This window comes from Homalodisca vitripennis, chromosome 7 (assembly GCF_021130785.1).
Source record: "Homalodisca vitripennis isolate AUS2020 chromosome 7, UT_GWSS_2.1, whole genome shotgun sequence".
Taxonomy (NCBI): Eukaryota; Metazoa; Arthropoda; class Insecta; order Hemiptera; family Cicadellidae; genus Homalodisca; species Homalodisca vitripennis.
Genome location: NC_060213.1, coordinates 56,283,628 through 56,427,806, shown reverse-complemented (window position 1 = coordinate 56,427,806; position 144,179 = coordinate 56,283,628). Strand labels below are relative to the sequence as shown.

Below are 144,179 nucleotides of genomic sequence, written 5' to 3'. Positions count from 1 at the left end.
AACGCGATCTATCCTATATAGAGATGAAACGTTATGCAAAATTTAAAGTTTATAGGTTAGTTCATTCTCGAGATATGCAGACATACATGAATGAAATATTTCCAGCCCCTCGAGTATAGGCTTCACTGCCGCTCAGCTGGCAACCAATCATTTACTTTTTCATGTAAGTAATTAACATTAATAATTTGCAGTGCCATGGAAGAATTGCTACATTTTATTTGCCCGACGCATAAACTGTGAGGTTTCCTTCCACAAAGCTCGAGTTCTTGATTGTGTGTGCGAAATGACGTTCATGATAAATCTGGCGGAAAATTGAGACGTACAGCCTCTGACGGAGACCGGGAAATGAGCCTAGAGAGAAGTCGACTGGCGCGGCGATTTACTAAATGCGTTCTATCAATCTCTAAGGATATTTGAACGGGAATCTGGTGTCTATACAAGATACAATTACAGTAACTTGAAATGTCTTATATGACAACAGGCAATAAATTAAGAGTATGTCAGTTACTAGTGTCTTTGAGTTTTGTATGTGTTTGTTGTGGGAATTATGTTTAGTAATCAATCGAAATTTATACATTTGGTACTCTGGTAATACATTTTGGGAATCGTTTTTTAATGAGATGCAGATATGTGTAGCATCCCCCTCCTCCAACATACTCTAAAAATAGGAAGGAAATGTAGCCTACTAATATAAAAGGTATATAGAATAAGATTTATTGGCCGAAAGTTGCAATCTTAATATGTTTGGGAGTAAATCCAAAGTTAAAACAGTATATATATATATATATATATATATATATATATATATTGTATTGTATATAATTATATATAAGGCATTGCCAAAGATACACTTATGTTGATATAAACACAAAAACGCTTAAAACACAATAAATAAATAAAATTTAAAGTGGCTGTGTGTGTGCAGCAATTATTTAATTTTTTTTTAATATCGTAATTATGTGAATCAGGCCACGCGAATTAAGTTAAGTTCAAAAATATTAAGTGATAAAAATAATTAATGATATATTTAAAATGCACAAGAACAATAATTTATATACTTCTAAAAAAAGATGTCACACAAATTGTTCGGAGTGTTGATAAGTGAAGAAATTCAATAGTTTTCATTCTCAAGAGTGTTCGTTGAACATCTGACTGTTGTAAGAACTGCATATGTGTAATTATTATTTACAAAATACACATAATTGTATTATAAACATCTTTTCAAAACAAGATTATAGGTACATGAATTAGTCTATTTTTTCATACGGCCAGAATCTAATAGACAGGGATATAATTTGGAGAATAATTTGCGCAATAATTAAATATTGTGCTAATATAATGTTGTAAAAAGTTGAACATTCCATGTTTAAAACTGAATACTGTACTTTTTTTAAAAGGAGATACCAATCATCTTTTTAGCCTCATAGCTCATCCTCATGGTCTACTGTTCGAAAGTCTTATCAAATAAAAGGGGGTCGATCGACAGTTCTGATAAATAGTGCAATGGTTACAAATAGGATTTAACCTGCGCAATCTCTCAGAGTGCAAGTTCGACAAAAATCAAACGTTATCATTAAAAAGTTTGTTCTTTTCGATTATAAAAGGAGATAAATTATTCATGATATGATAACCTTGGATTGTAACCAAATACTTGAGGCAAGGAGAGTTTAGAGGCGGGACTGTTGGTCACGTGACCTCGACCATGCCACGCCGCGCCGTGACATTATTGTGCAGCTCTCTGAGCATTGGCAGTTCCGTCCTCTCGAATTACAGAGCCAATTCTTCCTTTCTGTCTGCGGCATTTTTACCAATGTTGAATCTGTGGTTTAAGGAATTACAAATCAGCCAATCTTCATTTACATACTCTTTATCGTTAAATGTAAGTCAAATTTAAAATCCCATTTTGAAGTTTTTGCCTACTTGACTCATAACCTTGCAATCATGTTAGCCTCAAGGCGTTCAAAAACCACACCGTAATTGCTCGTTTTGCTACTTTAATTAATGAAATATGTTTAAAAATATGATACTAGTATGTTAATTTCTCTAAATTATTAGTTGGGAATTTTACATTCTCGTTGTAGAGTTACAAATGCAGGTGTGAAGTCAGCACCTTGAAGTAAAATTTAATATTTTTCATTACACAGCGCGTCGAAATTAAAATTTTGAAGTATTTCCGCCTGCTTTACTTCAAAAAGCCACCACCTTCAGTGAACAGATGTTAAATTGAAACTGTCTATAATGCATATCCATATGTACAGGTGAGCTTTCCCTCGATTAGCTACTTTATCTCTGGCTGCCAGCTTGTTTATATTTTGATGTTATTTTTGTTTCCCTCATTGCTCAGACGAATATATTTAATTGACAATTTTGGTTAACATCGGTTGACTAAAGATGGCTTTCCGCAAGGAGGACGAAATATTTCAAGAACTCAATTATATGAGCAATTATACGGCGCTGTGTATACAGGGAAAAAGTAAACGTTATTTGTAAATGTTATTGATTCAGAAAATTTCTAAAATGACTGAAATTATGATTAAATTTATGCTAGAGCCCGTTCTACTCCCGCTGATTACCTAAGTACTAAAAATCACGAGAAGAACTTGGAACTTGAATGCACAACTCTAACTTGGTATCCTTGGTGTATATAAATACACAAGTGTTCAATCGTAAATATACGCATGTATAATCCTTGAATATTCGTAGTCTAGGGTAGTCAGAGCATCACCTTTGTGAAGAAAAAACTGTGAACCTTGAGTGTTCGATTCTAACTTGGTATTCTCTGTGCATGTAAATAGACAAGTGTTCAGACGTAAACATAAGCGTGTTTTGACTAGTCATGACTAACAGAGCAAAACCTGGGCTAAGGAAGAGTGTAACTATAATGTAAGAGTTTGATTCTTACTAGGCATCCTTGGTGAATGTAGATACAAAAGTGTTCATACGTAAATTTACGCATGTTTAATCCTTAACTAATCATGATCTGAGACTGCCAGAGCAACAGCTACGTCGAGAGAGCATGATGAAGGGTTAGTGTTTCATATATTCTTGACCACATCATGAAGCAGTTTTCAGTATAGTATAACTGGTTTGAAATTTTCTATTCCATAAAAGTTTTAATACTTATGGATGTTTTAAGTTAGGTTTTTCAAAGGATGACACTAAATGAGAACACTAAACATTTGCATTAGATTGATACCGGGAATGTAATAGTTTGAATGAAACAAAACCATGAAATATCTTCAAAGCAAAGAGTTTTAGCTCTTTAAGATGATGGAAAAATTGTTAAGAAAAAAATCGGTAATTTGTTATAGTTCAGTGATACAAGGAATTAGTAACACAGATTCCTCAGGTGGATAACTAACCTAAAAATTAGCTAGTAACTAGATTAATATAAACAAATTATACTAAAGCGTACTGACGAGCTCGTTTATTTATGTATAGATTGCAATTGTGTTACTAATTATCCACCTGAGAAAGAGTTCTGTTTGCAGATCACAAAACGTAGTGTTATCGATTTCTTAAATTCCTGACTACCGGCAAATATCCTAAAAAATTGGTTAGCCATTCCTGTTTGAAAATAAATGCTCTGAAAACAGATAACGTAGAAATCTTTCAGAATTTCAAAAAGAATTATTGCCATTTAAAGTTTCGGTAGTTTTCAAGTTTAAGTTAAAATTTATATAATCTTTTAATCATTTCCAAGAAATTGCAGTTAGAAGAAATACATATACATGATAAACACTTAAGGGGATTTATAATAAAGAACTACTTATGAAATTACACTCGTACAAAAACATGTAGTTTTTATGGATATTGGACAATATAACATTTTTCTTTATAAATGAGTGTCTTGGTGAATATGGTGATCATATAACTTACTACGTTAAACTTTTACAATTCCTTTTGGAATTACAAGAACATTTCTTTTCTTTTGTCTTTAGAAAAGGCTTCATAGAGAAGTCAAAATAGATTTGAATATTTTGTTCAAAGAAACATAACTTATAAAACAAATATTACAATGTTTGTGCACTAGGAAGTAGTTTAAAATCTAGTGATTGTTTTATAATCTTTCATTAAAAATAATAGAACTGCTCGCTCGACGGTGCGAAATTTAAATTCAATTTTAAATTAACACTGTTATACCAGGTTTACAAATGTGTCAATGTCAGGAAGCTCAAACTATTGAAAATTGGCAATTTCTGCATGACGAGGTTGAGCTATAGGAAAGCTAAAGGGGATGTTCTGTATTAAATATTGTAAGAAAAGTTCTTTGTGAAGCCCTTTTGGTTCTTTAAATTTGATAAAAATATTTTCCACAGAGCTACTAACAAATAAAACTACGCATGTAAATATGGTATGCACAAAGAACGGTAAGGGAATCCTTCTGGGGTAACTTTCTGTTAGACAATCCACCAGGAATTAATCATCCATCAGGTCGAATTAAAATGTACAGTGTGAAGTCATTATCCAGTTTTTCTAGAGTAATAGTTGGTCAAAGGCTACGAAACTGTAATTGATGGATTTCACAAGATCAAACCGAGCATCACTACCTCTCTCTCTCTCTCTCTCCTCTCTCTCTCTCTCTCTCTCTCTCTCTCTCTCTCCTCTCTCTCTCTCTCTCTCTCTCTCTCTCTCTCTCTCTCTCTCTCTCTCTCTCTCTCTCTCTCTCTCTCTCTCTCTCTCTCTCTCTCTCTCTCTCTCTCTCTCTCTCTCTCTCTCTCTCTCTCTCTCTCTCTCTCTCTCTCTCTCTCTCTCTCTCTCTCTCTCTCTCTCTCTCTCTCTCTCTCTCTCTCTCTCTCTCTCTCTCTCTCTCTCTCTCTCCAAGCGGGAAATGTGGTTCTAGGACACCGATCATATAATCTAGTATTCGTTCTTATTATATCTTTCTGTTCCGTAATCCCATTGTGTTCCGCAGGAGGGTTTCAATCCTGGCTGGATTATACCTTCCTGTTGAACCTACACTGGGTGCAGCAAAAACCGATTTTGTTCTGGGCAAACTTAGGAATAATGTTCTTTTAGGAATAAGTGAAATTTATAAGTTTCACATCCTAACAGAACAATCCTATTGTGTGGTTTTTATTCTAGTAAGAAGTTTCACTCGTGTTAAAATTAATATACTAACATTTTTGCACAATCTTGAACTTTACACAACCTCAATGTTCGTATGAGTGAAAGCAATCTCAATAAATAAAAGTTAACATTTTGCCAATAGATATTATTAGAACTCAATAGAAATAGTATTTTCAATGTGACTTTGCTACACAAAATGTTACAATGTTGCACCAAAATTATAACATTTAAGGAAATCTTAACCAACTACAATTTTCCATATTTACTATATTTAAAACTATTTTTCTTTTGTTTCCAATTTTCAATTGGAGAGCGAAGAATAGGGAATAAATTAAAGTTTTTATACATAAACCAAAATATATATTTGCACACGAATATTCCAACTACCTACTGTTTGATTAATACTATACCTAATATAGAAAACTTGGAGTAAACTTGTTATTTCAGCAAATATAAATAAACTCTTTTATCATACTTACAAACGCTTTATCATAGTACAGCGAAATAATGAAAAATGTAGGAACATTTCGTGTCTTTAAATCCAACAAAAAAACGCAATTAACCTTCTTTTCTTCACTATCTCCCATTTTCGCTAAGTTATTTATGGAGAAATTTGAGCAAAAAGCCTTAGATTTAACTCAGTTCTTATAAAAGATTTGGTGGAGGTATTTGGATGATGCATTTGTGGTTTATCCTCATGGAAACACTAAATTGAATGAGGGTTTTAATCATATTAATAGTATTTTTCCTTCCATCCGCCTCACAATGGAAGTGAAAGTCCAAAACAAGCTTTCTTTTTTTGGATATGTGTGTATTAAGAGATATGGCACATTCAAAACTATTCAAAATATATGCAACAGTTTATTATACTTTACAGTATGGAATAAGGGAAAAGTTAATGGTTTTGGCTAATATCATTAAATTACATTCATAAAAATACAAGGTAGAAGTACTCTACAACAGTTCCGTAACAGGCTTTGCAGAGGGCGCTACAACACAAGAGTGCGCTTAACTCAAATCTTGTCAGCAAATTTTATATTGACTTCCACTCGATTATGTTTTCCGTTTTCGAAATGAAAGTTAGACTTGCTTATATTCCATCTGATTGTACTTAGCATAAATTTATTTATTTTGTTTTTTTCTCGTTACCATCATAGTTACCGATAACACCGAAGTAAAAAATTTTCTAAGCTCAGCCAATTCCTATACAGTAATACGTATCATGAACGTACTCAGTGTTGCCAGTTTGAAGCTTCAAGTAAACTTCAAGTTTTAGGTCACTTCGCTTTCGATACATCGTGCGGTCAGACAGCAAAAATGGTATTTTCCAGGGACTAGAGTAATCAGCCAATTACAAGCTGGAGGAAAATTTTGTTTAATTTTTAGTATAATTACATTTGTTTTGGAAATATCTTTAGTTATCATACTGCATGAAGTTTGGATCAATGATTACTTCACAATTAATGGTTAAAATATTTATGTATATTGTTATAAATATCATATTTATAAATTGGTATGTAAATATAAATAATTATACATATAGATCTGATCGAGTAATATTTTACGTTGCATCGAGATTTAATTATAAAAACTGAAAAGTAGACAGGAACATTGCAGACATCAATTGATAACAGAAGAGATACTACAGATGATGTCAAAAACAAAGGCAACCTACTAGATCGGGACCCGAAAAGTATTTCTTATTTATTAAGCTGTCTGCATACTAGCCTTACTGCCTTGTTATCAGTATTAGTTGTTGTTATCAGTGGTTGTTGATGTTATCAGTTTGCACAACAACCAGCCCATATATAATTATCAGGTACATTGGTTATGGTTGAAGAGATTAATAAAAGTGATAAGAAGTGTACGATAACAATGGAGCTTGTTAGTGGATACGAGTGAACGAATTGTCAGTGGTACGCTTATATCTTACAAGTTATTGCAAAAAATCAAGGCCCGATTTTATTTAATACCGTCTGAAGGCCGGGCACCCAATTAAAGTTTTCAGTCCACCTCCATATACAAAAGGTAGGAGGAGTACGCCTCACCATTTGTTGCGTAACAACTAACAGGATTTTCTCATTTAACGTAAAACGTTTGCTGATAGCTGTATGCTACAGTGTCATATGATTAAGTACAGTCTGTTTACAAAGTTGCTAATTCTACGATTTTCTCGCTGCCAAATTGTTTACCCAAGGGGAACAATGTTCGCATACCGCTCAGCCAAATTCCATGGAATGACTTTCAGTATGTTTTTTTTGTAAAGAATTGAAGCATCATGAAAAATTGTAAGTCTACAGGTATGTTCCTTTTCGACAAATCGTTCGGACACACAGACAATTATGTTTTGCCAATGGCGCATTCTAGTGATATTGATTCTAGCAACGTCGAGCGTGGCTGCTGCTTGGATGGTTAACCGTTGAGCGATCCTGTCCTTGGAAGCAGCCTGCCTGTCCGCTGGCGGTACGGAAGTCACTTTTAAGGCGTTAGTGCTCAGGTTGTGTCCCCTAATGGGGGCCCTAAATTCGTCTGGTAAAAAAAGACATTAGTTTCTGTACGTTTTTTACAGATAGACAAACATAAATTAAATTATTCCAGCCCCTACCTGCGTTACAGCTTAGCCAATTATTTTGTAAAACATTTCTTCTCGGCTACTTCACAATAAAGACTCTTCATTAAAACTATCTAAATGGTAACGCATGTTTATCCAGGTTATGACTCATATAAAGCACAATGAAGTATTTAAAAACTCATACAATTAAAAAATACATTTATTTCATTGCTACTATTTAACTGGTAGGCCTATAAGGCTTCAATATAGTGAAGCTTTTAAATTTTTGAAAGAAATATATCAACAGGCCAACCATTATTGAGGAACTGAGAGTACATTCTTAAATTTGTGTCAAAGTACGCCCACCCGCCCACCTGTGCGTTAACTCTTGCTAGAAAGGTTATAGTGACTTGAAACTTGGTACATAGGTTCCTCTTGGTTCCATTAAGAACTATTGATTTTTGGGGTCAAAAGGTGAAAGGTTACGTTTATTAATTCGATATTATGCTGTATCATAATACTGTCGGCGTTGTATACATTAAAAATCAAAATTAATAATGCGTTTTAAATTTAAAAATTTCAAGATAACAGAGATTTATAGCAGTATATTATTATCCATATTTTAGTTGTTTTGCGAACGAAACCCAATGATTAGAGTTGATCCAACGAGAACCAATGTTCATCGATAACAAATAGGATTTTAAAAATATTTGAAAGCTGGGTGTATTGATAAGTAAGTGAACGAAATCTAGTGGATAGAAAAAAAGTGTATTAAGCGGATTAATTTTTTTCTCGTGGATTTTGTTAATTTACATACAAGTTGTCATTGACATCGGGGAAAGATTCAAGTTCAGTTAACAATCCCTGGAGAGGGACCCGGTCACGTGACAGGACGGACGAGAGGTCTGCCTGATTGTGGACATAGTAACGAGGTACTTGTGGAACTTCGTAATGACATCAAATTCTGACTCTCGACACTCTGTGTAAGGGTGACACGTCATAATGAGGACATCCAAGTCCTATCTGTCTATTAACACCTTAAATTTTATCCCTCATAATTCCATTTTGTAATCTGTGAGCGTTTTTAACTTTTTAGATTAAATTCATAGATAGTAGCATTGAATCTGGTATCCAATAAAGAAGTGTGCGCGGTGCGTGGTGGAATGAGGAGATATTATTTGTGGTTCTGTTATTGCTGTATATGGCTGACCGATTTCTTTACTTTTAATGAATTCAATGAAAGGAGAAGTAAACCACACCGCGTTTCGCATAGCTGGCTTCGTTGCATGCACAATGTCAAGTCTACTAATTAAAATCATGAGATGTCCTTCAGACAGACCGATGCAACGATCCAGATAAGAAATATCTACAGCCTCTCTCTCTCTCTCTCTCTCTCTCTCTCTCTCTCTCTCTCTCTCTCTCTCTCTCTCTCTCTCTCTCTCTCTCTCTCTCTCTCTCTCTCTCTCTCTCTCTCTCTCTTCTCTCCCTCTCTCTCTCTCTCTCCCTCTCTCTCTCTCTCAATGTATCTCTCCCCCCTATTGTATATGCAACTAGATAGAACTAATTCTGTTTACATCTGTTTAGATCTATATCTAGATCTATTTAGAAGCAAAGTGTCATGCAAAAGTTAAATAGTAATACTTTTGTTAACTCGGATTTTATAGCAGTGAATACACCACTGCACACTGTCACCAAGTGATGATTTATGTGTTAGAGTAGTTAGACTGTAATATGTGTTAATATGTCACATATTTAAAATGCCATATGATTGTTATCAGTTAAAAAAAATTACTTATTCTGTAATTTTCTTGTTTCCTTCACGGTTACTCAAGGAAAATGTTCGCTAACGCTCGGACAAATCCCGTTGAGTGCTACGCACCATAATCAAATACAGTGTTGTCTACCTATAATAGAAATTACGTTTCATAATAATGTATAGGTTAGTTCTTTCTCGAGATATCGTTCGGACCAACAGACGGAAATTAAAGTTTTCAGCCCCACCAGTGATAACTTACGCTAACACTCAGGCAATTATTATTTAATTCTTTACAATGTCAGAAGAGATATGGAAGAATACAGGATGAATGCGTAAGGGAGACCTGTATAATCCTTCTACTTTTACTAGTCTAGCCTTTCTAGACAACAACACTTACGTTTAGAAATGAATTTAAACTATAGAAACAGTAAAACATTTTTATCCAACATTTATTTTATAATCTAAAGGCTTAAAAATAGTCACTTTATTTGACCCAACATGTTCTTGTCTTAAACTATGACGTTGTTCGTCTGTTTGTAGTTGCTACTACTATTGAAAGAAAGATCACCTATATACTTGCAATTTGGTATATAGATTCCTCATGGTCTAAGAAACACTCTTATTAAATTTGGGGTCAAAGTTTTAAAGGGCTAACCATCCGTCTGTATATCTGTGCAATAAAACTTGATAGAAAAGCCCTAGAGACATGAAACTTTGTATTACGGTTTCTCTCAGTCCAAGAAAGAACTGTATTGATTTTAATTCAAAAGTTAAAGGACCATCCGTCTGTCTGTTGTTTCTCTCTGATCCGTCGATATTTCCTTGTAGCGCTTTATTTTGAAAGATTCCAAGTTTGAATGTGTAGACTAAATGGACCAGTTTGCCCGATATATAAAATTTAATTTCAATAAACATTGAATCACAAAAAGTACTTGCTCAGCCGGGACTCGAACCCGGATCTCTCACTTGCTGGGTGAATGTGCTACCACTACACCACAGAGCCCTTACTTTTTATGATTAAATTATTTCATATTTGGCCGTATCTGTCACACATAGCCGAACTAACATATGAACGGAAGACCAAATACCTGTCAAACAACTTTTACTTACATTAATTAAATTTATATAAATGGCAAGAGCCGAATTTAATTTCAATAAACATTCGAGTCCAGGCGGAGCAAGTACTTTTTGTGATTCAATGTTTATTGAAATTACATTCGACTCTTGCCATTTATACAAATTTAATTCATGTAAATAAAAGTCGCTTGACAGGTATTTGGTCTCCGGAAATATCTTAGTTTAGTTATTGAAACACACATGTGAAAGATATAGCCAAATAAAAAATAATTGAATCGTAAAAAGTAAGGGCTCTGTGGTGTAGTGGAACACACTCACCCGGGAAGTGAGAGATCCGGGTTCGAGTCCCTGCGGAGCAAGTACTTTGTGTGATTCATTGTTTATTGAAATTAAATTCGGCTATTGTCATTTATACAAATTGAATTTACATATTTATTATATATTTATATTTATTTATAAAGGACTAAATTGGGCAAATCTCAAATTCCTCGAGGGTAAGAAAAACCGGTCACAGATTTCCAATAAACAAGAAAAAAGCCAGTTCTATTCACCATAACAATTGCTTTGAGGATTTTTATCAACAAAAACAAACTATAAGTAAAATTAAACCTCGTGATAATTGCTCAAGAAACGAATTTAAATCTAAGGAATTATGAATTGGCACATTCCATAGATTTAACTTTTCCTAATTTACGGTATACCACTTTACTCTTTAGATACTTATCAAGGACATTTCCTCAATTATAAAATTGTATTAAATTATTTAGCGTTAGAAATCAAAAGTTATCAAATTTTATAGAACATTTCAACATTTGTTTTAACAGTGGTTTCTTCTTTTGTTTGTTAATTTTTTACTATGTACTTGAAAAGGTTGTTAATATACCGAAATATTATACGATTAATTACAGTTTTCTTTCAAACTGTTCTGATAATATACATAAAATAGGTATATGTATATACAGTATTTTGTGCCCTTCTCTCCTCGTTTCTAATGACAATACCGGTTGACCTCAAGGGATATAATTCCCACAACGTAATACATGCGGAAAGGTAATATTGTAACTTAATCTATCAAATGGATACAAAACCTATTAGCCTCAGTCAAAATCAAATCAAATCAAATCAACATTTATTCCTTAAACAAATGCATACTTTAGAAATACAAATTAAAATACAGGAATAATCCCCGCAAAGACTGTAGGTCTGTGAGCGGGGAGAGTTCAACGGAACAGTTGCACACATTAATCTAAAAATACAAAATAAAAAAACTTCTTACACATGGTACTTAATTAAATATACATTGTAGGTTTACAATTTAAAATAATGTTAACTAATATAAATATATTCTAAAGTATATAATAACTTTGTACTATTTAAAATATTTAGATTATCAAGTTTGGAGTATCCATCAGAATATGCGATGCTGACATGTTACTAGTAATTATACTAAAAGAAAATAAAATTATGTTAAAAATAAGGAGAACGCAACAGCCTCTCAGCAGCCTCCCAGCCAATGCGGTACAACCGTCGACTCACCCTCTGTTTGTAGACAGCCACACTTTCACTCTCCATTTTTAATTCCACTGGCAAGTTTCTAAAGATGATTTGAGCAAGATAAAAAGAGTTAATAAGTTCTGAACCATGATTTAATTTAGGGTTAATGAATCCGTAGTTAGTCCTGTGCTTTGTTGTATAGCCATGCTGTATTTCTCATAAAATTTCAATCTTATTGATTTTGATGTATAATAATAAATTTATACAAAAACATCAGTAACAAAAATATCAGATTAATAACTTTCACTTACAACCCCAAGAACTATCATGAAGCCGTTTTTACGCCAAATAAAGAAAACAACTTTAGGTACATTTTCAGGGAGGTGTAAAGGGATTATAAATGAGTGCTAGGGTCAGCCAGACGGCACGCCCTACTTCCAGGTCTGCGAAGGGTTGCGGGGGGGAGGGGAAGTTTTATCGCTCCGGGGTTCAAACTTGAGCAAACTTCGAGAGGAAGCGCAAAGTTGCTAACAGTTCTCCAAACATGCTGATGTGCGCTTCCCTAATGTGATGATCTGTTCTTGGCAATGTTTGCACTCGCGCCGGGTCCGGGGAGTCGTGGAACTTAGCGGATCTAATATTTCGCTCCAATTTCGCTAATGACCGAATGTAAAGTCTGAATGTAAATTATCTACATACAATTAATTATTACGTTGATTATTCGACTAAAATAAATGTGAAGTTCCACGAAAACGAGCCCCGAGTCATGGAAATCGAGTTGGAAGACGAAATGTATGAGTGCTTCTAGTATTAGGAACAAAACGTCGTATACAATTTTTATTGTAGAGTGATCCAGTTGTAATTTAATTGTATTACTCTGACAATTTTACTGCGTCATTCTGTTCAATAATTTAATTGATTTTACAAGTTTCATATTTTGTGTTTTTTTTTTTTATGAATGTTTACTGGCATATCGGATGAATTGTTTTACGCGATATACATTCAAAAAATGATAGTAGACACAAAATAAAGCAAAACGGTTCATATAAACGTATATTCTATCTCACTTCGTTTAATGTCTGTCTGTCCATAAAACTTACCTAATAATATCACCACAAAAGATCATGATTATAATACAAGACAGAGAGACAGACTTACATACCCAATCCATAGAACTAAATTATTTGAAATGTCCCCTTATTACAAAGGACTAAAATTTTACAATAAAATTCCAATATCTCTATTCTCTTTGCCTCCAGAAAAGTTCTCTATAAAATTAAAACATATCTTAATAGAGAAAGAATATTATTCAGAAGCTGATTTTCTAAATGATGCAACCTTCATTAATTAAATTACCCCCAAACATATCAAAACATTTTAATGTATATATATATATATATATATATATATATATATATATATTAAAATATTTATATATACATATATATTCCACTGTATTTATTTTGTCACTAATTATTTTTAAATGTGTTTTATGTTTTGTAAATTATTTTATTTTAGGATCATAATAGCTACATCTATCTTTATTTAATTTTAATATGAATTATAACCTGTACCTGTACCATTAGAATTTAATGTTTTATGTACATACTGGATTACTGTTTGTGCGATTAATGTTGATTATTTATCAATGAATTATTAATTATGTTTATAACTTTTTTTATTAGGATTAGTATATTTTTAACTATATTGACGAGTCACCTGTTCATTGTAGATATTATCTACTACAATTATGTAACGTTAAGTGACATAAATTTCTGATTCTGATTCCATATGAACTATTATCTAAAGATATCACATCTCAAAAACAATTTGTGGGAATGCCCTAAACTTGGTATTTATGTTAATCAAAGGATCCTTAACCAAAAATTAAACAATATCACTTTCCATTTCTAAATGTCGATATGTATGTAATAGTTTTAAAAATAAATAACTCGAAAACTGTTATTCCTACTGCAATTTTACAAGACTAATGTTTTGTTGAAAATTTAATTAAAAATCCAAAGGTTCCGTATTAGTTTAAATTTGATAAGAATAAAAGAGTAGCGGCTATTTTACGAATGAGATAGTAATAAACCTCCACCCGTTAGATCCAAATGGTTTTTTTTAAAGTATGGGTTTCAGCATCATAAACCGTAGTTTTTAATTAAAATAGAACATTTACACAAGCAGGTAAATTAATTTATTACATAGATCCATCAAACTTATTTATCTGTAAAAGTTGAGCAGGTATGGTCAAAAAGTTCACGTTCGTAATTGATTTGAGGAGACGGTTCACATTCAACAGTGTTTCAGATCTTTCCTTACAGACTTTGGGTGCTGTTACTTAAACCCATTAAAATGATGCAAATTTTATGTATTAATACAGGCCTAGGTTTTCCTAGGATTAAAAAATGTTGACACGTCAAAATATCAAAGTAAATTTCACAAAAACTATGGTAGAACGACAGCAAAAACAATGCATAGATACATAAATTGCATTTTCAGTTCCAAAACGCAATACATTTGGTTATTTGCTAACAAGCAAATGCATTGTTGTGCATAACAATGACGGGCTGGTAATGATTACTAGCGCACTTCTGAAGTGGAATAAAATTAATTCTAAACATACACACGGTTTTACCCTAATAGGGACATCACGATCCCTTCTGATATGCCATCTAAAAAAACATCTGGGATTATGTAAAAAACTATTTTATGAAATAACTATGACTGTATTCCTATCTTTAATACCTGTGGAGCTAAGCAAACACTAGGGCAACACGGCGATAAGGAAATTATATCACATTTGATCACGCAGTTTCCGAAATTTCAATAATATCTTGAAAAAAAAAGAAACACTTAAGAACTTCTCTTATAATTACGAGAAATGGCTTTCCCACACGTGCAAACCCTATCCAGGACTTACTTTTATTCAAAAAATAAAAAAAATATTTTCTGATCCTACGTAATACAATGAACGTTTTGTTTAACATGTTGATATCTCCGGAAAATTTGAATTTTGTGAAATTTGACGTTAGCAAATGAATATGACGGGTGTGTTGATACCAGATGAAATTTGTTTAACTTTATGTTCATAATTGAATCAAATAGATACAAATATTACAATCACTGTGACTAACCATTTATGAAGTTATACATATTGAACCGATGTAAAATAAACGATGACATAGTACGAGTATTAAGTCCTGGTAGTATTACATTTTTTTTATTAAAGGAACAGTACTCAAAAATTTGTAAAAATATTTTAGAGACACTACTTAGAAATCATATTGTACTATTTATTAGATCGAAGAAAAGATGACAGTATGGTATTATTAAAATCATGAATACATGTCTTCCCTCGTTTACTGTTGCTAATGAAATACATAGAGGAATTAAAGCTGAGAAACCTGCTACCTCGTACTGACTATTACCAATTTTGCTTATCTTTTTGAACATTTTGTTATTATTTTAACGTTTTTAAATTTGACTTTAATGCAGTAGGTAAACTAAAAAACGAAGGAATTATATGAGTGGATAAACTGAATGTAGTATAAACAACAATCGAACCGTAAAAAATTATCATGGGAGTTTTTTCTCAGACGAAGGGATAAACTGTAAAGGCAGAGCGAGAAAAGTAACTGTATCTTCATGAATGGTGCTTCAGTTAACCCTGTTTACTGTCTTTTTCATTTTTAGGAGAAATTTTATTTATTTTAAAATTAATTACAAATAACTTAAATTATTCTTTTAGAAAAAATTCCAACCATACCAAAGCTATTCATTTTGATGTTTTGCAATTTGTTGTATTTAACTCTCGACAAAATCACTTAGGGATTATTATCTCTTAGGGATTTCCATTTTGAGTAGATTTACATCTCATATTCAAGACAAAAATACTCGGTTTGACTCAGATAAAAAAATAAAAATAGAAAATTCTACTATGGTTTGAATCAGTGAGTATAGTTCCCTCCCTGCTTATCAAACATCCTTATCAAAATTTTTCAAACATAGTTGAGGTTAATTATAAGTCAAATTATTTATAAAAAAATTAAAGATGAAGGAAGATTGCTCATAAAGATAATTTTATTTGAAAGCCCCATATAGGATATGAGTGAGTATAGAGAGTATAATAGGAGTATATATACTTACAATAAGGGCCAGCCTTCCGCGTAACGGCAGAGCTCTGGACACCAGGAGCGATGACTGACTGACTGAGTAGACCCTTCGCTCCTCCTGTAGTATACACTAGACTGTTGGCCTCCGAGGTGTTTTGCGTGCCTTCTTACTACACCGGCCGTCACTCACCCTTCCACACTTTCTTCCTTCTCCGTTTCCTCTTCATCTTCTTACTATCCGTTCTTTCCAGCCCGTTCCAGTCTAGATGCGAGACAAAGGTTGGGTGATTAGTGGGGAATAAAATGTTGTAACTTAATATCTCCTCTTTTATACGTAGTAAGGTCAACACTATCTTTTCCATCCTACTATTTTGTCATCACAGTAAACTACAAAAAAGTGCAGAAAATATGAAATACACGAACTGGAAGGATTAGAAATAGACTAATTTTTGGATAAGGAACAAATCTGTAACTGATTATCCATTGGCAGGAAAATTAATATTGTATCTGACTTTTCTTGAAGTAAAATTTTCCTTACTAAGAAATTGATCAGTCACCTTAGTTTTGGTGAAGTTTTTGAAAAGGGTTAAAAATTTGAAGTGATAAGTTGTATCTCAAACTATAAATTTTCTAGCTTAATACACTTAAAACCGACCGTCAGAACATAAATAACAGTTATATTATCGTAAGACACTTAGATAAAGAGACAGATTTGCCATTGCAAGGAGGTGTATGGTTAGCTGACACTGATCTAACGTTTATTTACTTATCTGTAGTTAGTTTTACGTCCATAAAGCTAAGAAAGGTATGATCCATGAAAAATGATAGTTTCATATTTGTAATCATTTTGGAATCCTCATATTTTGATCTCCACCCAAAACAGCACGAATGTTGGTTATTTACTTTCTGAGAGGAAATTTATTTATGTATTTGAAGAAAAGCCAGGTTGTGTGCTAATATAATGCAAATAAACTCTCAGGTCTTGGAATATGGGTCGTGCTGATCCTTCCTCTGCGTTTACTCGATTTCGTATACATAAAAAAACCCCAAAATTCGACAACAGTTTCCTTAAATGGCTCACATGATGAAAATACATTTTCCATAAAAATGTATTATCAATTTGAATATTTATACATAATCCAGTTTTCTAATAAAAAAAACAACTTCGCGAACCTGTAAAAAGTTTAGTAGCAAAATCAAGTAAGACATGATTTTAATTTTAGAACAAAAGTTATTAAAAGTTGATCCCTCACAATCTATTAATGACAAGATTTTAGAGAGTGGACAAATATTTATCAAATTCAGTTCAATAGTTTCGGAAATATCGGTGGACCAACGTAAGAAAGAGGCATAAAACAGATAATGTAAATTGTGAGTAATGCTCATAATTGTAAAGAATTTTAATTTAATGGTAGGATGACTAATAGTGTAATGTTTTAACTCGATGGGTATTATCATTTTGTACCTATTTTATAAATGCTTATGTCCGTAAAATACCGTAGAGCTTCATCACATTATATTACAAGTGCTTTCAATAAAAAAAAACCACGAACTTCGGCTTTAATATTCCACCACACTGGACTAAAATATTTCAAGTCCTACTGAAATCACTGGAGCTATTCTATCAAATATCGTGGAGTGTTGCAGTCAAGGTTAATTTATTCATTAGCACTTATAAAGCCTGTTTCAATCTCCAACTTCAGAGTCTCAAAATACTGCTCTTTAAACTTAAAGTCCAATTATTCGAAAATGGATCAGTAGATTAGAATAATGTATCTGTGACTCACAACTATCACAGTAGCGTTTGATATGTTATTTATGGATTTGACTATGAAGTTCCAGTTATTCAACTGGAAATGCGTGCAAAACCGCTGGTAATTGTAAATACATAAAACACGAACAGACTTTAATTCAGCTCTTAACGGTTTGTTTTTGGTTATATTTCAAATAATGTATAAAAAGAAGGTTTGTACTTATACATTTTTGCATTGGATTCATCCCAAAAAGGCGCATCGCCTTAGAGTTTGGGATGTTCAAAAACGCAGGTCACAATGCTATAGGTACATTCCTAACATATTCAATGTTTATTAGGTATTGTTCATAATTTAATTAGAGGGGCGGTAAACTTCTGAGTTATCAGTTCAGTTATATATGTTAAGTGTAAAAAAAAGAAAATTAAATACGATTTTGCGTGATGTATTTATTCATGTATAATGTTTATCCTATGATCATAGATTATCAGCTTTATATCTATAATTATAGGTATATAATGGTGACTAAAGTATTTTCCTAGAGTAATTTTACTAACATGAAAACTCGTGCTACAGACAACAACAACGATCTTCTCGAGAACGTTTCTTTCTTATGACAAATTGTTATGAAAAGATATAATCCGCTGCGACTAAATAAATATATGTTGCATTGTTTACTTTTTTGAATGGTTAAACTATTTTTTTGAATTTACCCACAAATCCCCAAAGTGGGAAGACGAATTTAAATTTGTACTACAAGTTTCTGGAAATTGAATCCCGACCTATTATAGGTCAAATCGAAAAAAGTGATTATATAATTTGCCTCAAGTTTAGTAGAATACAGCATTGTCTAAATGCTACGTGATATCTTTACAGCGTGATTATGTTTATGCTACGTAACGTACTGGTTGAATTACAAGATGTTATTGTACCCATAAAATAATTAAAATTAACTCCAAGCTATTACATTATTGCACGTCTTGCACGTCAGAAGCGCGGACGTGATGTGGTCTAATTCCCAAACAATAACGACTGTCCTGCACGCGTTTTCTGGTTGTTTGAAAACTTTGCTCGTCATTGAAAACTTTTATAATGGCATCTATTCCACTTTTATTAGATATGTGAAAGTAATTGTAAGATATCCTCATATGCGGAACCAATTCCGTTGAGCGTCTCGCAGGAAGTTTAAAGGCCAGCGGGTGGAAACCATGAAGCTGAAGGGCAAAACAATACGTAACAACATCGATATCTTTACCACAGTGCTCGGCACTTGGTTCAGTAGTTTCCAAGATTGTAATAATTGCTGTAAATCCTTAAGAGAAGTGTCATCCTTTTGTGCATCATTATTAAAAAACAGTTGACATATTGACGCAATTATGATTTATTACTTTAAAATTATCTTTTAATTCTCTCAAAGACTAAAGATTGCACTCTTAAGGGCTTACACAATTTAAATTAGTTCTCTCTCATGAGAATCGGATATATTTTCCAATCAAAATTTGTACCCAAAAAATCTCGATCAACCGAAACCTGATTAACCGAATTTCCGGATTAACCGAATTGAGTATAAGAAAACAGATTTTTAATTACACAAATAAATAACGATTGCTACAAAAAATGCAGCGTATAGTACATATCTTATATACACTTATAGGTGTAATCTACAAGCATGCGGATGTGTTTCACTATTAAAAGGACAATTTTCTAAATTATTCAGTATTTCATCAAATGCATTTTTACTGGGTAAAAAAAAAAAACAAAAATCATACGTTCTGTAAATAAAAATACACAACAACCCACCCTTGATCTTGTTCGCCAGAAAACTAACCCATCCAAGATACCTGAAAAAGAAGATTTAAACCAAATGTGAGAAAATTTGGTTAAAATTGTTACCTGTAAAATGTACACAAATCTTTGAATCTTTAAGTAATCTTTTAGTATCTTTAAAAGACTGATCACCGCCTGGCTGGTGGAGGTGGGGACTGATTACGCGGAGCTGCTAATCTGCCCTGAGTATGCATGAATATGTCAAATTGCTGACTGACATCATCTACACAAGCACTGCGTCTGAGCTGGTCTCCCTCGTCCATGCGAGTATTGAAATATTAAAGTATTAAAATATATGCAAAGCCCATACATTTTTAATTGAATTTATTTTAAATTGAACTTTTTATCCTATTTAAAATTAATTTAAATCCGGGGTTTTATTATTAGTTCATACTTTATTTTTATGTTTTAATTCATTAATGTTTTTAAATTGTTTTTTATGATAAAATATTTTTTATAAAGTAAATGGTCAAAAACATCTTTGAACCTACATGAGGAAGAAAAGTATTTCTGTAGTGCTAGTCAAATACGGTGGTTGATGTATTAAGTGTAGTTACAACTATTCTGTAGCAGTCTTAGTATGCACTTATTTTTATTAACGTATACTGTACATATATTTCTAAATTTATTTTGTTCTTTAGTGTAATGTGTTTCTTTTTTTATCTTTCTTTCTGTCTTTATATATATATATATATATATTATATATATATATATATATAAGTCATTTGACAGGTATTTGGTCTTCCGATCATATGTTAGTTTAGTTATTTAAACACATATGTGAAAGAAAAAGCCAAATACAAAATAATTGAACCGTAAAAAGTGAGGGCTCTGTGGTGTAATGGTAGCACATTCACCCGGCAAGTGAGAGATCCTGGTTCGAGTCCCGGTGGAGCAAGTACTTTTTGCGATTCAACTTTATTGAAATTAAATTATATATATATTATGTAGTAAGCGCACAGTATTTTAATGGAACTCAGAGCCACGCACAGGATTCGTCCCATGTAGCTCTTTATTCATATTGTAATGTGTGATTGATTGGCAAATAAAGACTTTCTGATTCTGAAGTACCTGTATAAAGCCTATGATCGATGCACATGTTTGAGTACTGTTAGAGTGAATAATTCATTTTCCCTGTAGGAATTTGAAGTATATATGAGAATAATGGGTGAAATAAATCCTGTTTGGAGTACGCCACATTAACGTCGCGCAACGGACGTCGCTCATGTCTATTTCATGAAAGGTAACGTTCATTGTATAAAAATGAAGCTTGATACAACATTTCTAGCCTAAAGTTCTGTTCGTTTTCAAAATATCGTGCGGATAGACAGACTGAAATAACATTTTCCAGCCCCTCGAGTGATAAGCTTCGCTAACGCTCACCAAATAAAATTGGATTTCTCTGTTTAACTCAACCGGTGAAATGTTTGTTAGGGTATGATGTAAACAACGTTTGAGTAGATCGGTTATTTGTTCGTGTCTTCTCCAACCCTGAAATAGATCTGAGAAACATGCATGTTTTGGTTGTGTTAAGCTCTGTTTATACAAAGACCGAACAATATTTTTAAAACCGCTGAGCGTACAGTAACTGTAGCTGCAGGCAATACGGCCAAACACCTGATCTTCAAAGTGTCTTTTATCGGTACTTCTACATTGAAGGCCGTCTTGTGACTGGTAGATTTAAAAGGATAATGTAGTTTGATTGTAAACATGTTCATACATCATCTTAATTTTTAATTTAAAGCGTGATTGGTTATTATGCTTAAAACATTAATAGAATCTTTTACGAAAAAAATATGTGTGTAGGCAAAATACGTATTTAAAGAGGGAAAAGATTATTTTCTGATTGACTATTTTCTGCTGGTATCTCCTCTCTCTACAGTGTCAATTGTAAGTTTGCTTGCATTCACATTATTTTAATCTGTGATTATTTTCTCATTCTCTCTCTCTCTCTCTCTCTCTCTCTCTCTCACACACACACACACACACACACACACACACACACACACACACACACACACACACACACACACACACACACACACACACACACACACACACACACACACACACACACACACACACACACACACACACACACACACACACACACACACTATCTCTCTCTCTCACTCTCTCTCTCTCTCTCTCTCTCCCTCCCTCTCCCTCCCTTCCTTCTTCCTCCCTCTCTCTCTCTTTCTCTGTCTCTCTCTCTCTCGCGCGCGCGCGGCATGTGTAATTACAATAGAACGTCATTATTTTTGCGATATTTAATATTCTCATCCTCATTTGAACTCATGCATTATGAAGTCATAGCTAATTTGTTTTAGTCTATTTGTACACCTTTATTCTATATTTGTCTTTGTTTGTATCATCATCCTCACGCTTACTAGGGTATAGTTTTAGTACAATTTATGTTCCGCATAATTAATTCGATTTATTATAAAAAGTACATATAAGATTTTTATTTTTATATCTCTGTGTCAACCCAATGATTTTCTGTGAACTCCGATCCACCCATAGGCTTAATCCCATGTGGGATCTTCTCGTGCATTGCCCTTTATTGTTATGTTCATAAATCTATGAGATAAATAATGAATTTGAATTTGAATAATTTTGATTTAGCTACCGCCATGTGTAGATTCGAAATACAATTTTTGTTGCGCAGTAGTTCATAGAATGAAATGTGATTTTTGACAGAAATAATATAGGTGTTGGCTCTGGTTAGTTTCTTTATGATGTAATACGTGAAAAAATTGAGTTGTTAAAACACAAATACCGTATGGGTCCTCAGCCCACTGTGGACCGGACCACCTTGAATTTCACACTGATAGACAAACCGATAGATAGCTGTAACTGTCGCGGTTACAGCACGGCGGCCCGTGGTACGACGCGTTCGTCCATTTAAATTAGTTTTTTTTGCAGCCCTGGAGAACCTCTTTTTGCCACAGATCGGTGCCGTTTTATTTTCAACCAAAAACGATCTTTGGCAATATATAAATAATATTATCACTTGGCTTGCGTCAATGTTACATCACTACAGCAGCCTTGTCATTGACGTTGCTTGTGCGATTTTGTGCTACATCGTCGTAATACGAGGTCACGTGATACGTATTACATCATCCACGTTGTTTCTTCGTTTCAAATAAATAAAGGCATTTCAAGTCAGGTGTGTTTCATTCTATTAGAGTATTAATTCGTAGTTATCTTTTGTTGTCGAAGTTTCTTTAGTAGCTGATATCTTACAAGTCTTGTACTCAAATATTCGGCCACGCGTAGTATATATACGTACTCGTTATACGACAAGTACTTTAGAAAATAATCAAAGTTATATGAAATTAACTGTGTTACATTCCATCAGTTTATGAAGATGTTAACACTATATTTTTAATCAGAGTCTATTTCACGTGAAACATGTCTTTAACTTGGGTGTTTTTAATTGTATAACAGGCTTAATTAAATTATATCATAGCAAAATTGAGGTTAAGTGGTGGTTAACTTTATAGTCCTAACTTCGCCTCTAATAAAGACATTTTCATTTAATTTCACCATCTTAATGGTTCCTTTGTGTTGAGGTGGCAGTCTAATTTGCACTGATTTTAATTATACCAATTTTTGGTTCATAGAAAATCGATATTATTTAATTCCAAATTAAACCTATTCAAACTATCCATTTCACTGATAAATGCCCCTGTCCTAGGAACGGGGTAGTTCTTTTGAAACAAACCGTATTGTTTTAATTCAAAAGAACTAAACTTTCGCAAAGCGACGTTTTTAGTTTATATAATAACACTAACTTGTCTACATTTTAAAGTATTTATTTTGTCTATTAAGAAAGCGTCGTTATGTACGCGTGAAGATTCGGTCCAAGTTCGGTCTAAATAATGCAATATTCCAGAGTGAATCCACTTAGATTGAACAATTAAGCTTTGAGAGGACAGTAAAAGAGACGTTAACAGAGGAAAGTTTCCAACGACTATGACAATGCTCGAGACCACAGATGATCTTAACGGCCTCCGCAATCCTGCCAACTTTGTCATTACACAATAGTAAGAGTTATACTTTTAATTACCTTTTTATTATTGCTTTCAATACACTAGTATATCGTAAATTATTCTCGAATTCTGCATAAAATGTAAGAGGAGTATTATTTTATTCTATGTAAAGCATGCTTTCTGGTTTGTTTTTATAATGCATATGCCAACATAGTGAATCTAAATTCAGTAAACATGCAGTAAACATGCTTCTACATGTAGAAGTTAACTAGTTATAAACCTGGAAAATGTGAATCGGTTTCAGAATAAAAAGTTGTGTGTTGTTCTGTTATTGTACAAGCCAAATGAACGTTTATTAAAACTAAGATGTATATATTACAATATCATTGTAGGAATTGTTATGTATTGGAGATAATTTGTACTATGTAAAAATTGCCAACATCCCATTACAATCAATAGTTTAATTGAAAAGTGACCTTTCGTCTTAGTTGTAAACAGTCATCTTATTACATGGTACTGAATGGATTTGTTATTTGCAAACAAACTGTTGAAAATGAATTTGTAGTAATTCCAAAATGCAAGGATCTAATGGAGCCGTACAGTCATTTATTATGATTGGCATCTATTAGACATAGGATAAAAAGAATAAAAATTGTACTTGCTTAAAGTGACCCGATTTCAAGTATATTCTGGATTTTACGTGAATAAACCTTCAAGACTAGTATTTTCTAATTTATATAGGATGATAAGAATATTAAGCTTTCAGGTATATAATAATGAGTCTTTACCAGTCAGGATTGGAATACTCTTAAAAGCTCTTAATCTGGGGTAGGAAATGCTTGATTTGAATTCAGTTCCGAACAAGAGGGTGATAAATAAAAGTTATTCAAACAATGATATATCGCTGACGCCAAAGAATGGTTAATTGCAAAGAAATTTAAAGATTCTAGGATCGAAGTTTTAATTTTTTGGCAGCAGAGTATTTGCCTGAACGCGAGTAGACAAAGGCGGGTATCTGACTCCTTTTTAGCAAATATTTTGCTGATCCTGGTAAGCTGAGACCTTGACATTTCATTTCGAAATATTTCCACTTTTTTGGATGATTAGTAGCTGTTATAAAAACATTAGTTGTATTTTAACGAGGGCCTTACATGCATTCTCTTTGTTTCAGGTTTCCAGAGTAGAGTTGCTAAGGGCGTTCACTGCAGTACCGGTACCGTTACAAAAACTGTAACGTAGTCAACTACGTATTTGACGCAATACAGTAACTCAAGTATATTCATTATGACCATTCGCCGCAGTTGGTGACCACCTCACCCTTTATGTGTGTCATCACGTAATACAATAGCTCAGGTACATTACTCCTGACCATACACCACAGTTCACCCCACACTTCGGGTGTGTCATCACGTAATACAATAGCTCAGGTACATTACTCCTGACCATACACCACAGTTCACCCCACACTTCGGGTGTGTCATCACGTAATACTATAGCTCAGGTACATTACACCTGACCATACACCACAGTTCACCCCAAACTTCGGGTGTGTCATCACGTAATACTATAGCTCAGGTACATTACTCCTGACCATACACCACAGTTCACCCCAAACTTCGGGTGTGTCATCACGTAATACAATAGCTCAGGTACATTACTCCTGACCATACACCACAGTTCACCCCACACTTCGGGTGTGTCATCACGTAATACAATAGCTCAGGTACAATACTCCTGACCATACACCACAGTTCACCCCAAACTTCGAAATATTTCCAATTTTTGGATGATTAGTAGCTGTTATAAAAACATTAGTTGTATTTTAACGAGGGCCTTACATGCATTCTCTTTGTTTCAGGTTTCCAGAGTAGAGTTGCTAAGGGCGTTCACTGCAGTACCGGTACCGTTACAAAAACTGTAACGTAGTCAACTACGTATTTGACGCAATACAGTAACTCAAGTATATTCATTATGACCATTCTCCGCAGTTGGTGACCACCTCACCCTTTATGTGTGTCATCACGTAATACTATAGCTCAGGTACATTACCCCTGACCATACACCACAGTTCACCCCACACTTCGGGTGTGTCATCACGTAATACAATAGCTCAGGTACATTACTCCTGATCATCTACCACAGTTCACCTTGTTTCATCACGTAATACAATAGCTCAGGTACATTACTCCTGATCATCTACCACAGTTCACCCTGTGTCATCACGTAATACAATAGCTCAGGTACATTACTCCTGATCATCCACCACAGTTCACCCTATGTCATCACGTAATTCAATATTAGGGTAATATCTGATCGGTATTTCCAACTTTTCTGCCGTCAGATCATGTTTAAGAAAAGGAACAAGTACAACCGGAATGCCACTGGCTACCAGTGCGGTCTTCAGGGATGCCTTTATCTGAAAACAAAGAATAAAATCCATCGATATAGTACCCAAATTCAAGCTCAGATCACTTGAGCGATCTGAGTACGTAAAATTCCTTATTTCTAAGAATATAAGGGCTGGATTTCTTTTGGCCAAAAAGGTTAGTTCTGCGTTTTTTTTCACGACACCACGTAAATGTACGTACTTGTGACGCTGTAGAAAGAAACAGGTGTTTCTGCAGTATGGCCTGGTGGTATTCTCGATGTCAGTGTCTGGAGAAGAGACACTATCGTAAGCAACTACATAACGTCTTATTGTGGTTCGTTGTGACTATTATGGTATGGACTATCTCCATGGTTGATAAGTCAGTTGTCAAGGAATGAAATTGGCACTTCGTTTAATTGATTTACTTGAAAAAGTAACAATTGAAAAGGTATTTGGAGAGTTGAAAATAGGTTCTCAAACCTTGGAAATCGTGGTCACGAATTTCTAACAATAAAAAAAGAAGCTAATTGTAGAAAGTAATTGTAGCTTATTCGGAATTCCAAATTACAACCACTAAATGGCCGTGGAATTATGACATTTAACATGAAAACCAAGGCAATGAGGCCTTCGACGATCACAGTCTAGTTGGACAACATGTATATGGTGTTAGGGAAATATAAAATCCTGTTAATTAGATATCATATTTTAGGTCATAAATACCCTGGCCAAGTGGCGTATATAGGAAATTATTTGGGAGGGGGAAGGCTCACACACTGGGTGGTTTAGGAGTATAAAATGCCCTCAGAAATAGGGACTCGAGAGTCTTTCTCCGAAAATTGTTTGACTTTAAGATCTCATAAATGTGTTTTATCTTAAAACATACTACTGGATGAAATTTTAACGTTTGTCTTCTAACATTTCGATGGGGGAAGGCTTGAGTTCCCTGAGGGTTCATATACGCCCATGTCCTAACCTTTTCTCTAGAAAATTTTAGTATTGAAAACCTTGTAAAAATAAATGTAATAGTAATTTTTTTCTAAATCCTGTGATAAACAAAACAGAAAATATCTTTAAACATATATGCTGTATGTAAAATATGAGTGAGAGATAAGTAAATGATACATGCACGTAGAGTTGCACTTCATTTCAACACCCTTGACATCTGAGAGTTCGCTAGAACTAATTTATTCTAAGCGAGGTTAGAATATACACGAATTTCACCGGATAGCTCTAGAATATATTAGCTCGTTTTAGCTAATTCTTATTCACCTGATTTAGAAAATGTGCTAAAACTACTTGAAAAATACTAACTACAGATTATTAGTTTATTCACTTAACTCTTGTTTTTGTAACGAATAATCTACGGTACCTAATTGGCAGACACTGATATAACTAATTAGTATGTTACTGACAATTATAGGCTGCTTTTAAGTGGATCTACATAATAAAATTATAATTTGTATTTATATCTTTGTCATCGCACATGTAGAGTCCATGGTTAAGTTTTCCACTGGTTCAAAATTTCCAAATCATATTCGTAAACAAAGTTATTTTATTTGTTTAATTGTCTTCCGATGTGAAAGACATGTTGCGTTTTGAAATAAGATGGTTATTTTTACCCTGGAAATTGTATCATTGAGGTAGCTACATAAAGGCGAAATTACTAACACTTTAGGGACGTATAGAAACCATAAAATTGATCGAGGTCAAGTTTGAGTGTCAGGAGAAGAATATGGTGAATTTACAGTTAAATAGACAAATGTATTAGCCATTCAGTTAAAACGAATGGCTTATTAGAATTGTCAAAGGTGAGGAATCATCGTTGAAATTGAAGGTAACAGGTTTCTTTTACAGGAACTTACAATCTTTCATTAATACAAGAAATCAGTAACACAATCTAACATGTAGCTGTACAATCTAGGAAATAAACAGATCATACCAAAGCGTAGCTATAGTAAAAAGTGCACGTTCAGTTAGGTTCCGGTTCACCTTCCTCATATCCCAGCGTCTGGTATCTGACGCTGTTACATACTTGACTCCTGGAATCTGGAGTCATGTTCATCTGAAGGGATCCAAAACAAGTCGGTAACGAAGAAGCGCAAAGAAGTATCCATGCAGTTTCGACTTATGCAATCAAAAATATAAACTCGCCCACCTTGCTTAGAGGTCGTGCGTCTAAAATATTGTAGTGCACTCAGTTGTGTACCTGATGAGACAATGAGAATACCTCTTCAGCTAGATTACTCGTGGTTTGTAATTTATGTCTTTGATGTCGAAACGATGTTAAAAGTTATCAACTTTCCTCAGCAACAAATATTATCCACAGGGATGTCTGAAAACATCTCACTATCCCAATGGCTACTGCGCTGGAGTCTTCAGAGTGTGTGAAGATGGGATGGATTTATGGGAATTCAGAAATTTAGTTTAAGATAATCTTTGACAACTCTCAGAGCTCACGGGCCTCTCAGGTTGACATATTGAAATTACACAAAGTGATTATGCCTAATTATAGGTAAGCTCCTGATGATTACCACTTTCAAACTATTTTACTTCAAGTATCTTTGATTTTAGTGGACCTTTGGCACGTTCAGAAATAACAACACGAAAAAACAGTGTAAAAAAGAAATATACATCTTAAAAATATAACCTTAAGAAACACTGAACGAAATTTTTGACAAGAAGACATAACGGAAAAGCCTTGATAGCTTTCTCACTGTTAAGTTATTATCATTTAGTTATTATACCCAAACTTAAAGCAGTTTCAGTCAAGTAGGCTAATATACCATTGATAAAAACGTACCTACATATCAGTATTTCTTACCTATGTTATAACTGACTTGTACATTCAAGTTTTCTCCAACTTCAACCATATAAGATACTACGATACGTGCACTAGTGCAGCACATCGGGTAGCCATAAATAATGCAGGCGCTCCAGTTATTGCACTTGGGCGTATTTCAAGAGGCAGCGCAACGGGAGCTGGCCTGCCCAGCTGGGTTTCAGCAATGTCTAACACAATGACGACCATTGTATGAAATCAATGTTAGTGCCTCTTAAATATGCCTAATATTTTCAGTATAGCTTTGTTTCTACCATGTTCATATTGTTATTTTATAGATATTCTGTAAATGAATTGAATTTCCAATCATCTTAATTACGATGAACTTTAAAATATAGTGAAATAATTTTTATTTCTCGATTTATCACATTTTGAATGTGCTTATATCAGTAAGGAAATAATGTGATAATAAAAAAAATTTCGATAGAACTGTAGTGTGGTAGTGCAAAGTATTTAAAACCTTTGAAAGTTCATACTAGCGCACCACCAGATTCCAATCACAATCCATAAAATCCGAGCTGATTCCAGACGTGTAATGTAAAATAATCAGGGACATACTATATTATGCAGTTACAGACTCTATTATTCTTCAGAATAAAACTGATCTGGAATAATTTTGTTTGTGTTGTCGAACGAACAATATGATGTTTGGGGGAGAGATCGCAATATCTGGGTGCTTCGTTAATTTCCTGTAGAATCTAAATCAGGTACAACGTTTACTTACTTTCCGCACACATTTTCTCACAAGAAACTTTATTAATTTACTAGTAACATAAATGGACCCACGATACTCAATTACCTAATTTATAAATGGCCCATTGAAATTCATTCTAATCCGGTATCTTATTCTATCTACGAAATGCTTTATAACTAACAGGAAGAAACACGTTAGGAGTTTAGGACCAAATTCGTCAAGAATCCACTAAAGCGATCGTCTCGTACTCTTCGAGAAGATCACTTTATTAGTCTCAACATTACGTTTCTGAGGCAGAGCCAATGTGTTAATGACCGATTATTTCTATATTTGGTCAACCTCAATGACTTGTTATTTATACACTTGACCAACCTCACTAACTGATCGCTTTGACAATCTTAATGACTTGTTCTTTCTATACTCGACGAACATGAATTATTTGTTACATCTACAGTTGGCCAGCCTCAATGACTGATGACTGGTTGACCTCTATAATTAGTCAACCTTAATGACATGTTACCTCTATAGATTTCAAGGCTGAATGTCGTTATCTCTACACTCGACCAACATGAATTACTTGTTATCTACGTTTTGCCAACCTTAATGTCTAATTATCTCTATAATTAGTCGATCTTAATGACATGTCACCTCCATAATTGCCAAGGGTGAATATCTTGTTATCTCTACACTCGGTCAACCCTAGTAACTGATTTATCTCAACGCTTAGTCAACCTTAATGACTTGTTATCTCTGTACTCGGCCTACATGAATTACTTGTTATGTCTACATTAGGCTAAACTCTTTAACTGATTTATTTCAACGTTTTGCCGACTTTAAAGGCTTGTTATCTCTATGTTCGGCCAATATGAATTACTTGTTATCTTTACACTAAGCCAACCTTAATGACTTATTATCTCTATATTTGGCCTACCTCAATGGCTTGCCATCACTATATTTTGGCCAACCTTAATGTCCGGTTACTCCATACTTGGCAAGTAGAGTAATAATAATACATGAAAGTTACAGTTATGTTCAGTTATGATGATACTGATGTAATCAGTACTTATACGTAAAATTTATGATGTACGTTTTTTTTTACTCTTGACTATGTCAAACTAAAAATATTTGCTGCACAGAGTTGTATATTTAGGCCTCACCAAAAGTAGCGTGACTACGAATAATTGATTTATCAGGAGATATTTTTCAATTAGTATAAAAAATATTTGTTGTATTTTTATACAATGCAAATTGGCTGTTATCTCCCATATTTTTTATGAGTCCGAATGTATAGTCCATTTGGCAGACATATTCAGCATAAACTTTATTCTTTTGACAAGCTAGAGAGGTAAATAAATACATAACACTCCGTGTTAAAACCTTGTTGTAGGCTACATTGGTTGCTAATCAATTGGCTTGAACGCCTTCTCCAATCTCATCTTCAATGTTACAACACTCTCACCAGCAATTGTCGATTTTCATTCGTAGTGATTGTAGAATGTTCTACAGGGATTAGTTGATAACAGCGTTTCTGAAACTTCCAACCCTATCAGTCTAACATCGTGTGTCTGAAACAATCAATTGTCCTTTTTCCCAACAATCTATAGCTTGTCTATATTCCTCTGTGAGTACTGCACTGCCTAGTTGTTGAATAGTGTCCAGGAGAAAGAGGTCGAAATGTGTCTTTCGTGACGAAAAGTGCTAGTGAATTTCGATCGATGTTCAATTACATAGTGTCACGAGAACAATTAGTGGTTCTCTAAAGCCAATCCCACTAACATACACCCTTTAATATAGCTTCTTTTGAAATAAGATGCAATGAAGCACTGCTAAATGAATATGAGAAAAATGTATCACACGTCCACTTACCCATCATAGAAGACCTCCCACTATGGGTGAACAAACTCAGGTATCAAATAAACACAAGTCTTACCTCCACGGCACTTTTCGTCCAATGCCAATTGGGCGTCCAAGTGAGATATATTTGAGGAACAAAACAAGACCTTACTGTCTAATCCTATTTTACCATTTTACAAATGGATCTACCTCGTAAAACTGGTCTTTGATGAACCGTGTTTGTACTGGGGAGGGTTGATGTAGCTTCTAGAAGGTTAATTGGTAATGGTCTGAATACGAGGTCTGCGATTGTGGTGCACAGTCACATATAATGGGACATAGTTTACTTTCTTGACCCAGTCTCTTGTTTACATTAGATATGACGAAATTCTATAAATACGATGGCTAAGCTCGTTGTCGTCTTAGAATATTGGATTTGGCTCTCTGAACTGGCAGATAATACACAGAATGCAACAACCTTTCATGTATTAATCTAATTTTTTTAAATGGCAATAGTCTTGTTTAATTTCAATAAACATTGAACCACATACAAAATAACTGAATCGTAAAAAATAAGGCCTCTTTGATGTATTGGTACCGCACTCACCTGGCAAGTGAGAGATCCGTGTTCGAGTCCCGGTGGAGCAAGTACTTTTTGTGATTCAATGTTTTCTGAAATTAAATTAGGCTATTCCAATTTATACCCTACAAACTTAAGGAATGTAAATAAAAGTTGTGTGACAGGTATTTGGTCTTCCGATCATATGTTAGTTCGGTTACTTAAACACATGTGACAGAAACGGCCAAATGCAAAATAAGAATTGTAAAAAGTAACGGCTCCGTGGAGCTGTAGTTACATACATAATTAATAATATATGCATTGTACTCTACAGTTCGTATCATAATTTACGGTGATAGATTATTGCTCTGTGTTATTGAAACACATAGTTGGGATATAGAAGTTGAAAACTTGACAACAAAGCATCCCTTTACACAATTTCATCATTGCTTCAATATCACCGCATTTTTCATATGAGGGGGCAGGAGAGAAGTTACCAAATATAGACGAAAAAGAGATTTTGGTCCTTGTAAGAACCCTACCTCGCTCAACTTAGCAAGTACTTTATATGATGCGAAAGAATAGTTTATGAGATTTCTGTTACAAACCTTCTAGAGTATGCACTGTACTATGGGTATATACACCTGTGACAGTTTACCCTTTTCCATATTGTTTAAGAAGATTCCCAGAACAATTCCAAAAAGAGTCTCTCTTCTAAGAAGAAAACATTTTGTATTTATTGGATCACATCCTCGTCTAGCGATCCATTGTTTTGGGTGTTCTTTGAGTTGCAGGTGTCTAATAGTCAGCACACGTTGTACCTAGATAAGATGAATTTTTACTGGATTCTTCAAGAAAAGCTTCAAGCAGCCATTGGAATACACCAACTAGATTTTTTCGAACAATTCAATTTCATGGATACTACATGCATAATTAAAATAACTAATAAACATATAATACTAACAATCTACTGTGACTGAAAATTGTTTGGTTATTTATTAACTGAACATAGCCATAAAGCGCAGCAATTTCACCAAAATATTTGACTTTTCGCAGAGCCTGATATCTTAGATTATGATTACAGTTTTGTAAATTATAATTTTAAATTATTCAATCTTGAAATGATGAAATGTTTTTTTGATTTTAGAATAAACATTTTCTTATTCTCATTCAAACAGGCGTTCATGAATAATGTAAACAGTTCAAGAAAGATCCGTTGTAACTTGCCAAGTTTTAAAATTTCAACGCAAACATCTTAGTCATACTCGTATCTAACTGAAGTGTATTAAACAGTAGTTGTGTTTTATACACAGAGGATAAAGCACCAGTAAACTGAGTGCCTTCAAATAATGAAGAAACTTTTCATGCACTGCTGCAGCGCAGCGGGTGTTTATAAATAATGCAGGCGCCCCGGTGACTGCATCTGTCTGTATTTCGAGACAAAATATTCACCACTCGACTGATTATGCGGAAACCGCCGGGATCTGACAAACAAAGAGATATTTCTTCAACGTTTCCCAACCACCAATGCCAAATAAATCAAGACCTAAATGTTTTGTATTTAAATATCCTTATTGACTGTATTTTTTACTACAGCTCTGAAAGTTTTTGTAACAATACCGCTTTGTAATGTATTTTAGATTGATTCTTTACCAACAATTACCACGTAGCTTTCATTTTGGATTCATCCTGTTTTATTTAGCAAAATTTAAATAATTAACGCAAGTTATAAACAGCAAAAGGGTCTTTTCTAATATGTCCCCGCATTCACAAAGATCGTAATTAAAGCGGTTAATTCATTGTCAATTGAAAAGCGGGAAATCCTGAAACTCTGGTTGGTCACTTTTAACCGACGAATCACGAGTTTGGCCACCTCCTACCTATAAAAGGTGCGTTTTCCACTCGTCTTATCTTATCAGTGATAAACGCGCGCCGCTTGATCTGGGCTTGGACTTTGCAAACTCGAGTTAATTTTTGACGTGACAACGTCTTAAATTAGGTTGCGGCTCGGAGTCACTCATGAAAAAGTGTAACGCCCGGTAACGTTACGATGCCCGTCCAGTGGGTCCGCCGCACGGGATCCGCACGGGATAAAGCAGATAACTGTGGGTCCGCCGCACGGGATAAAGCAGATAACTATGTTTATTCGTGAAAATGTGGAGTGCTTAGATTCGTCATTTACAACAACTACAACAATAAAGGTAAATAATTGTACACTGATATTTCATTATCGTAAACTATGATTGATTGATTAATTGTTAGATTGACACAAAAGTTGAGAAACTGAGTTTATAGGTTATGTCATACTATTGACAAATGTTGATAGTGTTAAGTAAATTATTAGTTTAAATCACTCTGCAATCAATCGTAATTCAGTCGATTGAGAAGAAACAGCGCGTATTGCTAGTCAAACATTTAAAATAACAAATTATAACCTCTAACCTGTCATAACAGTGCGACCAAACAAACGAACTAAACCGACCAATTACCACGCGCGGAGTTAGAATTTAACTGTGTTTAGCAAGAATTTCAAATTCCAACTTTAGTAAATGTTTTATTCAACTTTACCATTTACAATACAAAATTTTAATTAATTTCAAATTATGTACAATGTTTTAGTAAACAAAATATATTTCTATAGTTAAAATTTGTGCAATTCTTATTTTCATTCAATTCCTTGTTCCTATTGTGCAATTTAATAATATTCATATCAATAAATATTCTACCGAGAAAAAGACGTTGTCACGTAAAATCTTCGCCCGTAAAACCGACTTTACAGGCAACCATAATTTTTTCTCTAAAAGAGCAAGCAGCGCGAAGCGCTGCGCAGCGGGCAAGCATCGCGTGATCTAACCCATTCTGAAAATTTTGTTGATCCTACAACAGGAGCACACACACAGAGAATCGAACCGCTCTGGGCGTCGGCAAAACGGCGTAATAGGAACGAATGCGGTACAAGTCGCAACTTGCTAGACTCATACTTGTGTGAGTTTCAGTGGAAATATCGCCACCAAAACACAGATTTGTTCGAACAAATCCTGGAGGACATTAAAGCGTTCTGGCGACCAGAATAGTATATTATTGTTAAACATCTTTCATTACTAATTTGTGTTTTTTCGTACAAATTAATAAACTCGTTTTTCAATTGTTTTTGCAAATTATTGTCAAAAACCTAGCTTAACCTAACCTCAATTACCTTTAGAAATTACATTTGTAGCTCTAGTAACGTAATCTAACTTATAGAAATTAAAATAGAGAATGCGGGGACATGCTAGAAAAGACCCCAGCAAAATTACTGCCAATATATTGTAATGGAAGAATGTAAAGTGTAAACCTTGAAACCGTACATCGCCGCTCGCACACCCACAGCAAACCATCAGGGAAGCGCGCGCCCATGGTGGCGAACGGGATGCCGGATCAAAACAAACTAGGTAAAAAATGAACACCGTGGTCAGTATACTCAGGTTCATTTACTAAGACACCGCATAGGCCTATCCAGTCAAAAAATGAATATATATATATATATATACTATAAATAAAAAAAAATAAAAAGTGCCTGCAGTAGTATACCTCAAACAATCCTCGTCAGGTGCACCTGCATACAAAAATTAGAAACGCCATAATTTGAAACAAGAAATGCCAATTCCACCCGGTATCCTTCGGCTAAGGGCGGGCCTCCTAATGAAATCCAAGAAATAACTAAATAATACCTAAAACTAACTTAAAATTAAATAACAAAATATAAACTATATAAATGGCAACAATAACAATAACAAATAAATAAAGAATATTGGGCAGGGTATCACAGATGTTGACTAGTAGAAATGTTCATCATGGTGGCCGTCCTTCAGCAGAGCGCAAAAGCGAAGGTTCTCTGCGACCACGCATGATGGAGAGATGACAGCAGAAAATCAATTCATCTCCTGGGACCTCATCAGTGAGGGGCCGTAAACTTAGCCGCACATGTTAGAAGGAGAACAGCTCAGCAAAACTAAATAAAACACTTAGTTAAACAAAAATTTTAACTTGGAGCTACTCCTAACTTGTACACCACGGCTCGGAGTCTTTGCCACTCTACCGGAAAAGGCCAAACGCCTTCAAATGGTCAGTGGCCTCTGCAGCCAATAAACCACACACACATACACTATATAAAACACACATGAGCCGGGGGAGATATAGGTATTTGAACCGGCTCAGACTCCCCCCCCCCCCAAAAGGAGGAACTCCCCTCTGTTAATTTCTTCAAAATGAAGAAACCAAACGAAATGCCTCTCCCCCCAATGGTTGAAGAATTATAAACCGGAAACCTGAAGTCTGCAGAAGGTAAAACCAAGAAAATCCAGTTGGAGGCAAGAAATCCCTCCAAGAGTTGCGTGGGTACAAAGAAGAAAACAGGAACCTTGATCAGGAAGAAGGAGCAGAGGTGATCAGGCCTCTGGACCTAAAACCCTCCGCACAGACTAAAGAGAAATCACGGATGACTCCGGCAAGGCTTCAGATGGGATATGTGCGCCTTCCTGAAAATCTTCCCGGACCGAGGATCTCCCAGTCGGGCAGTCACCGGAGTCAGAAACTTCAAGATGCGGTTGGTGACCAGTCCACCTGTAGCAAAGTTTAGCAGCTCTTTTATCCACAGCCGAACTGACTGGTGTGAGCCTTGCAGTAAACTAGATCCCCCACCTGGAAAGAAGGGATTGGCAATACGACCTCGGTTGTACTTCCTCCTTACTAACTCCCTAGCCCGAATGAGATTCCGCCTGGCTGCCTCCCAAGTGGCTTTCACATTGGGAGTACCAGGAGGTGGCAGAAGATCGCTAATTTTCAAAAGGTTCGCCAAAGGGTTGTTTGGCGGAAAGCCAAATAATAACTCGAAAGGTACCGCCTTGTGACTTTCATGCTGGGCCGTATTAAAGGCAAATTGGATCCAAGGTAGTTGTTGATCCCAGGTGGTTGATTTTCCGCATGAAAGGCAATGAGAGCAGATCAAAGATTGCGATTAAACCGTTCGGCGTGAGAAGGCTGAGGATAGAAAGGGGAAGTAGTCACATGGCGGATTCCGTGCCCAAAGCACATTCTTTTAAAGATATTGGAGACAAACTGTGAAACCATTATCGGAAACTAAGGTGGCGGGGATTCCAAAGTGTTGAAAAAAAATGGTTACGAAGTGCTTGCACCGTGAGCTGCGCGGTAGCACTCCGCAATGGGAACAACCAAACAAACTTGGAGAAGGCATCCACACAAACAAGTAGGAACTTATTTCCGGACTTGCTACGCGGGAGAGGCCCAACATAGTCAATGAAAACCTTCTCCAAAGGTTTTTCCGCCACCTCAAATGACAAAAGACCCAACTTGGTATTTTGAGCGGGTTTGCTTAGCGAGCACAGTTCACAAGAACGTACTCGAGCTGCAATATCCCGGTCCATACCTTTCCAGATGAACTGATCCCTAATCTTCGCGATGGTCTTATGAATTCCTAGATGTCCGCCCACAGGAGAAGAATGAAAATACTGAAAGACCATCGGTACAAGAAAGCTTGGCAGCACTAACTTAGGTTTTCTCCGCTGCTTGTCACGGCAGCATAGAGCACCTCGGTACAGAAAATAAGGAGGGTGGGCACCTCCGTTTTTAAGCTCATTGATGATAGCAGTCAGCTCGGGATCCTTAAGTTGGTGTGGAACAATGTCCGAAAATGCCAGAGGAAAGTCTAGGAGCACGCCACAACATGGCGGCTCTGATAAATTCTGGTGGTCGTTGGGTAAGTGATACATGCGTGACAGTGTGTCCGCTATGATATTTTGGGTGCCTCGCACGTGCTGCACTGTGAACTTAAGGGCAGAAATTTGGACTACCCAGCGACCAATCTTCCCGAGCTGACGGGGGTGGGCAAGGAGCCAAGAAAGTGCCTGGTTGTCGGTTTCCAACAAAAATTTCTTTATGTTCTAGGTAACGCCTGAACTTATTAATTCCAAACACGACAGCCAAACATTCCAGCTCATAAACAGAACAAACTCTTCTTCTCACAAGGGGTTAACGTGCGTGAAGCATAAGCTATGGGCTGCCGGATACCATCTACTTCTTGCGATAAAACAGCAGCAACGGCTAAGGAGGAAGCATCCGTTTGCAAGACGAACTTACGACTGAAATCAGCATAGCCAAGACTGGAGGCTGCATCACTGCCTCTTTCAGCTGCTCAAAAGCAGTCTGTTGCGCTTCACCCCACTCAAACTTGGCACCCTTTTTCCTAAGAGAGTTCAGAGGGGCCGCCACTTCAGCAACATATGGGGATGAAACGACGATAAAAATTTATCATTCCCACAAAACGGGCAATTCCCCTTGGCATCCTTAGGAGGAGGAAACTCCCTGATTGCCTGGGTTCTCTCTGGATCAATACAAACACCTCGAGAAGAGACAAGATGACCCAGAAAACGATATTTCAGGCTGAGCAAAACTCACCTTTTCAGGATTGACGGTTAAGGCTAGACTCTCGCAGCCTAGTTAGAACTTCCTCTAGATGAGTCAAGTGCTCCTCATAACTCTCACTGTACACAAGCAGGTCATCCAGATAGTTGAACACGAACTTAAAATTTGACATCATGAAAGATAGAATCCAGGAGTCTGGTGAGTGTTTTGGGCCCCCACAGCCAAGCCCATTGGCACTCGGGTGAACTGGTACAAATTCCAAGGCACACAAAAGGCAGTGAGAGGTCGAGACTCGTGTTTTAGAGGAATCTGATGATATGCCTGATTAAGATCAAAAATGGAGAATACTTGGGCCTTACCAAACCAGTCGAAAGCAGAATGCAAATCGGGGAGAGGCACGGAGTCAATTTCTATCTGAGCATTGAGCTTTCGATAATCCAGGGACCAATCTGGACTTCCCATTAGGTTTCGGCACTAGAAACGCTTGGGACTGGAAAAAATTTGAGCAAGACGGCTCGATTACCCCACTCTTAAGTAAATCATCAATCATATTTCTCAGAAATTTCCATCTTGGGCGGAGCAAGCTTATATGGATGGGAACGTACAGGACGGGTGTCTGTAAGACGAATCTCGTATTCCAAGAGATTGGTCGTGCCCAGTTTTTCAGTTAGGACTTCAGGAAAAACTGGAACAAATCTGTCTTATGTCCTCAGCCTCTTTCGGCGTAAGATGTCCTAGTTGGTCAGGAGGAGTCAAGCTCTTATCTTCCATCTCTAAGGCAGCAGTCCCACGAGACTCGACATCTGAAAAGGGAACGAGCACCCGCCTGGCGAAAGCAAAGAAAACATGACTGGAGGCCAAATCCAAAATCATGCCAGTTTTTTCCGATAAAAATCTGCTCCCAAGATGAAAGGAAAAGTCAGGTCCTTAGCCACCAAAAAGCTCCAATCCCAAGAGAAATAATTAATTTTGATGTGAATCTGGGCACTACAGATAATAGGTAAAGGTGTGCGTGAAGCAGTTCCAGCAGATAAGTGAACTAGGCTCAACCTGCCGTATTAGCCCAGAGGATTTTAGATCTTCAAAAAACGACAAAAAAAATCAGGCTGCGTGCTGAGTGCTGACCCAGAATCAACCAGGGCCTTCTGCACCAAATTCCCCACAAGTACATCCAGTTGTGGGCAGGTTGAGCGGGCAGCCCTTACTCCCTGCGCAGCCAGAGCAGCAACCTCCCCTCTCGGCCAACGATGATAACTGTCCCCAAGTCTATTTCTTTCTGTTTTCTTTGTCTGTTCTGCATTAAACCAGCTACCCTTTTACCATCAAAATCAGGTTACATATTTGCCCTCAAAATTACCTTTACGGCACGAGTCGGGCTTACTCGTCCGCAAGCTTACTAGTTTTTTTTTATTAAGTGGACAAAACGGTCTAATATGTCCCACTTGCTTGCAGCCATAACAGGTAGGAGGCTGCCTACGGGAAAGGAGCAGCTGCTGGCTCAGACTGCACCGGAGCATGGACCGGCCCCGGAGGCAAGTGAGGAAGATGCCTCGACATGGCCTCCCTTTGATCATCCGCATCCTGAACCCCTCTAGAGATGATGGAGAGGCGGTCCAAATCCGCAAAAGATGCGGGACGGCTACAAAAAATCAAACGGGAGCGTTCTTCAGGTTTAATGCCCTCCAAAATAAGGCTCACCAACTCCGTTTCGCTCAAGCTCAAGCGCAAACACCCGGGCTACATCCCGTATCTCCCCGACAAAATGGCTCAACGTCTCGTCTGGTGCCTGAAGACGGTAAACGCGTTCCACCCGCAAGCGCTCCCTAACCCGAGCAGGTACAAAGAACTCCAAGATCTCGGCGTTGGAACTGGTCAAAGGTGGCACCTCTCTTAAGGCAGTTCTAGAAGGCGATCAAAAAGCGGCCTTAAGGAAAACTGCGCTAAAATCTGCATAAGCATGGCATCTGTCATACCAGGAAATTCTCTTAGCTTAAAAAACTTCCAGAAGGAAATGGATAAGTAAATTAGTGTCAAGCCCATCAACTCTGGGGAAGTGTTGTAAAACACTCCCCAAAGGATGGGGCAGTTTGCCAAAGCTAGAAAAGGGAAGGCACAACTATAGATGATGCCTCACCACTACCCATCGGAGACATAGTAACTCTGGGAGGCTCGAAAGAAAGAGCCGGTGGATGGTTAGCAAAAGTAATGGTAGTGGGAAACCTCGTTGGAGTGACAGCGGTAAATAGTACCCCCTTCTCTTTCACCGAGCGCACCTCACTCAAACCATCTAAGGCTTGTTTTAATTTGTTACTGGCCGAAAAAGCCCAACTTTTAATATCAGAGTTTAAACTAGGAGCTGACATAAGTAAAACTATTCTGTCACGCCAATGTAAAAGCTGAGATGCCAATCTAGCCTTTGCTGACCCGGACATGGGAAGTGACTCAAAAATTAATATCGTCTTCTAATTCCTCCATGCGGGTTTTACAAAACTCAAATTCTGTGTTAATTTGGAACTCTGCATTCCAGCTGCGGTCCAACGCTATACAAGCCCGTAATTGAGCTCTTAATGCCCTCACATCTCCCTCGGGCTTCTGTACTCTCGCCAGGACCTCAAAAACCAACTCGGGCTTGCGTAGATGTTCAGGGCACCAGGGAAAACGCCATACCAAACAATTAAGACAAATAAATACCACAATAAACAACAAAAGCATACGCAACAATTACTTAGTAACCTAAGTGGACTCAACTCACAAAAGGCTTACACTGACGAGGTCCAAGTGAAGAAACTTAATACCCGCTACCTAATAGAAGGATACCCTGCAAATATACACTAAACCACAACCTACAAACACAGAAGCAATAAATATAACAAAACAACACATTGATAGGGGAGAAGTAGAGTACAGTTAGATAAATTTAGCGGTTAAGCAATTTAGAGTCCCTTGCTCCCTGCAAAGGGTAAGTCTGCAGGAAGCAAGACACTAAACCAATTCCACCCGGTATCCTGTGCTAGGGCGAGCTCCTAATGAAAAAAAATTGTGTACTCTAACCTCCCCCTACCTAACACTAAACCTACACCAACAAACAAAACCAGAAACTGAGAGACAGCTGAGAGAGCAGCTAACCACGCTCTGCTACCATTGAAACCGTACATCGCCGCTCGCACACCCACAGCAAACCATCAGGGAAGCGCGCGCCCATTGGTGGCGAACGGGATGCCGGATCAAAACAAACTAGGTAAAAAAGAACACCGTGGTCAGTATACTCAGGTTCATTTACTAAGACACCGCATAGGCCTATCCAGTCAAAAATGAATATATATATATATATATATATATATATATATATATACTATAAATAAAAAAAAATAAAAAGTGCCTGCAGTAGTATACCTCAAAACAATCCTCGTCAGGTGCACCTGCATACAAACATTAGAAACGCCATAATTTGAAACAAGAAATGCCAATTCCACCCGGTATCCTTCGGCTAAGGGCGGGCTCCTAATGAAATCCAAGAAATAACTAAATAATACCTAAAACTAACTTAAAATTAAATAACAAAATATAAACTATATAAAATGGCAAACAATAACAATAACAAATAAATAAAGAATATGGGCAGGGTATCACAGATGTTGACTAGTAGAAATGTTCATCATGGTGGCCGTCCTTCAGCAGAGCGCAAAAAGCGAAGGTTCTCTGCGACCACGCATGATGGAGAGATGACAGCAGAAAATCAATTTCATCTCCTGGACCTCATCAGTGAGGGGCCGTAAAACTTAGCCGCACATGTTAGAAGGAGAACAGCTCAGCAAAAACTAAATAAAACACTTAGTTAAACAAAAATTTTAACTTGGAGCTACTCCTAACTTGTACACCACGGCTCGGAGTCTTTGCCACTCTACCGGAAAGGCCAAACGCCTTCAAATGGTCAGTGGCCTCTGCAGCCAATAAACCACACACACATACACTATATAAAAACACACATGAGCCGGGGAGATATAGGTATTGAACCGGCTCAACCTCTTCAATGAGCATTGCAACACTTAATCTCTTTTTGCTTGTTACGTATTTTTAACTTGTTCATTAAAACATTAGTTTTAAACACCCATCTTCTTGTTTTTACACAACTGGCTACATATTGTTCTAAAGCACTATAATATACTATTTTGTTTACGATGGCTGTAGCAAACTCTGGTCAAACTTTGGAAAAGAAAACGTTGACATAGGCTTGCATTTATGTTTTTCACTGACTTGCCATGAAGTTTTGAAAATTGTGAGAACTCTGTAGTGAAGTCCGTATTCATGATGCACGTTCTATTAAATTGTTTAATTTTAGAACCACTGTACTGACGGCTATCTTGATTGTACTCACTTTTACGACCTAACATTTAATGATAGATTTATGGGAGATTTTAAACAGTATGCATCCAAACGCTTTTTAGTTTTTGAATTTTACTAGGGAAAAAAATCTCAAACTTGTTTGTACTTAATTGTTTTGGATGTCTATTAGTTATATAGTTAACGGATGGGAACTCCAGTAACGCCACGATTTAACGTAGGGTGTAAACATTCATGAGATTTAATTTAATCAAGGTCATTTCACTACAATCAATTCTTAAGCCAAAACTGATTTACATATATACATATAACTGACATATATTGTCCAAATTGATGAATAAACCAAACCGCAATATTAAAGTCTCCTAAAAACGTAGTGGTATTGAAGATAAAAGTAGTGAAACTTGGATGAACATTGGAGATAATAGTACACAGCGTGTACGAAATAAAGACGGAAAGTTTGGAGAAAAACAAAAACCACTCCAGACTCCAGAGTCACGTGACGTTTGAACTGTACAAATAATAAAAGTCGCTAAAGTTAGAAATGTCTTTCAGTTCAAAGCAGAGTTTGTTCTCGGAAATCACGAAACGAGAGCTCACGTATTCAATTGTTTTATCAACCAGTGAGTTAATTTAATTTACTTCATTTATTTGAAATTCTAACCTTTAATTAAGTTCTATGACTTCTGTTTGAGAATAAAAAAATACTTATTCACGATATCAACAACATTAAAAACTTCGTTTTAAAATGTGCCAAAAAGGAAGTGAGAACTCAATTCAATTCATTATTTATTTATTTAATTATGTAAATATGATACATGATTCATAAAGTAAATAACAACCAAAATACTTACCACTTTACGTTTAGAAATATTGTCTTATTGATTGGAAAATCAAAAATATTTTTCTAACTGGTGAGGTTACACCAAAGGTTTTTGAACACAAATTGTATAAAATAATTGTCAAAGTTAAAATAATGTTATCTAGAAAATAAGTACTTGGATACTTACATTTAATTAAAGAGCAATATTCAAAATATGAACATACCTAAGGTAAATGTTAGTTACAATTAAAAACACAGTTTTTTGTTTCGTCAGTGCATAGAGGAATCTTTCCATTCGTCTTAATGCATTGCCTTAATGAATACTTTACGATCAACACAAGTATTAAAATAACCGTTCGTATGTCACACAACGAAACGAACATATTAGATAGTGCGAAGCTAGCTAGCACTTTAAAGTGGTTCAGATACATCACTCATTGAGACGGTAGTACTTTAAAGTGGTTCAAGTACATCACTCATTGAGACAGTAGCACTTTAAAGTGGTTCAAGTACGTCGCACAGTGTGACGATAGCACTTTATAGTGGTTCAAGTACGTCGCACAGTGAGACGACAGCACTTTAAAGTGGTTCAAATACATCGCACAGTGTGACGATAGCACTTTATAGTAGTTCAAGCACGTCGGACAGTGAGAACACAGCACTTTAAAGTGGTTCAAATACATCGCACAGTGTGACGATAGCACTTTATAGTAGTTCAAGCACGTCGCACAGTGAGACGACAGCACTTTAAAGTGGTTCAAATACATCGCACAGTGTGACGATAGCACTTTATAGTGGTTCAAGTACCTCGCACAGTGAGACGACAGCACTTTAAAGTGGTTCAAATACATCGCACAGTGTGACGATGGCACTTTATAGTAGTTCAAGTACGTCGCACAGTGAGACGACAGCACTTTATAGTGGTTCAAGTACGTCGCACAGTGAGACGACAGCACTTTATAATGGTTCAAATACATCGCACAGTGTGACGATAGCACTTTATAGTGGTTCAAGTACCTCGCACAGTGAGACGACAGCACTTTAAAGTGGTTCAAATACATCGCACAGTGAGACGACAGCACTTTAAAGTGGTTAAATACATCGCACAGTGTGACGATAGCACTTTATAATGGTTCAAATACATCGCACAGTGTGACGATAGCACTTTATAATGGTTCAAATACATCGCACAGTGTGACGATAGCACTTTATAGTGGTTCAAGTACATCACTCATTGCGACAGTAGCACTTTAAAGTGGTTCAAGTACGTCGCACAGTGAGACGGTAGCACTTTAAAGTGGTTCAAGTACACCACACAGTGAGACGATAGCACTTTAAAGTGGTTTAGGTACATATCACAGAGCGATGATAGCACTTAGTCAAGTTGCAGCCTACCTTATAGCTCCAGGTACTTGCTTAGTGTCCCGAATGCATTACTCTTGTGGAAGCGTGGGTTATTCCAGCGGTGTTCATTATAGGACCAAATAACATAAATCAAATCACAAGGTGGTGCTGAACTTACACAATCCAACAGTGTAAGGCGAACAAGGGTCACATGGCGCAGTTTGGACACGTGAAAAGCCGTCGGAAGGTGAGCGAACTCCCTTTTTTCAGTACCATGGAAAAGATAACAGAATTTTCAATTGAGTACAATCCTACGGCCAGTGCTAGTACTATAATAGACATAACTAGTGCGACTGCAAAGAATTCTGTTGTCTTGTTCTAGTCTGTTTGAATTGCCTTGTCTGTTAAGTACGTTTGCCTTGTCATGCAAGGATGCAAATAGATGTACCGTTTATTTCTCCATGGGATCTATATTTCGTGTTTCTGTAACTTAAATGATCAATGCGTTTTATTTGTTACGTTTTTTGAAATCGGAATCATAAATGGATAATTTTAAATCTTGAACTTGGGTTAGACAATTTTGATTATAAAAAAGTACAGTATCCGTTCGGATAGGTTACCTTTTTTTATAAAAAACCTTTAGCTCAGGCCTTTAACATGACTTACTAGAAGGAAAAAAATAGAAACAAGTCTTTTGTCATTTCCACGAGAGATTGTAGGCATCTGAAGCAGAGTTTAGTCTGGTATCTTGTAATCAGACCCACCAAAAATCGGACAAGATACAGGCAAGATGTTTTTATAAAGTGGGTATAATGTATATGTCAACAGAGATCGAAGGAATTCAAATGTTTTAGTTTATTAAAGAATGTTATTTACTTGAGTAATGTTCAATAAAAATCTTTAAATTTTCTTAAATTACATGTAATTATAACAACTTTATTCCTTTAAGTCATAAAATCAATAGATCCTGAACTCATACAAGTAACCAATTACTAAGTAAAGAGTTTGAATAATGAATATTAACACTTGGAAGATATTTTCTAGAATTTTTATAAAACACAGTTCTAAATTTAGTTCATAAGAATTATAATTTAATTAAAGCGTGGTTTAAAATAGATTTTAATATTTAGATTGTTTTTCCTTTTAAGGAATGTTTTATTGAAATGGCGGATAAGAATATCATTTTCCATGAAGTTGCTTATTTTGCGGTCTCTTAGTTAAAAATGCGTACCAAAAAGTATTTATAAACCGCCAGCTGTGACCGAACGAACCGACTAGATTTTCTTTTGGATCTAATTATTTGTTGAAAGGTCGTTTATAACGATGGAAAGTCTGTGAAGGTTTAAAACGATCTTTGGTACATTTGCCATCGCTCTATGATACAGGAACTAAGTAACACCACTTTCAGAGATCTGTAATCTTATCTTTTCCTCAAGTGGATAACTACGATCTACCGAAGGGATCAGGTTGAAGGTGTTGAAAACGCAATGTTACTGATTTTTACGTCACTACGGTTTGGCGAATGCTAGGAAACTCCTGGAAATATTATATTCATATTTGTTTTTTGTAGTATATATTTTCTAACAGTTTTATAATAAATAATTTTTTTACAAATAAAAATTTATTTATTTAATAATTATTTTTTACAAATACTTTATTGCCACAGTCAGTTAGAATTCTAAATCCTCGCATAAGGTGCATTTTGAAACGATGTTCTTCCAAAATGTATAAAAGATGACGTTTAAATTTTTAGTATTTGAAATCATCATGGGACCTTATGCGTCAGATTTTGATTAAACTACTATGTGCAACTAATTAAAAAATGTATTCAGAAAATTTACTAACTTTTCAAGGTGTGATTTTTAGTTTAAAATTCAAATAAATTAGGTTTATATTTTAGCATTACTTATGCAGTAATTTTTTATTTCTTTTTTTGACACCGTTTTTATTTTCTAAGAATTCCCGATTTGAGATCTTAAGTATGTTACTCGTTAAACTACTGCCCACCCTTATTGTTTATTATAAATAAAATTATTTATTTATTATCAACATTTATTATTTAACTGGCATTACCATAAGGTGCCAATAACTTTAAAACATAGTAATCGCGAATAAATTATGTAATTAAATTAATTCAAAAGGATATGTGGAACCACGGAATCGGTGACTTTTATATCATATTATATAACATTTGACCGTACGCTTGTAGGACTACATTGCTTTATGTAAACAATGCTCGATAACAATCATTAATGTTAGTTAAAAGAGGTTAAGTAAGCAAAACAGCAACTGATGAAGAGATAAAATGGCAACTTATCGGATCCAGCAATTCCATTATCTTTGGGTTATTTAATTGCTGATAGGTAGTTCTCCTTCCTTGACAAAATATCTATGTCAAATCAATAACAGTGACAGAGTATGGGTGTGACCTTTGTACGTTGCGTTCTACAAGTCTACTACATGTGAAGCTTCATTAGTTAATTAAACTTGTTTTTTGCATAAATATATTACGGATATACCTATCTTTATAACTAGCAACATTTATTTTTTACTAATAACAAGCTTTATTTTGAAATGAAACTGTGCAATCTTGAGCGTTGTGATTTGGTCTATGTAAGCCATTGATTCTATAAGCACTGCATATTAATGGGGATTTTGTCATGCCATTGTGAAATTTTATTAGTCGTAATAAATGTTGATTTTTCAAGGAAACCATTTACAAATTTATATTGGCCACCCTAGGAATATAAACTGTGATCTCTTGGTTAGAGATTCGCAGCCTTAATACACGTGAAAGTAAGATATTTATTTTATAAATATCTCGGTCACATTATTTCCAATTGTGATGGCCATTAAATTGAAACAAAATCATAACTCAATTATTTATGAACCTATAGAAAAAGTATTCTGGAATGCATTCAACAGCCTTTCTCCACCGAATACCAGCATGACCTAGTCGAAAAATAATGTAGATTTTACTCTTCATAACGGTGTATAGCAAGCTACATAATATAAAACGACATCTATTGATTATTATTTTATAGTCACAAATTTATTGCATGACTCCATTTTCAATTCGCAACACGTTTTGTGAAAATAACTTTCACTGCATTCCACGTGTTCAATGCTAATTAAAGTAAATCAAGCAAGTCTTTAACAATGGAGAAGTTTTTCTACCTCCTTTTACAGTTTTCATTACGCTCTAAATACTCCTTGTTTAACAAACCTTTGATAAGAGTGCAAAGCTTTATGCTGCTAATGATTCAAAGACAATAAATTCCGTAATTACATTTCACAAATCATTCTCGCTAAGTTAGCTAAAGGCAGGATCACGAAAATCATAAAAAACTCTTTTAAATTAAATATTTAATAAAAAATGTATACAAATCTTCTTCAAGAAACAGATACAAAGTTTATAAAGATAATAAAAGTAGTCACCGATTTGTATACCTTTTCTATGCGAAAAACAAAAAGAAATGGTTTTATCAGTACCAGTGAGTAGTAGAGCAAATTTAAACTAAATTTTATGTTCGTAGATTGCTCAATTATGGCTTAATTTTATGTTTTCGTTTGTATGGCATCGTTAAAACATCTTAGCGGACTCAAATGACCTGATGAGACAATGAGTATACCTCTTCTCCTAGATAACCCAATATTTTGTAGTCTGTGTGTCTCTGATGCCGAAGAGGTGTAAGGAGTTAATTTTTAGCTTCTTGGTTGCCTACTTCTTTTGGATCTCTTCAGACGAAGTGACTTCCGGTTTCATGAGTTAAGTCTGTGACAGCGTCAGATTCCGGACGGTAAGGAACTGGTGAATTTGAGCTAAACTCAACATTCACATTGAATAAACCTTTCCCATCATAGCTGCATTACGTATAACAGTATATTATGTATTTTATACAAGTGTATAGTAAAATATAAAAACTACAAGGATAAAATACGATGAAGGTGAAGTATGGGGCGGTTACGGATTACAATGTTGAGGCTAAATAAAATTCCACGTCAGGGCCACGTGATAAATATACTGTTAGTTGAAAAGTCGCTGAATTAACAGCTTTTACTGTCAGTTCGAGACAGCTTTTGTTCTCGGAAGTCTCGCAAAGAGGTCAGACTTGATTAATTATGTTTATACGAGTGAGTATTGTTTACTCAGTCCGGTACTTCTCAATCATCCCTTTCTATATTTATTTTTAAGACAAAGGAAATGTTTTTGCGTTGACTGTTGAGCGATATTTATACGAATGTCTCCAGTTTGCATTGTTTAAGACTAAAGAAACAGTCCGATTTTTCATGATGTAAAAACAAGTCTTTATTAGTCCGTTACGAAGGTAACGTAATAATACAAATGTTTAAGTCCAAACGCAGAGTATTCCTCAAAAATAATATATTATTAATAATAAAAACTATTAATAATTATATGCTTTTAAAAATATTATCACACATCATAAAAACAAAAAACTTAATGTCATGGATACAAACATTGTTAATTATTGTATAAATAAATTGAGATAACTCTCAATTAACTAATAACTTAATAACTAATAACTTTAACTTTTGTAAGTTAAAGTTCATCAAGTTCGATGTTGGTGCATGTCACACCGCGGGATTTGGCTGAGCATCGCAATGTATGTTTTGCCAGCCGGGGGAATGTAAACATTTCTTTTCTATATGATTGTGTGTCTGTACGCAGAATAACTAAAACATAAAATGAGCTGTAGACTTGAATTTTGCACGCAACCTCAGCGAAGCCTATTACGCGGTACGTAGTGAGGCGTAACCCTACTTTGCAATAAGAAACCATTCATTTCGTAAGGAATTAATAAGTTAAACAATAACTAAAGCGTCCACGCAATTCGATTGTTTAAAATAAATCAATTTACATAATTGAATATCCAATTTTACCCTATTCAATAACAATTGACATAAACATAATACGAGAACATTTACTATATTAATGCTCAGTAAATGCGAAATACAAAATAAAAGTGGAGATTCCCTCTACTGGTAGAAATTGTATATAACCAACGCTTTACCTCGCCTCTCTCTCTCTCTCTCTCTCTCTCTCTTGAGATTAATGAGACAGAGATTTTCTCAAGACACGAGGTCAGTAAATCTCCAATTCTGCCTCAAAGCTGGGAAACCAGAGATAATTACAAACATTTGCCTTACTTTATTAATAGAATCCTCTGACAGCTTTAATGTACTCTGTTTAAACAACGTTGTTAGGGTTATATTATATTATTCAATGTCTGAACCTATTACTAAACGTCTTCACTGCGACACTAGTCATGCACCTACTCAAGGAAAGCGGGGATATTATTAGTGTGTCTGCTGCAGTCAATGTGTTAAATAGCTAATAAACTATATTTAATGGATAATTAAATTAACCAGACCTGGTAACTATACCAATAATTCATGAAGGTCGGCAGATAAACAACCTTTTTGCTTTTTAGCTATTATTTACATCGAGATGTTATAGTAATTATAATTCCACCTTAAACACTTTAATTTAAACTTATTACAAGAAAACTTCAAGGCGATGAAGGTCGCATACTCTTAGTATCTTCCGAATTGTTCCTGACTTGTTACCTTTAAATTTCCAAGAGTATTTTGCCTTTGACAGGCCTCGAGCTTTTGGAGCTTCCAGCATCTATATGCTACGAAACAGTGGAAAAAATGTAGCTCTAAATTGTTTAAAACTCCTCATCACAACCTAGATCACAATTCATGTTACTTCCGGAGAAAATCCGTGTAACTATAAGGCCTTTATGAAGCATGGTGTATGGAATGGACTTGGCTCTGAACCTCTGCCTTTTGGTCCAGGTGTGTAAAAAATGCATGACCACACATTATTTCTAGAACCGTTTGGCGTACAGTGAACAGATTAAGCTCAAAAGTAGGTCTATTACAGCAGGAAGTTAGAGGGCTTTCACTATACCCTTATACCCAAAGTGGAATTTAAGCGCCGGAAGTAAATCTTTTTGGTCGTACAAGGTATGTATCTCCACCTCTAAAGTTTGTCACAAAGGTTATATTTACAAAACAATAACTCTTTTAAGATATAGTTATAATAAGTTAGTTAATAACTGATATAATATTGTTCACCAAAAGTCTGAGAGACCATTATTTGAACACGTAATTTGGTTATGTTTATGATATTCATTCATAAAATATTATTATTAGTGGTTTGTAATTTTTTTAGTTTGAAACACTACGTGTAAAGCCACGGATTTTTCAGATCTAATAATGAAGATGAAAGAAGGACGAAAGGCGATAAGAAATTATTAAAAAAGAAGAATTTTAATTCAAGAAGTATCGTTGTAAACACAATTTTAAAAGTTACTTACAATACAAGGAGTATCTTTCGCTCCTAATAGCACCTCAAGAAACACGAACGCATCAACGAAATACTATTTAAAGCCATACACGTAAGTTGGAGTTGCAGATATGTCAGCAAAAACACATATCATCTCCTGATAACTTTCAGGGTGACGGGTCGGTCCGACTGAGTGACGAAGGAGGTCGGCAATAACTTGATAGGAATAGGAGTATCAGGAGCTATCTCCACACGGAACTTTGGTATAAACGTGGCCAATCCTATCTTGGTCTGCATTAACCCGAACCTCATTCCTGAAACAAATCATTGTCGATCAGTACCATTGTTAAAAATAAGGCCACATTGGTTAGGAATCTACAAAAACTGTAAACTCGCTGGTTTATGTAAGATGAGGCATGTCTGCCCACAAAAAAAAGTTTGCAGTTTAATAAAATTAATTAAATTGTTTGCTCTAGGCATACAGAAATAGTTGGATTAGACAGTTTTTTATGTAAACAACTTAAAAATAGTAGCAATTATTTGAGTTACGTTTTTGGAAATCCCCAGGGGGATGTTTCTACCATATAGAGGAATCTACACTTGGTACAGCATTTCCCCATTTGTCACTTGGACATCCCTAAAGATGCCCAGGAGCGGCACATTATTAATATGTTGAGAAATTGGAGATGGAAGGGTAGACTGTTAGGTTTAGTTAACTGAGGAAGATGCCTTTTGGAATTGGTGGGGATCGCTAAATTTTGGCAGTTGCTATCAAGGACGTATAGATGTACCTATGTCCGCTTTGACTGGAGAGGCTGGTATAGAGCTGGTCTCTCCTTATTCTAACGGGACATTAGTGACCAAAACTCTTTCCTCGTGGTTCTCGACAGGAGGCGGCCACTACCCTTAACCTTATCAATCCTGAATATTCTGTCACTTCAGGAGCAAGAAGCAATAGTCTTTTTACGACTAACTGAAACGAGAGGTTTCTAAGTTCTTGTCCAAAGAGAACTTAAAATCAAATTTAAGTATATGACTTATCAATAAATTGTATTAAAAAGTCTTTTATAAATATTTTTTATCCATGTATAATTGATAAAGTACAATTGTAATGTTACTGTAAAAATGTCACCTGAAACCTTTTTTCCAATCTTGACTGGACTTACTTATACATTTACTCTTCGCATTACTGGCCTTACTGAAATAGTGCGGACAAATACTACCTGCACTATTTATTCTATGTTTTACCTATGCAGTTGCGGGGACCGTCTCCGAAGGGGAGGTGCAGGCAGGGGTGTCGCTCCTTGACTTTCTCAGGTGCAAATCGCTCCGGGTCGAACTTGTCAGGGTCCGGGTAGTACTGGGGATCGTGATGTAGAGCATAGGCCGGGATGCGTATTTTCTGACCAGGCTGGAGTACCAAGTCGGATCCAGGGATTTTGTACGGCTTGGTGCATCTCCGGTGGATCACAGCGAGGGATGCGTACATTCTCAGCGTTTCTGGCGGCAAGGAAAGAGAATAGTGTTATCAAACTTCGTTAGTGAAGATTTGTTCAGAAAATAGCTAATGCTGGCAGTTTTGTTAGAAAGAATAACATATGATAAAACAGAAGGAAATGAAAATAGAAATGTAAGTAAATTTACCACCTCATCCTTTTTTTACCATACACAGTATAAGAAATAGTACTACCGATAATAGAATAATATCGATGTCGAAGTTACTCAGATGTGTGTATTTGTCGCAATTTGCGCACCCAATTATTGGGTGTAACCAAAGAACGGGCTAAATTTGAATGAACTTGGTAAGATTGTTTTAATTACTGAATCTCGGACAACTTTTATTTATTTTTGAATGTTTTAATTTTAATTTAAATGTATAAATATTTATATGAAAAATATTTATTTATTGTTTTAAGAGCTGACGTAAAAAATTATTGAATTTTGTAATTTACATCGTATTATACACTTAAAAAATGCCCTAAACGAGTCTACGAGAATGTCGTTAAAAATCTTTAAAAGTTATAAAAGCAGTTGTTTTTTAATTGTTGCTAGAGTCCGATTAAAATTTATATGAAAAACTAGCATAATTTTTATTTAAATGAAAGAAGACGTACATTTAAAATTATGAGTACTCCCAGAGAAATTTCTATTTCTGAAAAGCTATTGGAGGTTAAAAATTAAAAAAAATATTATAATATAAATTATAATCTATTGTTTTTATAGAGTAGTTTTACAAAAGAGACTCCAGCAATGTTACTTCAGAAGTGGTTACCACACGTTGATAAACGTAATATTTTAAAACAGTATTTAATGTTTATTTATTATAGAAAATATTGAAACGTTCTTTAACCTTTACTAAAGTTTCAAGTCACCTACCATCAACAACTTGATCCATGTATTTCAAATCCTGGAGCGCCTGGTAGCTAACTTCACCTCCGTGTTTCTCCAGCACTGTCTCCAGTTCCAGGCGGAGGCGCTCCTGGATCTCCGGGTGATGCGCCAGCTCGTAGAGGCAGAAAGTCAACGTCGAAGAAGCTGTTTCGAATCCTGCCGCAAAGAAGATAAAGGCCTGGGCAGTTATTTGGTCCATTGTGAGTCCTGAAAGCAAACTGAACTGAATTTAAATTACACTTGATTTAATAAAATAAATATGTTCAATGGTTTAAAGGAAACTTACATGTTAAATCATCTTATTGACAGCTTTAGTCATTACTTTATTAACAGCACTAATATGCAATTCAAGTCAGAATTATGAATTAGGGAGTAAATAAGTCTATACATTAGTTATAACCCAACACCTTAAAAGAATAACCTGAGTAACAATTTAACGAGTTATTGATTTGATATTTGCGGTTCTTCTGGCGAGACAGCCTATCTTTACCTCCCGTATAAAAGTGTTTAATTCACCACAAGAATTATAAGACTGTAAAATATTATATCTTGTTATTGTGGCAGTTTGTGCTGAAAACGACCTAACACTGGTAACTATGCCTTGTGCTCAGGATCTGATAATGACCTTGATCTCATAGCATTAAGTGGGAAACTTGGAACAATATGTCAGAGTCAACGCAGGCTTTATGGACTTGTGCGAACTGCAGAAAGCTAAGAAAGGCTCAGCACCTCAAATTAATGAAGTTGACTTAACCTCCAATCCTGACGACGATTTTGAGCCTAGGTATACAGAAGACAATTCAAGCCAAGGTAAATTCTGTAGTCAAAAGGTCAAAAGTCAATAAGGTCAAAAGTTAACACCATAGAAGCGTCCATGAAATTCAAAGCTGACAAATGCAATTCTTTGCTTGCAGGAGTAGTAGTTTTACTTCAGGAGAACTGAAGCCTAGAATAGAGGTTCTAATGAAATGAGAACAATCAAGCAAAGAGCTAATTAGTACCCTTTGTTGTGAATTTGCCAATCTGGATCAATATGGAATACGATTAAACCGAGATATTCTCGGATTGAAGCTAGCTGGTGATTTGAAGGAGGGAAATCTCGTAGCCGTAATCCAAAACGTAGCCAAAGACAACGGTGTGGCCTACACATCTATCGACATCCATCAAGCTCACCACCTTCAGCAGAGGAGACATGGAAAGCCTCCAACAGCTATCGTCTAGTATTACTCCAAGATTTCAATGAAGAATAGAAGGAGGACAAAGATACTGTAAATTTTAACGAAGTTCTGTGTTCCCAGTAGACATAGCTGTTTAAGGAGTTTAGTCTTAAAGCTTAAACTCATTTTTATAGATTTGTTTGGTTTAGTGGCGTGTGAATACAGGTAAAAAAGAGAAACACGATAGAGATATAAAAGAAATCAGAGTTTGGGGTGACCTGTAAAAATATCAAGTAAATTTACACCTAATAGGTCTAGTTAGATCTGTATACTTATACTTATTATTAAATTATGTACATAGTAAATTGTAGAATAATTATGGTTACATACCCTCTTCCTTAGTGATTCTTGAATTATTTTTCAACCCGTTTTCCTCTTCGGTTCCATCAAGAATATTCCTATTGTGTTTAATACCGATGAGGATGTCCAAAAAATCATTTCTGCAAACATTATTCTCCTCACGGTACTTCACAGTGCTGGAAACCAATTCATGGAGCATCTTCTTGGGTTTTTGTGCTATTCGTTCTATATTGATCAGTTTGGACAGTGAAGGGAAGACAGTCATAATTCTGTGTTTCATTATCATCCAAGTCGTAGGTTTGAAGATGGCAACAGCTATCTGATAAAACTCAGTGTTGCTACCTGACAAAGAGTTTGTCTCTACGCCAAAAGCACACGATGCTATTATGTCAATAGTGAAATTGGCAAACACACGTTTTACATCTACGCTTGCCTGATTTTCTGTAATTTTGTAGAAATAATCCTCCAGCTGCTTGCTGCATTTCAACATGAGCAGAAACATGTGTTTCATTTTCCCAGATGAGAATGCAGGAGACAATTTGTGCCGCATATCTCTCCAACCGTCCTCCTCATTCATTAAGAACAGATGCTGGCTTATGGACTCCTTTGGGTTGTGGTAGAAAGGAAATCTGTCTACAAAATGGTTGAAATCCTTAATTAAGATATGTTTTACCAGTTCAGGATCCCTGATGACCAACACCGGGCGGTTTAACTCAACCGCTCCACAGTAACGTTCACCAGGGAACTCTTTGTAAATTTTGGCGTAAGCATCTCCCATATGTTCTCTGCCCAGGACGAGATCTTTGAAGGACCCAAAAGGAAATACTGCCTTCTTGCAGGGCACTCCATTTTTCTCCCAGAAGTTGTATTCCTTCGTGAGATACCAGTATAGAGCCCACAGTAGAATCACTAGGCCTAGGAATACTTCCGTCGCAGTATTAAAAATGTAGGATTCCATTTAGAGCTGGAAAATTAGCGGTACAAATTAGTTTAATACTTTTAAATATACTAATAGGTCCAGTTATAAATAATTAGCGTTACAAATTAAGATAACATAAATTTAATGATAAATGACACTAGATTATAAATCCTAATTATATTATAATTTCGAAAGTGCACTTGTTTGTTTGTTTTGTTTTCACGCCTTAACTAAGTAACCTATTATTCTGAAAATTTACATGGACATTCTTACGGTTTCTGAGATGAATATATTTATATTCTTATTTGGAAAATCCATCCGGGCTACGCCCACTCAGGGCCTACTAGGCCCTGCGCCCACTGGTCTTTAAAGTAGCGAAAATCCCATCTTGGTCTCTAAAGTTGTGTAATAGTAATTGAATGGGCCTGTCTAATGTAATTAACTGTTCTGTGTAAACATGGTTTATTATTATAAATTTTTTTACATTTATAGTGAGTGAGAATGTCTTATGAATAACCATTCATTTCCAGAATTTGTAGATTTCAAAGATTGGGTAAATACTCATCTAACTTACAAACTGTAGTTAAACGAAAGATGGTCAAAATTTGACACTGAAGTCTCCCTTTGAAGCAGCCGGCAAGAACTATGCTACATGAAAATTCCTGGACTGTGCTTTTGAACTAATGTACCAATTATAGCTCTAAATGTTAAAAAGTATTAACAATATTTTTCAGTTCATAAAGAAACAAAAGTGTAGTATCATTGTTAATGTACTTTGAACTGTTCATTTTTATCAAATATTATGTATTGGTATCTTAAGTAAAAGACAATGTTACTATCTAACATTTACCAAACATTTAAAGACTGATATAAAACCAATTTTAGTTCACTTTTGACAGAAGTAGGCTTCTCTGATCTGTTATATATATTTTCTTGATTGGGAAAACAATGCAAAATCATGCATGGAGCAAAACATACTAAGAATAAAGTGAGTTACGATGGCTTTAGATATAAACTTTTTGACGTATTTTTGACCGTGGCAAGAAGGAAAATTCGATATTGGCATTGGAAATATAGTTCACTCGAACCAGCAGAGGTCACCATAATCATATACATGCAACGCCTACTAAAGCAGTGTGCAAAGCAGAAGGTAATTTCTAGCAGTGCTGATATAAGTAACAAAGTAGTCTTAACTTTTATTAGATATTTAAAGGCTGTTATGAAACCTAAATTAGTGGTATTTTGGCAAAAATCGGTATCTCGGAGGTGTGTGTGTGTGTGTGTGTGTGTGTGTGTGTGTGTGTGTGTGCATGCGGTGCGCAATCGACAATTTTATAATGACCATAAATACACACCTTTTAACATGATTTCTTGGTCGAGGGAAGAAGGCAAACTCAAAATTGACATCGGCAGGATAATTCACTCAAACCAGAAGTGCTAAAGTGCAAAACCCATGAAATTGCGTGCGAAACCGCGGGTAACTGCTGGTTATTATATAAGATTCTTTACGTAAAATTGTGATTTAAATATAGTTTTTGTTATCAATATATTTTGCTATATGAGAAATGAAAATTTTCAGATAACAAGATTTTTTATATATTATTCAAAAAACTTCTGTGAAATACTGCTTTATGGATCATCTTGTCTTATTTTTCATTTAGTTATTTTTGAGCTTTAACCATAAAAAAATAAATACTTTTAATCAGAGTACTTTTTTAGTTTAGTAGACGACACGACCTGAACCTCTCTGTAAAACTTGGACTCATAATAGATCTAAAAAGAACATCCGGTCGTTCTTGGAAACATTGAGCGCATAGTTAGTTAACTAATGCGTTAAGTATGGGTTTCCTCTACAAATTTGAAATGGTAAAATATTTTTGAAACAAAGCACTGAAATTTTTGTCTGATAGAGCTTCAAAATAATGTTATATGTTTATGTCATGGGTGTTGAACCCGTGATCTTCGATTTTAGCACATATCATTCCTTAAGATGTATGAAATTATTTTATGATTTCCTGTATGGTATTTAAGAGGTTTCATTTGGATTGTCAACCTGGGAAGCCTTGATCTATCTGGAGTCTGTTACATATAGCTCTAAACATTCTTCTAATACATGTTTATGACACAGCTGATCTGTGTACTGTATAGATTGAGATTTTTTAAATGGGTTGTATTGGTTACTTTTAAACCGTAAGTATGACGAAAAATAGGAAAATAGGACCCGTTCTTACTTTTTGATTTCCTTTAAAAATATATTTTGAAAACCTTGAATAAACTCCGCCATTTTCAATATGACGGTCAAAGTTAATTTTTGTAAAGGAACACTCTGTTTTTTTATTACCAACTTCGATTTACAATATGATTTTAAGCCTTTGCTATCCTCCATTTTTTTATAAATCTGGTTTAGGAGCAGTATGTATTTAAAGTTGTGTAATACGGGCTTTGTAGTGAGACTATTTCGATATATCAAATCATTGAATCAAGATGAAAATTAAATTACGCATAACCAAACATGTGTAATGTAGGGCTAAAAATAATCCAGATGAAACTCATAGCATGAATGGACTGTAAAATAATGAGGCAAGCTTCTTGCTTAAAAAGCACTTCGAAATGTAGTTTAAATCACTGTTACGTTTTTTAAGAAAGTAAATCATGATTAAAGATAGGGCAAGTAAGTAAATGGATAAACGGAGTTTTTTTTGTTTCGATTTAAAATAACATAGCAAACAATTTATTGGGGATAAATGAACTCAACGTTTTGTATATGTGTAGTAATAGTAATATACAATATAATTTTCAAGATAGAAATTGTACTAAAAGAAAACTTCCTGGTCTGAAAGTTTCTGCAAGAGAAGAATGTACTCTCCGCAGATGGTTGTAAATGTTTTTTAAAGAGTACGATAATATAAAAATCGCATGTGTACAGTATAAATATAATGTATTATGTATAAAGAAGGTCAGGACTACCATTGAAAGTAATATTAGTTTTATGGGACTGAAATCGAGGTCATAGACGGGTACTGCGCCTTCTTAACGGAACTGATAAACATAAATAAAAAATTAACAACCGTTCCATTCATACATTTGTAAACAATGTTTCTGCAAGAGAAGAATGTACTCTCCGCAGATGGTTGTAAATGTTTTTTAAAGAGTACGATAATATAAAAAATCGCATGTGTACAGTATAAATATAATGTATTATGTATACAGAAGGTCAGGACTACCATTGAAAGTAATATTAGTTTTATGGGACTGAAATCGAGGTCATAGACGGGTACTGCGCCTTCTTAACGGAACTGATAAACATAAATAAAAATTAACAACCGTTCCATTCATACATTTGTAAACAATGTTTTTGCAAGAGCGAATGTTTGTCTGGAGAATGATGGCGGTTTGTTCCTGTACGTTTTGTAAATAATACTACTGCTTTATAAAAATTGTTTTATTTTGCTTTAATACGAGTATGTAACTTATAATAACGTAGATTTGTTAAATTTGTTCTTGGTTGCATAAACTATCTAGGTTATTTTTACCCCTACATTAGAATAAACTTATTTCAGGTTTTAATTTTTATTTTCGTTCAACGATTGGATGAACGGAAAATAGCCTCTCTACAGCTTTTCAAAGCCCGAATTATACAACTTAAAATGCCCACAGCTCTTAAGCGAATAGCTTACAAACATGCTCCAGAATAAAACCTCTTAAAAGTGCACTTAAAATCGAAACTGGTTTTGTATTAATTATATCTTTAAAATAGAGTAACTTAAGTCCAAACTGAATTTTTCCACTTGTTTGCGGTTACAGTTGTGGGAAATTTCGTAAACTTTACTTTCCGGAAAGATAAATAACGTGATAGATGAACTTCATAGTACTAAAAATAGTAACTTAATAGTACATGAAAATGTAGTGAAATATATTACAATCGTAAATTAGTGCATGGAAAGAGTTTTCCAAGGCTAAACTGAATGTTAGGAAATGGCAGAGAAGATAGTGATCAGGCTTGGTGGTTAGCTCATTTCCCATGATTAATTTTTTTATTTCGTGTGTTTTAAAGGTTGTCCGATTTCGACAAAATGGTTTTTAAACGAACATTCTTACAATTTTTATAAATGTTACATAAACTGCAGTTTTGATCTGAAAACGTATGTGAACTTTTTATAGTTTTTAGCTGAAATTTAAATAAAGTCGGTATTTTTATTAGTTTGAATTTGGAAACGAACTTAACTTTAAATCACTGCCATTTCTTAATTAACATGAACGCTGAAGATATATAACAGCTTCCATTAAGACACACGAACAACCACATATTAAACTTTAAAATTTTGGAAGTCAATATTAACATTGCATTTTTATATGAAAGCAATGTGATCGAAAAAATATCCTTTGAGTGCTAACCTAATTATTATTTGTAAGACATTGAAACGCCAAAATTACGATTATATTAAGTAAACGAGCCACATTAAGTACTTGTATTATATATTGAAGTGTAAAAATCGATAAATGTATTGGTTTTACAATAATTAATTTTACGAACGTACAATTCTATTGGAGTAAATGAATTTGCAATACACTGTCATGGTATTTCAGCGTAAATTTGTTGTTTGCAATCATACATTTTATAATTTATGTATCGGTTATTTTACTTAAATATAGCATTTAATTATAAGTTAAATATGGTTTATATTTGTACTTACATCTCAGGCAGGCTGTATGTTTATGATAGCACGCGCTGCACTACACGCTATCCACTTGCACTGATGTACTGAATAAAATCTTCTGACCGACAGCGACACCGCGTGGCATTGCCGCAGTTTAAAAATAACTTTCTAAACCGGTTTAAGATAAGCAGCGGTCACTGTTTACACACAACAGCTGTTAGATACGATGACAAAGCAACTCGGTGATTCCAATTATTGATGTAGATGACCTGCGGTTATTGTTTTGTCCGGAGGAAAATATTCCAAGATTACATTATGTAGCTTCTAGGATTGTTAAGAAATGTTGTACACGTAAGTAGCAAAATTTGATCTTGAAAGACCGTACTGGGTGCTTTTAATTTATAGAATGCTAAATTTTGTAACGCCACTATATTCACAATTTTTAAGCAATATACGAAATATATGAATTTGGAAATTCAAAATTAAGCTGTCATTTCCCAATATGGTACCACAATTTCTTAAGGAAAACTCTATATTTTCTTAAATCTTCGGATAAGATACGTTTTTATTCCTGGCAATTGTTAACGTAATTTGTAACGCTTTTCGACCTTTGCTCTTACTTTATATATCCTTCTTAAGGTCCTCTGATTCGATGAAAAATAAGATAGTCACATAAAAAAGTAAATATCTATCCGTATTGTTGATGTATACAGTTTTAAAGCTTTATTTGCAAAGGTTGAATAATATAAAGCCATCTACATACGACCTGACTTGGTAGTCAACTATGGTCGTCATTATTTTTGTAATATAACATTTTTATACTCATGTTGCAATTCGATGATTACACTCAGGGTTTATTAGTGAACATTGGGACGCAGTACCAATAATCCAGTTAAATGATGAAGTTATTAACTATTTTATTACGTTTGAAAATAATTACACAAAGGTTTTTAAATGTGTCAAAACTGTAGTTCGCTATAGATCCTAAACGAGAAAGATAAGGAGAGAAAGTATAGTGTGTTCCATGAATTTTAGTTGTCCACCATATTGGAAATTGGCAGCAATATTTCAAAATTATAAATGTATATGTTTAGAATTAACTAAAGTCCATTTACAAACTAAGTTTGAATTCATCTATGGAAGTATATGTGTCACTTATAAAAAAGTATTAAGAGTTGTTTTCAGGGTATTAGGCTCAATAACGTTCCCAAATTGTAGTTTTCTGTACTTTATTCATCTCCAGTGGCGAAATACGCAAAGTAATAGAGTCAATAATTATTTATTACGTTTGAAAATACTTACACAACGGTTCTTAAACATGTCAAAACTTTAGTTGGATATTTTAACAATTTATAGCTCATTTCATTCTTGAGATGTCCTGCGGACATATAGAACGTCAGACAATCATACTCAAAATAAATCTTTACATCCCCCGGCTGACGAAAGAGAAGAAATAAGTCAACCTAATAAGTGATAGGTTTCAATGGCGCCAGCCAAATTACATGGATGTACATGTACCATTATAGAAATCATTCTTCTTTATGTAAAAATGAAATTTCATAGAAAATTTAAATTCTTGTTGTCGTCATGGTTACCCTTAAGAGCAATAAAACTATTCGCCCCATCCAAAATACCATGGAACGCCATATACCATCAACGAATTGAGTGTTACCTGTATAGAAGTGAAGCTTAATGCAAAAGTCTATCAGGCCAGTTCGTTTTCAAGATATTTTGCGAACAGACAGACAGAAATACAATTTTCCAGCGCTTCGCTGACGCTCATCCAAAAACTAAGTATCATAGACAGACGTAAATAATAAGAGCATAGCAGAGACTATAAAACAGACTAGGTTTGTAAGCGGCAAATAATGTGGTTTCCCAACACGGCTATGAGATCCTTGAAATAGACATTGAGGTTAGATAACAAGGGATTACAAGGAAACTCTCAGTCGTAACAATACCAGTCTCTCACTCTCTCTAATGGAGACTACTCTCCTGGACCTACTTCGATGAAGACGTTTTTGCTGTGTCTGATTAATTTAATTATTTTTCTTATTTTTATGCATGGATTTAATGTTGGTGTATATATATAACGAACGGCAGAGTTAGACGTTTAAACTTATTACCGTGAGTCCTATACGTTAGCTGTCCATCGTCAGTTCACAATAATTAGGTTAGCTATCTAAGAAGACAACACGAGGGCCTTGTTGCTTTCAAGATTGGCGCATGCTCACTTCAGTCCCAGATTAACCAACTGCTCTCAGAAACTGAAAGCACTTCTCTCATCACTCGAAGTTTCCCTATGTATTACGTATGCAGTTGCTAGGGGATGTGCAGGCAAGAGTGTCTCTCCTTGATCCGGGTAGTACTGGGGATCATGTTGTAGAGCCTAAGCCGAGATAGTATTTTCTGACCAGGCTGAAGTGCCATGTCGGACCCAGGCATTTTCTAGGGCTTGGTGAGCATTCGATGGAGCACAGCTATGGATGCGTGCTTTCTTAGCGTTTCTGGTGGTAAAGTAAAGAAGGTAATGTTAAAATTCCTTGTTGAAAATGTGTTCAGAATTATATCTGCTTCTTATACATTTGTGAGCAGGAAATATCTACGCCAGAAAACAGTAAACCACTACTAAAATATTATAAATATACTATCCTCTGCTTTTCATATTAATTTATCTTTCATACTTAGTAAAGAAACAAATACTGGGATGGTATTAAAATCAATTGTGATATTTACTGGAAATATTAATTTTTAAACCGACAAGGTTTTGAGAATACTCTATTAGTGTGTGTGTTTTTTGAAGATTTTGCGTAGTCATTAACAAATCAGCCCAAATTGTGATGGATTTAGGCTATTTTTCCACACGTATATTAATTACTGAAACCAGTTTAGTAAAAATAATAATTCTTTAGTTTTTATTCCTTAACTTTAAACGTTTTAGAAAATTTACATATTTTAATTTTTTTAACAAATTTAACAGTTTTATTGAATTTTAACTTCATAAAATGGTGAAAATTGGTTTAATTAAAATTTTTTTTACAGTTAACAATTTAAATTACATATCATTCATTTCTTTTTCTTTGAGGAGCTTTATTTGTCCCGAACAGCATGGGTTCTTTGCGGGTCGCTCCACGTCAACTAATTTGGCTGTTTTTTATAACACTGTAATCCGGTCCTTCTCTAGGGACACTCAGATCGACACAGTCTACCTGGATTTCTCTAAGGCTTTTGATCGCATTAGCCACGTCCACCTGATCAAAAAACTTGAGGCCTTTGGGATCCATGGTGTTTTGCTTGACTGGTTTGAGTCCTACCTTAATAATAGACATCTACAAGTGCGGTTTGTTTGGGGAGCAGTCTCTGAACCGATACCCGTTCTGTCAGGCGTACCTCAGGGCTCACTCCTGGGACCCATTTTTGTTCAGCCTGTTTATTAATGATGTGGGCGACAGGCTTTCAACTAATTTCTTGTTGTTAGCAGATGATGCTAAGGTCTTTGTTGAGATAACTGGTCCTGATGATTGCCGTAGATTGCAAAGTAACTTGGATGGTCTTGTAGAATGGTGTGTGTTGAATGACATGGACTTGAATCCGGACAAATGTTTTGTGATGACATTTGCACGTTCTCGGTCAGCTCTTGAGTATGGTTATACTATTGGAGGTGCCCATCTGAAGCGAGTGGAGAGTGCAAAGGACCTTGGAATAATAATGGTACCTAATCTTGACCCTCGGGAGCACTTGCAACATATTTCTAAAAAAAGCCAACGCTTCCCTTGGATTTGTCATAAGAGCCTCACGTGATGGTCTTTCTGTTCCCTCATTGAGACATCTCTTCATCTCGCTGGTCAGACCACATCTGGAGTATGCGTCCGTGGTGTGGGCTCCTTTCCAGAAAAACCATTGTGACCTACTGGAAAGAATTCAGATAAGATTTTTGAAGACAGTTGGAGTCCGGCTGGGATTTAACTATAGGGAGGTTCCGGTGACAACGCTAAGGGATGCTCTTGGACTGCCCCTGCTGGAGTCAAGAAGAAGGTATCTGGACCTGATGTTCCTGCACAGACTGCTAAATGGTAGTATCGACTGCCCCGATCTCCTCGGCATGGTGGATCTGCGTGTTCCAGTCGGAGGCACCAGGTCGAGAGACCTCTTTGGAAAGACACATCAGCTAACCAGCTACGGCTACCACAGTATCATCCCTCGTTTACTGAGACATGGGAACTCTGTTTCAGCACGGGCCGACTTCTTTGGCTCTTCACCCACTACCTTCAGGGAAAACATATTGCACTCTTGATTATTCAGGAAATTTTCTACTTATTCTTTTTATAGTCTTATCTTCTTTTTGTTCTTAGGCATAGCATTTAAAATGTATTTAGATCAAATGCTAGTTGGTCCCATTGTAGTTAATAGCATTTATATACCTACATATCAGTATTGTTCTTGGGTTGGTTGAAGTCAATTGTTGTTAGAGATTATTTATTGATTGTTGCTTAGTTTATACTCTTTGTTGTTACTATTTGTGTATTTAAAATAATTATTTGTTGGAAATTATTTATATACATCTTGAAGCTATCTAGTAAATATTGTTGTTAACTTATGTTGTAATTTGTACTTTTGTATGTACTAGTTGCTTGTTTGTACATTTGTGTAAATGGCACTGACCGTTGATAAATAAATAAATAAATATTAACTATTAAGTATTAACTGCAAGTACTTGTTATTGTGTGCAAAATTTAATTATAACCTTCATGTAGACTGAACGTTTTGTTAATTTTCGGTCAATTGATTAAAATGGTTATACAATTATAATTTATAAATAAATCCAGAAAATATTTTAATTAATTTCTAGTTTTTTAGGTACTTAAAAATTGTACTCCTATGTACTATGACCAACATTTTTGTCTGGTGGGTCCGCATTATACACTATTTATGATATATAAACTATTTAAAAGTTTAAATATTAATAAACCGCATTTTTATTTCGTTGAATACATACTCGTAAGTATCAAGTACCTAAAAAATAAAATACTTTATTTACTTTCCTATAAAAATATTATGATATTATATCCGCAAATGACATCCCAATTTATACCTTTTAGGCCTCTTTGTAGAATCTATTAAGCAAAATAGTGCGTTGTTTATTTATCACTTATTATATAATAATGTTTACTTTGATACTACGTATTTGACTATACCCACCATTGACAACCTGATCCAGGTATTTCAAATACTGGAACACCTTATAATTTATTTCAATTCTGTGTTTCTCCAGCACTGTCTCCAGTTCCATTTGTACTATTCTCCTGGAAGATTGCATGTCTGGAAAATTGGAGCATGAAGTTCCAATGCTCCAATGGCCAGTTGCCCTTTCCTCAGCAATCAGACACAGATAGGCAACGGATTTCAGTTATCACTGTGTTACAACGTTCGAAGTTTGAGAGTAGTTTTAAAGATTGTTCTTGTTTCGAGAACCATCCTAGCCACTGTACGAGACTAAACCACACCTTCTCTTTAGCACTGTAGAAGTAATGAGTTTGTAACTTGTGCTGGAATCATGATTTTGTAGGAGAAGTTATACAGCACCTTCATCTACACAAGGGATTTGTCTTTTGAAACATCTTGAAACTAGAGGAAGCTGAATTATTCTCCACAGGGTAGTATGTTAAACATAGTAATACTGTTTAACTCATGATGTATTACACGTAGCTCGTACTGCATTAGTGAGATGTTTTACATTATTTAAGTAATTACCGCCATCAGGCTCCACATCGTAATGTAACTTTCCTCCCCATTCTTTATGAAGGCCATTACATAACTTGTTACTTAATTACACTTTACAGTTGCTGATGTTGAATGTGTTTCTTGTCATTATAAAATAATTTTTAAAAATCTTGAATTCTTATAAGAAAATAAACAAAACAGGTTATATCGAAGGCTCTAAAAACTTATTGATTTAGCAAAATTAGCAATGAAAAAGTCACCAAATATGTTTACACAAGGATATATAAATACGTAACAAACAAAGCGTAATTATGGTTACACACCCTCCTCTTTGGTGGCTTTAGAAGAACCTTTCAGTCCATTTGTATCATCCGTTTCATCAGGAATGTGTCTGCCATGTCTCAATCTGATAATGATGTCTAAGAGGTCATTTATGCAAAAGTAGTTTCACGGTACGCCATAGTATTGGAAACAAAATCGTGGAACATTCTTGGGGTTCCGGTATTCGCTGAAGATTCAGCAATTTAGAAAGTGTAGGGAAGGCAGTCATCATTCTGAGTTTCAGCACCAACCACGTTGTAGGTTTGAAGATAGCAACTGCCACACTATAACATTCTGTATTTTCGCCTGTAAGAGAATTTATTGATACACCAAAAGCGCACGATACTATTATGTTAATTGGCAAAAACCGGTTTCAAATCTACGCTAGCCTCCTTTTCTGTAATGTTGTAGAAATCAAATAAAATGTTTTTTATTCCGCCGACAATATTTGCATTATATAGCAAACGTCATGGGTTTTTTTGAATTTCTGACATTCATACAACAATACACACTCACACATACAGTTTTACAGTTACGCCTCGTTCATTCACCGCCAATCTGTCGAATCAAGTCTCCCAGTCGAATGCCAAAAACTCAGCTGCATTATGGAATGCTTGTGCCACCAAGAAGCGTTTAAGGCGAGTCTTTTACGCCTTAGGCATTGGAGCATCTATAATTGAACTCGATAGTCCGTTGAGGGAATGAACACCCGCCTGCGAGGGCAGGCGTTCATAAACAACCGTTCTGTGACTCCCAGAACGGTAGTTAGCTCTCCCACGTGTCTCATACATGTGTATGTCTCGGCCTCTGGTTAAGGCACGTTTACTCATACAACACAAAGTTATTTCCAAAATGTAGAGGCACAGCAGAGTCAACAGCTGCAATTTCTTAAAAGCTTCCCTGCATGAATTTCTAAATTGGATTTTGGTGATTATTCGAATTGCTTTATTTTGGAGTCTGAATGCTCTTTGAAACTGTGTGTTTACGCAAGCTCCCCAAAGGACCACTCCTTAAGTCAGATGGGGGTAAATCAGGCAAATTTAAAAATTTCGTTGGTTTTTTAAATACTCCTCTAAATGTTTGCTGCACTTCAACATGGGCAGACACATTTGTTTTATTTTTCCCAGACGAGAACGCGGGTGATAGATTGTTACGCGTATACCTCCATCTATCCTCTTCATTCATTAAGAAAAGATGCCTGCCGATGGACTCGTTTGAATTATAGTCAAAAGGAATTCTATCTACGACATGGTTGAAATCCTTTATTAAGATATGTTTCACCAGTTCAGGGTTCCTGATCACCATCACCGGGCAGTTCAACTCAACCGTTCCACAGTAACGTTCACCAGGGAACTCTTTGTAAACTTTGGTGTAAGCGTCTCCCATATGTTCTTTGTCCAGAATGAAATCTTTCAAGGATCCAAAAAGAAATACTGCCTTCTTACATTGAAATCATAGTCCTTCGTGATATACCAGTACAGGGTCCACAGCGGTAGAATTAATAAACCCGAGAATAATTCCATCGTAGAATTGAGGATGAATGACTCCATTCTGTGCTAGAACAAATAAATAACAAATATTTAAAAGGAATCTAAATAAAATATGAGCACACTTAAAGAAATAAAGCACAGATTCAGGTAGTCAATAAAGTTAGTTAATTTCATAACTTTTTAACACGTACTTTTTAAAGCTTTGCATTCGAAACATTTTATCGACCTACATTTTTAAATTAGATTGGTGACGCGCTTCTGTGCAGTGGGGATTGAGGGGTAAAATCCGACAACAATGAGGGGTAACTTCCTGGTGTATAATCAACTTTCTACATCGGAAGAGAAAGTATGGGTAAGCTATAATAATTAGTGTCATACTAGTCTACAAATCGAAAACAATTGTTGTGATTTTAAATTTGTACCCAAAAAGTGGTACTTTTCGTGTTATTTATCACAGGTCTTACGCTATAACACCATTTTAAGTCAAATATAATAATTAAGAATTTTCAAAAGTGTGAGTGACCACGAGATGACGTTTAATAATTTCAGAACAACTTTAAATCGCCGTTAATAGTCCTATACGCAGAGATGACAAACTAACTCGGGGAGACTTAGGATGTATAACTAAACGTAGTCTATAAACTATGTTGAGCCCGTCATTTTTAAATTTTAATACTTCAAATTCTACCCTGAAATCCTTATCTATTACAATGAAAATCTATACCATAAGATCCATTTCTGATCTCTAGGTCGATAATTCTGTGAAGTCAAATAAAACTTTCTATAAAGTTCTGGTAACATAACTAATAGTATTAATTACCCAATCAACACAACCCGACCCCATTTATTTTAGTGTATTAGACTTTGCTTTAGGCATGTGTACGATTTACTTTCAGTATATGCAGTAAAATATGACTCAACTGTCCGAATGTTTAAAGGGTTTTGCCTGAGAAGGAGAGCAGAGACAGGCATATGGGATATAGCGTTATTGTTGCTAGTGAATGTAACGATTGTGCAATAATGTAGTAGTTTTCGTTGCTCTAGTATCTCAGATGTTGCTGTTAACAGAGGGTACATCTGCGGTATATCTAGAAATGACCAGTTAGGTTACTTTTCATCAGCTGACAAAAAGCAACAAAGGAGAACCAGAGCAACACAATGGCAACGGTTCTGACAAGAGGTTTTGGATGATTTATGAGAACGGATCAGCAGATTTTAATGGATATTGTTGATAGACTTCTGAAATTAAATTTTCTTTGGAGCCAATGGAGTCAACAGTAAATCTGTTATTTAAAAATTAATTTAATTTTCAAATTTCTCGTTGTCACCATGGTTGCCCATGAGGTCAATGCTAAGCCAAATTCTATGTAATGACATTCACCATCATCGAACTCAGTGTTGCCTACATAGAAATGAAGCTTCATGCAAAATTTCAAAATCAAAAGCTCAGTTCTTTATGGAGACAACGTGTGGTCAGGCAGACAGGACAGAAATTACCCTTTTCAAACCCAGCTCAGCCAATTGAATTTTGAAATAGAAAGGAGATATAGAAAATTCCATCTTGTACGTTCAAAAAGAAAGAATTAGATATATATATTTTTTTTATCACACACACACACACACACACACACACACACACACACACACACACACACACACACACACACACACACACACACACACACACACACACACACACACACACACACACACACACACACACACACACACACACACACACACACACACACACACACACACACACACACACACACACACCATTATTGTATTTTAGAACAGTGTTTTTGTGTGATCTGTATCTATGCATTAGATAATAGAGCGCATCAAAATAAACGAATTTAGCATAGTTGAATAGAAATTATGTAAGGTTTTGAAATTGCCCAAAGAGGTGGACTTCATTTTGAAATCTATTCGTCTGCTCTCTCGTTCTCACAGTGATGTAAGGGAAGAAATGGAAATGCTTAAAAAAATACCATAGTAATTTATAAATATGTGCAGTATTGTAACTGAAATTAAGTGGTTCTTAGTCCTGATATTTGATAATTATCAAATTCATTTAAGATTGAAAGTAAAAATCCAACATTTAAGTTTGACACTGTTTATAAAGAAGTTGGTACACAAAGCAGTGTTTTTATTATTTTTGTTACAATTCATAATTGAACAATAGCACGCTGTAAATAAGGAGACGAAAGATTAAAAAAATTCTGTAAATTTATCTCTGTGGCCTTCAAACCCATTGGCTCGAATAAAAAATTTGAACTTGATTTTTAATTTTGTCAATCTTTATTAAGATCTCTTAAAAGACTTTTAGGTGTTATGATAGATGGATATGTTTATCAAAACATTAGGTTAAATATCAATATAAAAATTGGCTAGTTAATAAGACATTTTGACTTAGCCCTTTTTAGTGGCTTATCTTTCCTGATCTATTTTAAGGTCAGTTAAAAAATTATAAGTATAATTACGATAGACCTTAATTTACCAAACAAAGTAGGAGATGACTCTGTTGAAGACTTTATTAATCACATATAGACACTAATTGCTGTAATATTTACGTAATGGTATTATACTAAGTATTGATCGATCATATTAAATACTCGTACAATCTTGTCTCTTGCCAGTAAAGACGGGGTTTTTATATTTAAAGCTTACTATCGATAATAGAAAAAAAATTAGAAGGAAACTATCATCTTATTTATGTTTAAAAAATGTTAAGGGTTAACGTGAAACGAGCACAACAAATTAAAAATGTCACAGATGAACTGGAAATAGTCAAATTTGAATATAGAAGTCAAAGGAGACTGATGTAATAACAACTTTTCGAGAATTTACATAAAGAATAGATTCCAGTTTGGAATCGTAGTATTCTATATTTGAAACTTATAACGATAGTAAAGACTGACTTAATAATGAAAAATTCTACCCCTCTAAGTAATGCAATTTAAAGTATAAAATAATTTCTGAATTCCAATAACAAAGATAACATAATGGATGGAAAATGTAACGAATTACTGGAAAAGTAAGATAATCTGTAAGTCTATATCCATAGTTTATTTACAATATTTCATGACTACCAATGCAAACAAAGTACTGTATAAGACCAACAAACATGGTTTTCAAGGCATTAAAAAAAACTATCTCCTAATAACTTTGAGGATGACGGGTTGGTCGGACTGAGTGACGAGAGCGTTCGGTTTGAACTTCATGGGGATGGGAGTGTCAGAAGCTACTTCAGCACGGAACTTGAGTACGAACGTGGCCAGTCCTAACTTGGTTTGCATCAACCCGAACCTCATTCCTGGAACAAACGATTATCAGTTAGTATCCGAGTCGTGGAAGGCATCAACTTCATGGGGATGGGAGTCTCAGAAGCTACTTCAGCTCGGAGCTTGAGAACGAGAATGGCCAGTCCTAACTTGGTTTGCATCAACCCGAACCTCATTCCTGGAACAAACGATTATCAGTTAGTATCCGAGTCGTGGAAGGCATCAACTTCATGGGGATGGGAGTCTCAGAAGCTACTTCAGCTCGGAGCTTGAGAACGAGAATGGCCAGTCCTAACTTGGTTTGCATCAACCCGAACCTCATTCCTGGAACAAACGATTATCAGTTAGTATCCGAGTCGTGGAAGGCATCAAGTTCATGGGAATAGGATTTTCAGGAGCTACTTCAGCACGGAACTTGAGAACGAATGTGGGCAGTCCTAACTTGGTTTGCATCAACCCGAACCTCATTCTTGAAACAAATGATTGTCAGTTAGTATACGAGTCGTAGAAGGCATGAATTTCATGGGGATGGGAGTTTCAGGAGCTACTTCAGCGCGGAACTTGAATACGAACGTGACCAGTCCTAACTGGTCAACGCATCAACCCTAACCTCATTCATGGGAAAAAAACGATTATCAGTTAGTACCATAGTCGTATCGGACCTACGTTCCAGGAATTAGTTTGGCTGTGTTTTGTTAAGGAATTTTAGTTTCACACAATAACTTATTATTTATCAAAATTTCCGTTAATTAAAAAAAATAAAAATCGTTCCATTTACATAGGCCCTCTTATAAGAGGATAAGTTGAAATATTGTTACGCAGCAATTCAGTTAATGTAAATTGGTGTTACATCAATAATTTAAGTGATATTTAAAAAAATAATCCGACAAATGTTAAAAACAGTCTCTATATTTGAAAGCATGATTTATTTTCATCTTACATGGTCGTTATCAGATTATGGGTGATTTCAACATCAATGTAATTGGCACTAATCATCCTTCCCCGATTTGTCGACTTGTTAAGGTCATTTGACCTAGAATTGTTAGTCAAAACGCCAACGCGTGTGACACATTCAAACACAGTCGACAATTGACAACATCATCTCCAATCTACCAATTGTCGCAGTGTCCGTGGTCAATACAGCTATCTCGGACCACTACGGCCAAGAGGCTATAATTATAGTGGAGTAAAAATCGAGAGGGAGCTCAAAATCACAAAAACAATAAGAGACTTAAGGCCAGGAAACATCGCTCTCCTCAACACTCCCCTTTCTAAAGAATATTGGAAATACCAAGAATCAATGCATTTCAGTAGAAGAACATTTTAAAAGGTTTAGTAATACACTCAACTTTCATCTCGACATGTACTGGCCTCTCAAAACCATACAAGTTTGTCCCAAAATGGTAAACAACAAATGGATAACTGAAGGAATTTCAGTTTCTAGAGAAGAACTAAAGATTTTCTCAGAAATTCAGAAAATGTCCCACAATGAAGAATTCAAGCGGTATTTTTCGAAATTACAAAATAATTTACAGAAAAGTTATCCAAGTTGCAAAGGCATATGATGTTTCCAAATCAATTATATCTTCCAAAAATATTTCTAAAACAGCATGGGGCATCATCAACAATAAAAACAAATCATGCAACAAACAAATCAAATTAAAAAGTGTTGTGGAGGCTGCGGTGGAGGTTGCAAATAGGCTTAGCAGATTCTTCGGATCTGTTGCTTGAGAGCAAGTCCCTTGCCCATCACCCTCACAAGGAATCCCAAGATGAAGGTAGTGTCCAGTAGCCTCCCTGGCACTGGCACCTGTCGTTGAGGAAGAGCTTGAAAAAACAATTCAGCAGCTCCCAGCCAAAAAAACAAATGTTTAAATTTAATGTCGACGTGGCTCATAAAAAATGTTCAAATATTGTGAGACCAGTAACCTTATTAGTAAATTTATCTTTTGAACAAGGAGTTTTCCCCTAAGTAACTCCTATTTTCAAGAACGACGATCCCCAATACCCACAAAATTACCGGCCTGTCTCAATTTTTTGCCAGTTATGAGCAAAAGCTTTTTTTGACACGAATGCTTCAATTTTTGAATAAGCACAACCAGCTATCTGAAGACCAGTTTGGCTTCAGGAAGGGCAAGTCGACAATAGACGCAGTTGTAAATCTTGTCGACATGGTTGTAGAGGGGCTAGAGCGTCGGGATCACATATTGAGTTTGTTCCTGGACTTATCGAAAGCATTCGACTGTGTTGATCATGTTACAATGCTTGCCAAACTTGAATCTCATGGATTTCCGAGGCGTGCCTCTCCAGTGGCTCAGATCATTTCTAAGCCACATAACTCAAATTGTCCAGATCTCAAATAAATTATCTGAACCAATTCACCTGAGTTATGGTGTCACACAGGGCTCAATTCTCAGTCCAATTCTCTTCCTGATCTATATCAATGATGTAGGTTCATCACTTCTGCACGGAATACTAGTGCAGTATGCTGATGACACGACTCTGTTTCACTGGCAAATCAAAATTGATCCTGGAACAGCAGAGTTTTGTTGAAATCAACAACTGCGTCCAAAATTTTAACAACCTCAATCTTAAAACAAATTCTGCAAAATCCAATTTTATGAATTTTGCTTTACGATCGATTCGATGCTTTACGATAGTCATGATGAGCCAGCTGTTATGTTGGCTGACACCATGCTGGAAGAAGTATATTGTTCGAAATTCCTGGGGATATACGTAGATCGAGGGTTGACTTGGAACGATCACATCGAACACGTTTGCTCCAAATTGGCCTCAGGCATTTATTTTTTGAGGTCTCTAGCCAAATACTGCCCGAGTCAGGTTCTGATGATGGCGTATTATGACTTGATTTAACCCCATCTCACTTACGGGCTGGTGTTGTGAGGAGCTTGTGCAAACAATCAATTCTTAAATTTTCATGCTTAGTAAAGGATTTTCAGAGAACTTCGTCAGGATTAACTGTGCGAGACGGCTACAAAAATGAATACATGTTCAACTCTTTAGAGCGTAAAATGTTATCAAGCCCAAATTTAGACGAAAGGAGGAACTCACAGCATGAACTATAAAAATCAGTCACACTCTTATAATAAAACAGTGAATAACACATTTTTTAAAGTACGCAATCTTGGATGTATACAGTTTTTTTTAATAAACTAGTAAAACTTCACTGAGATAATTAAAAAGTATTTACTTAAATCTGTGCAAACAGTAATTTAGCGACTATAACTTGCTAGATGGTCCAGAGCTGACTGCACTACCCATTTACTCCGCATGTACTTCGTCTTACTAAATAAGGTGTGATACATGTGATCTATGCAATTTAAGCTATGTTTTACCTATGCATTTACGGGGTCCGTCTCCGAAGGGAAGGTGCAGGCAAGGGTGTCGCTTCTTGACTTTCTCAGGTGCAAATCGCTCCGGGTCGAACTTGTCAGGGTCCGGGTAGTACTGGGGATCGTGATGTAGAGCATAGGCCGGGATGCGTATTTTCTGACCAGGCTGAAGTACCAAATCGGACCCAGGGATCTTATAGGCTTTGGTGCATCTCCGGTAGATCACAGGCAAAGGAGCATACATCCTCAGCGTCTCTGGACCAAATTAAATAAGATGGTGTTATCGAATTTTAAATATGTAGATTCTACGAGAACTTTATATAATTGTTCTAAATCTTTTACGAATAATCGTATTGATAGAAATAAACTAATATAAAAGTTCTGGGAATTGATAACTTTTTTTAAATCTTCACTTCCATACGTACTGAGGGAATTATAATATTGAATTTAATCAATTCTGAAACTGCACACACTTTTCAATGGAACATCGGAAAGTTCCCATTGTGTGTGTGTTTGCCCCAAATTTATATTCATGTGTTTGTTTAATCTGTAGCAGAGGCCATATTTGGATGGAATTTCATACATGATGAAATAAGGGAAGCGAGTTGTGAACAGAACAGCAAATATTCATATGTTTATTAAAATAGCATAAAGGAAATAAACTTCTTCTTAAATTTTCCATACAAAAATAATAAAAATGTTGATTAGATTTTTTAATTTAAGAAAACTATACGTTTACTGATGCCACATACTTTATCTCAGTTTTATTAAACAACTATAAAGGATTTGATTTTTATATTTGAAAATATGTATTTGAAACCTTGAATAAGTTCTCATGAATCGTCCAATTTTGATCAAATTGAGCGTAAAAATATTAGTTATAAATACATTAGGAAAATCTTTTGATTTTAGAACCCAATATAAATAAAATTGTTTTGTTTACATAAATAATTTTTAATGCGGTCTAGAAATTTTTTAAAATCCTTTTGGAAATAAAAGTGTTGTAATTTATTCCTTACCACAACACAGTAAACATAACTTTAACTAAAGTCAAGTGTTGACGTTTCAAATATCTTTGTAGATTATTTAAAAGGATAAATAATGCTTGTATAATCTTGCACTATTATACCTACCATGGACAACCTGATCCATGTACTTCAAATCCTGAATCACCTGGTAGTTGATTTCTCCTCCGTGGTTCTCCAGCACTCCCTCCAGTTCCAGGTGGAGACGCTCCTGGATCTCCGGGTGTTGCGCCAGCTCGTAGAGACAGAAAGTCATCGTCGAAGAAGCTGTTTCAAATCCGCCTGCGAAGAAGGCGAAGGCCTGGGCAATAATTTGATTTATAGTGAGCCCTGAAAGCATCACGATTCGTGACTGGAAATATTTTTGATGATTTAAAGCAGAGTTTAATAGCTCTACCTTAAATCATCCCATTTCAAAATAGATTACATCTAAGTAGATAATAGATCAGCACTAGTAACGTTATGACCACATAATTTGTGCCAGGATGAGGAATTTGGAATAAGAACATGTATAAAAACCTGAGACCAGCTAAGGATAATCTGAATAAACAATTTTGCTAATTAAATATCATAACCTAAACTGTACCTTTGAATGCATTAGTTACGCAGGAGATGAATCCTTCATACGGATGAGGTATAGGGTGTACCGGTGGATTAGTTCAGTTAGTTACGTGTGTCCACCTGTTCCCCGACATTAATATTTTTATGTTAAAGTTATATCATATTTTTGTACCTTTTTGTAATACCAATAAATAATTTTGTACCACAATAGTTTATTACTGAAGTACAATGTATAAACCGGGGAACAGGTGGACACTTGCACCCGACATCAATATTTTTATGTTAAAATTATATCATATTTTTGTACCTTTTTGTAATACCAATAAATAATTTTGTACCACAATAGTTTATTAATAAAGTACTATGTATAAACCGGGTAACAGGTGGACACTTGCACCCGACATCAATATTTTGATGTTAAAGTTACATCATATTTTTGTACCATTTTTGTACCTTTTTGTAATACCAATAAATAATTTTGTACCACAATAGTTTATTAATAAAGTACTATGTATAAACCGGGGAACAGGTGGACACTTGCACCCGACATCAATATTTTTATGTTAAAGTTATATCATATTTTTGTACCATTTTTGTACCTTTTTGTAATACCAATAAATAATTTTGTACCACAATAGTTTATTAATAAAGTACTATGTATAAACCGGGGAACAGGTGGTCACTTGCACCCGACATCAATATTTTTATGTTAAAGTTATATCATATTTTTGTACCATTTTTGTACCTTTTTGTAATACCAATAAATAATTTTGTACCACAATAGTTTATTACTGAAGTACAATGTATAAACCGGGGAACAGGTGGACACTTGCACCCGACATCAATATTTTTATGTTAAAGTTATATCATATTTTTTGTACCATTTTTGTACCTTTTTGTAATACCAATAAATAATTTTGTACCACAATAGTTTATTAATAAAGTACTATGTATGAACCGGGGAACAGGTGGACACTTGCACCCGACATCAATATTTTTTGTTAAAGTTACATCATATTTTTCCACAATTTTTACCGTTTTGTAATACTAATTAATAATTATGTACCACGCACGTAACCTATGAATCACTCAACCACGGTCACTCAAATAAAAAGTGACGGATGTTTACCAACTTCTATTTGAAAACTGTTAGGGCACCATCATATAGGCCTACTATAATAGATGTTTTCACAAAGAAGGCATCCTTCTTCGCTTTTGAAAAGTACGTGCGAAGCCGCGTGTAAATGGTAGTATATATTATTTATTTACTTTATTATCATTATACTTTAATAAAGTATAAGTAACAGATATTACACCGTTATTTCTGTTATAATCATTAACCCCTTTATTTCTATGATAGGTCAGGAATGTCGTAGACATTTAGTGTTGGGACTCTTCTTTCATGAAATAGCATGTAGATTTCAAAAAGTATAAAAAATATTAACCTAAATATCAATGATGGAAAATATCAGTTTTGCAGACCCGCTATGTGAGTCATCAGCACAGTGATGACAGGTAGGCCGGGCTGCACGTGTGAGGGTGGGCAAGGGCCGCCTTTTCAGGTGCCGAAGTTTGTTTTGTTATCTCGTGGGCTTTTGAAGGCAGCGGAAAAACCACAGAACCTAGTAAAAACATTGTATCCAATTCAAATCGGAACTGAGCTATGAAAAGATCACTCGCCGGCCGCGTTAAAACTTTATAAGCAAAAATAAGCTTCGAAAGCCAATTATACTTGTAAGTAGTTTGCCAATTGACTTACACAGTTTTAGCTTTATACATCAATGTGATAGATAGTCGAGTTTTACAAAATTAGTAAGCTAAATAATTACTAAATTATATACTAGGCCTATTGTACAAGGACAGTTCTAATAAATTTATTAATAATTGTTGACTTAAAGGATGTTTAAAAATATTAAACATTTTAATTTTTTAAAGGAAAGAACAATTTGTAGACGAAAGATAGTACCAGAAAAGTTTAAAAATGTTCTTTTTAATCAGTAGGTTTTATGTATAGCCATTAAGAAAATTTATGTGAGGACAATTAAATAGAATAGAATAGAATTTATTTATTTATTTTCCTAAAGTTTTTGCAATCCACCACAAGTACAATAGCCTGATACTTACTTAACAAAAACTGAGGTCAAAACAATAATTTAAAATTAGTGTTAAACTTAATACTGCAATTAAACAGTAAAATATCAAAAACTATCATAATTAAAAACAGAAAAAAAACTATATGCAATTTTAAATGCAATACACTAATTCTAGTATAAATGCATATACGTATCCGATATAAATTTACTTAAAAAAAAAAACATAGGGCCTCAAAGTCAACGCCTGCGTTGAGAGGTTCTTTCTACGATATTAAACATTTTTTCTTGTAAACCAGCATATAATGGCGTCAAGTCTGAATACATGACTTGCTCTATTTCAATCCACCTATTTTTACGTAACAAAAAGCTGTCGCGTCCGCAGAAGATGATAATTTCCAATTCAATTTGAATTACAAAGATCATTCATGTAAATTAAAAAAAAAGAATTGATCCTAAAACTGACCCTTCGTGTACTCCGCTATTGATGTAACTAACTTCACTAAACATGTTACCCGCGGTTTCACACGCAATTTTCTGCTGAATAACATGCCATGGGCATATACTATTTATACGCGTACTCAACACTCCTGAGATGGTTACTGGAAAATATTCTATTTTAATCCAAGAGGTGGGTGAAACAGTTTTTATTTCACCGTCTAGAAAATATCTAAAATTAATATTTTATTATAATTAAATGTAAACCGAAGTTTCAGCCTAATTGTAGAACTTCATATGAACATGATAATAGCTGTCAATTGTTAATTCACTTTAGATTACGTTTCGTAAGTATTTTAACTATTTTCACCAATTCTTCAATATTTTGGGCAATGTTTTTAGCTTCTCTTTTGTTCTAAACCATTCTCGGACTGCAACGAATATTATAAAAACATAATTAGCCAAATGGGTTCAGCCGTTCTCGTGATTAACGCTTACCTACACATTTAGCTGTCCATTTTTATATAGTAGTAGATATATCCCTAATAAAATCTAAAAAGCAACATAGAACTTGCTCTATACTTCACAAAAAGGAGGTAATGGAGATATGTAATATATCGTTATCCACACACTTCAGCACAACTGTGTGAATATTGCAAGGCTAAATCCAGCTAAGGCCCAAGACGGCCGACGCGACGTGCCGCTGGACAAAGGCACCCATTAACGAAAATACGCAAAAAATAATTATCAATATTAGTTTAAGTTTAAAGACATTAATTTATCCAACTAACATTGGATGTAGTGCATGTTATTGTGAGTAAAACATCTTAATAATTAGTGAAACTAAGGAGTATGAGGGGCAAAAAAGATTTTACAGGCGTGTCTTTACAACGTATTTAGTAATATTTACCTATAAGTTTTAAATTGTATTTAGTAATACTTACCTATAAGTTACAAATTGTGTTTAGGGATATTAATCTATAAGTTTCAAACTATATTTATAACTATTTAAACATAAACAAACTCTCCGATAATATAAAGTTTATATTTTTGTGAGGCCTTTCGTACTCAATGAGAACATCTTCGGACACAACTGAATAAAAGTAATAATAACAATAGTAACGTAAAAAATTTTGTACTAAATAAAAAAACATTTCCAATAAGAAAAGAGCTTCAAGAATGTATTTAAACATATTTAATTAAAACATATATTATTTGTTATATATTATTGTATTATAATAAGTATTATATATATGAACTAATAAAAATTAAAAAGAAGAGAATTCTATCTCTATATTTAGGGTATATATATATATATATATATATATATATATATATATTACGTCTTATCGTTCCTCGAAGGTGAGTAGGCTAGGTTTAAATCTTGTCATTTGTGGTTTTATTAGATCTTTTGCTAATTCAGACAAAAATACCCTTCGCAGTTTGAGCTCACCTGTATTAGTCTTATATATTATTTGTGCATTTATTGCCCCAACATTGAGTAGTCCACCAAACACAGTTAATGGCCATCTATTGCTAATTCTCGTTACACTATACTCGCTTTTTAGTCTGACAACCACATCCACCCCACCTTTAGTCATGTTATAAAATGTTATAATAGTGGGTTTTACAGCATCTTCAGTGTCAAGTCAATCTCATCATCGTTATGCATTGTCGATGCAAGAAGAACATTCTTCTTAGTTTTCTTATTTGGTACGTAGGATACAATGGTACACCTGTTTGGTGGTTTTCCAAACGCATACATTGAGCTGCACCTTTGCCTGTCCTTTATGGCCTAGAGTTCTTCAGGAAGTTCCGGCTTATTCTTTCGAATAGTACCAACGACAGTAATTCTGTGATTAGTGTAAAGGTCATTCAATAATGGGACACTCGTGAAATAGTTGTCCATAGTTACGTTTATCCCACTGTTATCAATGGGTTTTATCATCCTTAGAACCACACTTGTAGCATCGTTAGATGTAGCAAAGGAACCTGGGGGTTGCTTTCCACCAGAGTTCCATGTTAGAAGTAAAAAATGTTTTTGCATCTACAAGTGCGTAGATTTTGAGGCTATATCTCGCCGGCTTATTCGGTATATACTACCGAAATTTACACCGGCCACGAAAACCTTCCAACATTTCATACAGTTACTAATTCTCCCACATTATAACTTAGTTTACACAAACTTACAAACCGTTGAAATACCTCACGTATTGGAGCTGCATTGTCAACTTTCTTTCTTTGAGATCGTGTAAGTTTGTCGTCAAATCTAATAGCCTGTAATAAGGTATTAAAACGTCTCTTGGACATAGTTGCTGCATAGATCTCAGGTGCCGTTCCATCATTGGACCAAAGTTCAGAAGTGTTCAAGTGGTTAGCTTTTTTTCACTCCTATAAGATATAAGAGCCCAATAAATGCTTGAAATTCTACTAAATCAGTGTTGTTTCAGTCTCGCGCTCTTGTGTAATTTGGACGCATTTCTTGTAACTGCTGGTTTGTATAACGTACAATGTCTGATATCATGTCGTTAGGGAAAAATATCTTCCAACAACCAACTGGGTGGTTCAATTCTCTAAATGACCGATTAACAGAAGGGAGTTTCTTTACAATATTTTGTCTTGCCCTTTTCGTTATTTGTGGCTTGTGAACATTCCAGTAGTTACTCCGTCTTTAGATGTGTAAAGTGCAGAAACCGCTCAATGGGCTGTTTAGAAACTTTTTGTGTAGAAGGCCCTGGTTGCACAGTGTTTACATATACAGAAATTGATTGTACAAGATTTATTTGCTCATCAAAGGTGTCATAACAAGGGCTACCGTCATCAGACTGTTCTGTGTGCACGTCATCAATGTCATGTTCACTCTCATTATCGGTATCTGATAAATGTCCTTGAAAAGAAATATCACCCTCACTTATATCATGTTCTTCAAGCCAGCACCGAATTTCGTTGTCATTTGTTCTCTCCATCACTAAACATATGAGAAATGGAGCTTACGAGTGAAAATCCACTAACAAAAACACCAACACAACCAAACACTAAAACAACAGTCAATAATAAAACTAGAATGGAATGTTCCGTGATCACTCGCTCCGTTAGGATCGACTTAACTGCCGGGGTCGCTCGCATAGTTAGGGCCAGACTAACAAAGGCGTGGACCCAGACATTCCCCACACCTGCCACCCCCCTCCCTCATTATAGATTCTTGAAAAAAAGGGAAAGCTGCCGAATATACTCTAGATACCATATTTATAACCTGAGGCCCATACAACGAACATTAAAAAAATTTCTTTAACAACAACTAAAAACCTAATAGCGCGAGTTCCCGCAGGTTAATGTCGGGTGCAAGTGTCTACCTGTGCCCCGGTTATATATGGTATTTTATTAATAAATGAGTGTGGTACATAATTATTACTTGGTGTTACAAAACGGTACAAAAATGGTAGAAAAATATGATGTAACTTTAACATCAAAATATTGATGTCTGGTGCAAGTGTCCACCTGTTCCTCGGTTTATACATAGTACTTTATTAATAAACTATTGTGGTACAAAATTATTTATTGGTATTACAAAAAGGTACAAAAATAGTACAAAAATATGATATATCTCTAACATAAAAATGTTGATGTCGGGTGCAAGTGTCCACCTGTTCCCCGGTTTATACATAGTACTTTATTAATAAACTATTGTGGTACAAAATTATTTATTGGTATTACAAAAAGGTACAAAAATGATACAAAAATATGATATAACTTTAAGATAAAAATATTAATGTCGGGGAACAGGTAGACACACGTCAGTTAGTTCTGGGGGCAGACACTAGGGCTATGCCACGAATACAGCGTGTACATTTTCTGTATCCTTCTATCATATTAGCAAGGCTTCAAGAAAAACAACAGCGCTCTCTGTAAGCCATGCTGACTGACAGCGATCGCCTTCATTCTAGAGTTGGAGGAACTGTTTGTTTTGCAGAACGGTTCCAAGGCAAGACGGTTACGTAGCAGGAACCGTTCTTTTGAACGGTTCTACAGAACTGTATGAGAACTGTCTAAATTCGACAGTTTTCCCTCCCCAAAGCAGTTCTCTGTTTAGTTCTGGTCTTAGGTTATAGGTTTGGTTGTTTGAAACTGTTTTATGTATATGAGAACGTTAACTACAATTATGGAAACCATCTGAGGTATTAGTTTGTTTAAAAAAATTAACCTCTTACCGATATTTCTTGGCGAATCAATGAATCTTTTTACGGAAAGGCAGTAGCGGCACTGACCGACATAAGCTTATACTTGTTATAACGGACTGTGAATAAAAAAAAAACACATCTTGGGAAAAGAAATGTTAAAATCCTATAACTTACATAATTTAAAATACCTCAGAAGTTTGACTTAAAGAAATCCACGAAAACTAAATATTTCAATATCATAACAAATGTTTTAAAAACCAATTTCAAAACATTTATGATATAACGATAAGTTGCGAAAGCATGTACAACAACAAAAACGACAGTAACGTCACGACATTAATAGTTAGTTGAAACTTTGAAACTGTAAGAAGACTGGAAGAAAGAAAATAACTAGTTGCTATACATTGCTGCTGGAACGTGTAGCAGCAAAATTGCGAATCGTAGAAGTTGCCAGTAAGGCTGTAATGGTTTGGTTACTCTACTTGGAACTGCGGAACTGAGACAGTTCTACAAGAATTGCTAGTTCTTGAGAACGGTTCTGGAAAGGAGCAGTTAGCGGTACTAAACGGTTCCAATAGAATGGTTCCGTTCTTTCTTACCCATCACTACCTCATTCTTCTTCCACTACCTCACCAGCAACGCTGTACTTGGAAAGTGGACTAGCGATTCTAAGTAAGCCGTCTTGACAGAGGCATCTCTTACTAGCCAATTAACGGAGGGAGTGAGAGACGATAAGTTCTCTTCACGGCAACCTGGGCACGGCACTGTACTACCTCCTGGCACACCACAGAAAACACCCAAGCGTTAATTTTTGCAGCTTCATTTTATAGCATTGGATGTCTTGCATAACACAAGCAAATGCTGTAATTAAGAAGAGAGCCTTTAAAACATATTATTGTGTTTGGTTAAACTGCATACAAATGATATATGAATTACATATCTTATAGCACATTAGTGTAATATTTGTACATTACTCAATTGCTTACCAACACTCGCTTTACTTTGTTTGCTACTTTCATCTTTACACTGTGATATAGCTGATTTAATAACTATTTTGTTAATTATGAACTAGAGTTCTTAATTTTAAATATGTATTTTACATTTTAAAAATATGTTAAGTCTTGAACACTGATGGTAAAATAAATACTTTAAAAAGTATTTTTTCTACACGAACAATTTGAAAATTTAGCATAAGTGCCACAAAGAAAAGTACAAATTATTAGTTTTCAGTTGAAATATGGGAAGAAAATAAAAAAAAATACTAACAATACATGAGTCATCTAGTTTAAAAGTCGAAGAGATTTTGAAATTTTTAACAAAGAAAAACAAATGCAATTCATTATTTGTTTTAACATAAAAATGTGTCTTTTTTCTACAAGCTCCTGTAGGATAGACACAGGATTACGCTTAGTTTCAACTTTTTATGTGCAATAATTATAAAGAAAATGAGATTTTAATTTTTGTATCTATCTGGTTTTTGCAACATGATATTGTGATACTTCTGGTTTTGCAAAAGAACCTCGTGATCTATCGTGTTTTATCAAAGCAAAATGCATTTTACTTTTAAATTTCAGAGATTTCTCTTCAATTACAGTTATTCCCTGATAATGGTATTATGGTTCCACGTAAATGACGGGTGAATCCGGTGTTAACGCCCAATTATCAAGCTTGAGGAAGAAACACAAAAGATACCTGCCTGCTCTTCTAATTTCTCCACAATTTAAGTGAAAGGAATATACCAAGTTGTTTGATCATATAAGAGCAGAAAATATAACCTAAAAGTAGAAAAAAGATGTATATGGTTTTGAAACTAGATGACTTATGTAATGATATGTTAATAATACGTACTTTGCATTAGAAGATGCAGGGAGTATCGCAGGATAATTATATTACATACCCTCTTCTTCAGTTTCATAAAGAGTATTCCTGTTGTTTTTTATGCTGATAAGAATATCTAGAAAGTCATTTCTGCACACATTATTCTTTTCACGGTACTTCACAGTGTTGGTAACCAAATCATGGAGCATCTTTTTTGGCTCTTGCGGAAATAGTTCCAGATTCAACAGTAAAGAGAGTGAAGGGAAGACGGTCATCATAATGTATCTCAGGATAATCCCCATCGAAGGTCTGAAAATCGCCTCTGCCGTCTGATAAAACTCGGAACTGTTACTTGACAAAGAGTTCGTTTCCACCCCAAAAGCACACGATGCTATTACGTCAATAGCGAAATTGCCAAAAGCACGTTTTAGATCTACGCTATCTTGCTTTTCTGTAATTTTGTTGAAATAGTCCTCCAACTGTTTGCTGTTTTTCAACATGAGCTGAAACATCTGTTTTATTTTCACTGATGAGAACGCAGGTGACAATTTGTGCCGCATGTCTCTCCAGCCGTCCTCTTCATGTATTAAGAACAGATGCTGGCTGATGGATTCCTTTGGGTTGTGGACGAAAGGCACTCTGTCAACAAAATGGTTGAAATCTTTAATTAAGATATGTTTTACCAGTTCAGGATCCCTGATCACCAACGCCGGGCCGTTAAACTCTACCACTCCGAAATAAGGTTCACCAGAGAACTCTGTGTAAACTTGGTTGTAAGATTTTCCCAAATGTTCTTTGCCAAGGGTGACATCTTTCAGTGACCCAAAGGGAAATATTGCTTTCTTGCAGGGCACTCTCATTTTTTCCCAGAAATCATAATCCTTCGTGATAAACCAGTACAGAGCCCACAATAGTAGAAGAAATAGGACGATGAGTATTTCCGCCAATGAATTAAAAATGAAAATCTCCATTTGTGCTGGAAAAATAAATAACACAACATTAAACTAAATCAATTTAAATAAACTAATGAGTTTAATAGAAACTTTATTTATTGTAAAATCAATATATAAAAATGACTAGTTTTTTAAGTTAGGATTGAATTATTATAATATTAATAGCCAATTAAAAATCTATTAAAATAAAAAGTAGCGAAATTGCGTTTAATTAAAATAGTTGTAATAGAACTACAGCTTGTGTCCTTGTAACTTATTCTCAGTCTCCCTTTGCATATGGTATATCAGAATACGTTCTGAAAGACAACAGCTGGAGATGCCCTTGATAATTTATTAATTATGAGTATAAATTATAAAGGTTTCCAAAATGTTTCCTCTCAACAAATACAACAGTAGTTTTTATAAAAAATAATTTCCACTTAATTTCTTTGATTTCCAATTTTTTTAAAAAATTAATAGAGAATCGTGAAAGAGTACTTAACTACTCGTACTTACCTCCATGGAAATTTAATTGTAAGTGAGAGTCAGTTTGACGCTTTGTTTGACATAAATACAGAAATTAGTGAATCCATTACGAACAATACATGTGCCAAGGCAAATGTATGGATCTTAAGAAAGCTTTTAACTCCATTCAAAGAAACAAATTTTTAAAGAAATTAGAAGCAATTATTGCACGAGTTAGGGCTCTCGCTTAATTATTATAACACAAGGGTTAACGGAGAATCTAGGCCATTTTACAATGAAGAGGTGCAGGACAGTGCTCTTAGGCAAATTTTATTTTTTAATTTTTATTAAAAAATCTCTCAACTAAATTTGAATAGTAAAGTTTTACTCTGAAGATGATACGTTGGTTGTTTTATAAGAAAAAACAACTGGGAAAAGGCAATCAATGATATTCATTTTGAAAAAAAAAAATGGCTCGACGTCAACATTTTACCCATGCCTTTTTAAAAGTCAAATTCATGCCAATGTCATTGAGAGACAGCAACATGTATTCGGGTTAAAGATACAAATGGATGTTTTTGAAAACTATGCTTGCGAGTCAGTAGGTAAAGTTGTACCATTCAAATATTGGGGGCAATCTTTGACAATTGGTGTAAGTGGAATGATGATACTATTATGTATACCCAAATTTCAGGCACCTGCGGGAAGTATTGAATGAAAAAGAGACTACTTATGAAGGACTCAAAGCAATCACGAGTGCACATGAATACTGATTACTTATTATTACTGAGTGACTTGTTTTAAATGAATTATTTTGCATATGACCAAACTGCATTGACTTTTGGTATTCTTGCCTGGAGAGGAGGTTTTAAATACTGTTCTAACCATAAGAGGAGGGGTTGCTGCATTCCATTATTCATTAAGGTACAGTTCAAAAATCGATTTTTTAAAGTTGGGCTAAATAGATCCAAACGTTTTCCAACTGGAGTTCTCTTTCACGATTCAGCATTCCTTTACGTCCGTAAAAATTTTAATTCGAATGTGTAAACATTTCTATTTACTTATTCACCCTATTTTTCAAACATATAATTTCCTATACGCCCAACAGGTTGGGACAGCACTCGTGTCAATCAAAAAATAAATATAGATAACAAACTTTTTGCTTTATTATATTGCTCACATATTGTATAGAAAGTGGCGTATTAAAAATCCAGTATTTGAATATTTTTGAATCGCCTTCTTTGGCTGTGTTATCTCACAACACATTATCATTAATTCAATTGATGTTCTAAATGTGTTTTCCGACGAGTCTGTCCTTAAAATATAATATATTATGGCCAATTTTAGTAATCATGTTTCGTATAAGTATATTCTTGTGATAACCATTATTAATATATTTTAAATTTTATTTCTACTAAAAGTACAATGCAATTTACAATAAAATGGGTATTAATTATAATTATTACAACCTATGCACAGGCTACTTGAAACTTTTAAATTTTTTTAGATGTTTCAAAAAGATAAAATTATTTTTTCAAAAATAAGCAATATTTAATATAAATTTTATATAAGGTTTGATTTTGTAAGGGATAAAAATATTTGTGATAAACTTTTGTATTGATAAATTTCGACTCTAATCATGCGTTTTTCTAAGTCATTGTTAAAAAAATAGCAGTTTAAAATATTTTGACACTTTTTAAAACCTTTATTATTATGCATGGGATCATATACCGGATAAAATATATGCATGCACAATATTAGATTATTTATATTATTATTTCATATTATGCAAATATTACTAACAAATATACATGCAGAAGCCATTCTGAAACTTATAAGTGATGGATATACTTTAGAGCGCATTAAATATGACAAAAACCATGCTAGGTTGGGATCAACCAGAAATGATATTTTTTATGTATTACTACTTTCTAATATTCTACTAATAATTCGTAAAACAGATTTTTGTATGTGATTTATATCGTTTTTATTTGTGGTTTCTTCAGGTTCTTGTTCGGTACCTAACTTTCATTCGTTAGCTATTCCCCTTCGAAAACTTGCTTGGCCACCATTTTGAAACCTTAAAAGATAAAAATGGATAAGGACGAAAATTGCTTTAAATTTGTTTATTAGTGTTTAGGTATTTTTAATTAAGCAGTATTAAATAGTCTACAATAATAACAATATTATTATACTAGTCAATGTTATAACAATATACAACAAAAGCCGCACTTTGGCTCATCTTAGCAAAGCCTCTAGCTCAGGTGATCGTTTTAAATGATAGTCTTGTAGCTCAAACGAACATTAAATTTATAGAACTCATGCATAGCATCATATGATTTTCGTTGGGCTATGCACTAATTATGAAATGCCTTAAAATGCAAATATGAGAATGGCAACAGAAAATCTGATATAGAAAGAAATTAAAATATATAATTTTATTCTAGAACCGCGTGATGCACAATCTACATCTATTTCATAAGAAATAAATGCAGTGCATCACGAAGTAGAAGTGAATAACTTTTCGATATATAAATATACTTGTTAGTGTACATACTTAAATGATATATTATTTAGGAAATAAAAATTTGGAACGAAGTCAAGCCTCGTGCTGAAATCATCGGTTAAATTCATCCCTTCGTCAGGAGTCTTGAAAAATGCACCCCTTCCTCCAAAATGCTTTAAAAGCCACTCTCCTGTACCAAGCATCCTTAAAACTTTACTTTCCTCACCAAGAGTCCTTAAAATCTCACTCCCTCCGCTAAGAGGCATTAAAAAGGCAATTAATAATGCTCAACATAACACGATACGCTCAATAATTCATAAATATTTCAATTGCTTTAACTAATAGTTGTAATTGATTCTAACGTGTTTATAATAATCGTTGTATAAAATAATACGATAACAGAATATATAAAACACAATTGATTCTAACGTGTTTATAATAATCATTGTATAAAATAAGACGATAACAGAATATATAAAACACACGTTTTAAACTATTGTGAGAGAAGTTCCTTCAGAAAAATGCAATGGTTATGGAACGTGTTCCAGTTGAAGTAAAATATGACGGAACTCTCGAAACTGTGCAATATTCAATATTATATGATTTGATTTATAATATTATTGTATTATATTATTTTGTAGAAAATTACTGACAACCACAGTTACTGTAAATAACAATTATAGTTTATTTTAACGTGTTCCTTAATATTTGATTATATTCCTTAAATTTTAAATTTAATGTTTTCAATTACTAAGCAATGATTTTTATGTACTTCCAAGCTTACAGATATACAGTCATACTTGGATAATTTTAAATTTTCAATTCCATGGTTTGAACCCCAAAACCATCTTCTGGTGACTTGGTATGTAGACTTTTACTATACACTGCTGTGACACAAACTAAAAAAATGTGAATGTATCATGTAGCAGGGTACTTCAAGAAACCTTTTATCGGTAAGCTTTAAATTTTGCTTGAAACCTCATTAATACAGAGATAAAACTGTGTTTTATGATGGTGCATGACCATCGTCATTTAATCCTATCATTAAATGACGATGAAATAATATGTCACGGAATTTAAATTAAAATGAAAAACATCTGATCAATCAAGTAATGAAACTTAAGCAATGTCTTTTGTGCAAATGACGATAGAATACGGAGAGAGTTTGCAAAGTAGTAGTATTGCATTGAATATACAATATATATATATATATATATATATATATATTCAACGTATTATAGTACACTTTAGTTATTTTCTTTATATATATATATATATATATATATATATATATATATTATATATATATATAAGTAGATATGAATATGAGGGTTCTAGGACACTTTTTGGGACAGTCAGAAAATATCAATGTAAAATACTGTTCATTGAACATAAAAGAATCTATAAATCACGAATGTTAAATAACCGAATCTATATCTGTTTGCTTTTTACTTTCTTAAGCTGTTTTAATGAAAAAATCCAGAAATCTTAATGAAAAATCTATAAACGGAAAAAAAAATGAAATTTGCTAACAATCACTCGAGAAGTCGGGGAGAATGTGAGTAAAAACCCGCATTCTTTTCACGAGGTTCTTCATTTACTTTCTCCAAATGTACTATAAAATATCATCAAAGATTTCAGGTTTAAAAATCGTAGTCAAATTCAATGTCCAAATAGTGAAAGATTATAGGTAAAAATCTTCTCATAATAAACGCGTGTATTTAAACCTACAAACCTAATGTATTCTTTGAAAAGGAAAATAATTTTTTCAACGGTTTCCAAGAGATAAAGTAAAAATTTTTATTCTGTTTTCTAAATTCTGTAACAAATTGTTGTTTGTTTTTTACCTCCATATTGCAATTTCTGTAAGCAGATTATTCAAATGTGTTAGTTTATTTCGAAATTTCTTAGGTTTAGGTCTTTCGTACAAAATTAAATTACAACCTCTAAAACTAAATATCTTTTATCGATAATTTTCTCCTCTATTAGAACACTTGTTAACAGTTGGCATTATACTCTTCCATTTTTACAAAAGGAATAAATGGAAGGTATGGAACTAACTCTGCGAGATATAAATTTTTCAGCGCAAATGTTTATGTATATATTTTAACTACCGAGATAAAAAGAAATGATTTTATTTTATTATTTAACTAATTTAGGATATTTTGTCTATGATTACAAAGATTATTCCGGAAGAAATCGTGTGATTTTTCATCAGCGAAAGAGTATATTTTTAAAGTTTTAGAAAGGAATGAAAGAGAACAATATGAACATCATTAACTACTGAATTTCTCTAATATCGTTCTTAATCACATCATAGGCTAAAAATTTCTCAGAAACCACAACCACATAACAAATCGCGTTTGTAACAGCATTTTGAAAATCCATATTGATAATTATATCGTTCTTTGAAGCAGAAATATTTGTCAAACTCTTTGTTGTATCAATGACATAAATAGGTCTATTTCGCTAAAAATTCTTTAGGATTATAATACATTTCCATATTTTTGTAGTAAACTTTCTTAAAATCTTGATACATCTGATACATGATTCTGAAAAGACCTCCTGAAATGTTTAAATTTTGTAATTCATCTGGATAATAAGAACCGTTCAATTTTACTCTGATATTTTTTACATTCAAACTATCAAACTTTTGAAGGATTTTTCTTTTGATTATTCTGTCTATCTGTTTGAAAACCTATGATAACGAACTTGGGATTGAAGATATTTCTATAAAATATTTGTGATATCGAACGAATAAGTTGTTCCGGAAATACCTTTTTGCTCAATACATTGCCAATCTAGAAAATTAAACATAATGTTTTGAGATTTTGTAATTTCATTCAATCAACTGAATTTTACTCGTGGTTTTGTAATAAATCATCGGAACTCTAATGAAAAACTCGTTAATTGTAATTTTGCCATCAACAGGCATAACATTTCCAGTTGCAGTCTTCAGAATCACATCATCGTCTTCAGCTCTTATGAAACTAATGTAAAATCCACCTTTATAGATTGGAAAATTTACATTTTCAAAGAATCCTAAGCCGAAATGTGCTAAATCACCGACCGCTTCAAATTGTCCATATTTAAAAGTTGATTTCAAAAACTGTTTGAAAATACATCACTTTTTGAATACGAAATAGTTCCTTTAATAGTGCTTAACTGACCACAGTTTTCGACTTCTTCTATCAATTTATTGTGTTTTCTTACTTCAATCTTAGAAAATAAAAACGGTATAAAATTATCGATTAATCTAACATTATCAGTTCCAAGATATGCTTGACCATCTTGTTTTGTTAAAGTTCCAGAAATATAAAACTGGAAGTTTAGACGAGCAAAAGTTATCTCCAAAATCAATATTAAACTCAGTTCTTTTATTCGGTTCATTCAAATGTTGTTTACTAATTGGATAGAAATTTTTAAACTCCGCCCTTTCAATATCACTAGCATATTTTCTGTAGTCCGCCATTTAATAAGACAAATTTTAAACATCATGTATAAGAAAGATATCATTTTTTCATCGATCTAATGTACGTTTTTATAAGAAAAAGATATAAATTTTAGTCATTTTTAATGATCTACTTCGTCATATTCGGGATTCTCTTCCTTAAATTTTGCGATCTCGGTCACATATTTCAATAAAAATTTGCACAGGATAGTAACCGCTATCTATAATATTGTTCCAATCAACTGTAGCTTTATTTTCATCCAAAAAATTTTATACTCAAGTGTGTTGATAGAGACAAAGAACAGACATATGATCTTTTAATTGATAATGTATATTTTCTTGAATGAAACTCTGGGGGACAGATTTTTGATATTTTAGCAATGTTATACCAATTCAATTTGTTTACGTAATAATCTCATCATATCTTCGGATAATTCATATTTTTGAGAAATATCATCCCAATGTTCTTTTTTCAAATCTCTTTCGTGTTGCATTATAAAAAAGATCGAAAGCACTGTAATGTCCCGCCATCTCTATTTATTAAGAAAAAAATTTCAAGTTTTTATAAATTGACTCTTTTTTGCGTTACATTCAGCACATTTTCCAGAAATTTCTCTTAACTCCATTGATATTTGCATAGTATTTTATATCATTTGTTTCAGTTTTTGCCTTACACCTCACACAGTATATGAGCGCCATTTATATAAGGAATATTTTATCATCCATTAAAATCCTACATGAAGACCTATATCTTCCAGATCTTCCTCGAACTTATTAATTTTTTTCTTCTAATTTTTGAAATTTGACAGCATTTAGAATCATTGTATTCAACAAATTTATGACCAATATTCTCAAAAGTTTTCGTAGCATCTAAACTAAACTTATCAAAAGACTCTTTAAAATTAGTAAGTTTTTTCATTAATTTCACCAACTTCGTCTACTGATCTTCTATTTCTGGCTTCTAACTTGTCATAGACTTCTGTTGTAAAATCTTTAACATGCTGTTTATGATTCTTCATAATTTTGTTTTAGTTCATTAAACATTTTAATAGGATCTTCTAATTGAATCATTACAACAACATCAAATGGGATTAATTCCTTTACTAACACTGCTAATTCTTTTTCCTTTAAAATCTAAGGCATTTTTAACATTCGGATCATGTAAATCAAACAATATCGATGTTTTCTGATAATTTTAGAGGTTTTAAAATTTGTTCTTTAACAACAACATCATGTTTGTCAATACCAGGTCGAACACCGACAATTCTTTTTTTATTAGCCAAACTAACATAATTCTTTTCAACTTTGATCGCTTCAGTAATTTTATCAGCTTTATCGATATGAGACATTAAATTGGTAAATAATTTTTTTACACCCATCATCAACTTCTTTTTCCAATGTTTTTATTTTATCAGCAACTTCATTTGAACTCATGAAATTTGCAAGTTTGTTATCATATTTCTGCTTTTAAAAATCATCAATCTCGACTGCAAACATATCTGAATCTGGAAGGTTTTGTAATAAATTTTCTAAACTTGTTTATCAAACTCATTTCTCAAACTATCAAAATTCAAACTATTATCTACATTTTGAATAATTTGTGTTCCAAATACGTCAAAAATATTTTGTGAATCCATATTTATTAAGTAATAATTTGTTAACAAACTTCTTTAAAATCTTTACCAGTACTCAGTTCAATTCCAAAACAAAAACACATAAATGACCACAAATTGGGGGGGATCTCTTTATTAGTCTTGAATCTGAGAATCATTGTAGTAGACGCTTGATTTTTTCAAATATTTAATCAATTTCTATAGGTGGTTTGTCCTCAATTCTTCCATACGAATCAAAATAACATGCATTCTTATCATTTTTATTAATAACAAATCCAATGCGTTCCACTTCCCATAATCGAGTCTAAATTCACAATTCCACATTCAAATTTCTTAACTTTTTTCAGGTAATGTATCTCTCATGAAGATTCCTCTAAAAATGTTTAATATTTTTGCAGATTTCTTCCAATTCCCCGAATGTTAAAGGTTTGATTTCAAATTTTTTTTAATGTTTGATTTCACGTAATTCAAAGTTTTTTTCATCTAATCCAGATCCTGTAACATCTTCCAACTCTTTATCTAACCAATTTAAAATGTTTCAAACAATAGGAATCACATCCTTTTTAACGATTTGGAGCAGCTTTACGAACATAAGGAACAACATTTTTAACAACTGGAATATTTTCTCCAAAATCTAATAAATCTTTCAAAAGTCCACCATTTTTAAGTTCTTTCAAATGATTATAAGAAAATTTCTATTCTGGTTCCTTTATTGTTTTCTTATGTTTTTCGAGTTTATTGTATTGTCTATTTGTTAAAAATATTCTTATCTTCGCCATTTTTTAGTTGATCTATTTTAAATTGAATACTAACGGGTATTTTCTTCTTAAAAGCGGATTTTATTTTTTTCTTTCTGATTTTTGCTGAAGTTTACGTTCACCTCCATTTATATAGTTAAAATTTCAAGTTCTCTTCGATTCCCATTCCTAGTTTTCTCTTCAAAAAACATTGCTCCAGCTGTTGGAAGCGCAACAAATCTTTCACCTAAACTAGCATCTTTTGATAAAAATCTATCCATTGCTTTATCTTGCAAAACTTTATCTGCTATATGTCTGGAATTTGTGTCTCTATGTTTTGCATAAAAAATATCGTGTTCCATAGCAGCTTGATCTAATTTATTTATACCAGGATCTCCTCTTTTTAGTCTTTTTTCGAGTTTTGTGCCAGGCCCCAGATACTGATAAGTTGGTACGTGTAATTCAAAAGGTAAATTGTTGATAAAATCATTCAAAAGTCCACTACCCTCAATCATAGATGAACTTATTGCCGGCAAAATTCGTTTTAAATATTTAATTCCATCAGGTTTTTCAATCATTTCGTCAAGTGTTGTTCGAAATAAAATCTTTAATTGCTTTCTTTTCATTCAAAAAATTGTTATTTCCAGCCTTCTCTTGAGCTTAAATATAATTAATAATTCCATCGAGTTTTGTCAAATCGTTGATATATCTGTACTCAATCTTATTATCACTGTATTTTCTTACACCTGATCCTTCGATTCGTTTTTCCCAAAATTGGTTTAATCAAATTGAGATATTTTTTACCTTTACTTGACTTTGGTTTTCTTAGTTGATGGATCATTATTTTTTGTAAATTGAATCAGATTTCCATAAAATTTCAGTAGTATACTTTTTCAAGTCTTCTTCAGAATATAAACCGTCTTTTGGACAACATCAGTGCCTGTTAATAATCTCCATAAAACACCTGAGTACCTTCGTACATTTTTTCATTAATAACTATGTCATTATGTTCAAAATTTACGGGCAAATTTCCAATTATAAAACTTTTCTTTTTTCTATCCCAATACAAACCAAATTTGTCATCCTTCGCTCTAGGAAGGAATTTTCTACCAATTTCACCAATTATTATATCCGTTGTTCCAGGACTTATTGGTTCAACTATGGTAGATTCTTCAATGATTCTAGGTCTAAATGGTGTCGACGATGGTAATTTTTGGCAATTCAAAAACTCAGATTCTGGTATCGAAATATCGGCAAACTGTCGTACAACTGGAACCAAATTCATTAAATTTTGATTATCGCTTAAAACATTTTCAATTTTGCCCCTCAACATTTTTTATTGCAGAAGTTACAGGTTGATTGATTTTTTGAATAAATTCTTGTTCTTTTTCATCAATTCGAATCTGTTCTTTAAATTCTTTGATTAATTTCTTTTCTATTTGATCAAGTTTTTTCGCTTCTTCCGAAGTTACGTTCGCCATTTATTTAGGAAAATTTTGAAACGTGAACACGAAAACGTAAAACATAAACGTGGAACGTAAAAAAACGTGAACACGAAACGTAAAAAAAACATGAACGTGAATACACGAACGTAAAACGTGGAACGTAAAACGTGGAACGTGAACAGATTTACCGTTTTTCTGTTATTTTCATAATGTAAATAAAAAGTAAAGATAATGTAAAAATAATTGTAACAAATATTTTATTCAAGTAGATTTGTCAGACCACTGAACAGCATTTATATTAGAAAATTTATTCAAATATTTACCATTTTTAGGCTTCAAAGTTAGATTAATAGTTAAAAATCCGTAGTCTTCTTTCCAAATTTTATCACATAATTCATTAAAGTGGTCAAAACTCATATCAGATCCCACATAATTGTTGTAAATTTTTTCTCGAATAGTGATCATCTTGCTTAAAAAACACACAACATATTCAAATTATTTCTAATAACTTGTTTATCAACCTTTGAAAAGCATTGAGAAAGATAGATACAAGAGATATTTTTGTGACGAGACATTACGAAATATTCCTTAATAACGTCCTGATTTTCCAAAATACAATCATCAAAAAACGATTAACGAATTGGGTTTACATTCGCTTAATGGAACTATGTCCTCAGAGCATTGTAAAAATGTGATATTTCTTTGCTTAAGTTCTTCTCAATATTTTCAAATCTTTCTTGTTTTTTTTATAGGCGTCTTGTTCTAAAGATTTACTAAAAAACATACAAATTGGAATAAGGAATCAAACCTATTGTAAATAAAATTCAATAATAAAGTTGTTTTTCCACATCCACTTGAACCAACAATTAACAATCTGATTGGTTGATCTTTCTTTATTTTCTTCAAACGTTTGAAGTTTTATCTGATCTTTTTGCTTTAAAAATTTCTCCATTTAAATAGCGAAAATTAAGCTGTTCAAGTTGACTTCAGAAAGCTCTCAATTATTTTTAAAACTTGGAACATCCTATACACTTAGAGGAAGAATCAAATTATTTTATCGGTTTAAGCGGTTTTTATTCTGACAATTTTGTAATAAAATATTAGTGAAAGTTCTCCTTATTGTATAGGATTTAGTGAGAAGAACATAACAAAATATTATGGTTTAAACAAAGGATATTATACTTTCGATCAAATAAAAAATTCCCTTAAAAATTATCTAAAAACATTCAAACAATCAGAATAAATCTTTAAACTTTGACGAAAACAAGTTTGAAATGCAAAAAAAAATTATCTCTCTAATAAAATTCAAATAAAATCACCAGTAAGAATAATGTTTTCAGCAATTATTGTAGATTTATTAGGGTTTGTTCAAGAAACTATTGAGCCAAATCAGGTATATTTAGGAAATAAAACGCCAAAAATTTTTAGACCGTTTGATGTAATTGAAGTACATTGTAATCTCGTTGAACCTAGTTTTGAAAATCATACCGAACATCTTCACAAAGAATCTGAAATTTTGTACACTTTTTTTCCAAATGTTGCTTATGGATCAAAATTAGTGAAAAACCGAATGAAATAGACTATATTCCAATTAGAAAAAATATTTAAAAGAATTCAAAAAATCGTTCTAACTATACAAGACTCTGAGGGAAATTTATTAAATAATGAGAGTAAAACAACAATATATTTAAGATTGAAAAAGGAATAAAAATGAGTTGATGATGATGACAAAATTCAATATTTTTACTTAAAAAAAACAAGGGGCTATTCGAATGGCCCCTTAACAATCTTCATCCTGACACTGTTTTATCAATGAATCTGGCCTTTATTCTCGAAATAAAAAATTACTAGTTAAATTTCTTTTCTATCTAAATGGAATCAGTTGTAGACCTGCTCAATAATCAACTTAGATTTGAAAACAAACATATTTTTTACGATTGTGGATAAAAAATAACGAATTTTGGTTTAAAGCTAAAGATGTTGCAGAAATTCTAGAATATGAAAAAATACGAAACAAGCAGTTAGAGAGCATGTTGATAATGATGATAAATTATCATATTCTGAAATAAATAAGGTGGGTCATTCGATTGCCCTACCTTCTAAACTTTCAAAAAAATACTATTTTCATCAATGAATCAGGACTTTATTCTTTAATTTTGAGATCACATAAAAAAGAGGCAAAAATCTTCAAAACTTGGGTTACAAAAGAAGTTTTGCCCTCTATTAGAAAACTTGGTGAGTACAAAACTTGAAAACAAGATTAAATATTTAGAGGATGAAGTAAAACACTTGCAAATTAAAGATGAAATCAAAACGGAAATAATCGCAAAACAAAGTGTAAAAATTGACTTGATGAAACCAGACCTTGTTTGTAAAGATTTTTGATAAGGAAAAAACACCATGTTTTTGTGTTAATTAAGAAGAATCACATGTGGGAATGGCCTCATTATTACGTTATCAGAGCTCAGAAACGAGAAATACCAACCGATTTTAAAACATCTAAAAAATAAATTATCCTGAATTAGAGATTTTTGTTCATTGATGACGAACCAAATTCTATCAATCTCTACAACCAAATGAAAGAATCTTTGAATATTTTATACAACGGAAATCATTTTACTACAAATTTGGCAGAATCTCGACTGATTTATAGAATATATCTAAATTTACACGATGAAAATGTTAAAGACTCTCGAATTATGATATTTTGTTTGTAAATGTTTAGCATTAACTAGGTAACCATTGTAGAATTCTTTTTTTCATATTCACAAGGCATTTTCGTTTTTTATAACTTTCGCTGAAAATTTTTTTAGCACAATCTTTTGCAAAAAGCATCTTTTCTATCTTTACTATACTGCCAGTTATTAAATTCAGAAATATTTTTAATTTCTTTACAAAAGTAACACTTTTTCTCTTCTAAAGTTAATTTGTTCATTTTAACGTATAATTCCTTACAATAACAGTCTTTTCTATTCTCTTCTTGACACTTTGTACATTTCTTTTGATACTCCATTTATATAGAACAAAATTATTACACGATGAAAAATGTTAAACTCTTAACTTATGATATTTGGTTTGTAAATGTTTTTCATAGTTATTTAACCATTTTATAATTCTTCCACATTCACAATGAGTATCTTCATTAATATAATCTATGAAGATTCTTCTTTTACACAATCTTTACAATATGAGTCTTTCTTATCTCTACTATAGTGATCACTATTAAACTCTGAAATTTTTTTAGTTTCTTTACATTTAAGACATTCTTTATCTTCCAAAGTTAATTTTTCTATTTTATCATATAATTCTTTATGATATTCCCTTTCACAATCTTTGCAATTATAATGCATTCCATCTTTCTATTTTTATCTTTATAAAATTCATTTAAATATTTAAATTCTTTGCACTTTGTACATTTCTTTTTGGGCCTCCATTTATATAGAAAAAATCTTTGACTTTCTCAATTCATATTCATAAAACTTTCCGGTTATTTCTTCATTATTTAAATCTTTTATACTATAAGTTACAGGATCTGTGTTATTAATTTGATAAATCACAAAGATTTCTCTTGACCAATTGTTCTTATATTTGTTCGAAAATGTTTGTTTTTTACTAACAATTCTTACATGATCATTGACTTTAAATTTAGTCTTCGTGTGAATTTCTGGTGGTAATTATACTTGAAAAACGGTTACTAATAACTCCTTTTCTGCATCCTTATCTACGTCTTTGGGCTTCATTTTGATTGTGCTGTGAACTGTATCGTTATAATTGTTTACGATTTTTTGAAGAATATCGATCCATTTAAAGTTTTTATTAATCTCAAAAATTACTTTCATTCTCTCATTTTGAGTTCTGTTATATCTCTCTACAATACTTGATTTCTCTTTCAATTTTCAGTATGATAAATCTTGATGTCGTATTTTCTCAAAACATCATTAAATTTCTTTATTTTTAAACTCTAAAACCCTTATCTGTATGAAGTAGGTTTGGAGGTTTGTGATTGATCCTTATGACATCTTTTACTATATCTTCGAAAGCTTTTGAAACATCCTTGCCGTTTTTTCTTTTGATAGCTCTTGACCAAGCATATTTGAGAAAGTATCAATAACATTTAACATATACTTGAATCCATCATTTTGATTCCGAATAGTTAGACATTATAACTAAATCTGCTGCCCATAAATCGTCAATTCCTAAAGTTATAATTTTTCTCTTTTTAAAATTTTTTTCGTACTGGTGCATGAATTTCTCTTGCTTCAATCTCGATTTCTTCCTTATTTCTTAGATTATTTCTTTACTTGTTTTTTCATTTGGATTCTTTATAAATTTACTCTTATTTGTCTTACATTTTGAACATTTTGCTGCAATTCTATACAATCCGTTTTGAGTTTGCACGATTTTAGAATCTATATTTTTCGTTTTTTTCTTGCATTTGTGGCAGTGAATCAAATCATCTTCCATTGACATGTCAAAGTTTCTAAGTTTATTTAACTCATCTAATATATCAGATTTTTGCTTCATTTTTATTGCCATAAGGTACTGTATCGATCTTATTTTCTAGGACAATTCTCTTATCATCTTTAGCGTTCAGTGCTAACTTGTTTATAGTAACGGTGTACAACTCATGTTTGTAGCTTTTGATTTACTGTCATCTCCCTAAATTTCTTCTTTTATCTTCGAACAAACATCTCTTCAAGTTTTCGATTTATTATTGTTTTATTTACGACGCTTTCTCTTAATTCCTTTACACCTAACTGGATTTTTGTCTAGATATTTGTACGAGTACATTTTTGATTCTTAAACCACAGAATTTCTTCTAAAACTTCGCTATTTAGTTCGTCTTTGAATTTTCCTATGACTTTCTTATTTTTTAGTACCGAAACATTCATGATCTTTTGGATAATCGCTCGTATCAAAGTCCTCTATATTTTCTTTAATAATTTTAAAAGGATCTCGTTTCAATTCTAGGAAATAACTGTCTGTATCCATGTAACACAGATTCAAAATCTGGATCAAACTTCTTTAATTTTGGTTGTAATAAAACTCGTACATTAGCAATTTTGAGAGGTCGAGAACTGAAAATCCTATGTAAATCGGTTTGTTAAATTTAACCTTTTGTTTGTACATGTGACTCGCTATACAGTTGTCGTCAAAGATGTTAAAGCATTTGAAATTTGTTTTCTTAGCTTGTTTCATTGAAAATTCTTCATTTCCAAGCTTAATATCACATCTTTTTCTCACATTTTCCATAGATTTTCCAAAAAAACTGAGTTGTTCATCAGCTTATAAAAGTCCTTTTCAAAGTCGCTTGTTAGCTTTGGTTCTCATGTTTGTGTTTAAATATCAATGTATTTCTTTCATAAAAGGCTTCTGATCGAATGCAATAACTCTATTCACATGTTTCAAAATCATACCTTGTTCCAAATAGAACTTCAAATTTCTCGAATGATACAACGTATTCAGTTTTATCCAGTAGTGTTGTGCAAAGTTTGTTTTTAAAATGTTCTGGAGCAAGAGGTGTAAATCCTTGTGATCGTTCGTGTAATCTGTATGTTGTGTATTCTAGATCATCCACTTGACTTCAAGAATATAGCCATAATCTTCGTAGCCATGGTGAGTTCCAAAATTGTTTCTTGCCATTCTGCTGTTGTATACGTTTTACATTGGATCCTCGCGATCTCCACTTGATATCGTTAATTAGCTGAAGCTCAATTTTCGTTAATTTTAACATAGCGTCCCATGCGAGACTTGGAGCAGTCAGATAATGTGCTGGATCAAGTTTTGTAACAATTTAGACAAATGTTTCTGAAGTTTTTTCGAATATATCAGCGAGCAATAATACATCTTGGATATTGTACAAATCAGAGTAATTTCCAAGATTTTTCTGTTTTAATTTGTTCCAAAACGCTCAAATAGTGTTGATAATCTTTCTCAGATATGCTCTCGTCTGTCAAAAGTGAATAGAAATCTTGAATTCTCAATTCTTCTGTGTAATCAAGTTTTTCAATACTGTCGATAAAATTCGTAAGGAAATATGCCTTTTCCAGATAGAATTTTAAAGATTTCTTCTTCGTCATTTGGTTGTCTATCTAGAATTGCGTTCAGACCATCTTGTATAAAATGATTTGTATGCTTGAAATCATCTTTTTTGAGGTTTTTAGCTAACTTTTCTATAGACGAGGCCCATGAATCTGAACGTATCTACGAAAGAAAACTTGATGAACTTTCTTGGTTTATCATCTTCAAACTCATACCCATATCCAGAATTTACAGAATAATTTATATATTTCTCATCGGTGTTTTGCGATCAAATCAACATTACCATACTGTTTTGCCAATTCTTTTATGTACAAATGAGTATCGTAATTTGAATATTGTGACAGAAAACTGGAATATTTGAGGAAATTTGAGATTCAGATTACAAGATAAATGAGCAGCACCTCGAAATTTACTGTTAAATGACAATGATCTCGTACTTTTTTTTCTTGTTTGATTATCAAAAACCCTCACATTCACAAATATGACAAAGACTGGAATTTTGGTACGCTAATTCTTCTTCTTCGGTCAATTTCATAGGTTTTTTGTTCTTAGAATTATACTTTTTAGCTATGTATTTTGATATTTTATTGAGCTCTTCAAACAAATTTTGCAGGAACATTAGGCAAATCGTCTTCATTTTCGGCTCGATAACATATCGGTTTTATACATGCGATTCGTCACATTTGACACTAAAATATAGAGTAAAACCATAAGGAATGTGCTTCTGAATCTTGGTTGTAATCGATCTTTGTGGATTGTTTCTTGCATGTCGGAATTTTTTCTAATATGCTCTTCAAAATCCATATTAAATAACGTAAGGGATGAGAAAAATTTCTTTTGATAATTAGTAAATGTTGTTGTTTGACCTGGAAACGGCATAATTGGCTTACAAACTTCGTGTTGCTTGCAAATTTCTAAATGATCTGTTAAATCTCCAGATTTGTAGAGAAAATGGCTTAAACATCTTCTGCATAGAAATTTTTTATTTTTACCACTTAGATAACTGAGAAAATACAAGTTTGTTTAAATCTGTTATCAAACATAATGAGATTTTTCATCTTGTTTTACATACAATAAATTGATTTCTAATTTGGCGTCATAAACTTCTGAAATTTGCAACGGAACAATATTGAGTTTTTCATCCAAAAACTATAGACATTTACAGACATTTTCGGATAATTATACTTTGCTTTACTGCTTCGTTTTTCAAATAATTGTATATCTTTTAAAGACATAGGATAGTCGAACCCAGAAAATATCTCGTCATTTACAAATTTTTCATCTTGTTTTACACGTTCAGGATGAAATTTTGATTTTTCCAATTGCACATCGGATAGAGTAAAATAAAGCAATAGTCATCTTCATTTTTGATATTTACACAAGCTTTCTTTACCTTGATCTCTTGTGGTAAATCGATATATGATCCTGCGTTCATAAATTCGTGTTTATTAAGGCTCAAAACTAATTGTTTACAGCGTTTTAATGTCCATCCAGAACCTTAATTTGGATGATTCGTTTGTTCTCGATGTGTTAATTTATTAAATTGCTTAGTAATAAAGTCGTTCACATCGAAGATTTCATCCGCTTTTATAGTAAAATACATAGGACAAGTTTGTGGTTCACCGTTCACTAAAGTTCGTTCGTATTCGCATTCTAAAGATAAATAACCTTTCATATTTTTAACGGTTTCTTGAAATTTTTCTATTAAACTTTTAATCTCTGGCCTCATAATTGATAGATATTTGTAAATTGACATGAAATTTTCGTTTTTAAATTCGTTTAAAATGTATTGTTGAAAAGACCATGTATAGAGGATAAAACTTCTACATCTATGATATTTTCAGGTTTTTCGTTAAGAGTTTTGTCAATTTCTTCGATCATTTCAGACTTAGTTTTATCGTTTGTTTCAATGGACAATTTTTCAGCGATTGATTGAATTTTTTCATCATTAAATAGATTGAGATTCTTTTTTATCTTCCTTAAAGTTTTTCTTTAATTCACGCAATTTTTCTATATTGTACATCTTCTCGTGACCATCGATCTGATTATCCTTAACCCATTGTCTTAAATAATTCAATTCTTTATTATAAATTTCTTTGTTCTTCAAATGATTTTTCGAATTGTAATGTCGAGTATAGTAATGTTCAAAAATGTCTTTTTTGCAGTATGGGCACTCTATCTTTTTCCGCTCCATATTTAAAGAGCAAAAATTTGTAAACTAAAAATTTTGAGAAGTGGTGATTTTTTGTGACAACTTGACACAAATCAGCACAATTTCTGGTCAAAATGTTTTCAGATTGTTCTATTTAAAGAGCAAAAAATTTGTAAACTAAAATTTTGAGAAGTGGTGATTTTTGTGACAACTTGACACAAATCAGCACAATTTCTGGTCAAATGTTTTCAGATTGTTCTATTTAAAGAGCAAAAATTTGTAAAATTAAATTTTGAGAAGTAGTGATTTTTGACACAAATCAGCACAATTTCTGGTCAAATGTTTTCAGATTGTTCTATTTAAAGAGCAAAAATTTGTAAAATTAAATTTTGAGAAGTAGTGATTTTTGACACAAATCAGCACAATTTCTGGTCAAATGTTTTCAGATTGTTCTATTATAGAGCAAAAATTTGTAAACTAAAATTTTGAGAAGTGGTGGTTTTTGTGACAACTTGACACAAATCAGCACAATTTCTGGTCAAATGTTTTCAGATTGTTCTATTTAAAGAGCAAAAAATTTGTAAAATTAAATTTTGAGAAGTAGTGATTTTTGACACAAAATCAGCACAATTTCTGGTCAAATGTTTTCAGATTGTTCTATTTATTATAGAAAAATCTTTTAACTAAAATTTAGTTTAAAAGATTTTTCTATAATAAATGGCGGCGCTGGTTACAAGAGTTGAATAAGGTTGGTGAACTAAGATTCAAAGAATATAAGAAATTAGTGGAATTTGGAAGAAAAAAAGAGATATAGAATCTTGAATTTGGAGAAAAGATGAAAGATAAGTTCGGGATGACAATAATTGCCGAGTTGGAAGATTGTAAAGTACACTTGCCAAACAGATTTTTGACTGTTTTGGATGAAAAAAAAGATTAAAGAATTGAACAAAAATGAAAAAATATACACTTGGTTGTTACTGGAAAGAAGACTATTAAAGATAAAGACTGTGTTACAATTAACTTCGTGGAATAAAGATTTCGAAAGATTTCTGGATTTTTTCATTAAAACAGCTTAAGAAATTAGAAGCTACAATGAACAGTAAAACAGCTATAGATTCGGTTATTTAACATTCGTGATTTCTCAGATTTGTTTATGGTTCAATGGACAGTATTTTACATTGATTTTCTGACTGTCCCAAAAGTGTCCTAGAACCCTCATATTCATATCTACTTATATATATATATATATATATATATATATATATATATAAAGAAAATAACTAAAGTGTACTGTAATACGTTGAATCTACAATACGTTTGAATAAAGATGTTAGTCAAAATAGATTGTGATTCTTAGAATTTTCAAATAACCCATATTACAAACTTATTAAAAATATAAATTTGTATGCTATAGAGGATTATATTAAACCATTTCAACTACCGAGGTTAAAGTATAGAGACCCAGTGGAAATAAGCTCTTCTTATTCGTCAATTCTCGTCTGTCCGTTAATTAACATTTTCTCAAAAGTCAAAAGGACTGATTTTTATTCCTTATGAGGTATATATAGAATATTACAATTTGATAAATACATTCTGTGAGAATTCCGTAAATCTAACGAAAACGATCCTATCTAAAATTATCCCAGCAGAAAATACGGGTGAAAAATATGAACTAGATCGTTTAGAAACTAAGAATTTACACCCTTCTCAGCGAATTTAAAAGAAGAGTTAAATACATCTCAAAACTTCTTCTAAAGTTACGATCGATAAACAATATATCCACTTATGCTTGAACGTTAGCTCAATAGCTCATTTTTCTCAAGAGAATGTTTAAATCGGAGAAAGTTTGAAAAGTGAGATATACCTTCGTTAAAATATCCTCGTTGTTTCTGGAATACAAGACAACAGAAAACAAAAGAAAAATATTAGCCACGAAAACAGATAGTGAGTTCAGTTAAAAATGCCGGAGAATTTCTCCGAACGTGTGGATCTAAACTGCTGATAATTTACAGGTCCAATGAACCCGCAGTAATAACGACTAACAACCTGTCATTGCGGAAGATAACAATGGAAAGCTCCTTTCAATACAATCAGTTTGAGAAGATTACTGTCCAAGTATGAATCGTTTAGGTGTATTATTTTAGATTTCATTATAACAAAGGTATTCACCAATATTCAACTTTCAGCTCAGACTTATAGAATTTCTTCATGCAAGAATGTAATTAGGAACTTACTCTCACATATAATTATTCAATGACCCCAAATGCTATTGATTTCATTATTATTATGTGAATAAGGGAATCAAATTATATCAGTTAAAATATTCATACTATTAGCCAACCCACTGCCCGCACAAATAATCTAGTCAGTTAATTGAGGAAACTGATGGATGCGCAAATATTTGTCTTTAATATAACCCACACTGCTCCGAGTTTGTAACGGAGCAAATCAAACAGTTCCAACGAATTAATTATTTTCTCCATTGAACTCTGTAGAATATATTTATAGGTCAGATGGATCTGTTATATTCAACTATCAAGATCATATTATTGTTACTGCATATGAAACAATGTGATGACTAATCAAGATTCACTCACCCCCTAAGAAAACGCATAGTGAAGACTTGGATATAATACGGAGTATAAAGTGGAACATGTTTACTATGAACGCCTATTTAATAAACACGCCCTGAGAATATACCATTAACGTCACATTGCTTCAGGATGGAATACAATATTCAACACGATGGCTGTTTACCAGTTTGAGGTGTGCAGTGTGTATTGCGTCATACATTTAAGCACTATCTCTTGTGTTTTTAATAGACGTATTGAAGTAATGTTGTTTTCACAGTACTCAGATTTAATACAACGAAACGTGAAATATGATTTATTTCAATAAAGTATCGAATACTCTTTTACATATTATTTCTAGGACAGAATGTTTTATTGTAATTTAAAAAACTACACCCTTCCAAAAGAAGTCTAAAAAATGTTATGCATTTTATTTTATCTCCCACAATGTAAATAAAAGTATAATGATAATAGTTGTATAAAGCCGGTTTTCAATGAAAACTGTCGAACCGAAATGATGGCATATCCGTGACTATGAAAGAAAGAGACGGAGGGAGGGAGACATGAAGAGGAGTAGAGGGGAAGGACATATATATGAAAGGGGAATAGTAAGAAGAGGGATAGAAGAATCGGTTGAGGAAACAGAGTGGGTTATAAGAGAGTAGGGGTTTTGAGAAAGAGAGGTATATTGAAGTATTTAGGGTGAGTGGAATTGAGTGATTGAATACGTTGGAAAATCTGTTTAAAAATCTCCGCAACATGATATAAGCCCAAGTTAAAGTCGAGTTTATTGTCAAACCAAGATCTTTCATCATGGTATGGTAAAATTTTATAATTTACATTTGAATTTTCAATAGTATTAAAGTTTACTGAGTTTGGTATTCATCAATGAAGTCAGTTTTAAAGTATGAATAGATTTGCAGATTATAAGTATACATTTGGTATGGGCTTTGTTTAATTAAGTACAGGGGAAATACCGTTCACGTACTGTACGAACAATAAAGGTTCTAAAATTGATCCTTGGGGCACCTCATGAGCAACAATTTTCTTGTCTGAAGTCATGTCATCAACTTTTACACACTGCCGTCTCCCAGGCAGATAAGATCTGAGCCAATTTAGTATATGACTAAAAACCTCTAATAGACTTAAATTATCTAAAAATACTTTATGACCAAAAGCCTTCAAAAATCTAAAAGAGTGAGAGTTGTGCCCTGTAATGTGGTCCACAGCAACTCTGATGTTATCAGACACCGTACTAGTGGTTAGTGCAAAAAAAAACTGATAGGCACTAACTATGTTGTCGTAAGATAGATATTTAGTGACTTAGCAGAGCAAAACTCTCTTGGCCTTTAGATAATGCAGAAAGAATGTCTATCGGCCTATAATTTGAACATGATGCTGGTGCTGAAATGTTATCAAGAGGACGGACAAAAGCAGACTTCCATAGGGATGGGAAAAGGCCACTTGCAAGAGACACGTTGAAAATAAAAGTGGAAGGACTTAAACAAACTTTTACAAATTCAGAACCTCAAGATACTGCTATTCAAACTTTATAGTCCATTCAAAAACAAATCTGTAGATTAATTTTCCATCATTACTGATATCAACAGAGTGTTTGGTATGCTGTTCAAAAGGATGTGGATTTTTCTTGCGAAGCCAGCCAGTTGTAAACTGCTAGTATTTATAAAAAACAATAATAATTCAAGAGTATAACTTACCATAGACACACCAACAAATTAAAAACTCTTTAATTTGTAAAAAAGATTTAGGCTTTATAATTACTATTTTCCAGTTAACATTAGCGATAATACATTTTTCACGGCACTTATCACATAATTACTGTGTAATTGCTTAACACACCGCTGTAAAAGACCCACAATTGTTAGATGATTATAATTATTGTGTTTACAAGATACTATATAACAATTGATATGTTTAAAACACAAAGAACGATGTAGAGCTATGTGCATATCATGCATATGTTCTTGTGCTCGGGAACAACTGCTTTATTGCTTCTGTATTGGGTACTGCTGTTATAGGAACTGATAAGAGATAAGAGACAGTTCTATAACAGTTCTACATCATTCTTAAATAAATAAATAATAACGCCTTTATTTACAGTCGTTTCTCTGTTGACATACCATTTTTAAAACAACTAAAGTCATTGATGGCCTTTACAGATATGTAAGATACTAAATACTGATAAACAATTCTTAAATAAACTATGGGCTAAACAGATCTTGATTTATTTCGTTCATTGGTCAGTTCAAATCTTCAATAGTGACCGCATAAAAACTTATAATTCAAGTTAAAATAATAAATGTTCATTATTACTACATTACCATTATACGGCCAATTGTGGAATTTTTTAATGTATAGAAATGTTACCCCAAATTTTTAAATAGGAATCCCTATCAAGGAAAATCTCATTTTAAAGGATTATAAATAGAAGAAGAATGGCACAAACTCTCTAAGTGTTGCTTGTATCAAATTTGGTGGGTAATTTAAATTTTAATCTTTTTATAAAATCGCCAAAAATTAAGTTACATTTAAAGCTATTGTAAGACAGATAATACTTCACTCACTAGATATTTTTAGAAATTACGACACCAAGTCGTTCAACGAGTTATTACAATTATCAACAACCATGAATAAGCATTTATTATATTTTGTTGTTTGTCACCAAAGTCCAGTTGGAAGTCCTGTGAATACCAATGGCTGGGCTTTCCATGTCATCTCTTATTGATTACCAGTTTGTATGTGAGACACATTTAGTCCAGTTACTATGTTATTTATCTGTTTTATTTCGTTTGTAGTAAAAATGGCTCGGTAAAATGAAATGAAATAGAGATAATATTGTTCTATGGTGAAGCTAGGAGAAACGTCCATGAAGCAATTTATTTATTCATTGCTACCTATCAAGATAGACAATTATACAGGGCATACATTAGGCGTTTAGTTAAAAGATTCTCAACTACCTTAAATGTAAAAGATGCTCCGCGTTTTGGGCGCCCGGCTATCACAATATAAGAAATTCAAATTAAGATTTTAATAAAATTATGCCACAAACCTACATGAATCACTATGTTCCATGAGCTTGATTTTGGAAGATTCTGTACATAAAGTGTTAAAACGTTACAAGTTCCTCCCATACGAAATACTGCTGATTGAACAATTAACTCTTCAGTAAAAGAGTAATTTGTTGATAACTGGTGAAGAGTAAATTGTTGATAAACGATCCTGACAGTTTGAAAAGAGAATTTATTTAATATTGCAGACATGTTATATGTAATGGAGCATAATTTTCTTTGAATGGAACAGTCAAACAGCACAACTGACATTATTGGGTAAACGGTAACCCTTACTGGGTGGTTGGAGCTTGTACTCAACAGCCAAAAAACTTAAACGTATAGGCAGGAATTTTGGGAAATTTAGTTGATGGGCTTTTCTGTATTGATGGCAAGGTAACTGGTGTTATCGTTCAAGCATTAAATGATTTCGTACAAGGTGCTTTTGAGCCTGCATTTTAACAGGACTGTGCTCCACCACGTTTGCAATGTGCTTGTCCGAATATTAACAGATCAAACGTTTACAAACAGATGGATAGGTCGATGTGGTGTTATGCATTTGTCACATATGTTTTAAAATAACCGAAATGGCATATGATTAGAAGGTCAAATACTTATCAAAAGATTCTTAACATTAATTACATTAAATTTAATTGCAATAAAGAATGAATTTTAAAAATATACTTGTTTCACTGGAACTCGAACCCGGATCTCTCAATTGCCGGGTGAGCGAGATAGTACTAACTACAGCGCCTTACTTTTCACCAATTAACTTCTATTATAATTGACCCTTTGTCACACATATGTTTAAATACGGTTATATGTTAGTTTGGAAATATCAACACATATGTGAAAAAACGGTAACTTTTAAATAATTTAATCGTAAAAATTAAGGGCTCAGTGGTAGCACGCCCTTCCAACAAGTGAGAGGTGCGGGTTCGAGTCCCGGTGGAACAAGTTCTTTTTGTGATTTCATCTTGATTGAAATTAAGTTAGATAATTTCTGTTTATATAAATTTAATTAATATATAGTTATATAACGCTGCTAGTGGAAACAATAACTGTTCCTAAAAATAAAAATATCCAAACTTAGTAATAAATAAAAATAAATTATATAATTATATCGATTGAGTTCATTGGCTAGACTGATACACTACTTTCTTTTAACGTACGGTCGTAAAAATAATCTATTTTTGACATAATAATTTTTATGTATCTGGAAAGGTTTTTGAGACATCGATTACTCGTAAATCCACGTTCTTTCGATTATCAAGTAATGGTGAAAATGAATGCTGAAACACGTTCAAACAAAAACTGATCTTATAAATATCTCGAACAAGTTCAGCGTCCGGCTTGGTACGCTATTTTGTCTCATCAATGGCGGCCATTAAAACTTTAAAAATATTCACAACTCCGTTATAATTATAAATCTAGACAAATACAAAAAGCGTTTCGGAATGCTTATGAAAATTATTTTTGTTGTAATCATTGTTTTGTATCTTGTTCAGTTTTCGAGTTATTGAGTAACTATTAATCCTGTTAGAATAAATTATTTCTCACTTGTCACAAAATCGAAATATATCTTCCAAATGAGCCAGAAGTATTATTTTATTGTGTTTTTTTATTTCAAAACTATAACGCAAAACTCAAAGATAGCCGTAATAACTGAAAAACTTAGTGTAAGCGGTTGCTTTGGCAAATGAAGGATTTGCGACGGTAGCAGGATTTTTGGTGAGGCGTTCACAAATACTTTTCAATTTAATTCATTTTGCAGTAAATGAGTTACGTTATTTATGTACCTAACGAAGAGACCAGTTGCAGGTCTTTTTTGTGTATTTTTACGTATCCCTATTGTTGAGATCGATAAGGCGTTGAACATACATTGTTTAACACATGTGTCACAGTTCTCTATTTTAATTAATTTAGTTCAACCTTAAAACTACTATTTGTTATTTTTAACCGATCTTTGAAAGTATAGTATAATAATATACTAAATTCCGTCATAAAGTTTAAAATCGTCCATTATCTCCAAGAAAGGGAAACACCTTTAACAATGTTAATGATGTTAGTATATTAATGTTAAAAAGAAGATGTAAAACTAACCGAGAGTTAAATTCCTCGAGTATTACACTTTATGAGTATTATGAGTTTTATTTAGCTTTATGACTTTGTATAAATAGAAATTATAATATTTTAATTTTTATAAATGACATTAGCTTAATTTACTTGTAGTAAAAATTGGTTTACCAAGAAATAAATGTATAAAGAAGTAATATATTTCATACAATTTTAAAGGTGATTATTACGACATATGAGGAAGAAAGTATTGAACCGCTACATGAGCTAAATTGATATCAAGTCATTTTAGGGAACACTTCTTTTAGGGATGTTCTGATTCTTGACAGTTCTTGTTTTCCACTCCAGTTCTCCGGCAACTTCACGTATTTCATGTCACGTAATTTATAAATTCTTACTACAAGAATGAACAGCTGTTTCAGTATTATTTTACTACACAAGTTAGTTATTTACTTCCGTTATTCTGTGGACAAAAATACTTTTCTTTTCTTCCATTTTTATAAAACCAGAACATAAAATCAAGCCAGACCAATGGAACTGAACACAAAGTTATTTGAGAGGAGCCATTTGTTACAATTTGCAGTTTAAAGAACACGTTATATATTTTAATTACGTGTTGATCATTCCGAGACCTGTAGTGATGTGGATTTTTATACACATTAAATAATTACTCTTAATATTTTTAAGCTATATAATTAAATGATTGGAAGAACATGCGTTTCGGTTATCTATTATGGAACAAATGAAGTCCCCGATTTAAATATATTTTAGTTGCTACAATCTACCAACTGACTGTGACTTGTAGTCGATAAACTTCAAACCGCAGCACAGTGACTGTTTGATGACTCCTAGTTTAGTCACCAGTCCGATCGGTCCGTCACCACTCAACTTAGCTTTCACTCAAAGTGGTAATGTAGTGCTTGTTTGAGGTCTCCTAAATTAGCTGTGAGACCGATCGGTCTTTTATCAAAGTCTGTACTAGAATTTCACTTGCGGTGCCTGCTTACATTCTCCTATTTAGCTGCCAGACCGATTGGTCCTTCACCAGATAGGTATTTGTAATAGGTAATCTCTCAAAGTGACAACCTAGTGCTGTGTTTTACAAATTTAGCTATCAAATCAATAGGCTCCGGTTTGAAGGAAGTAGTTATTAAGGACTAATAATAAATTTAGAAACGTTCATTTTTTATATACTTTTTTAAATATTAGTTTATTTATTTATATATATTTTTTCTTTCCTGTATGACATAGAATAAGGAAACTTACATTAAATAAATAAATGAAATAAAACGAATGATGTTTTCAATAATTTTTCTAAAATAATTTTTAAACAATAAAGTTTTTATAATTTAAAAGAAAAAGGTTTTCTATTTCAAACTATAATTGAAATTGAAAAATTGAAAAACAATGCAGCGTTAAAAGGTAATGAAGTCAGACTATGAATTATCGAATTTGTCAAAATAAAATATTTAGCAATGTCAGTAAATGGTACTTTATTTATTTTGAAATTATACTGTTTCTGTACGAACAATGTTAAAACTTGGTTTTAATTAATGTACAGTTTGTAAATTGGCTATATATATATAATAAATTATATATATGTAATATACATATATATATATATATATATATATATATATATATATATATATATATATATATATATATATATATATATATATATATACACAGGGTGATTCAAAACTAAACGGCAATCTCTCGGGAGCTTATTCTATAGCTAAAAAAAACAAGTAAAAAAGTTCATATAATCCATATGCCCGGAAACGCTTCGTTAGCGAGTTACGCCTAGCGAAAGATTTCGCCCGGATTTCAGAACCCTTGGTGAAGTCAGGCCGTATAAAAATGGTAAAAGGTAGTTACAAAGATACAAATACGATTGTTTTTTATGTTTTTATATCTGAAAAATTTATTAAAATTCGTCCTAGAGCTGTAAATGCAATACTTTCAGAGATATCTTACGTAAAACACAAACAAGAATTGGTGCAAAGAAATAACACATTTTAGTGTTTAACGTAAGATTACTTCCATAAATGTTAAATAAAGGTCATTCTTTTCTTAAAAAGATTTGTAGAACATTTAATTCTGAAAAGATTCATGTGAATTACTTAGGAAAAAAAATTAATAATAGGTATTGAAATTTAGCTTTATTTAAAAATAAAACAGACCGCACAAAAATGCATATTCTTATCTGCATAAAATATTAACTAATGTTTAGGTTGTGAGTAACAGCTGATCATTTATTCTAGACTGAACATTAACATAAAAATGTATTTTTACCTTTATAAAACTGTAATAATCACCTATAATAGTTGCTCAAAGTGTCCTCCGTTGTTAGCAATGCACGTTTTCGCACGACCGAATCCACTCTTTTCTAGCGCGTTTCATAACGATTGGAGCATTCTTGATAGTTTCTGCTGCGCCGCCTCTGTAATGCGATTACGTAACTCCTCTATGGTGTTAATCCGTTTTGAATAAACAATTGACTTCATCCAACCCCATAAGAAAAGGTTAGTGCCTTTCAAACATACATTTTCAGTCAATGTATGGCTTGGTGTTCTGGGTGATAATTTGATTGGTCCATTTTTTCCTCCCTAATCGACTTAATGGAGTAGCGTACTTAAATGTTTAAGAACAAACCTGCCTACCCTCTTGGAAGATATTCCTGTTCAAAACAGAATAAATGCATGGTTTATGCACGACGGAGCACCTCCACATTTTTCTAATGATGTGAAAAACTATTTAAATGATACATACGGTAGACAATGGATTGGTCGAAATGGACCAGTAAAATGGCCACCACGTTCTCCTTACTGACCTCACGCCAGCAGACTTTTTCTTATGGGGTTGGATGAAGACAATTGTTTTATTCAAAACGGATTAACACCATAGAGGAGTTACGTAAATTCGCATTTACAGAGGCGGCAGAACTATCAAGAATGCTCCAAACGTTATGAAACGCGCTAGAAAAGAGTGGATTCGTCGTGCGAAAAACGTGCATTGCTAACAACGGAGGACACTTTGAGCAACTATTATAGGTGATTATTACAGTTTTATAAAGGTAAATACATTTTATGTTAATGTTCAGTCTAGAATAAAATGATCAGCTGTTACTCACAAACCTAAACATTAGTTAATATTTTATGCAGATAAGAATATGCATTTTTGTGCGTCTGTTTTATTTTTAAATAAAGCTAAATTTCAATACGTATTATTAATTTTTTTTCCTAAGTAATTCACATGAATCTTTTCAGAATTATGTTCTACAAATCTGTTTAAGAAAAGAATGACCTTTATTTAACATTTATGGAAGTAATCTTACGTTAAACACAAAAATGTGTTATTCCTTTGCACCAATTCTTGTGTTTTACGTAAGATATCTCTGAAAGTATTGCATTTACAGCTCTGGGACGAATTTTAATAAATTTTTCAGATATAAAAACATAAAAAACAATCGTATTTGTATCTTTGTAACTACCTTTACCATTTTTATACGGCCTGACTTCACCAAGGGTTCTGAAATCCGGGCGAAATCTTTCGCTAGGCGTAACTCGCTAACGAAGCGTTTCCGGGCATATGGTTATATGAACTGTTTTACTTGTTTTTAGCTATAGAATAAGCTCTCGAGAGATTGCCGTTTAGTTTTGAATCACCCTGTATATATATATATATATATATATATATATATATATATATATATATATATATTATATACGTATACAACGTGTGAACTTAAACTTAATGAATGTAAACATGAATCATTTCAGAAGAATGACACAGTTGAATGAAACAGTCAGAGTTAAATATGTTTGTATGACATGGCAGGTTGCGGTAAGGTTTAGAGGCAATATTGAAGCTTTACAGACAATATTGATATTGCCCTCTATAGGGAGCTGTACCGTGTTACGTTGTTGGATCGACTTCGATATTGAATTGAGCTGGTATGTACATACAAATACAATATCACTTGTCTTTGTCAATATCTACAGTAACTGTGAAATATAACAATACGGTACACTGAAACTGTTTTGAGCGATGATAAATCGCTTTAGATGTTGGTCGGTTGCAATTGTCCAATGGATAAAAGCATGGTCATGTAGTAAAATCATCGGTCTGCTCACTTAACCTGGAATCAAATCAGTTTGATTGTACTAAAATATACATTGCTTGAAAGACTTCAGGATTTTACAAAATAAAATTGTTATACTCATACCACACAGTGTCATTTATACCGTTGAACACTTAATTTCCATTTTACTTACGCATAATTTGTATTATGTATATAAAATTCCTCTCTTTAAAATGTAAAAATTCGTCATTTGAAGCCAAGACGTGTTACAGCAATTCATTGGACGTTGGTATATTTATAATTAAATGTACCAGAGTGTTGACATAATGAACGACTGCTTGAGAGAGCAAGCTATTCTTCTTGTAACCTCATATGTTTGTATGTCTGAACTTGTGATACACGAGCACGTGGATATAAAGAACAAAATTGTTCTAAGATGTAGAAAGCCAACAAAGTCAACAAACTATTGAGGCGTCTTTTACGAATCTCGGAAATTAAAATGTATGACTTTTACAAAGGATAATTGATTTTGCATATACATGATCAATCTCTATCGACAAGTCAATCTCTTTCTTTAAGAAATAGAGGTATTTCAGTGTAGAATCTGTCTCAGTAACGGATGGTTGACTCCCAGAGTCCTCAACATTGAGTGTAAAGTCCAAAACGTTCGATTTTGTTATTTATTTAAAGGTTTAATCTTACTGAATAACTGTTGAATAGAAATGTTTAGTTAAACAAAGGCGTGTCACTAAAATATTTGTTTTTATTCCACTGTGAAATAGAATGTCATTTCATCAGCTTAATGCATAATTCGTCCGTGGAGAGGTGATGATTCAAGATCATTGTGGCAGAGAAATAACTGGAGTATACATGGAGCCCTGAGGGACTCCTGAGTTTGTTAAAAGTTTGAATAATTTGGGATTAATGATAAGATATAAGAGCAGTACGCCTTTGGTACATGTTTGTCAAGCGGTACAAGTTATCAGATCCAGCAGTATGTTTATCTTGTGTTTATTTCATTGCTGATTGATAGTTCTCCTTCTTGACAAAATACGAGTATTTTTATGAAATCAATAACAATGGCGCGTTAGACCCTTGTACGTTGCGTTATAGTTTACTAGATATTAAGCTAATTAGTTAGTTATTAATAACAAGATCTATTTTACAAATCTTATGCAGCTGTGGAATCTTGAGCAATTTAATTTGGTTTAAGTAAGCAATTCATCCTTTAAGCACTGCTTAACTATGGGGTTTTTTATGCCCTTGGCAACTTTAATAATCGTACAAAATGTTTTTTTTACGAGAATCTATTTTATTTATTTTAACCACCCTGGGAATAAAACCCGTAACCTCTTGATTAGAAAGCTGCAGCCTTTCTGCAGGTGAAAGTAAAATCCTAACAATACAATATTAAAACATGCATATGTTCAAAATATCCTACAGAGACTATCTTAACTCTTTTTGTGTGCCAGGCCAAATATTAAAACTCAGGTTGAAGAATGTTGGAGATTTTCTACCCAGTGTTTTATTAAAAAAAATTGTAATATTAAAATTATAAATATTGTGATATTTTTAAAATATATTATCTGTTGGCATAAAACAATATTTAATGCTTAAAAGCAATGAAACAAATGCTATTTTTAAGCGTAAAATACCTCTGAAGGAAATAAAACATATTTACTTAATTATATACTGTGTTTTTTTTAGTTTAATATGAGAAATAGCACTAAAAGAATAATTGACTATAAAAAACTTTGTCTCTTGAAAGAGAAAATAGAACTAAACACATAAATAACACGTTTTTTTTGGATATTTTAAACAATGTAAAAGTAGTGTTGAATTTTTAAAAAGGTACATTTTGACTGTTTTGTGTTCTTTTAAACTAAATTAAAAACCAAAAAGCAGGTTAATCTTACACTATTACTGTAAATATTATTTCCTTCTCATTTTCTAATTTTTGATCATTCTGATCATTACCAAACAAATTTATAATACGTTATCGTGATAGAATATTTCTTGAATTTTCGGTAGTTTTCAGAACGCTCGTATGTATGTACTTTAACACGAAAAGAGAGTAAATTATATTGTCTTACGTGAAAATTCTGACAGTTTTAGTTTTACACTATTCTTTAACTGTTTCTCAAACAGTCCTGTTTATTAAACACAATCAGTTTTTAATTCCTACAACACTACTATTGCTCCACATAGCCTCTCTAGCCTGTTAGAGATCGCTGTTGGGTTTATAGATTAAGTTTGGTACATTTTGGAATTGTGTCTTAGAAGAGATGTAGTTGAATTCACCCTTCCTTACTGAGCCGTAGTAACAAGTCTATGTCCGATCGGTGCAAACACTTTATTATAATCGTACCTTTGATTAACGATGTGATGTACGAAAAAATAACTCCTATAGAGCACTAAAAGCGTGATAAAGAAAACTTTACATTTCTCCAAATCCTAAACGAGTATACTTACTAAATAATGACGAAGAATAAAAATGTTTTAAAATCGCATTTAAAGTAGAATTTGATAATAAAATACAGGGGATTCATTTACCAAGTTTACGGTTGGCCGCCTATAAATATAAAACTTAATATTTATTGATTATAATTTTATAATCACAAATTTATTGTATGACTTCATTTTAAATTCTCAAAATATTTTATGAAACCTACTTTTACTGCATTGCACGTGTTCAATGCTAATTAAAGTAAATCAAGCAAGTCTTTGACAATGGGGATGAACATTACTCTTGTAACAGTTTTTATTGCGCTCTAAATACTGCTTGTTTAACAAACCTTTGATAAGAATGCAAAGCTTTATCATGCTAATGATTTAACGAGACAATACATTCCTTAATTACCTGTCACAAATCATTCTCGCTAAGTTAGACAAAGGCAGGATTACGTAAATCAAACTAAAAAACTTTTAAAATAAATACTTAGTGAAAAATGTGTACATATTTTAGTCAACAAAGACAGATAAAGTTTATAAAAATGATAATAAGAGCGGTCACTGATTTATCTACCTTTTCTTTACGAAAAAATTGATTTATTGGAACCAGAGAGTGATAGTGCAAAATTAAACTTAATTTTATGTTTGTATATTGATTAATTATAGCTTAATTTTATGTTTGTATGGCGTAGCTTTTGTGGAAAGGGTTGATTCTATGTATGTTATGTGTGGAAAACTCGGTTCCTCCACAGTGCTCAGATATTTTTTCTTAAGACATCGTTGTGGACTGAATTGTGCACCTGATGAGACAGTGAGGATAATTCTTCAGCTAGACAACACTATATGTTCTAGTCTATAGCTTCTTCGATGCCAACTTCATTTGAAACTTTTCAGATGAAAATGACTCCATATTCCAGGAGTAAAGTCTGTGACAGATTCAGAATTCAGACGCTGCAATAAAAAATAAGGTGAACTTGCGGCGAGTGCCGCTACAGATTTGAATTTGGCGCGCGTAATCCTTCTGTAGCCGCGAACGCGATAGCCAGCTGCGCCGACCTCTAGCCCTTAGCTCAAACAATAGGAGCCTCCTACCTTCCGGAATTCTTCTGGACATGTTCGAGTAGGATGTTTCCTGCTAGATTAGCAAGCTGAGACCGGAGGTTGTGCACAGTAGTCGTTGTGCAGCGATCGGGTAGAGCGGACGGGTAAAGTGAGTGTACGTGGCCTGGGACTTGATATAATTGTTAGGGACCTTTCGGAACTATATCCAAATTATTAGTTAATCTTTAATCATCAAAGCTGGTTAGGTTTTGGATAGAGGGAATCTAGTGGGGGATCCACGGTTATTATTCCTCTGGAAGGTGCCCTCTTCCGGTCGCAACGACACGAGGTTGCAAACTCGAGCTAAACGCAATATTCACATTGAATGAACCCTTTCCACCATAGCTACTTTGTGTATCACAGTATAATATGTATTTGTATACAACTGTATACTCATAAGTGTTTGCATATGTTCAAGATGAATGCAACCCGAAAATGAATAAGTGTTGCTCACTAATTAATAACCTTTTTTGTTAATTCTTGGTGTTGCAAATGCATCTGAACTCTTCTCTAATTTGTTTACTCGTGTAAAGAATATGTAGAAGGAAATTTTATATTCAATTTATTGATTGTAAAATCAAGATTTTCCCTTAAATTGTATTCATACATTTAAAATCTCTCCATTCAGGTCCTTTAACTGGCGGAGAAGAAGTACCGCCAATGACCTGTCAATTTCACAAGATCGTCAGCGGTCACCCATCCAAGAAGCAGCCACGCTCAACGTTTCTTGACTCGGTTTTTATTAGAGATGTGCTGAATACGTATTCCACATTAACCTTCACAACCGCTACAGGTATTCGCAAGTGACGGTTACAAAATATTAGTTACAAAGTACCCATTGGTTACACAGTTTCCATTAGTTTGAAAGTATTCATAGGTTACTAAGTATTCAAAAGTTTCCAGTGGTTTATCAAAACCAAATAAGTACAAAGGAGATATTACGTTACTATTTTAATACAGTTATTTATGACGGTATTAATACTATGAGGTACATTTCTAAATATTACACACTAAATACAAAACATTTAAATATAATAACACCAAATGTAACAATAATACCAAAAAGAAGCAATAATAATAAATTTGTAGCATAAAGTACGTTAATCTTACGAACATGAATATATTTAATTAAATAAAACAAAGCGTTCTTGAGTGTTGCAAAATAAACAAAAACCAAGAATATCAGCATTGTATTCGTAGAGTGCTCTCTAAGTTACCATAATTAAGCAAATACCAGTTAGACATAAGAAGTTAAAAGTTACAAGTTTCAGTTACTTACAGTATATGTCACTGTAACATCAAATGTGATGGAGACTAAGTAGCTGAACGGAGAGAGAGTAACTGTAAAAGAAACTTTAAGCTTTTAGTTACGGTTAATCTTGGAAGAAATGAGTAACTGTTACAAAGTAACCGGTACAGGAATCTTGATACATATCTAGTTGTCATATAATAACCCTCGTATCTCCTAGACTACGCCATTTGCATTAGAATAAAATGTATAAATTCATTATTAAAAGGACAGAGCTGTGGGTGGAATTGTAATGAAAAGAAAGCATAAAATTATATTGTTTCATTTAGATTAATTAAATTTGTTCCTAGTGACGAACTGAAAATATAAACAACTACAAGAGTTAAATACGATGAAGGTGAAGTATGGGAGGTTACGGATTAAAATGTTGCAGCTAAATAAAAACCCACGTCAGAGCCACGTGATAAATATACTGTTAGTTGAAAAGTCGCTGAATTAACAGCTTTTACTGTCAGTTCGAGACAGCTTTTGTTCTTGGAAGTCTCGCAAAGAGGTCAGGCTTGATTAATAATGTTTATACGAGTGTGTATTGTTTACTACGGTACTTCTCAATCACCCCTTTCTATATTTATTTTCTATAGGATGCTTCCTATATTGTTTAATTATTTATAGGAATATTTATATTTTATTAAGAGAATTGTAAATTTATATAATAAGTGAATTGTAAGATTGTGATCCTTCCAGTAGTGCTGAATTTCTTGTTGATTCGGGTTCGAGGAATGCCTAGAAGCTTCCTTTTGTCTCTAGGTATTGAGCATAAGTTACAGGTCTGGGTTGGATAGATACCATCCAGTTCAGACATTGTGTTTGCTCAAATTTTTATTGGCCAATGTTAGGTTGATTAGATGGTGGGAGGCACTTCTAGATCCTTCCGGTGGATTCAAGCAGGTTTTCAAGGGAGTCTTTGCTGCGTGCTCAGAGAGAGAAGTTCGTGTAGAAGTAATAGCCTACTCTTGCCGTATAGATTTTTCGGTAGGAAGGTTGAGTTTTAAGATTAAAATTCTTTTCAAAATTTAAAGTTTGTATTTTAAATTAAGTAATATATAACAGTTATTTTTGTTTGTTGGTGAAGTCTTCAGGAGATGTGTGAGGTACTGTGAAAGTTAGAATTTAACATTTAAATAGAAAATTGCTTGATGATATTTTTCTGTTCAAGTTGGTTAAATTCAGGAATAGCCTACTGATAAAGAAAATATATTTTATGTTCTGAGTTTCTATATATATTTTTACAAGTTCCTAAATTTAATATTCAAAACCAAGCAGATAATTCTGGATAATTTAATAATATTGTAAATTGGAAATTTACAGGAAATAAGTACTTTGTAATTGATACAACCTTGAGTTTAACTGATTGGACATTGTCTTTGTTTATATATTAATTATTAATATTACCTTAATTTGTTTGATTTTTATTTTGAGAACAAGTCTTATTTTATTATTTGTTTCATTTTATATTTGAAGAAGATTATTTTATTTTGAAATTTTAATGAAGATTTTTATTTTGACTTTGTGTTGAAAATATTAGCACTGAGAACTTGAAGGACACAATTATTGAATGATTTGATTCATTGTTAATTTTAAGGCTGGACATGTGAACATTGATGGCTTATAAATACTAAATAGTGAGAATAAATTAAATGTAAAAAAGATAGCTTGGCGTTGATCTATTTTTGGTGTTGACTTTTAATTAAAAATTTATATTTATTTATTTATTTTGTATTCCAACGGCTTAGCCAATTTACAATCAGTATAGTTAAATCAGGACATTATACATATATAGTAAGCAAAGTAGCACAATGTTGCGACGGTGTACAAGAGATATACAAGAAATATTAAATTGTACAATTGCAAAAACAAAACAAAATCTTTTCTAAATAATGGAGACAACAACGTGAAGAGTACAATGGCAAAGATTAAGACAAGATGCTGACTTAACGACTAATAAATGACGACTAGTTAAACGTAACAATAAGCTAGAAGTAATAACAAACAACGGTGTGTAACAGAAAGCAATAACAATTAATAAATATAGCAATAAACTGCAATAACAACAGCTAATAAATATATGCAAAAATGAATAATGTGTGGTTAAAGCGATAACAATGACACAAACAAGAGATAAACCATGACAATAGCGATAACAACAAAGAATAATCAGTAACAATAGCCTACTAACAATACTAGGCATGAAATGTAACAAGTTAATATATTAATACATCTTAAAACTGAGTTTAATCATTGAATTCCACTGGAACCTGTGCTTTTTAAAATAAAGGGTTATTAGTTTACAACCCAATTGATCGCTCATATACTAAAACAAAAATAGTTGTAATTTGTTTATAGAAATTAACCTTCCTATAGACACGTTACATTTTCCAAGGCAAAGAAAATGTTTGTACGTTGCCTGTTGAGGGACATTTACACGAATTTAAAATAAAAATCAGATTTTTAATATTGTGGAAAGACTAGTCTTCTACGTCGAATGTATTGTAATAATACATATTTTTCAAGTCTTAATGCGAGGCATTCAAAAAAATAAAGTATTATGAATAGAGACTAGACAGAGTAGATTGAAGCTTTTTAGTTGTAGTATGTTTCTTGGTACAAAGTATGTATGCACATGTGTAAAGACATATATATTGTCGTAAAGACTATATTGGCCAAACAATGACTCTTTTAAGAGTAAGAGTAGTTAATATTGATTTAATATTGTTCACAAAAAATATGAGAGACCATTGTTTGCACATGCGATTTGGTGCAGACAATAGTCTACATAACCAGATCCAGAGAAAAACCAAAATTATTTTGAAAGCGGCTACAACTAAAAAAAATTACATAATTTAGAGTCAAATACTGGACGTAACTTAAATCTAATAAATGTAAGGAATGTTACAATTTCAATTAACCTAGTTTTAATTTAGGCAGTCAAACGGTATGAATATAAAACGAATATTCCTTCTTTTTAATTTTTATGTCTTTGTCAAAACTTACAAATAACGTACATAATAGATGATACTGAGGTTTATTATATTCATTTATTTTATATTATTATTAATATTATTGGTTAAATATCTTTTTAAAATTTGAGTATGAATCTAGGTGCGAAGTGGATAAGTGTTTGTGCTGTATAATTCCACCCCACCTGTTAAAATATTACCCAGATCTAATAATCAAGTTGAAAGAAGAACAAAAAGCATTCATAAATTATTAATAAAGGAAGAATTTAATTCTAGAAGTGTAATTGTAAACAAAATATTATTGGATACTTTGATATTATCCGTAGGCCACTATTTTCAACAGTTTTTCTTCCTGAGGAACTTCAAAATTATATTATTAAAAAGAGCAAAGTTATAGTAGTTATAGTAGTAGTAGTAGTAGTAGTTTGTTCTTTCTAAATACTGTGTTTTTTGTAGGTTCTCATTAACAAAATCTGTTAAAAATAGTAGTTTCCGGATAATACCAATGTACCTATTAATTTTTAAAGAATCTTACAAGAAATATTACTCGCTTCTAATGGTTCCCTAAGGAAGAAGAACGCACTAACGAAATAATATTTCAAGCCACAAACTTGAATTGGAGTTACATATAGGTTAGCAAAAACATATATCATCTCCTGATAACTCTCAGGATGACGGGTCGGTCCGACTGAGTGACCAAGGAGGTTGGCAATAACTTGACAGGAATAGGAGTATCAGAAGCTACCTCCACATGGAACTTGCGTATAAACGTGGTCAATCCTATCTTGGTCTGCATTAAGCCGAACCTCATTCCTGAAACAAAACATTATCTGTTAGTACCATTGTTAAACCAAACCTTATTGTTTCGGAATATAGAAAACTGTAAGACCATGGGTTTTGTTAAGTAAGGCATGTGTGACAAAAAGTATTTTTGTAACATTTATTAGTTTTGCCATTTCTATTAACTTGTAATAATTTAGAAACATTATGTACGCTCTAGTAACACACAAAGAGTTCAATTAGAGAGTCTTTTGTGTAAATAACTAAAAGAGTATGAATTATTCGAGTACCAGTTTTGGAAATCCCTTAGAGGATTCACGTCTGGTCTGTGTATACCTTCCAGTTGAACATACAATGGGTACAGAAAACCCAGGGTGATACTTAAATCTGGGCAACCCTATGTATGTCCAGTAACCGACAATATCGACTTACTAGGCCGCAAGGACAGATCGATAGGTATAGTCTTCTGCAGGGGATGACTCTAGGAGTTGGTGGGGTTTCCTAAGGGCAGTTGCTAGCTTGTACATAAGGGCGAGTCACTCCTGACTACTTTAACAGGAGAGGATTGTACAGAGCTGTCCTGGCCTCTCCTTCTTCAAATGTGTCATGAGATTAGTGATCAAAATCCTATATCGTGTGTCTCGACAGGAGGAGTGGTGTGCCACTAATCTTAGTTTACCCATCCTGAATACTGTAAGTAAGTCGCTAGACGACCCCTGGGCACAGTACACGGTGCAGCCGTGTATTGTAACGGTATCACCTTATTTTACAGGCAATTAAGTCAGCAACTTTAGTGCACACGATTATATTTAGAGGCTCAAGAGAGGTGGTTAGTGCCTTAAATTTACCGATAAGCAAAGAGAACACGGGTTGTCTCATGACTCGCCTACAGTATCTTGTCACCCCGGAAGCAAGCAGAAATGGGCCTTAAGAATGACTGCAATGAGAGGTTTCTCAGCTTCTTGTCCTAGAGAACACTAACTTTCTTGGGAAATCAAATTTAAGTATATGACTTGCCAGTGTTTTATAGATTAGAAAATATTTTAAAATTCTTTGTATCTAATTGCCTAATTTGATAAAGCACAATTTTTACGCTACTTTAAATATAACACAATAAAACTTTCTTATATTCTTGACTGGAGTTATAGTATATTTAATTTTCACATTATTTTCCCTCCAGAAATAAATAGTACGGAGAAATAAATTTTGTACCATTTTTCTATGTTTTACCTATGCAGTTGCGGGGACCGTCTCCGAAGGGGAGGTGCAGGCAGGGGTGTCGCTCCTTGACTTTCTCAGGTGCAAATCGCTCCGGGTCGAACTTGTCAGGGTCCGGGTAGTACTGGGGATCGTGATGTAGAGCATAGGCCGGGATGCGTATTTTCTGACCAGGCTGGAGTACCAAGTCGGATCCAGGGATTTTGTACGGCTTGGTGCATCTTCGGTGGAGCACAGCGAGGGATGCGTACATTCTCAGCGTTTCTGGTGGCAAGGAAAGAGAATAGTGTTATAAACTTTACTGGTAACGCTGTGTTCAGAAAATAGCTATTTATGGCAGTACAGTAGGGAAGAACATTTTAGCATGAGAATTCACCATCCTTTGCTTTTCCACTTTGTCTATGATAAGTAGTATCGAAAATAACAAACAATATTCGTTCTACACATCAATGTCTAAACCCAGTTACTCAGATGATTTTTGCAAAATATCCATTTGTGTGCGTTTTTTACACTTTGCGTAATTATTGGGTGTGACAATTTGAAGAAATTTGACAAGCGCGTTTTAATTAGTGAAACTCAAATATATTTTAATGATTTTAAATTTGAACGCTCTGAAGAACTGACTATTTGTACTGAATTTTTACAACACCAGGCTGTGTGGCCAAGGCGGGGGTAGGTTAAGCAATAATAAAGTACTAAGTTAAAAACTTGAGTAAGTCAGAATTTGGCTAAGGACTTCGAAATAAATGCTCGAGGACACTTTAGAGCACATACGATCAGTGCGAGCGTTCCATGTCTCTCATTCAAGTAATACAACAAGGAGTGTTGACCAATCGACTTCATCCCGTCATTCAATAAAACGACTGGTCCGTCCTTGAGATGTCCTGAATGCGAAAGTCAGGACATTTAATTTTGATGAATTTGCTTTGCGATTCAGGCTTTTTAATTCCTGTAAGGAAAAGTTTACTGTTTCAAAATTATTTCTGATTTGCTGTTGAAACAAAGCATCGTGTCATCAGCGTATTGTGAAACTATTCTGTGCTGTAGTGATGAGTATATATCGTTCACATGGATAAGAACCAGAAATGAACCGAGGATCGATCCTTGAGAGACTCTGTAACTCATATAAATGGTTCAGAGAATTTGCATGAACTTTAGACATCTTGTATTCTATGGCTAAGCAATGAATTAAGCCTTTGGACAGAGACGTCTCTGATATTGCAATTCAAGTTTGTCAAGCAATTTCGCGAGATCGAAACACACTTAATGTGGAATTCCGATCTTCTAATCCCTTTACAACCATTTAGACTAGACTCACAACTGCGTCTATGGTCGACTTACCCTTTATAAAACCAAAATGATACTCAGAAAGCAGGATGAGTTTGTTAAACAATTGAAGAATTTTTATTAAAAAGAGTTTTGCGTACATTTTGCTCAGGGCTGGATAAATTGATATAGGCGTATAATTATGTTTAGTAAATGGACTGTATTTCTTAAATATTGGGCTTAAAAACTCTTTGTTCAAGAGACAAACTAACTAATTATGATAGTCGTATAAAAATATGCTTTAAGAGTTTTTGACGAGCTAAATATACATAAAATTAATATAATATGACTTTTTTAGTACAGATCTGCTGAATGTTTTAAAAGCTCTCCCTCAACTAGAGGAGCTAGTGCCCCTGAGGTTCCTGGACTATCTCTACGCGTGAGGTTTTCTAGCGCACGTAATAGATTGGGATCTTTCTCAGAAGCAACATACGCAAAAAATCTCTTAAATTTGTTTGTAACCTTAGTTGTATCCCCCATTAGTCCCTAAGTTTAAGTATGGTTAGATTCTGTACTTTATTTTTGTTTATTAAGTACCAAATTGTCCAAAAAAAGTTTTAAGGAAATTAACATTTAGATGTCAATGCTTCGCTGCCTAGAGCAAATTTATGTAAATGTTTTGTATTTCAGAAAAATAGATGTAAATTCTTAGTTAGATAAGTTATTTTGAATTCCGGAGAAAAGTTTAAGATTTCTTGTCGAAAACAAAATTTATTTTGTGATTATTATATTGTTTGACTTTATGAGGCAAACTTCTATTTTTGTAGGATCGCATATACTTGATGTGGTAATTGAAACATTCAGAATGAAATGAAAATTATGTTCTACGGATTGTGAGCTGTTAAAAAAATTGTATTTTTCCTTAGATAGACATCTGGATTTGTGTGTCATTGTTTTAATAATTTTACGCTTACTCCACAACCTTGTCGCTACTAATTATAGATCTTGGCCGTAGTGATCTGAAATGGCTGAGGTAACTACAGATGCTACGACACTTGCCATGTTGACGATACTGTTGTCGATTGCCAAATGAGATGTTGCCGTCACTCTATTTAGTGTTTTTAGTGATAGCGCAAACGTCCTTAATCTTGTAATAATTTTGAGTTTAATTGTGATAGAATGTCTCTCTATCTATCCGCTGGACATCTCGAGAGTGAAATGAGATGACTTGATATTTTTCGTGCTATCTCACCGATACCTGTTACACAGCACGTGGTGTGGGGTATCCGTACTTTGTATTAATAGCATAAAACACAAGGGATTGAAAATGATTCGCCCCCAAATTTTGTCCCAGTATACAGTTTCAAGACCTCATTGGTAGAGTAGAGAAAAAAATTGAAACTTCTGTTAGCCTTTGCTACAGGTTCAAGTTACCTACCATCAACAACTTGATCCATGTATTTCAAATCCTGGAGCGCCTGGTAGCTAACTTCACCTCCGTGTTTCTCCAGCACTTTCTCTAGTTCCAGCCGGAGGCGCTCCTGGATCTCCGGGTGATGCGCCAGCTCGTAGAGGCAGAAAGTCATAGTCGAAGAAGCTGTTTCGAATCCGGCCGAAAAGAAGCCAAAGGACTGGGCAGCTATTTGATCTATTGTGAGTCCTGAAGTCAACAAGAACTTAATTAAATTATATTGATTCGGGGAAATGTTTTCGATGATTGAAAGTAAATTTACATATTAAATAATCATATTGCAAAGTTTATTTCACTTTCATAACATGAATAATAACGTAATGAGTATCTAATATATGTCAGAATTATGAATTTTGAAATCAATAATTCTATACAATATTTACTACCTAACACCTAAAAAGAATACCCTCAGTAAGTCATATTATAATTAATATATTTTAAATATAAAAGTTTACTTTTTTAATGGGGTCCTAGGAACAGGAAGGTTATGCCAGTTTGTGCAGAAGAAGAAAATTTATAACGATATGTCAGTGCCCATTCAGGCTTTGTATATATCTGTGAACTGCAGAAATAAGAAGGAAAGCTCAAAAATTAAATTATTGAAGAAGAGAACAAATTAAAAATCCAATCCTGACGATGATCTTGAAGTTAATAGTTGATATGAAGAAGACAATTCGAGCCAAAATCAATTCTTTAGTGGACATGAAGTTAAAAGTTGACCGCATAGAAGTACCTATGCAAGTCATAGCCGCTTTCTAAACAGGAGCGACTTTACGAGACCTATAGCTGAGAAATGGAAGGAGGGTAAGGATAAGTGATATATATTTTAATAAAAAACTATGTTTCCAGTACAGTCAGTTGCTTAAAGCTAAGACTCCTTGACTCCTTGTTTTTAGATTAGTTTGGTTTAGTGGCTGGTGAATACTGGTAAAAGGGTATAAAGGTAGAGGGATAATAGTAATTAAAACTTGATGACTTTTACAAAATGAAGTAAGTTTCAGCTGAACATGTTTATTAAGATCGGTAGCCTTAAAATTAATAAGGCTACATTAATTAGTTATGTTAATAACGTTTTTGTAAGTATTAAAAGAGTTTTATTTTTAAATTATTTTCTACTCTCCTTCTTTTAATTAAATAGTTGTAATCTAAATACTATTGATAAATATAACACACACACACACACACACACACACACACACACACACACACACACACACACACACACACACACACACACACACGCACGCGCGCGCGTGTTTCGTTAATTACTGTTATCAATTGTTGTTGTCCTTTGCTAGAACTGCTATGGTAATTGGGAGGCGTATATTTTTGTAATTTAATTGTGTTATTATTTAGGTTTAAGGCATTCATACGAAAATAACGTGAATCACAAATGTACTAAATAAATTGTGTTCACATAGCAAATGCATACAGAATCTGATATGTTTGTTTTATTTTACGAAAGCGTTTTGCGAATAAAAGAATTAGTTTTTAAATCTTTATATCACTTGCATTACTAAAAGGAAAAGAAGCAACACTAATAATATTTTGTGGAACATGTATACAATTATTGAAATGTGTAAATAGTAAATTTAAGAATAATTATAACATACCTTCTTCCTTATTGGGTCTTGAAGTATTTTTCAATCCACTTGCTTCTTTGGTATCAAAAAGAGTATTTCTGTTGTGTTTAATACTGATGAGGATGTCCAAAATATCATTTCTGTAAACATTATTTTTCTCGCGGTACTCAACAGTGTTAGTAACCAAATCATAGACCATCTTCTTGGGTTTTTGTGCTATTTGTTGGAGATTCATCAGTTTCGACAGTGAAGGGAAGACAGTCATCATTCTGTGTTTCATCACCAACCACGTTGTAGGTTTGAAGATGGCATCAGCAGTCTGATAAAATTCATTGTTGCCACTTGATAAAGAATTTGTCTCTACGCCAAAAGCACACGATGCTATTGTGTCGATTGTGAAATTGGCAAAAACCCGTTTTACATCTACATTAGCCTCCTTCTCTGCAATTTTGTTGAAATACTCCTCCAACTGTTTGCTGCATTTCAACATGAGGAGAAACATCTGTTTCATTTTCCCAGATGAGAACGCGGGTGACAATTTGTGCCGCATGTCCTTCCATCCGTCCTCTTCATTCATAAAGAACAGATGGTGACTGATAGACTCTTTTGGGTTGTGTTCAAAAGGCACTCTGTCCACAAAATGGTTGAAATCCTTTATTAAGATATGTTTCACCAGTTCAGGGTCTCTGATCACCAACACCGGGCAGTTGAACTCAACCACTCCACAGTAACGTTCACCAGGGAACTCTTTGTAAATTTTGGCGTAAGCGTCTCCTATTTGTTCTCTGCCCAGGACGAGATCTTCCAAGGACCCAAAAGGAAATACTGCCTTCTTGCAGGGCACTCCATGTTTCTCCCAGAAGTTGTAGTCCTTCGTGAGATACCAGTATAGAGCCCACAGTAGAATCACTAGGCCTAGGAATACTTCCGTCGCAGTATTAAAAATGTAGGATTCCATTTTAGATGCTGGAAAATTAGCGGTACAAATTAGTTTAATACTTTTAAATATACTAATAGGTTCAGTTATAAATAGTTAGCGTTACGAATTAGATCAAACAAATTTAATGATAATTGACACTAGATTATAAATCATAATTATATTATAATTTTGAAAGTGCACTTGTTTGTTTGTTTTGTTTTCACGCCTAAACTAAGTAACCGATTATGCTGAAATTTTAGGCTCAGGAATACTGCCGTCGCAGAATTAAAAATATAGGACTCCATTTAGAGCTGAAAATTGATGAGGTCAAATTAATTCAAAATATATTAAATATACAGTACTATGTTGATCGTATATAAAATAAGCCCAGTTTATCGAATTCGGGTGAAGTTTGACTCTAATTTAAATATTTTAGTTAAAAAAATGTTGATGTCAATTATTAGTAGACTATATATAATTATATAAGAATCTTTACTAAAAACTTTCAATGAAATATTGCTTTATGTTATTCGTATATTTTACTATATTAGAGAATAAAATATAAACCTTTCTTGTTTAGCATCAATATGTATTTAATGTTGTGTAATATGGTCTTTGTAGGGAGGCTATTTTTCGGTTATCAAATCGTTGAATCAAGATAAAAAATAAATTAGGCATAACCTGATATGTTTAAATTGTAAGGAAGGGCTAAAAATTACCCAGATTGTTTATGTAACATGGAAATAATAGGACGAATGAGCTGAAAAATTATAAGTCTAGCTGTCTGCTTAAAAATAATATTAAATAATAGTTTAAAGTAATGATTAAAGGTAAACTTTAATTAAAAAAAAGGATTTAAACTAATTCGTGAAACAATTTGTGTTGTTTTATTTTATTAATTTAATGTTTAAAAGTCACTTGCAGAGGGATAAATAAACTCCATTTTCTCTATATGTGTAGTACTAATAGTATACAATAACATATTTAAGATATAACTTTTACTATTATAAAACTTCCTGGCCAGTAAGTTCTAAATACTTTTAAAAATGAGATTTTATATGCTTTAACAAGCAAAGTGATATAGAAAACGTATGTATACGAGAAGAACTCGAAGTAATAGACAGATACTAATAGAACTAATAAACAATATCTTAATAAAAATTAACAGCCTTTTGGCTAATTTTATAAATTATTAAATTAGTAAAACATGTTTTTGTAAGAGAGCATACTTGTCTTGTGAATAATGCTTGTTTGTTAGTGAACCTGTTGTAATTGCTAAAGTTTATTTTACTTTAGTATGTAACTTATAATTAACGTTGATTTGTTAATTATAAACAAGTTGTTCTTAGTTGCGTCAATTATCTTAAGTTTTTTTAGCACTTACAATACATTAGAATTTACAAATTTCATGTTATGTCTACTTCAATTGTTATCTTGATTCAACGATTAGATGCACGGAAAATTGACTCTCTACAGCGTTTCAGAGACTGAATTATACAACTTTACTGTAAATGCCTGCAGCTACCAATAACAACTCTTTGAAAAGCACATTTAAAATCGAAACTTACAATAAAATAAAGAGTATTCCATTAAAAATATTTTAGGTGGATGCCATATTGGAAAAACTTTATGCAGTTTTACAACCTTATGTTTGGTCGTAGAATTATAAAAGTTGTCTCTTTTTAAATATATAATCAATCCACATCCAAATGCATTTTAGTTTTTAGTTATTTTTATAGATTTGTCAAATATCTGAAACGTTTTTACTTCATTGTCTATGTGTTCATAAAGTATACACTCTATATGACAAATAGAATAGATATCGTAATAGAAATCATTTTATTATGATATCTTTAAAATGAGACAACTTGTATACAGCTACGATAAAATGAAGTGCTTATTGAGAAAAATGCAATATTGTTTCACTACAAACCCAACTAAATTTTTATATTTGGACTCGTTTGCGCGGTTAGAGTTTAGGAAAGTTCATGAATTTTAGTTCATGGAAAGAAAAATCTGGAGAAAAAAAGAAAATGCAATAAAATATATTAGGATCGTAAAATTAGTACATGGAAGGAGTTTTATAAGGTTTTTAGGTAATGACAGAGAAGACAGCTATCAGACTTGTTCAATTCCTATGATTTTTTAAATTTTACAGAAGTTTTCCTATGCTTAATAGCAAATAATAAAAAGTATATTTTTCTCCAAGAATCTGTCCGACTTTGACATAATTGCTTTAAAAGGAAGTGCTTCAACGTATATTGTATGGAAAACCAACAGAAATGTTTAATTCCTCTGTTTATAAATGTTATTTATAAACATTTTATAAATGAGTCAGATTACTCCCAAAGGGAGGAAATCTGGGGAAAAAATTATATGTTTTACATATAATACTGGATATATGACAACACCTAAAATAATTCAAAACAGATCATGAAAATAAGCTTACTTTAAGAGACTAGGTAGGGGTTAAAGAGAAGGCTTAAGACTTCGAACAATTTTCTTTAGTTTCACTTTTAACATGGGTAGACAAAAAGGCAAAAACTAACAAAATACCTAGTACTCTCTTACAGTTTTTATAAATAAGTAAAAACATTTTTGGTCTCACAACATATATGTACTTTTATATTATTTTTTACTTAAGTACTAAAAATAAATTTAAATAGCGTTAGTAATTTATCCTTTAAACTTGTAAATATAATATACTAATAATAATATAATGTAACTAATATAATTTCCATGTCTTAATTAACATGAACGGTGAAGTTATAGCATAACTTTGCATGTAGATACATGAAAAACTATTAATTAAATATTTTAGAATAAACTAACATAAAAAAGTTAAAGAATTCAGTATTAAATATTATATTCTTATATGTGAACAATATGACTGAAATTAACTTTTGCGTTTTGTTAACCTACTTATCACTGGAAAGACACTGAAATGCAAGAATGCCGACTATAATATATAAAAGAGCCACATAGACATTTTCGCAATATGTAGTGAAATATACAAATCGATAAATCGATATTTTACAAGAATTAATTATACGACACATAGCTCTTTCAGAAATAAATTAATTTGAATATATTGTTATGGGATTTCAGCGTTAATTAGGTTCTAGCAATCATTGATTGTATAAGTAATATAATGGTTATTTTACTTAATAATAGCCTTATAAATTATAAGTTAAATACTGCTTACACATATTTTTGTACTTACATCTCAGGCAAGCTGTATGTTTATGATAGCAACTCCAGCTGCACTGCACGCTATCCACTCGCAATGATGGACTTGAATAAAATCGTGGCGTTGCCGCAGTTTTAACACAACTTTCTAAACCGGTGTAAGATAAGCAGCGGGTGCTGTTTACACACAACTGTTGTTACAAGCGATGACTAAGCAACTTGGTGTTTTTAATTGATTTAGATGACTTGTGGTTATTCTTTCGCCCGGAGGAAAATGTTACAAGCTTAAATTATATAGCCTTTAGGATATTTTGTATACGTAAGCAGTATAATTAGATCTTATAACGCGAAACAAGTACAAAATATGCAATACTTCAGTAATATACGTCGAAATTCACAGGCATTTCGCACAGAAGTTGCGCAAATTTCGCACGTTGAAGATTCACAGGAATCTTCACCTACTTTTTAGTTACAATTAAGAATATAAATTTAGAAATTTAAAATTGCTGCCATTTTCCACTATGGTGTTAACGTTTCTTATGGAAAACTCTATATTCATTTTGCAATTTTTAATATTCAGCAACATTTTTAACACTTTTTTTATTATTGGCACTTGTTAACTGACTTTATAACGAATAAACTCGACCTTTAGATTTTCGTTCTCTTTAATGGCTTTCATCTGATATTATTAAAAATAAGATGGTTGCATAAAAAAGTTCATCAAAGTATTGACATGCAAAGTTTTAATGCTTTATTTGCAATGGTTAAACGATATTAAGACACATCCAAACGATCTGACTTGGTTTTATAATATGGTGGTCATTATGTTTTAGTATTTTATTTCTAAACTCATGTTGTAATTTATTATTTACACTTAGGTTTTATTACTGAGTCTGGACACGATGCAAATAGTCCACTTAATAGTAAAGCCCCTCACTATTTTGTTACGCTTAAAATTACTTACATACCGTTTCCTAAACATGTCAAAACGTGTTATTTTTATTACTTTAATTTAATTTAGCTCATAAACGAGAAAAGTACGGACAGATAATGTAGGGTATCCCATAACAAGTTTTACTTTGCTATCATATAGGAAAATGGCAGCCTAATGTTGAAATTATACATTAATTTTGATCACTATAAAGTGAGGTTTCCCCATTTAAATATTCCTCTAAACTTCGTCATTTTTGAGATAACAATGGTGACAATTTAATAACACTCTTATAATCTAATACAGGGTGAGGCAAAAGCCAGTCCTCACTATATATTTATTTTATAATGGTTACGAAATGGGAGTAAAACTTTAAAATGTTTAGGTCAGCAGTGTTACATTTTTGGGTTATTTAAAATTTTGAACATTCGCCTCGGCTAAATATATAAATAAATTTAATCAAGTGGTAACTAACTATTTATGATTTAGTAAGCAAAAATATGATAGACCGTTGGACTCATCGTTATTTTCTTTCAAGAAATTACAAGTGACAGATAAAAATAAACCTTCCAATAAGAGCCATAACTCTTAATTAATGTATAACGAATATAGATTCAAAATCCTTAGAACTAGAAATTGCATTTCAATACAAAGTTTTTTTATCTGTCTAAAAGTATATGTGTCTCTTATAAAAAAGTATTAATAGGAGACTTAAAGCAGTCTGTGTAATGCTTTTTGGTGTCAGGTATTGTTGTTTTCAGAGTATTGGACTAAAATAAAAAACGTTCCAAAATGGTAGTTTTGTTTACTTTAGCTATATCCAGTAGCGAAATAAACAGACCACTTCTGGCCAAACTGGAGACTAAAATTAACTTTATTGTATTTACAAGTTTAAGTAGAAAAATAATTTCATAAGATTCAAAGAACTTTGGCGGGCCAGGTTTCCTAGGCCTGGTAGTTGCCTCTCAGCCATCCGGCTTATTGTGCACCCTCTCCCAGGTTTAAGCTGTATCAAATCCCAGGCCTTTACAAAACCATGAGATCTTCTGAAACAATGCTTTTCCTGTTCCAACCCCTCTTCCGTATGCATAAGAACACCTAGGGATCTTGAGCGTTTGCTCTGTAATGCCGGACATTCAAATATCACGTGCTTGGCTGTTTCGTCAGCCTCGCCATATTTCCTGCACAGTGTTTCCTGAATTGGAATACCTATTCTGTTCAGGTGACTTCGGAATATCCAATGACCTGTAATAAAACCAGTCACCTTACGGATCTCCGTTCTACTCATTTTAAGGGCATCTGCTGCAATGTTCCTTGATGGTCCCTTGAGCATCCGCTTTGCTTGTACATTCTCTTCAGTATTTCCCCAATGTTGTAGGTGTTTGCTAACCATCCACTTGGGAACTGATCTACGTACTAAGTTTATATGAGACCCCACACGTTGGTTCAGGACCGGTAAGAGGACAGTTGGCTCCTCCCAAGTTAGCGCAACTGTCTGCCCCTTCATTAACCTGTTATTCCTCTATGTCCAGGCACCCAAGTTAGAATAACTTTATTGGTTTTCGCCAGCAATTTCATGACCTTATGGCATTCCCAGACTGTCTCCGAATTACAGTCATGGTTGGCCAAAGGCCTGCAGAGCAGCCCTGCTGTCCGAGTTAATGTAGATGGTTTTGCCTTTGTAGCCCCTTTCCACATTAACTCTTCTGGAAGGGCTGTAACTTCAGCCTGAAAGACAGTTGCCAGTTTACCTAGGCTAAAGCTTAAGTTAACCCTAGGTCTGGCTCCCCAGACCCCTGTGCCCAGTACCCTTCAGAGTATTTGACCCGTCCGTGTACCAGGTTAGAGCCTTCTCCAAGTAGTCAGGCTCACATTTGACCATTCCTTCCTTTCGGTTTTTCCCAGTCCGTAACCTTTGCCTTTCTGTCAGACATCATTTCTAGAATATCCAGTTTGAGAATGTCAACGATCTTGGAGTGCTTACTAGCATGGTGATTATGCCAGTTCCCATTGCACTTCAGTCTGTAGGCAGCCATCCTAGCCTCTCCTTATGACGAATATGTCTAGGGGTGGGAGGTTTAGCACTACTTCCATAGCAGCGGTTGGTGTTCCTCTCATGGCGCCCATTGTCCCCAAGCATGCCAACCACTGTACCTTTGACAGGTTTTTTGCGGCAGTCACCTGTTGGACTTTTGGCCACCATACCACTGAGCCATACACCATCATTGGTCTGATGACTCTGGTGTACAGCCAATGTAACATGTCGGGTCTAAGCCCCTATGTGCATCCTACCGCACGTCTCACCATCATCAATGTAGTCTGAGATTGGCTGATTATGTATTCCAGATGAATATTCCAGGTGAGTTTATCATCTAGTTTGACTCCTAGATATTTGAACTCCCTGCTTATTCGTATCTGGCCTCCACATAGGACTGGGCTGTGTGATTTCCAGTTTCCTTCTACTTGTAAATGGTATCATGACGGTCTTCGAAGGATTCACTGCAAGTCCTTCTTCGTCACACCATCGCTCCACAATGGCCAGTGCTCTCTGCATCATTTCCAGACACGTAACCATTATTGCCTCTTATGCCTCTTATGAGTCCCAAGCATACACTTGAGCCTTGAGCATACATACCCTGTTCATTCAGAGTCCAGAGTAAGCCATCCACAACTATGTTCCACAGGCTTGGTGATAATACACCTCCTTGTGGACATCTACTGCGTTTTTAACCTCCTTCTTGTGACTCCGCACAGAGATGCCTGTGCTCTTCTGCTCTTAAGCATGTTATTTATCTATCTAACAACAGTTTTTCACCCTCCGTACCCTGGATGTAAGCTTAGACACTATAGAGTGAGTACTCGTATTATCGAAAGCTTCTCTTCTATATCCAGGAATACTGCTAAAGCTATTTCCTTTTGTTCAATAGCTTGCTTTATCTTGCCCATATCAGACAGTGAAGGGCTGTTTCACAAGATTTACCTTTCTGGTAAGCATGTTGATTTGGATGGGGACGGTGATGAGGACTGTGTCCCTTAAATGTCCTTAAATGCCTATCCAGAGCCCTTCTCCATGGTCTTGACGAAGAAGGGATGTTAGGCTTATTGGTCTATAAGCCTTTACAACCTCATAGGAGGGTTTACCTGGCTTCGGGATAAATATAACCCTAGAGGTCCCTCCAGGATGAGGGTATGACTCCTGTCGCTAGACTAGTTCTTAAACAGTCATAGAAGCAGAGGTATCACCAAGTCACCACTTTCCTGCATTAAAGCAGGAAAAAATTCCATCGGTACCTGGTGATTTGAAAACGGCTTAAAAGACTCCAGGGCCCGTTTTTTTATCCCTAAGTAGTTGATAACAGTCTTTGCACAGTTTCCAGTCCTCCTTAGACGAGCTTATCTGTAGGTTCTCGCCGCCATTAACTAACAACTGTTTTCATGGTTTGAAAAGATCCTGGGAAGTGTGTATTCAGTAAACACTGAAGAGTCTCCTCAGGATCCTTGGTGTGAGTCCCATCTTCCCTAAGTATAGTACCCACCACATTTATGGGGCTTCGAGCTAGGACTTTTTGGAGTTTTGCACAGGACTTATCAATACTCTGACAGAATTCTCTCCACGTGTTTCTCTTAGCTCTTCTCACCTCTTTATTGTACTCTGTTAGGGCAGCAGAAGTACCTATCCCATTTCCCTGCACGTTTGCATGTATTATATGCTCTGCGAAGGTTTTTCCTCAAGGTTTCCAGCCCCTGGTTCCACCAACAGCTTTTTTCCTTGAGTTTTTTCCATCACGGGGCAGGCTTTGTGGTACGATTCTTTCATGGCGTTTTGCAAAGAGTTCGCCATGTCCTCGGCCCCTTGCCCTTATACCCATTTTCCCTTACTAGATTGCTTTTTAGCTCTGCATTGAAAGCTACCCAATCTGTTTTCTTTGGGTTTCTATAGGTATCATTTATTTTGTTCGAACTCATGTCAAAGGAGATGTACCTATGATCTGAAGCAGATGCTTCATCTAGCACACTCCAGTTTAAAACTTTAGTTGCAATATAGTTGCTAGTCAGAGTTATATCTAAGACCTCTTCTCTTACCTCTGTACCTCTTTCTTTGTACAAAAGTTGGTTTACGGCCTTGATTCATAATAACTAAGTTAGATTCTACTATGAAATTCAAGAGGCACTTTACCCCGATTGTTGATGTTGCTGCTCCCCCAAGCGGTGTGGTGGGCATTCGCATCACAACCGACAATCAGGTGCCTCCGCGTAAGGGTTCCGAACTCCACAATCCACCTCATCTCCGCAGTTGGCGTTGGTTCTGGAGAATCGTATGAGAGGTAAACCGCTGCAAACAGGATTCTGATGTTGCCATCACCTGTCTGCAAGTGAACCACTGTCACGGCTGTGTCTCTAGAACACATTTGTGCCATTTTTAGTGATTTGATTTTGTTACTGACATATATACATGCTCTAGAGTTGTTACTGCCAGAATCGTATATCAAATTACCTTTAGCGCTGCTCATCCCCATCACACGACTGCGGTCCAATGGAGTGTTGCCGTAGCTGCTCTGCTGTGGTTTAGGTTTATCTGGAGCACCGCTGTCATCCTCTATTGGTCGTTTACCTCCCTGCAGCTTGAAGGTGATCCTGTCGCTTCTCAAAAATGGGCGCATCGCCAGAGTCTTCAGCTTCTTCGGGGAGTCTTCGTCCACATGAAGGACCAGGAATTCGCTGTTTCCCTCCAACAGCATCCATTGATCCGTGTCAAGGTAATTTTGATTTTTGAGGGCTTCGAACAGCTCTTGCTTGCTGTCCACCCTCGATGTCCTTAAGGATAAAAAGTTGACACTTTGAAAATCTTTACCAGGTTTTTAGCTGGGCTCATTTTCAGCTGAACTCCTTCAAAAAGGACTCAGCTCCTGGACCTGCTTCTCCAGCCACTCCTTAGTTTCTGTGTTTACACAGCCGACCACTATCGCTCCACCTTCAACATGACAGCTGGACATCCTAAAACGTTTTTGCCCTTAAAGGCGCGTTTGCCCAGCACTTTCTTCAGGTTGTTGGCTTCTTCCCATCGATAGTTTCACTTCTGGGTGTTCGAGCCGGACAATAGCCAGCTTCTCCACAGAGATCTTTTCGGAATATGTTTTCGGGTGTCTTCTTAGTGACACCTCCATCATGCCCCTTCCTTCTTTTTCTCCCCTCCCTTTGCTTGTTCTTCAGGTGTCAGCTGCGATCGCAGACCCTTCACACCTGCATAAACTTGGGGTTTGTTGTTTTTGGGCTTGGGTACGGAATGAGTTTTCCCTTACTCTGAGGCCCCCCGACAACAACCACATTCGGTTTTGAGGAACCGGCTTCGTTGTGTGTTTTTATCAGAGCTCGGTTTTTCTCTTCCCACCTCTTCTGCCTTTCTTTCCGGGGATTATCGGCTCACCTAGAGCGACAGCCTCTTCAATCCTCCGCTTTCGTAAGTTCGCCCTCTCGAGAGCCGCTTCTTTTTTGGCTCTTCCGGCCGAACTTCGCCTTCTGACAAGAGAAGTCTGTCTTCCTCCATTGGGGTCATCTCAGACACTCTTAATTGCTCAATCGGTAGCTCTTCTGGTTGAGTTTCGCTTACCTCTTGAGTTTTCAGTTTTGTTTTTGTTGTCTTTTTCCATTCTCCATTCTGTTCCCACGAGAACCGGGTGTTTGCAGTCCATCTTCCCAGTGACCCGATTAGGAAGATAAGGGTAATTACGACTGGGTGTCCTCTGGTTCCCAGAAGGCTTCGTTAAAGACACTGAATATACCCCCAGTGCCAACGAGACTCTCAGCACGGGTCGCATAATACCTTAGTCTGGGGTTGTTGGTAAAGTAGGGGTAGGAACATCAGGAGAGGAAGGGACAGGTAACTACTTTCAATTTCAGGGCCAAACCAGGAGGGGGAAAGGTTTTCTACCCTTGTCACTGGAATAGTGATAAGGGAAGGTGGCTTCCTCCCCTTTCCCTGCCACTCCCTTAGAAGTTGCAGCACACGACGAGGATGGTACATCACCCACGATCCCATCTGAGACAGTGGCTGATGCCGATGAGGATGCCAGTCCCCCACGGGAAGAACTTTGGCATACTTTCAAATGAGTCAAACTGTACGGAGTTAAAAAATGTTGGATTTAATTTTGGGTTGATAAATAATGTTGAATAGATAGACATTGCTCAGATTTAATAACATTGCATGTAAGTATAGCTGGTTAGTTTATGGGGAAAATTAAAAATAATCCCGAAAACCAGCTAAATTATTATAATAACGTTGTGTTTCTTATTTCCTGGGAACGATCTCCACGCCAAATGGAATGTTAAATGCTCAAAAATGTTGATACTAAGGGAAAAGTTTTTTGGACCAGTAACATTTTTATACACATTTTTGGTACACAACACCTCACGTTCGTGACACATCCTCATCCCTATCGTGTAATGAAGTTTGCTATTATTTTACTAATTTTGTCTTTAATGTCTAGAAAATAAGATAGGAGTAAGGCAAACAACGTGTTGCGTAACAGGCTTTGCGTAAATAGATCAATTTATTCTCGAGATGTCCTACGAACATGTGTGAGTGAGATATAAAATCATCCAGAAAAGACATTTTACCCTCCCCGGCTGACAAAAGAGACATTATGTCAGCAAAATGAGTGATAGCCTTCAATGACGCTCAGCAAAATTCCATAGTAGGTGATGCATTATAATAGTTTCTGTAGTAGAATTTAGTCTCCTACACTGGGTAGGTATGTTTTCGAAGCTAAAAAGAGCTTTAAAACTGTCCTCAAGCTCCTGGGGACGTTGTAACATAGTGGCAACTGAGATCCGTTGCCTATCTGTGTCTGAAGAGAGACGAAACAACGTTGAAACTCAACCACTGTCCAAACTCACAGAACTGACAAAGTTAGGGATTTGGAACTCACAGTTTCTAACAGATTTGTAATATGGTGATCCGAGAAATCGAAGAAAGTCCGAAAAATGTAGACACTCTAACCGAATACTCCTGAAGAGAAGACTTTGGGCAGAGTTTTACGCGAGAGTCCAATGTTCTCAAAGATTAGGGTTTTGGCTTGGAATCCAAATATATTAAGTATATTCAACAGTCGAAATAAAAAAATGTCTTGTAAAAAAGCAATAAATTTAGCTTCATATTTAAAAAAATTACCTACAATACTCAGTTCGTTCATTTATAAAACCAACAAAAATTATATGTAGAAATCTTCGTTCTTTTTTATAAACTGTTTTTATTACAACAAAATGTAATAACTAAATATAAAGAGATACTCTACAAAATTTAAGTACTGTATAATATATATTGAAGTCATAAATAGAGCTATAAATTAGTTTAAGAAAAACCTGTGTACCTAGTCGACTCTAATTTACATTGTGGACATATACAGTGCCCTTCATTTTCGATAGGAACGTCACTTGTTTATTTTACGAAATATAAACTTAATAGTAATTGGTAAAACCGAGTATCGTCAATTAAGTGGCACAAAGTGCATTTGCATTAGACTCTATAATAAATTCCTCAGCAGCGGGAAACCTTATCAACAAATCGTGTTTGTCTAGCACAGAGCAAACTAAGATTAACGACTGTATTTTCTGATCCTACCTACATAATTGCGGTAGTACCGTTATTGGTTAGCTATATAAAATCTTCTTGTATATTTCTATAGACCTTATTTTTGAAAATGTAAGTTTTGAATAACAACGTCTTGTCCATTCTATATGAAAGTAGCGTTTAATTATTGACACATTTCGTTATTACCTAAGTGTTACGTCTTTTGTTTTTGTAAAAATCTATTAATAGTTTTATATGGTGTGGCGATAAACTATTTATATTACAAAAGTAAATTCAAATATTGGTGGAAAACTGCTTTTTAATGTTTACATATAATATAAAAGGATGTACAGAATACAGTCTGGTCAAAAGTGTCATCACCTAAGAGTTCAATAACATCTATCTCCGTATGCCATTTTTCCACGAATCTCTTTGTCAGGGATCTCTGACTTTGAACGTGCTATTTAGGGAATAAGAAATACCTTGGAGAGGTTCTCCCGAGAAAAATATCTAAGAGACGACATTGAGCATTTTCTTTTGTCGTTAATATATCCAGGTTTGTTAAACACTATGTTAGATATTACCCTATAAATAAATTCTTATCTTAGTGCCGAAAAGAATATGTGTTGGTTAAAATAAATATTAGGTAATAAAATAGTTTATGGAACCAAACAAAATATGATATTCAGTTTCATTGCATATTCTAGGCAGACTCTGAAACAAGCTAGTATAGACAAAGAATGTCCCAGCTAAGACAAAAAAGATATATTTCAATCCTACCATAACATAATAATCACTAGTTGAACGTTTTAAAATTTGAAAAATTTACTGAACACCTCCATTGAGGTTATATTTTAAGTTTCATGATAACCAGTAAATAAGCAATGGAACAAAGAGACTATGTCTGTTTGATACAAGATCATTTTAAAGATGCATGCAGTATTTATAACTAATTTTATTACATTTAGTTTTGACATAGAAGTCCGTGAGAATTCCAAATGGAGATCAATACATGGAACCACCGCAATACGTATTTTAACTGTGTCATGTCCGACACGTTTATACCATCTCAGTAATTATCCCAACGCTGAGAGTGTCACTGGAGATTTCTCGTTAATGTGTCCTCATTAAATGAAGTAATTCTTGGTAAAATTAACTTATATTTTATCGTGATTAAGTAACAAGCAAATGGTACTGAGCCATTACTGCTTCTTTAAATAACATTATTTCTCGATATTCAAATACTTAACCCCCGTTTAGGTAACTTTTTCTTAAACATTATGAGCAGATGTGTTATTTTCAATATGTGTTTGGCTTGTATAATTGACTGAAATTATGAAAACTACAAAA

General features: G+C 33.9%; 3 protein-coding genes and 1 non-coding gene across 4 annotated transcripts in view; all 4 read right to left on the bottom strand.

The window, feature by feature from the left end:
* LOC124365827 (elongation of very long chain fatty acids protein 7-like) overlaps positions 1-16,208 on the bottom strand; it is an 89,233-nt gene extending 73,025 nt beyond the window's left edge. The window contains exon 1 of the mRNA XM_046821876.1: positions 16,101-16,208. The gene's annotated coding sequence lies outside the window, so the exon portion shown is untranslated. The remainder of the gene's footprint in view (positions 1-16,100) is intronic.
* Trnaa-agc lies at positions 10,310-10,380 on the bottom strand. The gene has a single exon. It is a non-coding gene; the product is annotated as a tRNA-Ala (tRNA).
* Positions 16,209-51,141: 34,933 nt separating the features above from the next.
* LOC124365826 (probable cytochrome P450 6a14) lies at positions 51,142-60,807 on the bottom strand. The gene is made up of 5 exons (XM_046821875.1): positions 60,698-60,807; positions 55,115-56,048; positions 53,553-53,774; positions 52,425-52,676; positions 51,142-51,490 (listed from the first exon to the last, which is right to left on the bottom strand). Exons 2-5 carry the CDS (start codon positions 56,040-56,042, stop codon positions 51,327-51,329), a joined length of 1,566 nt encoding a protein of 521 aa, XP_046677831.1. The 5' UTR covers positions 56,043-56,048; positions 60,698-60,807; the 3' UTR covers positions 51,142-51,326.
* Positions 60,808-71,250: 10,443 nt separating this feature from the next.
* Positions 71,251-131,183, bottom strand: LOC124366719. Its single transcript, XM_046823319.1, has 9 exons — positions 130,254-131,183; positions 128,608-128,829; positions 125,916-126,167; positions 124,557-124,718; positions 108,575-108,691; positions 85,023-85,919; positions 75,967-76,188; positions 74,837-75,088; positions 71,251-71,512 (listed from the first exon to the last, which is right to left on the bottom strand). The coding sequence occupies exons 1-9, from the start codon at positions 131,179-131,181 to the stop codon at positions 71,349-71,351; spliced, it is 3,216 nt and encodes a 1,071-aa protein (XP_046679275.1). The 5' UTR covers positions 131,182-131,183; the 3' UTR covers positions 71,251-71,348.
* Positions 131,184-144,179: the final 12,996 nt, after the last annotated feature.

Bases quoted from the DNA above. Each gene is read 5' to 3' on its own strand.
- LOC124365826 (XM_046821875.1), bottom strand. From the start codon at position 56,042: ATGGAATCCTACATTTTTAATACTGCGACGGAAGTATTCCTAGGCCTA. The intron at 52,677-53,552 runs GTAGGTGACTTG...CCTTGCCGCCAG, and splicing joins CATGGATCAAGTTGTTGATG to AAACGCTGAGAATGTACGCA. The intron at 51,491-52,424 runs GTAAAACATAGA...GATTTGTTTCAG, and splicing joins CGGTCCCCGCAACTGCATAG to GAATGAGGTTCGGGTTAATG.
- LOC124366719 (XM_046823319.1), bottom strand. From the start codon at position 131,181: ATGGAATCCTACATTTTTAATACTGCGACGGAAGTATTCCTAGGCCTA. The intron at 126,168-128,607 runs GTAGGTAACTTG...CCTTGCCACCAG, and splicing joins CATGGATCAAGTTGTTGATG to AAACGCTGAGAATGTACGCA. The intron at 75,089-75,966 runs GTAGGTATAATA...AATTTGGTCCAG, and splicing joins CATGGATCAGGTTGTCCATG to AGACGCTGAGGATGTATGCT.